Consider the following 144179-nt stretch of genomic DNA (forward strand, 5'->3'; position numbering starts at 1 on the left):
AAAACGCATTACAAAAATCGCACATTTTCCCGCAACGCCTGTGTGAAAGAGGCCTTAGTCCGCCCCAGCCCCATCTTTGTATGACAAATTTGTCAAAGAATAAAGAAGTTTGAATCGTCCATTGGTGAGTGCCGCCTGTTTATTCTGTTCTCTACAATCAAGTTATCAAAAGTAATGTTTTTCTACGGGCTGAGCACCACGTACACTGCATGATACAAGGGTTGTCAGATAGATTTAAGTTGAAATATGTACCGAGTGGTGCAGCCAGCGATCTCTTTTCTGTCTCTATTTTTACCATTAGCTCTACGTCCATAAATTTTCTAGACCTGACTATTTTTATGGAAAATAATCTCTTTAAGACCAGAACCTTTTTTAAGGAGACAGATGTTAATGCATATATTGAAACAACCAGTTGTCACTAGAACCCATGGTTGGAGAATATTCTGAAAGGACAACTAAAAAGAATTTACAGCAATTGTACCGATATAGGGGACTATAGGGAACAAAGCCAGGTAATTCAAGATCGATTTATTGAGAAGAGCTATTTAAAAAGAAAAACTAGCTATGTGTAGTAAAAACATAGAATAATGTGGAAAAATGGATATTAAAGAAATTCAAAAGAAAGGCAAAAAATAAAAAGATTTTAGATTCACATTCCTTACCCAATATAATGCCAATGCTGGTTTTATGAAAAATGCTTAAGGAAAAATTGGGCTGTATTGAGAAATGATCCCGTACTGTGGGGACTGTGATTCCAAATCAACCAGAAATAGTATATAAAAGGGCACCACATCTACAGAACCAACTGGTACATAGTCATATTCCCATAAAAAACTGGGAGTAATAATAAGAGCAAATTTACATGGTGCGGTTTTTGTCTTCCCTGTAAAAATCAGAAAAAAGAATACAAAAATGAGTGTACAGACAATCCAGTCTACAAAGAATAGTTCTGATTTAGAAATAAAAGGATAAATTACTTGTGATCATGTAGGGGCCATTTACCTATTGGAGTGCCCTTGTGGCCTACAATATGTCGGACGCACAATGAGGAAACTCAAAACTAGGGTTCATATCAAGAAGGGCTTGGAAACGCATAGTATTCCCCTTCACGTTAAAAAAGTATACGGTAAAGATACTAGTGGACTAAAGTTTACCGGAATTGAAAAAGTAAATCAGAAGCGGCGGGGAGGGAATCCGATAGCTAAAATCAACCGTTGTGAAGTTGAGTGGATCAATAAATTGGAAACATTACAACCACACAGATTAAACATTGAATTCGATCTCAAGCCGCTATGATGGATGTGCTCTCTATATGTCATTGTTGTTTTAGAACCCTTGCTTAACCCGTAGAGGACTCGCGGCATACATGTACAGATGTCTGTGACTTAAGGACCAGCGCAGTACATTTACGGCGTGCTGATCGGGCGATCAGCGGCAGGGATCCGGCAGTCACTGATAGCCGGACACCTGCTGCATGCACCGGCATCAGTGAAATCACCGATGTCAATGCATTAACCCATGATGTGTCGCGGTCAGCGCTGACTGCGGCACCTGCGATGTCCTCACAGGAATCGGAGCTACCATCGGGTCCCCGTGCTGCTGTGACGGGGACACGATGGCATGGAAGGCAGCGCGATGCCTTCCTTAGGCATCGAGGCTGCCTTCCTGGGGAGAGCCTATGAGATCCCCCAAAAATCTAAAACGTAATTTTCCCCAAATAAAGTAAAATACAATTTGTAAAAAATAGGGAAAAAAGAAAAGTAGACATATTAGGTATCACCACGTCCGTATCGACCGGCTCTATAAAAAGATCACATTACCTAACCCCTCAGATGAACACTGTCGAAAAAATAAAATAAAAACTGGGCTAAATAAACCATTTTTTGTCACCTTACATCACTAAAAGTACAACAGCAAGCGATCAAAAAGGCGTATGCCTGCCAAAATAGTACAAATCTTACCGTCACCTCATCCCACAAAAAATTAGCCTCTATCTAAGACAATCTCCCAAAAAATAAAAATAAATATGGTTCAGAATATGGAGACACTAAAACAGTTTTTTTTTGTTTTAAAAAAGCTGTTATTGTGTAAAACTTAAACAAATTAAAAAAGTAGACATATTATGTATCGCCGCATCTGTAATGACCTGCTCTATAAAAATATAACATGACCTAACCCCTCAGATAAATACCGTAAAAATTAAAAACGGTGTAAAAAAAGCTATTTTTTTGTCACCTTACATCACAAAAAGTGTAATAGCAAGCGATCAAAAAGTCATACGCACCCTAAAATAGTGCCAATCAAACAGTCATCTCATCCCACAAAAATTATATTCTACCTAAGATAATCGCCAAAAAACTGAAAAAAATATGGCTCTCAGACTATGTAGACAGTAAAACATTATTTTTTTGTTTCAAAAATGAAATCATTGTGTAAAGCTTACATAAATAAAAAAAAGTTGACATTATGTATCGCCGCGTCCATAATAACCTGCTCTATAAAAATATCACATGACCTAACCCTTCAGGTGAATACCGTAAAAAAAAAGCAATTTTTTGTCACCTTACATCACAAAAAGTGTAATAGCAAGCGATCAAAATGTGCACCCTATTATAGTACCAATCAAACCGTCATCTGATCCCGAAAAAAAATTAGCCCCTACACAAGACAGTCGCCCAAAAAATAAATAAAACTACAGCTTTCAGAATGTGGAGACACTAAAAAAATAATTTTGGTATTGTCGAGTCCATAACAACCTGCTCTATAAAAATACCACATGATCTAACCTGTCAGATGAATGTTGTAAATAAAAACGGTGCCAAAACAGCTATGTCTTGTTACCTTAACTCACAAAAAGTGTAATATAGAGCAACCAAAAATCATATGTACCCTAATATAGTACTGCCACCTTATCCCATAGTTTCCAAAATGGGGTAACTTTTTTGGAGTTTCTACTCTAGGGGTGCATCAGGGGGGCTTCAAATGGGACATGGTGTCAAAAAACCAGTCCAGCAAAATCCACCTTCTAAAAATCGTATGGCGTTCCTTTCCTTCTGCGCAATGAACTCACTATGCCCATCACGAAATACCTTGCAGTGTCTTCTTTCCAAAATGGGGTCACTTGTGGGGTATTTATACTGCCCTGGCATTTTAGGGGCCCTAATGCGTGAGAAGTAGTTTGAAATCCAAATGTGTAAAAAATGCCCTGTAAAATCCTAAAGGTGCTCTTTAGAATTTGGGCCCCTTTGCCCACCTAGGCTGCAAAAAAGTGTCACACATGTGGTATCGCCGTACTCAGAAGAAGTAGGGCAATGTTTTTTGGGGTGTATTTTTACATATACCCATGCTGGGTGACAGAAATATCTCTCTAGAAGTCAACTTTTCCCATTTTTTTTATACAAAGTTGGCATTTATCTCACCCAGCATGGGTATATGTAAAATGACATCCTGAGTACGGCGATACCACATGTGTGACACTTTTTTGCAGCCTAGGGGGGCAAAGGGGCCCACATTCCAAAGAGCACCTTTAGGATTTCACATGCCATTTTTTACACATTTTGATTTCAAACTACTTCTCACACATTAGGGTCCCTAAAATGCCAGGGCAGTATAACTACCCCACAAGTGACCCCATTTTGGAAAGAAGACACCCCAAGGTATTTCATGATGGGCATAGTGAGTTCATGGAAGTTTTTATTTTGTCACAAGTTAGTGGAATATGAGACTTTGTAAGAAAAAAAATAATAAAAAATTCATCATTTTCTGCTAACTTGTGACAAAAAATAGTAAGTTCTATGAACTCACTATGCCCATCAGCGAATACCTTAGGGTGTCTACTTTCCGAAATGGGGTTATTTGTGGGGTTTTTCTACTGTCTGGGCATTGTAGAACCTCAGGAAACATGACAGGTGCTCAGAAAGTCAGAGCTGCTTCAAAAAGCGGAAATTCTTATTTTTTGTACCATAGTTTGTAAACGCTATAACTTTTACCCAAACATGTTTTTTTTTATCAAAGACATGTAGAACAATAAATTAAGAGAAAAATTTATATATAGATGTAAAATGTAAAAAAAAAACGACAACTGAAAGTTAAAAATGTCATTTTTTTGCAAAAATGTTAAATTTTGATTAATAACAAAAAATGTCAGCAGCAATGAAATACCACCAAATGAAAGCTCTATTAGTGAGAAGAAAAGGAGGTAAAATTCATTTGGGTGGTAAGTTGCATGACCAAGCAATAAACGGTGAAAGTAGTGTAGTGCAGAATTGTAAAAAGTGGTCTGGTCATTATGGGTGTTTTAAGCTAGGGGAGCTGAGGTGGTTAAAATGGCTTCTTCCCTGTGTGAATTTTCAGATGTCTAACAAGATCTGATTTCTGATTAAAACATTTTTCACATTCTGAACATGAATATGGCTTCTTCCCTGTGTGAATTATCTGATGTCTAACAAGATCTGATTTCTGATTAAAACATTTTTCACATTCTGAACATGAATATGGCTTCTTCCCTGTGTGAATTATCTGATGTTTAACAAGATATGATTTCTGATTAAAGCATTTCCCACATTCTGAGCATGAAAATGGCTTCTCCCCTGTGTGAATTCTCTCATGTATAACAAGTTGTGATTTACGGCTAAAACATTTTTCACAAGTTGAGCATGAAAATGGCTTCTCCCCTGTGTGACTTCTCTCATGTATAACAAGAGTTAATTTACGGCTAAAACTATTTCCACATTCTGAGCATGAAAATGGCTTCTCCCCTGTGTGAATTCTCTCATGTATAACAAGTTGTGATTTACGGCTAAAACATTTTTCACATGTTGAACATGAAAATGGCTTCTCCCCTGTGTGAATTCTCTCATGTCTAACAAGTTGTGATTTATGGTTAAAATGTTTTTCACATTCTGAGCATGAATATGGCTGCTCCCCTGTGTGAATTTTCTGATGTATAACAAGATGTGATTTATAGTTAAAACGATTTTCACATTCTGAGCATGAAAATGGCTTTACTCCTGTGTGAATTCTGTCATGTATAACAAGATCAGATTTTTGGTTAAACTGTTTTTCGCATATTGAGCATGTAAATGGCTTCTCCACTGAGTGAATTGTCTGATGTTTAATCAGATCCAATTTATAGTTGAAAAATCTCCCACATTCTGAGCATGAAAATGGCTTCAACCCTGTGTGAATTCTCTCATGTATAACAAGATCTGATTTATGGCTAAAGCATTTTTTACATGTTGAACATGAAAATGGCTTCTCCCCTGTGTGATTTCTCTCATGTCTAACAAGTTGTGATTTCTGTTTAAAACATTTTTCACATTCTGAACATGAATATGGCTTCTCCCCTGTGTGAATTCTCTGATGCTTAACAAGACTTGATTGATAGTTAAAAGGTCTACCACATTCTAAACATGAATATGGCTTCTCCCCTGTGTGAATTCTCTCATGTGTAACCAGATTGTTTTTAAAGTTAAAACATTTTCCACATTCTGAGCATGAATATGGCTTCTCCCCTGTGTGAATTCTCTCATGTCTAACAAGTTGTGATTTCTGTGTAAAACATTTTTCACATTCTGAACATGAATATGGCTTCTCCCCTGTGTGAATTCTCTGATGTTTAACGAGAGTTGATTTATAGTTAAAACATCTCCCACATTCTAAGCATGAAAATGGCTTCTCCCCTGTGTGAAGTGTCTGATGTGCAATAAGATGTGATTTACAGTTAAAACATTTCCCACATTCCGAGCATGAAAAGGTCTTCTTTCCTGGGTGAGTACTTTGATGATGAACACTTCTTCTGAGACTTTTATTTTGCTCAACAGTCTGTGATAAATCAGAAGTTTGAAATCCATCCAAAGGATCAGATGATAGATCTTTTGTGTTAAAGGCTGAGGATCCATCTGGGATAATGGCATGCTCCTTATGTGTATCTTCTACAACACCACATTCATCTGTTTTAAAATCTGATGAAATCACATGTTTCTCTGAGCTCCTGGTACACATATCTGCCAAAAATAAATCTGGTTTTTAGAATTTTAAAATACTATAACCTTAAGATTATATTAATATTTTATAACATTTCTATATAAAAAAAAAACAATGCAAATTACAAGTCATGGAGCAAAATGTAATTATCAACTGACTATGGGAAAACAGATCACAATCTAACAGTAGACCAGTACCCTGGACCAGTAGATGATGATGATGTTAGGTCACCAGGCTGTTCTCTTGTATATTCCTTCTCTTGAGCTGAAGCCATCATCCTCATAGGTTCATATTTCAGTGTCTCCATTGCTCCTCTTTTCTAGTGAAATGCTCAGCGGAGAGTCATGAAGGGATCTGTGAGTCACTTCTATTAGGTGGTGTCCGTCTGACACACTGACGGCTACATGCACTTTTGCATAGAACACACCAGAGGAGAGGAGCAGTATGGTCATGTACAAAGAAGTCAACGTTTTGGAACAAGTGTAACCAGTGTCGGGCTGGGGTACACTAGGCCCACCAGAGAAACTGATACTGAAAGCCCACCTTCTATCTGTCTCTCAGATATAGTAAATATATTATTGTACATATATCATATACAGGGAGTGCAGAATTATTAGGCAAGTTGTATTTTTGAGGATTAATTTTATTATTGAACAACAACCATGTTCTCAATGAACCCAAAAAACTCATTAATATCAAAGCTGAATATTTTTGGAAGTAGTTTTTAGTTTTTTTTTTTTTGTTTTAGCTATTTTAGGGGGATATCTGTGTGTGCAGGTGACTATTACTGTGCATAATTATTAGGCAACTTAACAAAAAAATATATATATACCCATTTCAATTATTTATTTTTACCAGTGAAACCAATATAACATCTCAACATTCACAAATATACATTTCTGACATTCAAAAACAAAACAAAAACAAATCAGTGACCAATATAGCCACCTTTCTTTGCAAGGACACTCAAAAGCCTGCCATCCATGGATTCTGTCAGTGTTTTGATCTGTTCACCATCAACATTGCGTGCAGCAGCAACCACAGCCTCCCAGACACTGTTCAGAGAGGTGTACTGTTTTCCCTCCTTGTAAATCTCACATTTGATGATGGACCACAGGTTCTCAATGGGGTTCAGATCAGGTGAACAAGGAGGCCATGTCATTAGATTTTCTTCTTTTATACCCTTTCTTGCCAGCCACGCTGTGGAGTACTTGGATGCGTGTGATGGAGCATTGTCCTGCATGAAAATCATGTTTTTCTTGAAGGATGCAGACTTCTTCCTGTACCACTGCTTGAAGAAGGTGTCTTCCAGAAACTGGCAGTAGGACTGGGAGTTGAGCTTGACTCCATCCTCAACCCGAAAAGGCCCCACAAGCTCATCTTTGATGATACCAGCCCAAACCAGTACTCCACCTCCACCTTGCTGGCGTCTGAGTCGGACTGGAGCTCTCTGCCCTTTACCAATCCAGCCACGGGCCCATCCATCTGGCCCATCAAGACTCACTCTCATTTCATCAGTCCATAAAACCTTAGTAAAATCAGTCTTGAGATATTTCTTGGCCCAGTCTTGATGTTTCAGCTTGTGTGTCTTGTTCAGTGGTGGTCGTCTTTCAGCCTTTCTTACCTTGGCCATGTGTCACAACCAGACAGCTGAGAAGCTCTGACAGAGGCCTTTCAGAACCTCCTCCTTGAGTTTCTGTGTTGTGGTATTCAGTTCCTCCTCTCGTTAGCCTCTCTCAGCTGTCATGTGTTGGACTAATTGCTTCCCTTTAAATTCCTCCCCAGAATGCTTTTCTGGGCGGCTTATACTTCTTCCTGGAGTGTGTGTGCATGCTGACCTTGTTCTCCTGTCTGCTACAAAGCTAAGTGTGGTACATTTATCTGTTATTTTCTGTTTGCTGGATCCCAGGTGACCCTGACTCCCTCCGTATCTTGTGTAGGGAGCCGGTGGTCGTGTCCCCTCACTATTGTAGGGTGCTCAGGGCTTTATAGTCAAGGTTCGTGGATATGCAAACCTCCACCATTAGGATCTTTGCATAGGCTGAGCAGCCAGGGAAAGTGCCAGGTCTTCTGCAGGGGTCTCCCTTGGTTTCTTAGCTTTTGGATCCAGCGAGTCATTTATGCATGTTGCTTTGCCTTGTTTCCTGTACACCGTCCGTGACATTATAAGCCGCCAAAACCGTCTCAAGCAAGGATCCGGTTTCACTTTTGGCTGAACGCTTCCAGGGTCTTTCATTGGAGGTAGCTGATCTCCGTAAGACTTTTTCTCAGCTTCAAGTGACCGGTTCAGCTTGCGTTCATGGAGTTTGTTCTGAGCCTAAGATCTCGCTCCCGGATACGTTCTCCGGGGGTAGTGAGAATTTTGTGCGTTTTAGAGGCTTGCAAACTCCATTTTCGCCTTCTTCCCCATTCCTCTGGTGATGAGGAACGGAGGGTGGGGATCATTATATCGCTGCTCAGAGGTAACGCTCAGTCCTGGGCCTTTTCGCTGCCGGAGGGGGCACGGCCTCTCCGTTCAGTGGATGAATTCTTTTTAGCCCTGGGTCAGATATATGATGATCCGGATCGTATTGCTCTGGCTGAGTCTAGACTACGTCTATTATGCCAGGGTAAACAATCCGCAGAAATATACTGCTCAGAATTTCGGAGATGGGCAGTTGATACTGGTTGGAATGATGCTGCACTCCGAAGTCAATTTTGCCATGGTCTTTCAGAGGGATTGAAAGATGCATTTGCCTTTCATGAGAGGCCTATTTCTTTGGACTCTGCTATGTCTCAGGCCGTTCGTATTGACAGGCGTCTTAGAGAGAGAGGAGAGATGTCCCCTTCCTGTCATACTCAGTCCCAGGACAATGCAGCGGTCCCATTCTGTGCTCGGGGGTCTCAGTCGCTGTCAGCCCCTTCTGAGCAGGAGCCCATGCAGCTGGGGTTGATTGCTTCTAACAATAGAAGATTCAGCTCGCATGGGAGGGTTTGTTTTTGTTGTGGAGGTATAAATCATTTGGCAAATATTTGTCCCTCTAGGAGAGTCAGGCAGTTTTCTGGGAGTAATAAAGAAACAAACAGGAAAAAATCTTTTAAAAATGTTCCGTCTGTTACTATTGGCAGGGTTGAGGCGGAAATTGAAGGTTTTCCATTTGCTTGTACTTCCCATTTTGTCCTGCCGGCTAGGGTGGCGCTAGAGAGCAAGAACATTTTTTGTGAGATTTTTGTGGATAGTGGAGCAGCGGTCAATCTCATTGATAATCAATTTGCAATAACTCATGGTTTCCAGGTGTGCACTTTGGGAAAGGATATTCCTGTTTTTGCTATCGATTCCGCTCCACTTTCTCAAAAATCATTAAAGGGCATAGTTCACAATATCCGTTTAATTGTGAGTGATGCTCATGTTGAGGATGTGTCATGTTTCGTCCTTAGCGGTTTACCTACCCCTCTGGTGTTGGGGCTGCCCTGGCTCACTAAGCATAACCCCACCATTGATTGGCAAGCGAGGCAAATAAATGGTTGGAGTGACTTTTGCAGAGAGAATTGCCTCATGACATCTGTTTCTGAGGTTGCTACTAAGACTGTACCATCTTTTCTCTCTGAATTTTCGGATGTCTTCTCTGAGAGTGGAGTTCAGGATTTGCCCCCGCACAGGGAGTACGATTGCCCTATTAATCTCATCCCAGACGCCAAGCTGCCTAAATCTCGTTTATACAATCTTTCCCAACCTGAGAGGATCGCTATGCGTGCTTATATCTCTGAGAGTCTGAGAAAAGGACACATACGACCCTCGAAGTCACCTGTTGCCGCTGGTTTTTTCTTTGTTAAGAAAAAAGATGGTTCTTTAAGACCTTGTCTGGATTTCAGGGAGCTGAACAATATCACAATTCGTGATCCTTATCCGCTTCCTCTGATCCCGGACCTGTTTAACCAGGTTGTTGGGGCTAAAGTCTTTTCCAAATTAGATCTAAGAGGGGCATACAACCTGGTCAGGGTCAGAGAAGGGGACGAATGGAAGACGGCCTTCAATACTCCTGAGGGCCATTTTGAAAATTTGGTTATGCCTTTTGGTTTGATGAATGCCCCAGCCGTTTTTCAGCATTTCGTGAACAGCATTTTTTATCATTTGATGGGAAAATTTGTATTGGTGTATTTGGATGACATTTAGATTTTTTCTCCCGATTTCAAAACTCATAAGGAACATTTACGTCAGGTCTTGCTCATCCTGCGGGAGAATAAATTATATGCGAAACTGGAAAAATGTGTGTTTGCGGTTCCAGAAATTCAATTTCTGGGGTTTCTTCTCTCCGCTTCTGGTTTTCGCATGGACCCCGAGAAGGTCCGCGCTGTGCTTGAGTGGGAGCTTCCTGAGAATCAGAAGGCGCTGATGCGTTTTTTGGGCTTTGCCAATTATTACAGGAAGTTCATTTTGAATTATTCTTCTATTGTTAAACCACTCACTGATATGACCAGAAAGGGGGTCGATTTTTCTTCTTGGTCAGTAGAGGCGCGTAAGGCTTTTTCTGATATCAAGGAGAGTTTTGCTTCCGCTCCCATCTTGGTGCAACCTGATGTTTCTTTACCCTTCATAGTTGAGGTTGATGCTTCTGAGGTGGGTGTGGGGGCGGTATTGTCTCAGGGTTCCTCTCCTGCCAATTAGCGACCGTGTGCCTTTTTCTCAAGAAAACTCTCCTCCGCAGAGAGAAATTACGATGTGGGAGATAGGGAATTGTTGGCCATCAAGTTGGCTTTTGAGGAATGGCGCCATTGGCTGGAGGGAGCCAGACACCCTATTACCGTATTTACTGACCATAAAAATCTGGCCTACTTGGAGTCAGCCAAGCGTCTGAACCCGAGACAGGCCAGATGGTCTTTGTTCTTTTCTAGGTTTAATTTTGTTGTCACGTTCCGCCCTGGAGTTAAGAATGTGAAGGCAGATGCCCTGTCACGTCGTTTTCCGGGAGGCGGGAATTTTGAAGACCCGGGTCCCATTTTGGCTGAAGGTGTGGTGGTCTCTGCTCTTTTTCCTGAATTGGAGGCAGAGGTGCAGGCAGCCCAGTCAGAGGCTCCTGATCTTTGTCCTCCTGGGAGGTTGTTTGTGCCTCTCGCTTTAAGACACAAGATTTTTAAAGAACACCACGATACGGTCCTTGCTGGGCACCCGGGGGTAAGAGCCACACTGGATCTCATCGCTCGGAGATTCTGGTGGCCTGCGCTTCGTAAGTTGGTTGAGGGTTTTGTGGCAGCCTGCGAGACTTGCGCTTGTGCCAAAGTCCCTCATTCACGGCCATCAGGTCCTCTCCTTCCCTTACCCATTCCTTCCCGTCCTTGGACACATCTGTCCATGGACTTCATAACGGACCTGCCTCGTTCCTCGGGGAAGACTGTGATTCTGGTGGTGGTGGACCGTTTTAGCAAAATGGTGCATTTCATCCCTTTTCCTGGTTTGCCCAATGCTAAGACGCTGGCGCAGGCATTTATTGATCACATTGTCAAATTGCACGGTATTCCTTCAGACATAGTCTCTGATAGGGGCACGCAGTTTGTTTCCAGATTCTGGAAGGCTTTCTGTTCTCACTTGGGGGTTCGGTTGTCATTCTCTTCTCTTCGTCTGGCCATTTCCACCCGCAATCGAATGGCCAGACAGAGCGCGTTAATCAGAATCTGGAGACATATCTGCGCTGTTTTGTGGCGGAGAATCAAGAGGATTGGTGTTCTTTTTTGTCCCTTGCTGAGTTTGCTTTAAATAACCGTCGTCAGGAGTCTTCTGATAAGTCACCATTTTTTGGTGCATATGGGTTTCATCCGCAGTTTGGGACTTTCTCGGGAGAGGGGTCTTCTGGATTACCTGATGAGGACAGATTCTCCTCGTCTTTGTAATCTATTTGGCAAAAGATTCAGGATAATCTAAAGAGCATGAGTGAGAGATATAAGCGTGTGGCAGATAAGAGACGTGTGCTTGGTCCGGACCTGAATGTTGGTGATTTGGTGTGGTTGTCTACCAAGAATATCAAATTGAAGGTTCCCTCCTGGAAGTTGGGTCCTAGGTTTATTGGGCCTTACAAAATCCTGTCTGTCATCAATCCTGTTGCATACCGTCTTGATCTTCCTCAGACTTGGAAGATCCATAATGTTTTTCATAAGTCCTTATTGAAACCTTATGTTCAACCCATTGTACCCTCGCCTTTGCCTCCTCCTCCGATCGTGGTTGATGGGAATCTTGAATCTCAGGTCTCTAGGATTGTGGATTCTCGTCTTGTCCGCGGTTCTCTTCAGTACCTTGTTCATTGGGAGGGGTATGGTCCTGAGGAGAGGATGTGGGTCCCAGTGACGGACATTAAGGCCTCTCGTCTCATCAGGGCTTTCCATAGGTCCCATCCTGAGAAGGTGGGTTCTGAGTGTCCGGAGTCCACTCGTAGAGGGAGGGGTACTGTCACAACCAGACAGCTGAGAAGCTCTGACAGAGGCCTTTCAGAACCTCCTCCTTGAGTTTCTGTGTTGTGGTATTCAGTTCCTCCTCTCGTTAGCCTCTCTCAGCTGTCATGTGTTGGACTAATTGCTTCCCTTTAAATTCCTCCCCAGAATGCTTTTCTGGGCGGCTTATACTTCTTCCTGGAGTGTGTGTGCATGCTGACCTTGTTCTCCTGTCTGCTACAAAGCTAAGTGTGGTACATTTATCTGTTATTTTCTGTTTGCTGGATCCCAGGTGACCCTGACTCCCTCCGTATCTTGTGTAGGGAGCCGGTGGTCGTGTCCCCTCACTATTGTAGGGTGCTCAGGGATTTATAGTCAAGGTTCGTGGATATGCAAACCTCCACCATTAGGATCTTTGCATAGGCTGAGCAGCCAGGGAAAGTGCCAGGTCTTCTGCAGGGGTCTCCCTTGGTTCCTTAGCTTTTGGATCCAGCGAGTCATTTATGCATGTTGCTTTGCCTTGTTTCCTGTACACCGTCCGTGACACCATGTCTCTGAGTATTGCACACCTTGTGCTTTTGGGCACTCCAGTGATGTTGCAGCTCTGAAATATGGCCAAACTGGTGGCAAGTGGCATCTTGGCAGCTGCACGCTTGACTTTTCTCAGTTTATTGGGCAGTTATTTTGCGCCTTGGTTTTTCCACACGCTTCTTGCGACCCTGTTGACTATTTTGAATGAAACGCTTGATTGTTCGATGATCACGCTTCAGAAGCTTTGCAATTTTAAGAGTGCTGCATCCCTCTGCAAGATATCTCACTATTTTTGACTTTTCTGAGCCTGTCAAGTCCTTCTTTTGACCCATTTTGCCAAAGGAAAGGAAGTTGCCTAATAATTATGAACACCTGATATAGGGTGTTGATGTCATTAGACCACACCCCTTCTCATTACAGAGATGCACATCACCTAATATGCTTAATTGGTAGTAGGCTTTCGAGCCTATACAGCTTGGAGTAAGACAACATGCATAAAGAGGATGATGTGGTCAAAATACTCATTTGCCTAATAATTCTGCACTCCCTGTACATATAAATAATACCGGCATGTATGAGACAGGCTCCATAGAAGTCTTGATTTCATCCTCAGCATCAGAGGAGTGTACACATATACACGGAGAGGATTTGTGCATATATTGTGGAGCCAAGGGATACTACATGTGTACCTATGCCTCAAGGCTGGAAACTCCAGCTCCTAGCGTCAATTGGAGAGACAACCCATCTCCAGAGTTAACTCTTCCTGTGTCTCTGTCTTGTGGTGAAACTTGATTGCCCATGCAGACCTTACTGGCCTCTGTCTTAGTAGGAAACTTGCTACATCATGCCCTGGTGATCCCATAATGCAGGAGTGGCCAACCTTACATACACAAAGAGCCCAAAAAAATACGTATGACTACCAGGAGCCACAAGCTATACATTTACACACAAGTCACCGTATTTTTCACCCTACAAGATGCACCTAGGTTTTAACAAAGAAAAATAAGATTAAAAAAAATATTTTTCATCCGATCTGAGGTCTGCTAAAAATATTTTTTCTTATATTTCATTAGCAGAGAAAAATAAATATATATATTTTTCATGAGACCTCAGATCAGACTCCTAGATCATATCCCCAATCCTCATCTGACCTACAATAAGATCCCCAAACCTCATCAGACCCCCAAAATAAGACCCCCAATGCTCGGATCAGACAACACAAAAAAGACTCCCAGTGTCAGACCCTCAGTGCTCAGATCTAGCCCCCCCCCCCATGCTCAGACCTGACCAACCCATGCTCAAACAAGCCCCCATGCTCAGATCTTCCCACTCATGCTCAGATCAGACCCCCCCATGCTCAGATCAGACCCCCATTGTCCAGATGAGGACCCCCATCCCATGCTCAGATCAGAACTCCCATGCTAAGATCAGACCACCATGCTCAGTTCTATAATTTAAAAAAATCTCTTCTCTCTCCTGATCAGGCACTGGGGTCCTGCTCGGGCACCTCCTACTCTGCACGTCTGACATTCTCTCCACTGTGACCTGATGAACACAACGTCAGGTCATAGTGCGTGTCTCCACGTACTACGTTCTCACACTGTGTGCATCAGGACGTAGTGGAGAGTGAGCTGTAGCTGCAAAGTAGTAACAGTGCCTGATCAGGAAAAGAGATCTGAGCAATGGGGTGGAGAGTGAGCCGGCCTGACTGCTTCCTGGCTTCACAGCTAGAGCCTCACTTGAAGAAGCAAAGAGCTGCATGTGGCTCAAGAGCCACAGGTTGGCCACCCCTGCCATAATGCATACCCACTATCGCCTAGAGCAGTGTTTGGTGGCGACATATGTCAATAGGATGGTACTCTCAGAATCTATACAGTACCTCATCGTGCCTATAGATCTTTAAGTGGGAATACTTCACACAGAGATGATCTCATTTTATGTCCTGCCTGTTTCTACCAGCCATATTCTGCTGAGAGTGTCCTGGCTTTGTTTCACAGTCAGCTCCTAGACTAGAACTCAGGCCAGATTCCACTTTGAGGTCCTGCCTGTCACTCTTGCTGCCTGGATTCTGTACAGTCTGCCTGAGCTCCTCAAAATTCCTCAATGTCTTCATGGGCCACCTGCAGGCTACAATATCTACACTGATGTCTTTAACAAAAAATAACAAAAAGGAGAGAAACAGTTGGTCAGCACTCCTAGTCGCTAAAGGTGGTGCTCAGTGGTTAATAGTATTCAAAGTCAGATATAGTAAACCACAGCACTCAGTTGTACTGCAAAATAAGGAAGACACTTTATTCCATCCAAAATTAATAAAAAGCCATTGGCAAACGTTTTGGTCTAACCTAGTCCTTGTTCAGGGCCTGTTGCATACATATAAAAAATTATAAAATGGTGGCACATAATCAAAAATCCATCATTGCAAAAATGACATGATTACAAAGAATAATTATACATAATAGAAGAATAGTCCATAATAAAGCCATGGGCTGGCTTTAATGTCGAGTGCATTGATAGGGGATCATCGCACCATATATTCAATGCATGCAAAAATAAGAGAACATTTGGACAAATTCATAGATTAATAAAAATTTAAATTATGAAAGGAAGAGATCCGTTCGGGAAAAAGGAAACTAAAAAACAGTTAATGAGTTAGTAGATTATAAACAAACATCACTCCGAGGGGCATACTTAGGATTAATGAAGAAAACGCCAGAGGAATACTACTTGTCTGCAAAACACTTCATTGAAGCAGGGAAAATTAACAATGTAATTAATTATACATAATGTATTACATTTCTGTATGCCCCTCAGGGTGATGGTTGTTTATAATCTACTAACTCATTAACTGTTTTTTAGTTTCCTTTTTCCCTAACGGATCTCTTCCCTTTCATAATTACAATTTTAATAAATCTATGGATTTGTTCCAATGTTCTTTTGTTTTTGCATGCATTTAATATATGGCGCAATGATCCCCATATCCTTGCACTCGATATTAAAGCCAGACCATTGTCCTCACACATAGGACAGATAGTTTTATCACTGCAATGCTTTGCAACATATACGCACACCTGGCACGGTTAAATGTGAACTTAACACTGCAGCGGTCACAGGCGATCCTCCCTACAACTATTTGGCTGCCAATATTATGGTATGTACCCACTGACCACTAATATTAAAGCCAGTTTTGGCTGATATATACATGTCTTATTTACTACTTATGTGTATCAGTGATGAGCAGCAGGGGCAATATTCAAATTTGCAATATTTTGGGAATATTTGGGCGAATATTCGTCATATATTCGCAAATTCGTGATCTCCAGTCATTGTTTTCTTGATTGCGAAAATCGGCAATCAGAAAATTTGCGATGAAAATTTGTGATAAAAATTTGCGATCAACACTATTCCTAAAGTCAAAGATGTTGCAGCTATCTCATTGGCCCACAAGCAAGAAGCAGGGAGGGATCACGGGTACTGATGGAAAAAAAAAATCTAAAATATTTGCGATTACAAAGATATAGCACTATATTCTAGATATTTGCGAATTCTCGAAGTGCAAATATTCGCAATAAAAAATGGTGCATTGCCGTCCACAGCTAAATGACCTATGATTTGGTCAGAAAATATTCTTACTATTCCCCATGTAGACTAACAACATTCTACTATGTTTCATATTTGTTCTGGTGCATACATGGGCGCCTTCGCGCCACTACATATAAACATGTACTAATATAGGATGTTAAACTTAATCTCATATGTTTGTTTACTACATTCCCAGTGATCTTCATTAATATGACTCCACTATGAGACACCTGGGAGGACTTCTTAGCCAATGCTTTATTATGGACTATTCTTCTATTATGTACTACTTTATAATTATTCTTTGTAATCATGTAATTTTTGGAATCATGGATTTTTGATTATGTGCCACAATCTATGATTGATTTATATGTATGCAACAGGCCGTGAACAAGGTCTAGGTTAGACCGAAAACGCTGGCCAATGGCTTCTTATTAATTTTGGATGGAATAAAGAATCTTCACTATTTTGCAATACAACTGAGCGCCGTGGTTTACTATATCTGACTGAGGCTGAGACCCTGCCTCCTTATTCATTTTTATGACTGCCCAATTGACCTGGTGTCAGTAACTACTTCACCAGGCTATCGCATGTCTTTACCTGAGTCTTAAGCCAAATGGGATTACATCAAAGAAAACCTTAAAAGGGGCTTCATACGGAAATAGGGAAGTTGTTGCAGGAAGGTTGTCTTGAAGCCCTCCTCTTCCGAACACTTTGTAGTAAAAATAAGGCAACGCGGGTCCGAAAATAACATTCTGTGTATTATTGAAGAGCATCTACTTCCCGCGGTGATGTTTTCTAAATGGACTACAGAGAGTAGTTCTTTTTTTTTTATGATCCTGAGAAGTGGCCTCAACCTACAAGTCTGCAAGCTATTCAATGGTTCCTGGGTTTTGACAGTTATTACCAACAACTCATTCTAAACTTTGTAATCCTTACAGCCCTAGTTTCAGCTCTGACTCAAAGGAGTGAATGCCATGAGTGGACAAATACCATATTCCAGTCCCTTAAATCTACTTTTGCATGTGCATGATATGGCACCACCCCGATGTCAGAAAGTAGTTATTTCTTGAGGTGGATGCATCTCTGTGGGTATAGGAACTGTCTTTACTTAAATGGTAATTCCTGGAAAGGTGCTCACCTATGGCTTCCTCTCGTAGCCCTTCTCCTTGTTGAAAAAAATTATTCGATTAGTGACATTGCTCGCAATTCAAATTAGCCCTTGAAGAATGGCATCATCTGCTGGAGGGTGCCTGCCACCCTGTCATCGTCAACCTCAAGACCATAAGTTATCTCCAGTCAGCGGAACATCTCAACCCTTGCCAAGCTTGATGGTCATTGTTCTTGCTCAATCTACAGCTGAAAGACATTTGTCTCTGTGGCCAGGAGGAAGCAGGTCCTGCTCTGGGCACATGGCTTCAAAGTTGCTGGTCACCCCGTTATTTAAAAGACTATTAATCTGATTTCTCGACATTACTGGTGGCCTACAGTTTCTAAAGATGTTCAAGAGTATGTTGCCAGCTGCCCTATCTGTGCCCAGAACAAGTGTTCAAAACAAAAACCTGCTGCTGCCAGTGCCCGAGGTTTCATGGCAGCATGTCATTATGGATTTTATCACTGACCTTACTTCTTCCTCTCGCTGCATAGTAATCTGGGTGTGGTTGATAGATTCTAAAAAATGGCCCACTTTGTGCCTCTACCTCGTCTCCCATCTACCAGTTGGCCAGCTTATACATGGAACACATTTTCCAGCTTCATGGGTTACACTTGCAAGTCGTGTCTGACTGTGTACTACAGTTCATGTTTAAATTCTGGAGAGCTATGTGCAAGCTATTGGAAATCGAACTGGGCTTTTCATAAGGCCCCTTTCACACGAGCGAGTTTTCCGCGCAGGTGCAATGCGTGATGCGAACGCATAGCGCCTGCCCTGAATCCGGACCCATTCATTTCAATGGGTCTGTGTACATGAGCGTTGATTTTCACACATCATTTGTGCGTTGCGTAAAAATCGCAGCATGTTCTATATTCTGCGTTTTTCACGCTGGCCTGATAGAAGTGAATAGGGCTGCGTGAAAAACACATTGCATCCGCAAGCAAGTGCGATGCATTTTTCACTGATGGTTGCTTAGAGATGTTGTTTGTAAGCATTCTGTTTTTTATCACGCGCGTTAAAAAAAAGGGATCAATGCTCATTTCGGACAAAACTGACTGAAATTGCTTGCAAAATGGTGTGATTTTTACTGAACGCATCCGGACCTAATCCATATCGTTCGTGTGAAAGGGGCCTAAGTTTATTATCCACAGGCCAAAGGTCAGGTGGAGCCTATCAATCAGATCCTGGTCAATTACCTGCATTATGTCTGCATGTCATGATGATTGAGTCACTTTGTTCTCTTGGGCAGAGTTTTCTTACAGCAACGATTCTAGTGACAGGAAGGCTAGCCCTGAACAGAAACAACTTAGTAGATATTTCTGTTTGGATGATATTTATGATGCTGGCCCTGGGCCAGCAATACTCCAGCAAGGCATTGGTCCTAGTAACCAGGGGGATGACTGCTGTAGGAATGATGAGAAGGAGTGCAGCAAAGGTCAGACCGATGCTGGTGGTAGGGGACTCCATTATTAGGTGGACAGGCAGGGTCATCTGTCACTGAGCCGAACAGTGTGTTGTCTTTTGGGTGCTCGGGGTCAGCATATTGCGGATTGGATAGACAGATTGCTGGGTGGGGCTGGGGAAGACCCACAGGTCACAGTACACATTGGTACCAATGACAAAGTCAGGAGAAGATGGAAGGTCCTTAAAAAGCTCAACGCCAGTACCTCCAAGGTAGTGTTTTCCGAAATACTACCAGTGCCATGCGCGTCACTAGAAAAATAGTTCTTCTGCTTCCTTGCGGAGTGTGTGACCCAGCATGCCACAGCCTGCTTCTGGGAGGCAAAGCCTCATCTCTCTTCACCAAGGCCATGCACTCTCCGACTCTTACAGGGTCAGTTTGCACACCCTAGTTCACATAAGCCAATGGCTGGTCACCTTTGGATACTTAAGGCACTTTCCCCTATGGGAGGGTGCTATCTGAGCAATAGGCTATAATCCTGCGTAGGTGTGCTATATTTGTTGGCGAGTGTACCGAGTTCTGCCCGTTTTGCAGTTAAACACCCTCCATTGCCTGCTCTGACCTCTGCTAAATCTATTGGTTGGCACAGTTCCACACCCACTGCCATATCACATGTCTTTCACTGTTGATGTCCTCAATGGCCTGGAGTACCTTTGGTCCAGCAGCTGTAAAGCACTCCCAAAACTTTACTTTGGCTATGTGTTTTGGGGATTGTTGAACTGGATGAGGTCAGGTTGAAGAAGATCTCTGGGTTAGCGTTAAATGAACTTTGATCTATGCCCTTGCACTTCCAAATGAGTTTCATCAGGAAAAAAAAAAAATCACTTATATTCCACTTTTCTACAGTTCATTCTTGATGTTTCTTCTTGAAAGGTTGTCTAACCCTATAGCCAAATTGCATGAGGAATGGGCATCGACCACATGTGACAACATTTCTCCTGATATCCCCTGTTGTCTTTTAAGGGTTGATTATGCTTATTCTCCAGATTAGAGCATCATCTCGTGGAGCAGTTCTCCTGTTTCTTCCACAGCATCTTTTCCAGAAATGTTCTGTTTGGTGCTTTATCCGGTTTCAAAATTCTTGAAACACTTCGTTTTCCCACACCAGCTGCCTTTTCAATTTCCCAAGTCGCCATTTCAGTTTTTTCTTTTAAAGCAATAATTTTTAGAACTTTTAGGGAGTGATATTCATCTCTACATCAGAAGGAAAGAGCTTGGAAAATATAACAACCATCTCAATTAGAATCAACAACATTCACTTTATGTCCCAGTTACACGGCTGTAATTGTTGGACTGGGTGTTATCTGCTGATAATATAGCCGCTGTTTTAGTATAATTTATAATATATATATATATATATATATATATATATCTCAAGTTTGCCATACAATGGGTGAATAAAAAGTTTTCTTATTTCACTACAATTCAGGAGTGCAGTCCTACTTTTTTGCTTTTATAATTATTGGGTATTGCCGTTACCCTCTGTTGGGCATTGCACCCGTCTCTTGGATGGTGCTCCCGCTGGACTTTTTCTTCAATATATATATAAAATATTATCAGCTTTTTTTAAATCATAGTTACCAATACATCTTATAAGTTATCCATCATTCTTTTGTCCTTATTTGTGATTGGCTGCAGCAGTGTGGTGAGGTCAGTGTCAGACGTACTGTATTCTGTCTAATTGTGAAAATTCAACTAAACCAGTTTCTGAAAGCTGGCAGATGGAACAGAGGGGCCACGTACGGTAAATAGCTCCATAGGCCACTTCTGATGACAGGTTCCCTTTAATGAATTTTAATAATTCGCCGTCCTTTATTTGGATAAAAACATTTTCACTATTATACCAAAAGTTACGTTTTCATGCAAACCAACATTCAGAGAAGAATGTATTACTGTTTGAACTACTAGATACAGTCTATAGGTGGCTCCAATATTGATTACACAATTCCCCCCTCCCTGTTTGGGTGTGATACTAGGACACCACCGGGTTTACAATTTGTGTCTAGAACCCGATAACACACGGTGTAAGGCAAATAGAGAACTGCTCCCCTATAAAACCTCTCTGCACATCCAATAATCCTATATGTTGTCAGACCAGGACTGTGACTGTGTTCTCTGAGGTGTCAACAAGGGACCATTTAACCCCTTAACCACTTCAGCCCCGCTAGGTGAAACCCCCTTCATGACCAGGCCACTTTTTACACTTCGGCACTACACTACTTTCACCGTTTATCGCTCGGTCATGCAACTTACCACCCAAATGAATTTTACCTCCTTTTCTTCTCACTAATGGAGCTTTCATTTGGTGGTATTTTATTGCTGCTGACATTTTTACTTTTTTTGTTATTAATCAAAATGTAACGATTTTTTTGCAAAAAAATGACATTTTTCACTTTCAGCTGTGAAATTTTGCAAAAAAAACGACATCCATATATAAATTTTTCGCTAAATTTATAGTTCTACATGTCTTTGATAAAAAAAAAATGTTTGGGCAAAAAAAAAATGGTTTGGGTAAAAGTTATAGCATTTACAAACTATGGTACAAAAATGTGAATTTCCGCTTTTTGAAACGGCTCTGATTTTCTGAGCACCTGTCATGTTTCCTGAGGTTCTACAATGCCCAAACAGTAGAAAAACCCCACAAATGACCCCATTTCGGAAAGTAGACACCCTAAGGTATTCGCTGATGGGCATAGTGAGTTCATAGAACTTTTTATTTTTTGTCACAAGTTAGCGGAAAATGATGATGATTTTTTATTTTTATTTTTTTCTTACAAAGTCTCATATTCCACTAACTTGCGACAAAAAATAAAAAATTCTAGGAACTCACCATGCCCCTCACAGAATACCTTGGGGTGTCTTCTTTCCAAAATGGGGTCACTTGTGGCGTAGTTATACTGCCCTGGCAATTTAGGGGCCCAAATGTGTGAGAAGAACTTTGCAATCAAAATGTGTAAGAAATGACCGGTGAAATCCGAAAGGTGCACTTTGGAATATGCGCCCCTTTGCCCACCTTGGCAGCAAAAAAGTGTCACACATGTGGTATCGCCGTACTCAGGAGAAGTTGGGGAATGTGTTTTGGGGTGTCATTTTACATATACCCATGCTGGGTGAGAGAAATATCTTGGCAAAAGACAACTTTTCCCATTTTTTTATACAAAGTTGGCATTTGACCAAGATATTTTTCTCACCCAGCATGGGTATATGTAAAATGACACCCCAAAACACATTGCCCAACTTCTCCTGAGTACGGCGATACCAGATGTGTCACACTTTTTTGCTGCCAAGGTGGGCAAAGGGGCACATATTCCAAAGTGCACCTTTCGGATTTTGCAGGGCATTTTTTACACATTTTGATTGCAAAGTTCTTCTCACACATTTGGGCCCCTAAATTGCCAGGGCAGTATAACTACGCCACAAGTGACCCCATTTTGGAAAGAAGACACCCCAAGGTATTCCGTGAGGGGCACTGCGAGTTCCTAGAATTTTTTATTTTTTGTCACAAGTTAGCGGAAAATGATGATTTTTTTTTTTTTCTCTTTTTTCCTTACAAAGTCTCATATTCCACTAACTTGCGACAAAAAATAAAAAATTCTAGGAACTCGCCATGCCCCTCACGGAATACCTTGGGGTGTCTTCTTTCCAAAATGGGGTCACTTGTGGCGTAGTTATACTGCCCTGGCAATTTAGGGGCCCAAATGTGTGAGAAGTACTTTGCAATCAAAATCTGTAAAAAATGACCGGTGAAATCCGAAAGGTGCACTTTGGAATATGTGCCCCTTTGCCCACCTTGGCATCAAAAAAGTGTCACACATCTGGTATCGCCGTACTCAGGAGAAGTTGGGGAATGTGTTTTGGGCTGTCATTTTACATATACCCATGCTGGGTGAGAGAAATATCTTGGCAAAAGACAACTTTTCCAATTTTTTTATACAAAGTTGGCATTTGACCAAGATATTTTTCTCACCCAGCATGGGTATATGTAAAATGACACCCCAAAACACATTGCCCAACTTCTCCTGAGTACGGCGATACCAGAGGTGTCACACTTTTTTGCTGCCAAGGTGGGCAAAGGGGCACATATTCCAAAGTGCACCTTTCGGATTTTGCAGGGCATTTTTTACACATTTTGATTGCAAAGTTCTTCTCACACATTTGGGCCCCTAAATTGCCAGGGCAGTATAACTACCCCACAAGTGACCCCATTTTGGAAAGAAGACACCCCAAGGTATTCCGTGAGGGGCATGGCGAGTTCCTAGAATTTTTTATTTTTTGTCGCAAGTTAGTGGAATATGAGACTTTGTAAGGAAAAAAGAAAAAAAAAGAAAAATCAGCATTTTCCGCTAAATTGTGACAAAAAATAAAAAATTCTAGGAACTCGCCGTGCCCCCCACGGAATACCTTGGGGTGTCTTCTTTCCAAAATGGGGTCACTTGTGGCATAGTTATACTGCCCTGGCAATTTAGGGGCCCAAATGTGTAAGAAGTACCTTGAAATCAAAATGTGTAAAAAATGGCCTGCGAAATCTGAAAGGTGCCCCTTTGCCCACCTTGGCTGCAAAAAAGTGTGACACATCTGGTATCGCCGTACTCAGGAGAAGTTGGGGAATGTGTTTTGGGGGGTCATTTTACATATACCCATGCTGGGTGAGAGAAATATCTTGGCAAAAGACAACTTTTCCCATTTTTTTATACAAAGTTGGCATTTGACCAAGATATTTTTCTCACCCAGCATGGGTATATGTAAAATGACACCCCAAAACACATTCCCCAACTTCTCCTGAGTACGGCGATACCAGATGTGTCACACTTTTTTGCAGCCTAGATGGGCAAAGGGGCCCAAATTCCTTTTAGGAGGGCATTTTTAGACATTTGGATCCCAGACTTCTTCTCATGCTTTAGGGCCCCTAAAAATCCAGGGCAGTATAAATACCCCACATGTGACCCCACTTTGGAAAGAAGACACCCCGAGGTATTCAATGAGGGGCATGGCGAGTTCCTAGAATTTTTTTTTTTTTTGCATAAGTTAGCGGATATTGATTTTTTTTTGTTTTTTTTCTCACAAAGTCTCACTTTCCGCTAACTTAGGACAAAAATTTCAATCTTTCATGGACTCAATATGCCCCTCACGGAATACCTTGGGGTGTCTTCTTTCCGAAATGGGGTCACATGTGGGGTACTTATACTGCCCTGGCTTTTTAGGGGCCCTAAAGCGTGAGAAGAAGTCTGGAATATAAATGTCTAAAAATGTTTACGCATTTGGATTCCGTGAGGGGTATGGTGCGTCCATGTGAGATTTTATTTTTTGACACAAGTTAGTGGAATATGAGACTTTGTAAGAAAAAACGAAAACAAAAACAGACAAAAAATTTCCACTGACTTGTGCCAAAAAAAATGGCTGAATGGAGCCTTACCAGGGGGGGGAGTGATCAATGACAGGGGGGTGATCAATGACAGGGGGGTGATCACCCATATAGACTCCCTGATCACCCCCCTGTCATTGATCACCCCCCCTGTAAGGCTCCATTCAGACATCCGCATGATTTTTTACGGATCCATGGATACATGTATCGGATCCACAGAACGCATGCGGACGTCTGAATGGAGCCTTACAGGGGGGTTATCAATGACAGGGGGTGATCAGGGTAATCAGGGTGATCACCCCCCTGTCACTGATCACCCCCCCTGTAAGGCTCCATTCAGACATCCGCATGATTTTTTACGGATCCATGGATACATGTATCGGATCCACAGAACGCATGCGGACATCTGAATGGAGCCTTACAGGGGGGTTATCAATGACAGGGGGTGATCAGGGTAATCAGGGTGATCACCCCCCTGTCACTGATCACCCCCCCTGTAAGGCTCCATTCAGACATCCGCATGATTTTTTACGGATCCATGGATACATGGATCGGATCCACAGAACGCATGCGGACGTCTGAATGGAGCCTTACAGGGGGGTTATCAATGACAGGGGGTGATCAGGGTAATCAGGGTGATCACCCCCCTGTCACTGATCACCCCCCCTGTAAGGCTCCATTCAGACATCCGCATGATTTTTTACGGATCCATGGATACATGGATCGGATCCACAGAACGCATGCGGACGTCTGAATGGAGCCTTACAGGGGGGTTATCAATGACAGGCGGGTGATCAGGGTAATCAGGGTGATCACCCCCCTGTCACTGATCACCCCCCCTGTAAGGCTCCATTCAGACATCCGCATGATTTTTTACGGATCCATGGATACATGGATCGGATCCACAGAACGCATGCGGACGTCTGAATGGAGCCTTACAGGGGGGTTATCAATGACAGGGGGTAATCAGGGTGATCACCCCCCTGTCACTGATCACCCCCCCTGTAAGGCTCCATTCAGACGTCCGCATGATTTTTACGGATCCATGGATACATGGATCGGATCCGTAAAAATCATGCGGACGTCTGAATGGAGCCTGACAGGGGGGTTATCAATGACAGGGGGTGATCAGGGTAATCAGGGTGATCACCCCCCTGTCACTGATCACCCCCCCTGTAAGGCTCCATTCAGACGTCCGCATGATTTTTACGGATCCATGGATACATGGATCGGATCCGTAAAAATCATGCGGACGTCTGAATGGAGCCTTACAGGGGGGGTGATCAGTGACAGGGGGGTGATCAATGACAGGGGGTGATCAGGGAGTGTATATGGGTGATCACCCGCCTGTCATTGATCACCCCCCTGTAAGGCTCCATTCAGACTTCCGCATGATTTTTACGGATCCATGGATACATGGATCGGATCCGTAAAAATCATGCGGACGTCTGAACGGAGCCTGACAGGGGGGTGATCAATGACAGGGCGGTGATCAATGACAGGGGGGTGATCAGGGAGTTTATATGGGGTGATCATGGGTTTATAAGGGGTTAATAAGTGACGGGGGGGTGGGGTGTAGTGTAGTGTGGTGTTTGGTGCGACTGTACTGACCTACCTGAGTCCTCTGGTGGTCGATCCAAACAAAAGGGACCACCAGAGGACCAGGTAGGAGGTATATTAGACGCTGTTATGAAAACAGCGTCTAATATACCTGTTAGGGGTTAAAAAATTCGGATCTCCAGCCTGCCAGCGAGCGATCGCCGCTGGCAGGCTGGAGATCCACTCGCTTACCTTCAGTTCCTGTGAGCGCGCGCGCCTGTGTGCGCGCGTTCACAGGAAATCTCGCGTATCGCGAGATGACGCGTATATGCGTGACTGTGCGCAGCCCTGCCACCTCCGGAACGCACATGTGCGTTAGGCGGTCCGGAGGTGGTTAAGGACCCATGACGTACAAGTACATCATCTCTGGCCGTGACTTAAGGACCAGAGAAGTACATGTACCTCATGGTGGCTGCGCCTGCCCGATCAGCGGCAGGGGTCGGGCAGTCACTGATAGCCGGAGCCCCGCTGCATGTGCCGACATCTGTGAAATCACCGATACTAGCGCATTAACCCGTGCACAGCCGCGGTCAACTCTGACCGTGGCATGTGCGATATCCGTGCAGGGAGAAATCAGCCATCGAAACGCCGTGCTGCTGTGACGGGGACCCAATGACAGGGAAGGCAGCACCTGGATCTCACAGGCAGGACGGCTGTAAGTGTATATTACACTTACAGCCAATGCTTTACAATACAGAAGTATTGTCATGCATTGTAAAGGGGATCAGACCCCCAAGAATTTAGGGTTCCAGTATGGGGGAAAAAAAAGAAGTGAAAAAAATAAAGTTTTCCAAAATAAAAATTTCAAGTATATATCCTTTTGCCCAAAAAAGTTTAAAAAAATTGTCAAAAAATAGGGAAGAAAATAAATGTAGACACATTAGGTAAAAAAAAACTATGGCTCAGAATATGGAGACACTAAAACATAGTTTTTTGGGTTTAAAAAATGCTGTTATTGTATAAAACTTAAGTAAATAAAAAAAGTAGACACATTAAGTATTGCCGCGTCCTTAATAACCTGCTCTATAAAAATATCACATGACCTAACCCCTCAGGCGAATACTGTAAATTAATAAAAATAAAAACGGTGTAAAAAAAGCCATTTTTTGTCACCTTACATCACAAAAACTGTAATAGCAAGCGATCAAAAAGTCATGCACCCCAAAATAGTGTCAATCAAACAGTCATCTCATCACGCAGAAATGATACCCTGCGACAATCACCCAAAAAAAAAAAAAAAAAAAATCTATGGCTCTCAGACTATGGAGACACTAAAACATGATTTTGTTTCAAATTTGATATCTTTGTGTAAAACTTACATAAATAAAAAAAAAAAAAAGGTAGACATATTAGGTATCGCCATGTCCGTAATAACCTTCTCTATAAAAATATTACATGACCTAACCCCTCAGGTGAATACCGTAAAAAAATAAAAATAAGGTGTCAAAAAAGTCATTTTTCAAAAATGCTTTGGTATTGTCGCATAAGTAACAACCGGCTCTATCAAAATACCACATGATCTAACCTGTCAGGTGAATGTTGTAAATAACAAAAAATAAAAACAGCTATTTTTTGTTACCTTGCCTCACAAAAAGTGTAATATAGAGCAACCCAAAAAATCATATGTACCCTAAAATAGTACCAACAAAACTGTCACCTTATCCCGCAGTTTCCAAAATGGGGTCACTTTTTGGGAGTTTCTACTCGGGGGGGGGGGGGGGGGGGGGGGGGCTTCAAATGGGACATGGTGTCATAAAACCAGTTTTGTATACCTTGAGGGGTGTCGTTTCTAAAATTGGGTCACTTTTTTGGAGTTTCTACTCTGGGGTGCATCAGGGGGTCTTCAAATGTGACATGGCAGCTTAAAATTATCCCAGTGAAATCTGCTTTCCAAAAACCATATGGCGTTCCTTTCCTTCTGTGCAATATTGTGTGCCCATACAGCAGTTTACAACCACATATGGGGTGTTTCTGTAAACTACAGAATCAGGGCCATAAATAGAGTTTTTTGGGCTGTTAACCCTTGCTTTGTTAGTGGAACTAAATGTATTAAAATGGAAAATCTGCCAAAAAAGTGAAATTCTGAAATTTCATCTCCATTTTCCATTAATTCTTGTAGAACACCTAAAGGGTTAAAAAAAAGTTTGTAAAATCTGTTTTGAATACCTTGAGTGGTGTAGTTTCTAAAATGGGGTCATTTTTGGGTGGTTTCTATTATGTAAGCCTCACAAAGTGACTTCAGACCTGAACTGGCCCTTAAAAGTGGGTTTTGGAAATTTTCTGAAAAATGTCAAGATTTGCTTCTAAACTCCTAAGCCTTCTAACGTCCCCAAAAAATAAAATGGCATTCACAAAATTATCCAAACATGTAGTAGACATATGGGGAATGTAAAGTAGTAACAATTTTTGAAGGCATTACTATCTATCTTTTTCAAAATTTTTGGTAAATTTTTTATTTTTTTTATAAATAAAAATAAGATTTAACTCAATTTTACCACTGTCATGAAGTACAATATGTGATGAGAAAACATGCTCGGAATGGCCTGGATAAGTAAAAGCGTTTTAAAGTTATAACCACATAAAGTGACACATGTCAGATTTGCAAAATATTTCCTGGTCCTTAAGGGGAAAATTAGTCCCGTCCTTAAGGGGTTAACAGCTGTCATGAGATATTTTGAGGCCCCATATACTGGGATTGGTCAGAGCTCCTGGGGAGCGTGGGGTATAGCATCACAGTCTTTAGCAGGAAGGGGTGAGCAGAATGGCCAGCAAGCTGTCACTGACCACTGGGGATTTGTCCTCCTGTTATGCACTGTTTAGTCTGCCCCCGTGGTGGGTGAGTTAGAAGAATGGGTGATAACCCCAACCTTCTTATCAATACTGTGGGACACCTGGTATCGGTAACAATTGTGTGCAAATAAAGGAAAACCTGTCAGAAAGTACAATATGTGACCCCCAAACTGCCACCGCTACCTGACTATACAATAAGTACCGTATTTTTCGCCGTATAAGACGCACCGGCCTATAAGACGCACCTAGGTTTTTGAGGAGGAAAATAAGAAAAAAAATATTTTGAACCAAAAGGCGTGCTTTTGGTGGGTTTTGAACTAATTGTGGTCTGTGGATGGCACTGTTATGGGGGATCTGTGGGTGACGCACTGTTATGGGGGATCTGTGGGTGGCTCTTATTGGGGTCTCTGTGTATGACAGTTATGGGGGGGATCTGTGGATGACACATATATAGCATCTTATGCTATGTGTCATCCACAGATCCCCTCCATAAGTGTCCCTGTAGTGAATGACCCTCAATACAGGGCTGGAGGCCGGCATCTGGCTTTATAATGACAGCGGGGCCCGTGCAGTGACTGTATTCTACTACACGGGCCCCCAGCTCACTGTATAATCGTATGTCTAATAGTAAATAGTTATGTGCATAATCGCATAATGAGCGGAGTACTTACAACTACAAGCGCTCGCCGAGAGGAGGGAGGAGGCAGGAGGCAGGCCAGGAGGACAGGCGCTGGCAGCGTGAGTCATACGTCATGCGCCCACGCCGCCGGCTTCATTCATAAAGTGGGTGGGCGGCGCAGGCGCGTGACGTATGACTCACACACTGCCAGCGCCCGTCCTCCCAGCCTGCCTCCTCCCTCCTCTCGGCGAGCGTTTGTAGTTGTAAGTACTCCGCTCATTATGCGATTATGTACATAACTATTTACTATTAGACATACGATTATACAGTGAGCGGGGCCCGTGTAGTAGAATAGTCACTGCACGGGCCCCGCTGTCATTATAAAAGCAGACGCCGGCCCCCAGCCCCTCCTCCCTCACAGCTGATACACCCGCCGCGCGGCATCGCGGCGGGTGTATCATTGAAAATCGCAAAATAATTTGCGCAAAAATTCGCGCGAAAATTCGCGCGAAAATTCGCACGGAAATTTGCGCAAAAATTCGCACGAAAATTCGCAAATCGCAAAATAAGCTGCATTCGCCGTATAAGACGCACTGCTATTTTCCCCCCACTTTTGGGGGGAAAAAAGTGCGTCTTATACGGCGAAAAATACGGTAATTAGTAGCCAGTGAAGGAGCAGAATCTGTGAGTCTTCTCTGCTTTATGTAGTGGTTACTACTCACCTGGGTGGTTATCGGTGGGAATGTCCTCTATGATCTGCTCATCACTCCTCACATATGTATCTTCAGCCTTAATATTGGTCAGATCTTTACCCAGATTTAAAAGCTGTGAAACAGAAATTGTAAAAGTCAGCAGACTGATGGAGAAGTCGTGTGGAATGTTTGATGTGACCAGAAAAGATCAATAATTACAATGACAAAAAGTGATGAAATGACAGCAGAGTTATCTGCTATGGCAGCGGTCCATGCCTATAGCTGCTCTCCTTCCTGCTGGTGGGCACGTCTGCTGCCTGGTTTACCTGCTCCATAGCTTTAGGGCTCCAGTGGTCCAGTCCCACAGACATCCCTCTCTCCCTTCCCAGTGGTCCCAGCTGCTGGAATAACGCTGTCCTCCCACACAAGTTGAGGCCTGCTTCCTGCCAATAATGCCATGGAAAGGCGCCTGATCAATAGGTTCTAGTATGCTAGTTTCATGCAAAGGCGTGCCATTAGCTTGCTTGCCTGTTCTGTGTACGGACTTCTGCCTGACTTCTTGATTTGACTCTTTGCTGTCTGACCTGACCCTTGCCTGATCTCCATTCTGATCCTGAGCTGCTTGCCCTGACAACGGACCATTTATCGGACTTCATATATTCTGCCTATCCGGACCTCGTGGGTCACCAGTCACTTGTACAAAAACTACTTCAAGTGGAGCAGCCCAGTGGCTCCCCTGCAAAAGAGTCCAGATCCCTGTACAGAAGATAGGGGGAAGAGAAGGGGGTCACTTTTTTTAATGTCCTTTGGAGCAGAACCAAGTTGAATCCACAAAGCGGATCCACATGTGCCAAGTTTCATTATCTGACCCAAAAATATCTGCAGGTCTCCTGTATATATGCATCTAGTTGGTTCCTTATTCCAACCAGCAGTCTCTACAGACCAGACAACTGTGAGAAGATCCAGACGACATGTAAGGTCTATAGTTAGCTGTAATCCTGCCATCTCTACCTTTCTCATTATACAAGGATAAAACATATAATACTGGTTTATAAAACAAGATTGAACACAAGATCTTCACAGCACTTTTACAGATCATAGGGAACCTTTCATGAGACCTTATTTCCATCTATCTGATCATCATATTGGACGTTTTGATGTTCTTCTGAATCATCCTGTGGAAGAAGAGGACTAGGACATCTTTCCGGCGTTGTTCTCTCCTCTTTAACTGTAGGAAAAACATACAGTGACTGAATTAATTAATTACATCTAAATAATGAAAGGACGTGTGTATTTATTCATGTCTATTACCTGATGATGTGAAGGGCTGGTGATCCTCCATCATGACATGCTTGTACAGATCTTTGTGTCCTTCTAAATACTCAAACTCTTCCATGGATAAATAGACGGCGACATCCTGACACCTTAAAGGAACCTGACAACACAATGATACAGTCATCACCCAGATCCCTTCATAGTGTTACTGTATAATGTCCCGGCATTCCCAGCGATGTCACCTCTCCAGTCAGCAGCTCAATAATCTTGTTGGTGAGCTCTAGGATCTTCTCTCTGTTGACTTTCTCATGTATTGGGATGTAAGGTGTCGGCCTGGATATTGGGCTCAGGATTCCTCCCCGTCCTTCAGATACCGGGGCCTGACAATGCTCACTAGAGGTCTTCTTCACTACTGTGTATTCCTGATTATGGAGAGACACAGTAATAAATATCACTCCATACATCTCCAGAGTCCCTCACCTCTCCAGTCATGTCCATTATAGAGAAGATGATGTAACGTGACATCATCAGAATCTCTCACCTCTCCAGTAAGCCGGAGGAGGATCTCTAGGGTGAGATTTATTATACTCTCTGCCATCTTGTCCCCATCCCTATCCATCCTTGATGGGTCAGTCAGGAGAATGATCTTATATAGGAGATATACGCTGAGCGGATCCTATATTGTAGGAACCTGAATGGAAAGAAGATGAACCGATGTAAAATCATAGAAAATCCCATGTAAAATACAAATACTGGAGATAAGAAGAGGGAACACTGGAGGAGATAATAACGTGTATCAAGGCAGATCCTCCATGTTTCAGGTCAAAAGCCTGTCACACCTTCATATTACCACTTTCACCATATATTTTAATTTTTTTTATGCTTAACACAAGATTTATTGAGAGCAAAAGAAAATAAAAATAAATAAATTACTGCTAAAAGTGGCAGGCAGAGTGGTACAGGAGAACTGCAGTATAAAGGAAGGCAATACCCTTAGAAGAGCAGTCATGAAATACACTCATCAATAATGTGCAAAACCTAAAAACTGTCATGTTAGCATTTAATAACTAACTAAAACCCAATCACAGCAGGTCTTAACTAGCACAAGCAAGTAAATGTACAAAAACCAAGTAACATATAAAACCAGATTCAAAGCATAGATGGCAAGGCGGATTACTGTATACTGTACATAAAATGTGGAGGATACACCACGCCGGCAATATAACCTCTGTGCCATGCTGTACAATAAACAGTATAACCCCTACACAGTGTAGCGGTATGCTGTATATTGTGCGGCACAGTGTAGAGGTATACTGTATATTGTGCAGCACAGTGTAGCGGTATGCTGTATATTGTGCGGCACAGTGTAGCGGTATACTGTACATTGTGTGGCACAGTGTAGCGGTATACTGTATATTGTGGGGCACAGTGTAGGCTATATGTGTATAACCTAAACATACTCCACATGAAAACTTAGTTACTTGGCTTGGTCCTTGGGGATCTCGGACGCCACTTCCACACTTTGGCCGGGGTCTCGGCGGAGCGGATGTTGTGTTTTATCCTAATGAGAAAGATTTCATAATAAGGATTTGGAGAAGGGTCAGAGGGATAGCAGAGCAGGGAGAGGCTGGTGCCGCTACTAGGGGGTCATACCATGGGGGAGTAATAAAGCCCACCATAATGCCCCCCAGTAGAAATAATTCTCCTTATAATGTGCAAAACATACACCCCTTGTAATGCCCCCAGTTGAGCTAATGTTCCCATAATGTGCCAACATAAAATACCCCTTCTCAGTGCCCCCGTAGATGACCCCATAGTGCTCCTCTCCCCTCTTCCCCATAGTACCCACCATAATGTGTCCCAGTATAAAATACCCCTATACAGAGCCCCCCATATAAAATACCCCTACTTTTTAGCCTCAGTAGATGCCCCTATAGCGCCACCCAATAATGTGCCAGTAAGATGTGCCCCCATCATGTGCCAGTAGCCAGAGTGCCCCCCCATCATGTGCCAGTAGCCCCCTTATGTGCCAGTCGCCCCCCCCCATACTGTGCCAGTAGCCCTCTTATGTCGTGCCAGTAGCCCCCCTTATGTCGTGCCAGTAGCCCCCCTTATGTACCAGAAGCTCCCCTTATGTGCCAGTATTGTAATTTGTACATATACATATATATATATAAAAACGACTTACACTTACCTCCTCCAGGATGCGATGCAGGCCTCTTCCGGCCTGTGTCCCTCGCTGGCTCAGGCGGCGCGATGACGTCATCGCGCCGCCTGCACCGGCCTCTGATAGGCTGCCGGCCTAGTGCTGGCAGCCTATCAGAGGAATAGGGAGGGGACACACCTCTCCCTGCCCTGCCGCATTACAGACATTTGTATTGCCGTCCTGAGGATGGAGATACAGATGACTGTAGAGATGAGTGAGCGCTTCCATAATAGAAGCGCAGCGCTCATCTCCTGCTGTGCCCTGCCGGCGCCCCCCTTCTGACAGCGTCCAAGAAACGGCCCTGGTTACAGGTCACAGCGGTAATCCTGTATAAAGCTGTAATCTGGTAGATCGCTTCATAGATCTAGAGCTCAGACTGCCCTAGTGCTATCAATTGGGATCACAAGAATAAAAAGAGCATCTGTCAGCAGTTTTGTACCTGTGACACTGGCTGTCCTGGTTCATGTGCGCTTGGCAGCTAAAGGCATCTGTGTTGGTCCCAGGTTCATATGTGCCTGCAATGCTGAGAAAAAGAAAGTTTTAATATATGCAAATGAGCCTCTAGGAGTAACGGGGGTGTTGCCATTACACCTAAAAGCTGCTCCCTCTGCACTTTGTCATCACCCCTGGTCCTATCAATGAAAGTAGAAAGGTTGTGTCAGGTGCAGAAAAAGAGGAGCCCCTAGGTTTAATGGCAACACCCCCGTTGCGGGTACATATGATCTCAGTGTGAGATCGGTGGTTCAAAGTCACTTAACCTATTAACTCCTACTCCTATGCCCACTTGTGTGCCAGTCATTTCTGTGGTCATACCGCGTTCAGCTCATTTCCCCTCAGGACAATTTATTTTATCACTGGGAAAAGTTCTTATAATTTAAATGATCCTGTATCTTTTGATTTACTGATTGGTTGATTTGCTGATTACCTCAACCTACATGCAGTGGATTTATATGATGTATAACGTTGCAATCCACATGTTTACGTTCATGTTTATGTTAACTCTTTGTAATGTATTTGTCACAACTGTGATTGTAAGGTGAAATGTGTGACACATTGATGTGTCCTTCACCAACAGTATGTAATCATTCTATCCTTGATTAAACCAAAAATAATTAAAATATATATAAAAAAAAAGTTCTTATAATTCATTAACAAAACAAACTATGATAATAAGAAACTAATGAATAAGAAACCTTCAGCTGCGTCCATCGCACAGTACAGAAATAATTCCGCCATATAGCACATAGAGAACGGCTGCGGTGCAGTATAAGGCGGGGTTCACACGTGACTGGTCAGCTGCAGGTTTACTTTGCGGATTTCTGTGCGGTAAATCTGCAGCGTTGTACAGAACCAGCAAAGGGAATGAGCTTTTAGTAATTCTCAGTCACACGTGGCAGAAACCGACCTGTGGAGCGGATTATAAATCTGCAGGATGATGATTTCTGCTGCGGATTTAACCCCGTCCAGTGCAGAGAATTAAATCTGCCTCTAATCTGCAGCTTTTCTGCGTTTTCTTCTGCTGCAGATTACAAGCAGATAATCGGTCACATATGACCCTATAACACTGTACAGCATAGAGGTAACACTCCCAGGAGGTCTGCGCTCGGAGAACCCCTGATGTGAATAGTGACCAGGAGGTAACTCGACAGCAGAGAGCTGGCGGTGAAGGGGTTAATGCCCCCTCTGCCCCAGTAATCCCGACAGACAATGGCGGTGACTACACACCTACCTGCCCTGCTGGACACAACATGTACCCACCTAGAATGTATGGGCTTCTGAGAGGATGTAGCCCCGCCCCCAAGTTGTTCTAGAAACGAATGTTCTCCACAAAACCTCCCTGACTTTAAACCTGTCCCTAATCCTGACCCCCACAGGAGACCGCACAGAACACGGAGAGGACGCCCCGCAGCCCAGCACACAGGACACTTACCTGAACCTTACCTATAGCCACCGCATGTCTCAGTCACATTACATCACCAAGGGGATCCTGTGTGGGCAGAGTCAGGCTCCAGGCTGTGCTGCTGGAAGAGGTAAAAGACCTGTGATGATGTCATGACCATGTGATCCTGTGTGGGAGGAGTCAGGCTCTAGGCTGTGCTGTTGAAGGAGGTAAAGGACCTGTGATGATGTCATGACCATGTGATCCTATGTGGGAGGAGTCAGTCTCCAGGCTGTGCTGTTGAAGGAGGTAAAGCACAGTCTGCAGGAGTCTGTGATCTGTAAATGGTATTTGTTCTAGAGAAGGGACAGACACCCAGCAGCCGCTGTCTCTTCCTGTGCTGTAGGAAAAGAGTGAGATCTGGCGGGGAAGTCTCACCTACTTCCCTCAGAATTTTTCGCAGAGAGGTGTAATAGCTAATGCCTTCTCTGTGTTCATTTATTAAGTTTCCTCACTTATAAAGCGCCAACATATTCCTCAGCGCTTTACAGACTTTAGCATCAAGATGTTCCCTATGAGGCTCACAATTTAAGTTCCCTATTAGTATGTCTTTGGAGCATGGGAGGAAATCGGAGCACCCAAACACAAACATGGGGAGAACATACAAACTCCATGCAGATGTTGTCCTTGGTTGGATTGGAACCTAGGTCCCCAGCGCTGTAAGACACCAGTGCGAACCACTGAGCCACCGTGCTTCTCGCCATCAACCTGAGATTACATTTTGTCCGCCAGACGATCCCGACGCTTTTCAAGGTTCTCTTTGGAAAAATCCAGTAAAAGCGCATTTTACTCATATGTCGGTGGGGAAAAGCACTCGGGAGGAAGAAGAAGGAGGGTGCTCACATGACCCTCAGAGGAAGGGGGGGCTTGCCCTGATTGGTATGAAATGAATGCTGCAGCAGTCAGGGAGGTGTCCTAGCAGAACGCCATTCTGTGCTGTGAATGAGGGTGGTTGGGTCTTACAGTGTCTGCCAGGAAAACCATCTTAGGGAGTCAGGGAAAGTTAGAAATAAGTCAAGCTTGTATTCCTCTGCCAGGGAGAGTAAAGGGAAAGGCTAGAATTACAAAGAAGAAGAATTGTGTAGAATAGGGAAAAGCAGGGAAAGCTTTCAGTCATGGAGAGAAAAGCGAGGTCCTGAGGCTGGGTATGCCTCCTAGCACAGCTGCTGTAGAATCTCAAAAACAGCTACCTGCAGGGACATTCTTCCCCCCTCCTCCCCCCATTTGAACAGAAATACTGTGTTTTTTGTTGGGGTGAATAAGGTCAAAACTGTAAAATATGTGTTTCACCATCCAGAGGACAGATAGCTTTTGAAATCTAAATGAAAACACCTGAAATTCCAGTCCTAATTCTGTATTAGGGCATCTCCAGACAGACGATTTTATTTTTTTTTGTGGGGGAAAATAGCAATATACAATTGCAATGTGTGTCTTACAATACAGAGGGTTAGTTTTAAATCTCTGAGTGAAAACATGAAATCCTAGTCAAAAATGTATGTCAGGACATCTTCAGACAGAATGTTTTTTGTTTGTGAAAAATAGCAATACAAGTGTGCAACATGTATTTTGCAATACAGAGGGTAGCATTTGAAATCTGTGTGAAGATGTGAAATACTAGACAGAAATCTGTGTCAGGGCATCTCCAGACAGTTCAATTGTGTGTGTGGAGGGGGGGGGGGGGGGGGGGGGGAATAATCTCATAGTAGTTTGACATCTGCATATTTAAATGCACATAACACATATGGCCCAAATCTGTTAGTGGCGCCGATACTGCATTATTTCCAAAGTCAGTTGTCAGTAGTAGTGCCTTCAGGGTGTTTGTGGAAAGGGAAGGACATTTTATTGCGTGTGTCTCCAGAAAACAGACTTGCAAACTGTTCCATACTTTGTGTAACTGTGTACATGTCACGGTGGAGAGTGGGGGAAACCCATCATCGTACAATGTCGGGGAAGAAAGGAAAACAACTAGACCTGAACACCAGGAAAAGGGAGCAGGTCATCTCCTAATGCCACCTAATCCTGGCCCTCACGGGAGCAGTGATAACTGCCTGGACCACCATGCGGCAAGATGCATGGCGGACCCAGACAGCACTGCTTAACTGAACCCCAGGGACCCCTTTCCGTAGGTTTAACACCCAGGGTAACGCATTGCATATACAGTTGCAAGAAAAAGTATGTGAACCCTTTGGAATGATATGGATTTCTGCACCAATTGGTCATAAAATGTGATCTGATCTTCATCTAAGACACAACAATAGACAATCACATTCTGCTTAAACTAATAACACACAAAGAATTACATGTTACCATGATTTTATTGAACACACCATGTAAACATTCACAGTTCAAGTGGAAAAAGTATGTGAACCCTTGGATTTAATAACTGGTTGAACCTCCTTTGGCAGCAATAACTTCAAATGTTTCCTGTAGTTGCAGATCAGACGTGCACAACGGTCAGGAGTAATTCTTGACCATTCCTCTTTACAGAACTGTTTCAGTTCAGCAATATTCTTGGGATGTCTGGTGTGAATCGCTTTCTTGAGGTCCTGCCACAGAATCTCAATCAGGTTGAGGTCAGGACTCTGGGCCACTCCAGAAGGCGTATTTTCTTCTGTTTAAGTCATTCTGTTGTTGAATTACTTCTGTGCTTTGGGTCGTTGTCCTGTTGCAACAGCCATCTTCTGTTGAGCTTCAGCTGGTGGACAGATGGCCTTAAGTTCTCCTGCAACCCCCATATAGTGATCAAGCCGCCAGCAGATAATGGGGAGGGGTGGTTGTGATGGATATAGAGAAATACGAAGGCTAACTAAGGGGATTACTTTCAGATCCAGAGACATATCTTGTGTTAAATAGAGACCCTACAGTGTGTTTCAAATTAAAAATGGATAAATTGCTTCAAGGGAGTAATATAAACAAAAGAGAATTGGATTATTTAACTGTTAAGTTTCCAGTGATTTTTATTTTTTTGTCACCTCAATATCATGCTGTTTGTGGGCTCCCATGGATCACTAGCTATGATTTTCCAGATATTTGATGATCATAGTAAATATGCTGGACTAAATATTAATTGGTTTAAATCGGCCTGTATCCCGATTGATCCCTTGAATAACTTAACACTGGGGTCATTGGAAATCAAGAGACCGGATGAACCAGTAAAATATTTAGGAATTTGGATAACCCCTAACTCTAAGGATTATGTTCATCTAAATGTGCTTCCCAAAATTCAGGAAATTAGGAAGAAAATAGAGGTATGGAAAAAACTATATGTCTCAATGGCAGGACATATTTCCCTAGTGAAAATGTGCATTTTACCTTCCTTGAATTACATATTGCGGAATGCACCGGTATTTATTCCCAAAAATATCTTTAAAAAAATAGCGTCTCTTTTGGCGGATCTGATATGGCAAGGTAAAAAAACACGGATAAGAGCCCAAATATTACACATTTGCGAGAAAGAGGGTGGGCTGTCTGTCCCAAACCTGGAACTCTATTTTTTATCTGGCCATATCAGAAACATGTTAATATGGAGTAATACACAAAGATAAAGGACCATGATAGCAGGGATCAATAAAAAGTTGGACAAATGCAATTTGTGGAGGCTGACATTTTGTCACAACAGCAAACCACCAAAATACCGATATTTGGGCTGTGGGCCAAAACCTGGAAAGAGGTAAGAGAATTGTGGCCACAGACCAGATTACATACTGATACCCTATTGTGGGATAATACTCAACTCACAGAGTTAAAGCTGATTGAACAGGGAATCTGGTGGAAATATGGAGTGTTTAGACTGGGTCAAATATGGAAGGAGGGAGATATTATCACATACCTGGACCTTAAAAATGAGTGTGGAATAGGAGATAGGGACATAAGTTTCTTCTATCTACAATTGAAACAAGCTTTACGGATGTCGTTCGGAAGGGGAACACAAATTACCACCTTCCCACGCCCTCTAGCTAATATCTCAAAATAAATGGTGGGGAAGAAACTGGTGTCTAAGATATATGAATCATTGTTACATCAAAAGACAGAAAAAAGAGCAATTAATTATCTAATGCACAAATAGCAGGATGTCCTTAAGTCTCAACGGGAAAAGTTCTGGGAGAGGGGGATACAAGCAAAAAACGGGGTCTCAAACAACTTTTCTCATAGGATTACCCAATTTAATATACTATATCGATTATACTACTCCCCCAAGAGCCTTATGAAATATTATAAATCCAAAGAATTTAGTTGCAAAAAATGTGGCCAGATAGGGGTGGATGATGTGCACTTACTGTGGACATGTATAAAGATCCAAGACTTCTGGCGGAAGGTAAATGAAAAGATAAAGGCATATCATGGGTTTAGCATCCCTATGGAGTTTGAAATATGTATTTTAGGGGTAGTGGATAAGATAGATAATCCCAAACATCGTCCCATAGCCTCTAAACTTCTATTCCAGGCTAGGATGTGTATTATTGGGCATTGGGGAGATGGTGTGGTACCTGCGGCCAGGGAATGGGAGAACCCGACTAGGGTCTCGCTTGTCAGAGAAGAATTCCACTTTGCTGAATTGCTGATTTATGGCAGAAATGGTAAAAAATATTAGATGAGTGGATTATTGAAGATGTATGGAATTTGAAATAACAATAAAGACTAATTTATAAAAATAAAAAAATAAAAGTTTCCAGTGATTCCAGTCATATATCAGCTACCTAAGATACATAAGAGCTTGACTTGTCCACCCAGGAGGCCTGTTGTCTCTGGAATTAATTCCTTGACCAGTAGACTCACTGAATTTTTTTCTTCAGAAGTATGTAGTTAAAGCTCCCTCCTATTTAAAAGACACAAATAATGTGATTGATTTAATAAATAAAATTGTGATATTACGTGGCTTGCCACAGTTGATGTATCTTCCCTGTACACTGTCATCCCTAAAAAATTGGGGTTAAGAGCAATTACTGAACAACTTGATAGTGATCCTCAGATGTCGATGGAACAAGGAAAGTTTATCATAGAATGTTTAGACTTCTGTCTCAGCCATAATTATTTTTGGTTTAAAGAAACCTATTATTGGAACGAATGCGTCAACTTTATAGTTCTCTATGTTCTAGATGTAATAGAGCAACTGGCAGTCTAATGCACATAATCTGGGAATGTCCAAAAATTGCGGAATTCTGGTCAGCAATTCATGAGTTTTTGAACTTGAAACTGGGATTGCCGGTGGTATGCTCCCCTGAAAATAGCCTGTTAGGAAGACTTGTGGATGATCTGTTGCAAACCAAATACTCTAAAAAACGATATCGAATTCGAATGTTCTATGCTAGGAAGTCTATCCTATTGAATTGGAAGCCCCCGAAAGCCCCCTCAATCCAATATTGGATGCAATTTATAGATGAAGCCTTACCAATGTATAAAATGACATATTTGGCTAGAATTAATTCTGAGAGATTTGACAAAATACGGGGACTGTGGTTGACTGCTAGAACGTTGGTGGTCTAAAGCAATGTGGGAGCCCGTCGGCGCTACGGGGGTTTGTCTGAGAGAGTGAATGATATTAAAATGTATAAGATAATTTTTATGAAGCAACGGTGAAAAGGCAGCCCTGAAGGAATTATACTGCCAGACTTTTATGACATCTGTTTGATGTGCCAAACCGTTGCCAACATGTTTCACTGAATTGTGTGAATCTGGTTCTTTGAAATGTTCTAAATGTTTATTTCCTAAAATGACAAATAAAAACCTTTAAAAAAAAAGACACCTATTATTTACAGCAGACTGAGACTGCGATGGGGGCAAAATTCTCCTCCAGTTTCGCAAATTTATTCATGGCCTTATGGGAAAAAGAAACCATTGAACCTATTCTATGTAAAGAACAACAGAAAGGTAAATTAACTCTATGGAAACGCTATAAAGATGATTGCTTATTGATATGGGTTGGAGATCGTCAGGGCTTGAAAGATTTTATTACTGACATCTATAAAAATAACTTAAACTCGACATTAACCAGTTCTATTAGCTCTATTCCATTGTTGCAACAATGTCTGAAGACACGACACCTTGTCTTAATGAGGGCAGAGAGGGGGCAGACGCTTTCTTTACGGAATGTAATTCTAAGGATACATTACAATCTATCAGCACAAAAGCGTTAGAAGTCAAGATCTCACAATTAGCTGACAAAGAGGTTTGCCTCTTTTGAACTGTTAACTCCCTTCACTCCTATAAGGAGAGTGGAAGGGTCCCTAGAAGACTACGCATCTATAAGGATTTAGTCCAATATGATGAAGATCCAGTGTTTGCCTCAGAATGGAGGAATTTGCATATGGAGTTTTCCACACAAATATTACAAGTTGTGTTGCAAAGGGATGCACAAGAATAAGCTAGTGTTAATGATGACCTCAAAAAAGAAAATGAGGAGCTAAAAATGCGCTTGACTGAAAATTAGTTTCAAATGTTTGAAAAAAGCTTAAATGGGAAATTGATCAGAGATGACCGAGATTAAGGCCTTTTTCACACTGGTGTGTGCGCCCCGTTGCCGTATTGTGGCACGCAAAATGCGGACTGCAATACACGAGCATAGTCCGTGGGGCAGCTGCAGCGGATCTCGGACCCATTCACTTGCATGGGTCCGCGATCCGGCCGTTCCGCAAAAAGATAAGACTTGTTCTATCTTTTTGCGGAACGAAAGTACGGGATGAAACCCCACGGAAGCACTCCATAGTGCTTCCGTAGGGTTCGGCGCCGTGGTTCCGTTCCCCACCATTCCGCATCTCCGGATTTGCGGTCCGCAATACGACAACGGGGCGCACACGCCAGTGTGAAAGAGGCCTAAAGAAAATAAAAAAGACAAGTTCATGAGGGACAAATACGATTATGATACAGGAAAAGTCTTTGAATGGAACAAAAAAAGATAAAGAAAAAGACGTCCTTAATGAAGATCAAGGAGTGACTTTTGGACTCTAGTGTCTCTGATGATCCCAATATGACATCTGACCCGAAGTCAAGCCAGGCCCCTTTAAGGGAAAAACCAGAGGTGGAAGGAGCAGTAAGGTCTACCTGCAACAAGAAGCAGGTCTCGTGGAGACATTAACAATGTCTTCACCTGAAAGCAACCTGGTCATTAACCTCACGGTCTATGAACTGTCCCCAGACTGCATCTTGGTCCTCAATCGAGGGCTGAACTACAGTCTGGTAGAACAGTTTGATAGAACCTCTTTCAAAGTAGATCTCTATAAAGCTATCCACAAATTATATCTCCGTTAAGCCTTCTATGAGAATCCCAGGGGCCCCCGGTCATTAGACAGGGGGATGTACCTGTAGAGACGGATTATTTAGGCCTCAATATTGATGATAGATTTAGCCAGACGGAAATTGATTGCCTTGAGTTTTTGACTGATATGGAGCTGATAGGTGATTCCACCACTGTACAAGAATACAACAGATTTAGTGGGGGTATTAAGTCTGCGTATTGCCCCCCCCCCCCCCCTATGCCTGCTGGTAGCAGCATTGATATATTTTACAAAAGGGTGTTGAGGGAGGTCAAAGCTTTAATCTATCCCACGGCACCCCGTAACATCAGTCCTGGTGAGAAAACTGCACTTCAGTGGCTGCGTGGACATAATGATATTATTGTCAAACCGGCGGACAAGGGGGGCAATGTGGTCCTCGTGATAAGGAACTATTATCAATGGGAAGCTAACAGACAACTAGGTGATACACACGTTTATCCAAAAACTCACCGCTGACCCCATTTCTACTGTGCTGGGGCAACTGTGAGATTTAGTACAGAAGTACATTGATGTTAATTTATTGGCTGACGGTATGATGTATAAGTTAGTTCCTACATGCCCTAGTAAGCCCTTGTGGTATTTTGTGCCAAAAATTCATAAGTCCCTGACCTGACACCCTGGACGCCCTATTGTCTCGGGGATCGGGTCAGTGATCGAGTCTTTGTCCAAATACCTTGATTGGATGTTAAGACCCTTACTTAGTAGATCGCCCACTAACCTCAGCGACACCAACGACTTCCTCCAGATGCTGAAAGATTTCAGATGGCAGGAGGGATGGAGTCTCGCTTGACGTAGAGAGTTTACACACTCGTATACCCCACGATATGGGGGTGGAGGCTGTCATGGATGTTGTGAGCAACACCGACAAAAGTGACATGTATTGCCAGTTTGTGAAGGAAGCCTTGTACTTCATACTTGCTCACACATTTAGGTTTGGTCAGCAATGGTTTAAGCAGTTGCACGGTACAGCGATGGGTACTCCAGTATCGTAGATTTGAGGTTAAATTTGTATTTTCGGTCACAAACCCCTTTCTAACATGTATTCAGCTATTTGTACGCTATGTGGATGACATTTTCGTGGTGTGGTCTGGAACGCAGACATAATGTGAGGAATTTGTCTCATGGTTGAACTGCACTAATAATATGAGCATAAAATTCACTTTGAACTTTCGGGGTCAATCCTTGGAGTTCTTGGATGTTTTAGTCAGCATTCACAATGGTGATATAATCACCGAAGGTTTTCGTAAACCCACTGCGACGAATTTCATTCTGCACCACGACAGTTTTCATCCACATAGCGTCAAACAATCAGTGCCTTATAGGCAATTTATTAGACTTAGAAGAATTAATAACACGGATGAGGGATTTTTGAGACAGGCAGGAAATTTTAAGGAAAGATTGATTAGTAGATGTTATGTAGCCAGTGAGCTTGATAGAGCGATGCAGAGGGCGTACGTACATACACAGGAACTACTAAATAACAGCAGGAAAAAGAAATCCAGTAGCAACACAGAGAAGAGGTTTGTGTTCACATTCAAGTTCAGCACGGTATCTGACTTGATTAGTAAGGTGATTTGCAACAACTAAAAGGAGAAAAAACTGGAACTGCTTATAGCTTTTGCTTTTGGGCGCTGCTCAGCTAGATATATCACGCAGAAGGTGAATTAAAAAAGTATTTATTTGTCTACGCGTTTCGAGGGAATTGGACCCTCTTCTTCAGGACAATCAATGATACAATACAAGACAGCTTGAATTTATTTATACACTTGTTTTTGGCGCCTTACCTCGATTGTAGGGGGCGTGGCTATGGGCGGAGTTAATATAAATAAACATGAGTTAGAATAATCCATACTCTATCAATCTTGGTAAAAACAGAATCAGGCACACTTCACACAGACGTCCGGTAGTCACTGGGGAGGGAGATATGCACCGGTAATAAATATAAACAGAGAGCTGCGGATAGAGGTCATGCTTCGGGACGGGTTGCTATGCCCCGCCCACCTTTGTGACGTAACACTAAAGGGGTGGCTAGGTTTTGCTCGGTAGATGGAGCGCTGGGAAGCGCTAGACTGTACAGAGTGGTGGGACACGCCCACACAAGTTTTTTCTCTTTTTGGTTTACCTTACTTCGCTTCCGCATTTAATCCCTAAATGCGCCCTGGAACCAAGGCTGCAGCAAGGCACCCCCGGTCGCTGGTCCATCTACCAGCCAGGCTCGTCAAAGGTGTTGTGACTCCTCACAACACACTCTGGTAAGCGCATTATTTTTGCATCATTTTAATTATTTTATACTGTACTACACATTTGGCGCTGCATTCTCCCTTCTCCCCTCCCCTCTAGATTTGCAACAACTGGGATATATTAAAAAATTAACCCAGTCTGAAAGATATAGTGATAAAAAGACCTTCGGTAGCGTTTAAAAGGAGTCACACACTAAAAGGTACATTAGTTAGGAGCCGATATACTGAGAATAAGACCGTTAACTGGTTAACCAGCAGAAAACCAGTGGGAAACTATAGGTGCGGGGGATTGTTCTTTCTGCACCTATAATCACCAACAAAAATATCTCATGTTTGGTGGGGTGAACCACAAAGTAATGCAATTGATCATCTGTAGGACAGTGTATGTTGTCTATATTGTTATGTGTCGATGTGGAGCTTTTTATATAGGAAACACCATAAGACCAATGTTGGAAAGATTCAGAGAACATTTAAATTCGGTGAGGACGGAAAAAGGGTGTCCCCGCCTCATTGAACATGTGCGCACATCTCATGGAGGTAACATTAGGTATTTAAGTTTTGCGGGCATTGAGGTTGTTCCCCCTTTAGCACAGGGAGAAGAAAGGCACCGCCTTTTGCTTAAAAAAGAAGCAAGGTGGATAATTTGCTCGGACGCTGGGCCTTAATGAAAGGGATGACCTCAGTGCCTTTATCCAATAGCTTAAGTATTGCTGTCAGGTATTTTAGTCAGGTTTTGTAACTGTTTTTAATTGGAGTCTGAAGGTCACAGGTGCTGCTGTTAATTGCAGGTTGTGACGCTTAAAAAAGGGGGCTGATACTGCACCCTATTGTTAGTAGCCAGAAGCAGCGCTTTGTGCGCGAAACTGCTGTCGCTACTTTACGGGAGATGTTAGGCCCCTTTCACACGGGCGAGCATTCCGCGCGGATGCGATGCATGAGTTGAACGCATTGCACCCACACTGAATCCCGACCCATTCATTTCTATGGGGCTGTTCATATGAGCGGTGATTTTCACGCATCACATGCCGATTTTTCTCACGCGAGTGCAAAACGCATTACAAAAATCGCACATTTTCCCGCAACGCCTGTGTGAAAGAGGCCTTAGTCCGCCCCAGCCCCATCTTTGTATGACAAATTTGTCAAAGAATAAAGAAGTTTGAATCGTCCATTGGTGAGTGCCGCCTGTTTATTCTGTTCTCTACAATCAAGTTATCAAAAGTAATGTTTTTCTACGGGCTGAGCACCACGTACACTGCATGATACAAGGGTTGTCAGATAGATTTAAGTTGAAATATGTACCGAGTGGTGCCGCCAGCGATCTCTTTTCTGTCTCTATTTTTACCATTAGCTCTACGTCCATAAATTTTCTAGACCTGACTATTTTTATGAAAAATAATCTCTTTAAGACCAGAACCTTTTTTAAGGAGACAGATGTTAATGCATATATTGAAACAACCAGTTGTCACTAGAACCCATGGTTGGAGAATATTCTGAAAGGACAACTAAAAAGAATTTACAGCAATTGTACCGATATAGGGGACTATAGGGAACAAAGCCAGGTAATTCAAGATCGCTTTATTGAGAAGAGCTATTTAAAAAGAAAAACTAGCTATGTGTAGTAAAAACATAGAATAATGTGGAAAAATGGATATTAAAGAAATTCAAAAGAAAGGCAAAAAATAAAAAGATTTTAGATTCACATTCCTTACCCAATATAATGCCAATGCTGGTTTTATGAAAAATGCTTAAGGAAAAATTGGGCTGTATTGAGAAATGATCCCGTACTGTGGGGACTGTGATTCCAAATCAACCAGAAATAGTATATAAAAGGGCACCACATCTACAGAACCAACTGGTACATAGTCATATTCCCATTAAAAACTGGGAGTAATAATAAGAGCAAATTTACATAGTGCGGTTTTTGTCTTCCCTGTAAAAATCAGAAAAAAGAATACAAAAATGAGTGTACAGACAATCCAGTCTACAAAGAATAGTTCTGATTTAGAAATAAAAGGATAAATTACTTGTGATCATGTAGGGGCCATTTACCTATTGGAGTGCCCTTGTGGCCTACAATATATGTTGGACGCACAATGAGGAAACTCAAAACTAGGGTTCATATCAAGAAGGGCTTGGAAACGCATAGTATTCCCCTTCACGTTAAAAAAGTATACGGTAAAGATACTAGTGGACTAAAGTTTACCGTAAATCAGAAGCGGCGGGGAGGGAATCCGATAGCTAAAATCAACCGTTGTGAAGTTGAGTGGATCAATAAATTGGAAACATTACAACCACACAGATTAAACATTGAATTCGATCTCAAGCCGCTATGATGGATGTGCACTCTATATGTCATTGTTGTTTTAGAACCCTTGCTTAACCCGTAGAGGACTCACGGCATACATGTACAGATGTCTGTGACTTAAGGACCAGCGCAGTACATTTACGGCGTGCTGATCGGGCGATCAGCGGCAGGGATCCGGCAGTCACTGATAGCCGGACACCTGCTGCATGCACCGGCATCAGTGAAATCACCGATGTCAATGCATTAACCCATGATGTGTCGCGGTCAGCGCTGACTGCGGCACCTGCGATGTCCTCACAGGAATCGGAGCTACCATCGGGTCCCCGTGCTGCTGTGACGGGGACACGATGGCATGGAAGGCAGCGCGATGCCTTCCTTAGGCATCGAGGCTGCCTTCCTGGGGAGAGCCTATGAGATCCCCCAAAAATCTAAAACGTAATTTTCCCCAAATAAAGTAAAATACAATTTGTAAAAAATAGGGAATAAAGAAAAGTAGACATATTAGGTATCACCACGTCCGTATCGACCGGCTCTATAAAAAGATCACATTACCTAACCCCTCAGATGAACACTGTCGAAAAAATAAAATAAAAACTGGGCTAAATAAACCATTTTTTGTCACCTTACATCACTAAAAGTACAACAGCAAGCGATCAAAAAGGCGTATGCCTGCCAAAATAGTACAAATCTTACCGTCACCTCATCCCACAAAAAATTAGCCTCTATCTAAGACAATCTCCCAAAAAATAAAAATAAATATGGTTCAGAATATGGAGACACTAAAACAGTTTTTTTTTGTTTTAAAAAAGCTGTTATTGTGTAAAACTTAAACAAATTAAAAAAGTAGACATATTATGTATCGCCGCGTCTTTAATGACCTGCTCTATAAAAATATAACATGACCTAACCCCTCAGGTAAATACCGTAAAAATTAAAAACGGTGTAAAAAAAGCCATTTTTTTGTCACCTTACATCACAAAAAGTGTAATAGCAAGCGATCAAAAAGTCATACGCACCCTAAAATAGTGCCAATCAAACAGTCATCTCATCCCACAAAAATTATATTCTACCTAAGATAATCGCCAAAAAACTGAAAAAAATATGGCTCTCAGACTATGTAGACAGTAAAACATTATTTTTTTGTTTCAAAAATGAAATCATTGTGTAAAGCTTACATAAATTAAAAAAAGTTGACAATATGTATCGCCGCGTCCATAATAACCTGCTCTATAAAAATATCACATGACCTAACCCTTCAGGTGAATACCGTAAAAAAAAAGCAATTTTTTGTCACCTTACATCACAAAAAGTGTAATAGCAAGCGATCAAAATGTGCACCCTATTATAGTACCAATCAAACCGTCATCTCATCCCGAAAAAAAATTAGCCCCTACACAAGACAGTCGCCCAAAAAATAAATAAAACTACAGCTTTCAGAATGTGGAGACACTAAAAAAATAATTTTGGTATTGTCGAGTCCATAACAACCTGCTCTATAAAAATACCACATGATCTAACCTGTCAGATGAATGTTGTAAATAAAAACGGTGCCAAAACAGCTATGTCTTGTTACCTTAACTCACAAAAAGTGTAATATAGAGCAACCAAAAATCATATGTACCCTAATATAGTACTGCCACCTTATCCCATAGTTTCCAAAATGGGGTAACTTTTTTGGAGTTTCTACTCTAGGGGTGCATCAGGGGGGCTTCAAATGGGACATGGTGTCAAAAAAACAGTCCAGCAAAATCCACCTTCTAAAAATCGTATGGCGTTCCTTTCCTTCTGCGCAATGAACTCACTATGCCCATCACGAAATACCTTGCAGTGTCTTCTTTCCAAAATGGGGTCACTTGTGGGGTATTTATACTGCCCTGGCATTTTAGGGGCCCTAATGCGTGAGAAGTAGTTTGAAATCCAAATGTGTAAAAAATGCCCTGTAAAATCCTAAAGGTGCTCTTTAGAATTTGGGCCCCTTTGCCCACCTAGGCTGCAAAAAAGTGTCACACATGTGGTATCGCCGTACTCAGAAGAAGTAGGGCAATGTTTTTTGGGGTGTATTTTTACATATACCCATGCTGGGTGAGAGAAATATCTCTCTAAAAGTCAACTTTTCCCATTTTTTTTATACAAAGTTGGCATTTATCTCACCCAGCATGGGTATATGTAAAATGACATCCTGAGTACGGCGATACCACATGTGTGACACTTTTTTGCAGCCTAGGGGGGCAAAGGGGCCCACATTCCAAAGAGCACCTTTAGGATTTCACATGCCATTTTTTACACATTTTGATTTCAAACTACTTCCCACACATTAGGGTCCCTAAAATGCCAGGGCAGTATAACTACCCCACAAGTGACCCCATTTTGGAAAGAAGACACCCCAAGGTATTTCATGATGGGCATAGTGAGTTCATTGAAGTTTTTATTTTGTCACAAGTTAGTGGAATATGAGACTTTGTAAGAAAAATAATAATAAAAAAATTCATCATTTTCCGCTAACTTGTGACAAAAAATAGTAAGTTCTATGAACTCACTATGCCCATCAGCGAATACCTTAGGGTGTCTACTTTCCGAAATGGGGTTATTTGTGGGGTTGTCTGGGCATTGTAGAACCCCAGGAAACATGACAGGTGCTCAGAAAGTCAGAGCTGCTTCAAAAAGCGGAAATTCTTATTTTTTGTACCATAGTTTGTAAACGCTATAACTTTTACCCAAACATGTTTTTTTTTATAAAAGACATGTAGAACAATAAATGAAGAGAAAAATTTATATATAGATTTTTTTGCAAAAATGTTGTTAAATTTTGATTAATAACAAAAAATGTCAGCAGCAATGAAATACCACCAAATGAAAGCTCTATTAGTGAGAAGAAAAGGAGGTAAAATTCATTTGGGTGGCAAGTTGCATGACCGAGCAATAAACGGTGAAAGTAGTGTAGTGCAGAATTGTAAAAAGTGGTCTGGTCATTATGGGTGTTTTAAGCTAGGGGAGCTGAGGTGGTTAAAATGGCTTCTTCCCTGTGTGAATTTTCTGATGTCTAACAAGATCTGATTTCTGATTAAAACATTTTTCACATTCTGAACATGAATATGGCTTCTTCCCTGTGTGAATTATCTGATGTCTAACAAGATCTGATTTCTGATTAAAACATTTTTCACATTCTGAACATGAATATGGCTTCTTCCCTGTGTGAATTATCTGATGTTTAACAAGATATGATTTCTGATTAAAGCATTTCCCACATTCTGAGCATGAAAATGGCTTCTCCCCTGTGTGAATTCTCTCATGTATAACAAGTTGTGATTTACGGCTAAAACATTTTTCACAAGTTGAGCATGAAAATGGCTTCTCCCCTGTGTGACTTCTCTCATGTATAACAAGAGTTAATTTACGGCTAAAACTATTTCCACATTCTGAGCATGAAAATGGCTTCTCCCCTGTGTGAATTCTCTCATGTATAACAAGTTGTGATTTACGTCTAAAACATTTTTCACATGTTGAACATGAAAATGGCTTCTCCCCTGTGTGAATTCTCTCATGTCTAACAAGTTGTGATTTATGGTTAAAATGTTTTTCACATTCTGAGCATGAATATGGCTGCTCCCCTGTGTGAATTTTCTGATGTATAACAAGATGTGATTTATAGTTAAAACGATTTTCACATTCTGAGCATGAAAATGGCTTTACTCCTGTGTGAATTCTGTCATGTATAACAAGATCAGATTTTTGGTTAAACTGTTTTTCGCATATTGAGCATGTAAATGGCTTCTCCACTGAGTGAATTGTCTGATGTTTAATCAGATCCAATTTATAGTTGAAAAATCTCCCACATTCTGAGCATGAAAATGGCTTCAACCCTGTGTGAATTCTCTCATGTATAACAAGATCTGATTTATGGCTAAAACATTTTTTACATGTTGAACATGAAAATGGCTTCTCCCCTGTGTGAATTCTCTCATGTCTAACAAGTTGTGATTTCTGTTTAAAACATTTTTCACATTCTGAACATGAATATGGCTTCTCCCCTGTGTGAATTCTCTGATGCTTAACAAGACTTGATTTATAGTTAAAAGGTCTACCACATTCTAAACATGAATATGGCTTCTCCCCTGTGTGAATTCTCTCATGTGTAACCAGATCGTTTTTAAAGTTAAAACATTTTCCACATTCTGAGCATGAATATGGCTTCTCCCCTGTGTGAATTCTCTCATGTCTAACAAGTTGTGATTTCTGTTTAAAACATTTTTCACATTCTGAACATGAATATGGCTTCTCCCCTGTGTGAATTCTCTGATGATTAACGAGAGTTGATTTATTGTTAAAACATCTCCCACATTCTAAGCATGAAAATGGCTTCTCCCCTGTGTGAATTGTCTGATGTGCAATAAGATGTGATTTACGGTTAAAACATTTCCCACATTCCGAGCATGAAAAGGTCTTCTTTCCTGTGTGAGTACTTTGATGATGAACACTTCTTCTGTGACTTTTATTTTGCTCAACAGTCTGTGATAAATCAGAAGTTTGAAATCCATCCAAAGGATCAGATGATAGATCTTTTGTGTTAAAGGCTGAGGATTCATCTGGGATAATGGCATGCTCCTTATGTGTATCTTCTACAACACCACATTCATCTGTTTTAAAATCTGATGAAATCACATGTTTCTCTGAGCTCCTGGTACACATATCTGCCAAAAATAAATCTGGTTTTTAGAATTTTAAAATACTATAACCTTAAGATTATATTAATATTATATAACATTTCTATATAAAAAAAAAAACCAATGCAAATTACAAGTCATGGAGCAAAATGTAATTATCAACTGACTATGGGAAAACAGATCACAATCTAACAGTAGACCAGTACCCTGGACCAGTAGATGATGGTGATGTTAGGTCACCAGGCTGTTCTCTTGTATATTCCTTCTCTTGAGCTGAAGCCATCATCCTCATAGGTTCATATTTCAGTGTCTCCATTGCTCCTCTTTTCTAGTGAAATGCTCAGCGGAGAGTCATGAAGGGATCTGTGAGTCACTTCTATTAGGTGGTGTCCGTCTGACACACTGACGGCTACATGCACTTTTGCATAGAACACACCAGAGGAGAGGAGCAGTATGGTCATGTACAAAGAAGTCAACGTTTTGGAACAAGTGTAACCAGTGTCGGGCTGGGGTACACTAGGCCCACCAGAGAAACTGATACTGAAAGCCCACCTTCTATCTGTCTCTCAGATATAGTAAATATATTATTGTACATATATCATATACAGGGAGTGCAGAATTATTAGGCAAGTTGTATTTTTGAGGATTAATTTTATTATTGAACAACAACCATGTTCTCAATGAACCCAAAAAACTCATTAATATCAAAGCTGAATATTTTTGGAAGTAGTTTTTAGTTTGTTTTTTGTTTTAGCTATTTTAGGGGGATATCTGTGTGTGCAGGTGACTATTACTGTGCATAATTATTAGGCAACTTAACAAAAAAAAATATATATACCCATTTCAATTATTTATTTTTACCAGTGAAACCAATATAACATCTCAACATTCACAAATATACATTTCTGACATTCAAAAACAAAACAAAAACAAATCAGTGACCAATATAGCCACCTTTCTTTGCAAAGACACTCAAAAGCCTGCCATCCATGGATTCTGTCAGTGTTTTGATCTGTTCACCATCAACATTGCGTGCAGCAGCAACCACAGCCTCCCAGACACTGTTCAGAGAGGTGTACTGTTTTCCCTCCTTGTAAATCTCACATTTGATGATGGACCACAGGTTCTCAATGGGGTTCAGATCAGGTGAACAAGGAGGCCATGTCATTAGATTTTCTTCTTTTATACCCTTTCTTGCCAGCCACGCTGTGGAGTACTTGGATGTGTGTGATGGAGCATTGTCCTGCATGAAAATCATGTTTTTCTTGAAGGATGCAGACTTCTTCCTGTACCACTGCTTGAAGAAGGTGTCTTCCAGAAACTGGCAGTAGGACTGGGAGTTGAGCTTGACTCCATCCTCAACCCGAAAAGGCCCCACAAGCTCATCTTTGATGATACCAGCCCAAACCAGTACTCTACCTCCACCTTGCTGGCGTCTGAGTCGGACTGGAGCTCTCTGCCCTTTACCAATCCAGCCACGGGCCCATCCATCTGGCCCATCAAGACTCACTCTCATTTCATCAGTCCATAAAACCTTAGTAAAATCAGTCTTGAGATATTTCTTGGCCCAGTCTTGATGTTTCAGCTTGTGTGTCTTGTTCAGTGGTGGTCGTCTTTCAGCTTTTCTTACCTTGGCCATGTGTCACAACCAGACAGCTGAGAAGCTCTGACAGAGGCCTTTCAGAACCTCCTCCTTGAGTTTCTGTGTTGTGGTATTCAGTTCCTCCTCTCGTTAGCCTCTCTCAGCTGTCATGTGTTGGACTAATTGCTTCCCTTTAAATTCCTCCCCAGAATGCTTTTCTGGGCGGCTTATACTTCTTCCTGGAGTGTGTGTGCATGCTGACCTTGTTCTCCTGTCTGCTACAAAGCTAAGTGTGGTACATTTATCTGTTATTTTCTGTTTGCTGGATCCCAGGTGACCCTGACTCCCTCCGTATCTTGTGTAGGGAGCCGGTGGTCGTGTCCCCTCACTATTGTAGGGTGCTCAGGGCTTTATAGTCAAGGTTCGTGGATATGCAAACCTCCACCATTAGGATCTTTGCATAGGCTGAGCAGCCAGGGAAAGTGCCAGGTCTTCTGCAGGGGTCTCCCTTGGTTCCTTAGCTTTTGGATCCAGCGAGTCATTTATGCATGTTGCTTTGCCTTGTTTCCTGTACACCGTCCGTGACATTATAAGCCGCCAAAACCGTCTCAAGCATGGATCCGGTTTCACTTTTGGCTGAACGCTTCCAGGGTCTTTCATTGGAGGTAGCTGATCTCCGTAAGACTTTTTCTCAGCTTCAAGTGACCGGTTCAGCTTGCGTTCATGGAGTTTGTTCTGAGCCTAAGATCTCGCTCCCGGATACGTTCTCCGGGGGTAGTGAGAATTTTGTGCGTTTTAGAGGCTTGCAAACTCCATTTTCGCCTTCTTCCCCACTCCTCTGGTGATGAGGAACGGAGGGTGGGGATCATTATATCGCTGCTCAGAGGTAACGCTCAGTCCTGGGCCTTTTCGCTGCCGGAGGGGGCACGGCCTCTCCGTTCAGTGGATGAATTCTTTTTAGCCCTGGGTCAGATATATGATGATCCGGATCTTATTGCTCTGGCTGAGTCTAGACTACGTCTATTATGCCAGGGTAAACAATCCGCAGAAATATACTGCTCAGAATTTCGGAGATGGGCAGTTGATACTGGTTGGAATGATGCTGCACTCCGAAGTCAATTTTGCCATGGTCTTTCAGAGGGATTGAAAGATGCATTTGCCTTTCATGAGAGGCCTATTTCTTTGGACTCTGCTATGTCTCAGGCCGTTCGTATTGACAGGCGTCTTAGAGAGAGAGGAGAGATGTCCCCTTCCTGTCATACTCAGTCCCAGGACAATGCAGCGGTCCCATTCTGTGCTCGGGGGTCTCAGTCGCTGTCAGCCCCTTCTGAGCAGGAGCCCATGCAGCTGGGGTTGATTGCTTCTGACAATAGAAGATTCAGCTCGCATGGGAGGGTTTGTTTTTGTTGTGGAGGTATAAATCATTTGGCAAATATTTGTCCCTCTAGGAGATTCAGGCAGTTTTCTGGGAGTAATAAAGAAACAAACAGGAAAAAATCTTTTAAAAATGTTCCGTCTGTTACTATTGGCAGGGTTGAGGCGGAAATTGAAGGTTTTCCATTTGCTTGTACTTCCCGTTTTGTCCTGCCGGCTAGGGTGGCGCTAGAGAGCAAGAACATTTTTTGTGAGATTTTTGTGGATAGTGGAGCAGCGGTCAATCTCATTGATAATCAATTTGCAATAACTCATGGTTTCCAGGTGTGCACTTTGGGAAAGGATATTCCTGTTTTTGCTATCGATTCCGCTCCACTTTCTCAAAAATCATTAAAGGGCATAGTTCACAATATCCGTTTAATTGTGAGTGATGCTCATGTTGAGGATGTGTCATGTTTCGTCCTTAGCGGTTTACCTACCCCTCTGGTGTTGGGGCTGCCCTGGCTCACTAAGCATAACCCCACCATTGATTGGCAAGCGAGGCAAATAAATGGTTGGAGTGACTTTTGCAGAGAGAATTGCCTCATGACATCTGTTTCTGAGGTTGCTACTAAGACTGTACCATCTTTTCTCTCTGAATTTTCGGATGTCTTCTCTGAGAGTGGAGTTCAGGATTTGCCCCCGCAGAGGGAGTACGATTGCCCTATTAATCTCATCCCAGACGCCAAGCTGCCTAAATCTCGTTTATACAATCTTTCCCAACCTGAGAGGATCGCTATGCGTGCTTATATCTCTGAGAGTCTGAGAAAAGGACACATACGACCCTCGAAGTCACCTGTTGCCGCTGGTTTTTTCTTTGTTAAGAAAAAAGATGGTTCTTTAAGACCTTGTCTGGATTTCAGGGAGCTGAACAATATCACAATTCGTGATCCTTATCCGCTTCCTCTGATCCCGGACCTGTTTAACCAGGTTGTTGGGGCTAAAGTCTTTTCCAAATTAGATCTAAGAGGGGCATACAACCTGGTCAGGGTCAGAGAAGGGGACGAATGGAAGACGGCCTTCAATACCCCTGAGGGCCATTTTGAAAATTTGGTTATGCCTTTTGGTTTGATGAATGCCCCAGCCGTTTTTCAGCATTTCGTGAACAGCATTTTTTATCATTTGATGGGAAAATTTGTATTGGTGTATTTGGATGACATTTTGATTTTTTCTCCCGATTTCAAAACTCATAAGGAACATTTACGTCAGGTCTTGCTCATCCTGCGGGAGAATAAATTATATGCGAAACTGGAAAAATGTGTGTTTGCGGTTCCAGAAATTCAATTTCTGGGGTTTCTTCTCTCCGCTTCTGGTTTTCGCATGGACCCCGAGAAGGTCCACGCTGTGCTTGAGTGGGAGCTTCCTGAGAATCAGAAGGCGCTGATGCGTTTTTTGGGCTTTGCCAATTATTACAGGAAGTTCATTTTGAATTATTCTTCTATTGTTAAACCACTCACTGATATGACCAGAAAGGGGGTCGATTTTTCTTCTTGGTCAGTAGAGGCGCGTAAGGCTTTTTCTGATATCAAGGAGAGTTTTGCTTCCGCTCCCATCTTGGTGCAACCTGATGTTTCTTTACCCTTCATAGTTGAGGTTGATGCTTCTGAGGTGGGTGTGGGGGCGGTATTGTCTCAGGGTTCCTCTCCTGCCAATTGGCGACCGTGTGCCTTTTTCTCAAGAAAACTCTCCTCCGCAGAGAGAAATTACGATGTGGGAGATAGGGAATTGTTGGCCATCAAGTTGGCTTTTGAGGAATGGCGCCATTGGCTGGAGGGAGCCAGACACCCTATTACCGTATTTACTGACCATAAAAATCTGGCCTACTTGGAGTCAGCCAAGCGTCTGAACCCGAGACAGGCCAGATGGTCTTTGTTCTTTTCTAGGTTTAATTTTGTTGTCACGTTCCGCCCTGGAGTTAAGAATGTGAAGGCAGATGCCCTGTCACGTCGTTTTCCGGGAGGCGGGAATTTTGAAGACCCGGGTCCCATTTTGGCTGAAGGTGTGGTGGTCTCTGCTCTTTTTCCTGAATTGGAGGCAGAGGTGCAGGCAGCCCAGTCAGAGGCTCCTGATCTTTGTCCTCCTGGGAGGTTGTTTGTGCCTCTCGCTTTAAGACACAAGATTTTTAAAGAACACCACGATACGGTCCTTGCTGGGCACCCGGGGGTAAGAGCCACACTGGATCTCATCGCTCGGAGATTCTGGTGGCCTGCGCTTCGTAAGTTGGTTGAGGGTTTTGTGGCAGCCTGCGAGACTTGCGCTTGTGCCAAAGTCCCTCATTCATGGCCATCAGGTCCTCTCCTTCCCTTACCCATTCCTTCCCGTCCTTGGACACATCTGTCCATGGACTTCATAACGGACCTGCCTCGTTCCTCGGGGAAGACTGTGATTCTGGTGGTGGTGGACCGTTTTAGCAAAATGGTGCATTTCATCCCTTTTCCTGGTTTGCCCAATGCTAAGACGCTGGCGCAGGCATTTATTGATCACATTGTCAAATTGCACGGTATTCCTTCAGACATAGTCTCTGATAGGGGCACGCAGTTTGTTTCCAGATTCTGGAAGGCTTTCTGTTCTCACTTGGGGGTTCGGTTGTCATTCTCTTCTGCTTTCCACCCGCAGTCGAATGGCCAGACAGAGCGCGTTAATCAGAATCTGGAGACATATCTGCGCTGTTTTGTGGCGGAGAATCAAGAGGATTGGTGTTCTTTTTTGTTCCTTGCTGAGTTTGCTTTAAATAACCGTCGTCAGGAGTCTTCTGATAAGTCACCAATTTTTGGTGCATATGGGTTTCATCCGCAGTTTGGGACTTTCTCGGGAGAGGGGTCTTCTGGTTTACCTGATGAGGACAGATTCTCCTCGTCTTTGTCATCTATTTGGCAAAAGATTCAGGATAATCTAAAGAGCATGAGTGAGAGATATAAGCGTGTGGCAGATAAGAGACGTGTGCTTGGTCCGGACCTGAATGTTGGTGATTTGGTGTGGTTGTCTACCAAGAATATCAAATTGAAGGTTCCCTCCTGGAAGTTGGGTCCTAGGTTTATTGGGCCTTACAAAATCCTGTCTGTCATCAATCCTGTTGCATACCGTCTTGATCTTCCTCAGACTTGGAAGATCCATAATGTTTTTCATAAGTCCTTATTGAAACCTTATGTTCAACCCATTGTACCCTCGCCTTTGCCTCCTCCTCCGATCGTGGTTGATGGGAATCTTGAATTTCAGGTCTCTAGGATTGTGGATTCTCGTCTTGTCCACGGTTCTCTTCAGTACCTTGTTCATTGGGAGGGGTATGGTCCTGAGGAGAGGATGTGGGTCCCAGTGACGGACATTAAGGCCTCTCGTCTCATCAGGGCTTTCCATAGGTCCCATCCTGAGAAGGTGGGTTCTGAGTGTCCGGAGTCCACTCGTAGAGGGAGGGGTACTGTCACAACCAGACAGCTGAGAAGCTCTGACAGAGGCCTTTCAGAACCTCCTCCTTGAGTTTCTGTGTTGTGGTATTCAGTTCCTCCTCTCGTTAGCCTCTCTCAGCTGTCATGTGTTGGACTAATTGCTTCCCTTTAAATTCCTCCCCAGAATGCTTTTCTGGGCGGCTTATACTTCTTCCTGGAGTGTGTGTGCATGCTGACCTTGTTCTCCTGTCTGCTACAAAGCTAAGTGTGGTACATTTATCTGTTATTTTCTGTTTGCTGGATCCCAGGTGACCCTGACTCCCTCCGTATCTTGTGTAGGGAGCCGGTGGCCGTGTCCCCTCACTATTGTAGGGTGCTCAGGGATTTATAGTCAAGGTTCGTGGATATGCAAACCTCCACCATTAGGATCTTTGCATAGGCTGAGCAGCCAGGGAAAGTGCCAGGTCTTCTGCAGGGGTCTCCCTTGGTTCCTTAGCTTTTGGATCCAGCGAGTCATTTATGCATGTTGCTTTGCCTTGTTTCCTGTACACCGTCCGTGACACCATGTCTCTGAGTATTGCACACCTTGTGCTTTTGGGCACTCCAGTGATGTTGCAGCTCTGAAATATGGCCAAACTGGTGGCAAGTGGCATCTTGGCAGCTGCACGCTTGACTTTTCTCAGTTTATGGGCAGTTATTTTGCGCCTTGGTTTTTCCACACGTTTCTTGCGACCCTGTTGACTATTTTGAATGAAACGCTTGATTGTTCGATGATCACGCTTCAGAAGCTTTGCAATTTTAAGAGTGCTGCATCCCTCTGCAAGATATCTCACTATTTTTGACTTTTCTGAGCCTGTCAAGTCCTTCTTTTGACCCATTTTGCCAAAGGAAAGGAAGTTGCCTAATAATTATGAACACCTGATATAGGGTGTTGATGTCATTAGACCACACCCCTTCTCATTACAGAGATGCACATCACCTAATATGCTTAATTGGTAGTAGGCTTTCGAGCCTATACAGCTTGGAGTAAGACAACATGCATAAAGAGGATGATGTGGTCAAAATACTCATTTGCCTAATAATTCTGCACTCCCTGTACATATAAATAATACTGGCATGTATGAGACAGGCTCCATAGAAGTCTTGATTTCATCCTCAGCATCAGAGGAGTGTACACATATACACGGAGAGGATTTGTGCATATATTGTGGAGCCAAGGGATACTACATGTGTACCTATGCCTCAAGGCTGGAAACTCCAGCTCCTAGCGTCAATTGGAGAGACAACCCATCTCCAGAGTTAACTCTTCCTGTGTCTCTGTCTTGTGGTGAAACTTGATTGCCCATGCAGACCTTACTGGCCTCTGTCTTAGTAGGAAACTTGCTACATCATGCCCTGGTGATCCCATAATGCAGGGGTGGCCAACCTTACATACACAAAGAGCCCAAAAAAATACGTATGACTACCAGGAGCCATAAGCTATACATTTACACACAAGTCACCGTATTTTTCACCCTACAAGATGCACCTAGGTTTTAACAAAGAAAAAAAAGATTAAAAAAAATATTTTTCATCCGATCTGAGGTCTGCTAAAAATATTTTTTCTTATATTTCATTAGCAGAGAAAAATAAATATATATATTTTTCATGAGACCTCAGATCAGACTCCTAGATCATATCCCCAATCCTCATCTGACCTACAATAAGATCCCCAAACCTCATCAGACCCCCAAAATAAGACCCCCAATGCTCGGATCAGACAACACAAAAAAGACTCCCAGTGTCAGACCCTCAGTGCTCAGATCTAGCCCCCCCCCCCCATGCTCAGACAAGCCCCCATGCTCAGATCTTCCCACTCATGCTCAGATCAGACCCCCCATGCTCAGATCAGACCCCCATTGTCCAGATGAGGACCCCCATCCCATGCTCAGATCAGAACTCCCATGCTAAGATCAGACCACCATGCTCAGTTCTATAATTTAAAAAAATCTCTTCTCTCTCCTGATCAGGCACTGGGGTCCTGCTCGGGCACCTCCTACTCTGCACGTCTGACATTCTCTCCACTGTGACCTGATGAACACAACGTCAGGTCATAGTGCGTGTCTCCACGTACTACGTTCTCACACTGTGTGCATCAGGACGTAGTGGAGAGTGAGCTGTAGCTGCAAAGTAGTAACAGTGCCTGATCAGGAAAAGAGATCTGAGCAATGGGGTGGAGAGTGAGCCGGCCTGACTGCTTCCTGGCTTCACAGCTAGAGCCTCACTTGAAGAAGCAAAGAGCTGCATGTGGCTCAAGAGCCACAGGTTGGCCACCCCTGCCATAATGCATACCCACTATCGCCTAGAGCAGTGTTTGGTGGCGACATATGTCAATAGGATGGTACTCTCAGAATCTATACAGTACCTCATCGTGCCTATAGATCTTTAAGTGGGAATACTTCACACAGAGATGATCTCATTTTATGTCCTGCCTGTTTCTACCAGCCATATTCTGCTGAGAGTGTCCTGGCTTTGTTTCACAGTCAGCTCCTAGACTAGAACTCAGGCCAGATTCCACTTTGAGGTCCTGCCTGTCACTCTTGCTGCCTGGATTCTGTACAGTCTGCCTGAGCTCCTCAAAATTCCTCAATGTCTTCATGGGCCACCTGCAGGCTACAATATCTACACTGATGTCTTTAACAAAAAATAACAAAAAGGAGAGAAACAGTTGGTCAGCACTCCTAGTCGCTAAAGGTGGTGCTCAGTGGTTAATAGTATTCAAAGTCAGATATAGTAAACCACAGCACTCAGTTGTACTGCAAAATAAGGAAGACACTTTATTCCATCCAAAATTAATAAAAAGCCATTGGCAAACGTTTTGGTCTAACCTAGTCCTTGTTCAGGGCCTGTTGCATACATATAAAAAATTATAAAATGGTGGCACATAATCAAAAATCCATCATTGCAAAAATGACATGATTACAAAGAATAATTATACATAATAGAAGAATAGTCCATAATAAAGCCATGGGCTGGCTTTAATGTCGAGTGCATTGATAGGGGATCATCGCACCATATATTCAATGCATGCAAAAATAAGAGAACATTTGGACAAATTCATAGATTAATAAAAATTTAAATTATGAAAGGAAGAGATCCGTTCGGGAAAAAGGAAACTAAAAAACAGTTAATGAGTTAGTAGATTATAAACAAACATCACTCCGAGGGGCATACTTAGGATTAATGAAGAAAACGCCAGAGGAATACTACTTGTCTGCAAAACACTTCATTGAAGCAGGGAAAATTAACAATGTAATTAATTATACATAATGTATTACATTTCTGTATGCCCCTCAGGGTGATGGTTGTTTATAATCTACTAACTCATTAACTGTTTTTTAGTTTCCTTTTTCCCTAACGGATCTCTTCCCTTTCATAATTAAAATTTTAATAAATCTATGGATTTGTTCCAATGTTCTTTTGTTTTTGCATGCATTTAATATATGGCGCAATGATCCCCATATCCTTGCACTCGATATTAAAGCCAGACCATTGTCCTCACACATAGGACAGATAGTTTTATCACTGCAATGCTTTGCAACATATACGCACGCCTGGCACGGTTAAATGTGAACTTAACACTGCAGCGGTCACAGGCGATCCTCCCTACAACTATTTGGCTGCCAATATTATGGTATGTACCCACTGACCACTAATATTAAAGCCAGTTTTGGCTGATATATACATGTCTTATTTACTACTTATGTGTATCAGTGATGAGCAGCAGGGGCAATATTCAAATTTGCAATATTTTGGGAATATTTGGGCGAATATTCGTCATATATTCGCAAATTCGTGATCTCCAGTCATTGTTTTCTTGATTGCGAAAATCGGCAATCAGAAAATTTGCGATGAAAATTTGTGATAAAAATTTGCGATCAACACTATTCCTAAAGTCAAAGATGTTGCAGCTATCTCATTGGCCCACAAGCAAGAAGCAGGGAGGGATCACGGGTACTGATGGAAAAAAAAAATCTAAAATATTTGCGATTACAAAGATATAGCACTATATTCTAGATATTTGCGAATTCTCGAAGTGCAAATATTCGCAATAAAAAATTGTGTATTGCCGTTCACAGCTAAATGACCTATGATTTGGTCAGAAAATATTCTTACTATTCCCCATGTAGACTAACAACATTCTACTATGTTTCATATTTGTTCTGGTGCATACATGGGCGCCTTCGCGCCACTACATATAAACATGTACTAATATAGGATGTTAAACTTAATCTCATATGATGTTTGTTTACTACATTCCCAGTGATCTTCATTAATATGACTCCACTATGAGACACCTGGGAGGACTTCTTAGCCAATGCTTTATTATGGACTATTCTTCTATTATGTACTACTTTATAATTATTCTTTGTAATCATGTAATTTTTGGAATCATGGATTTTTGATTATGTGCCACAATCTATGATTGATTTATATGAACGCAACAGGCCGTGAACAAGGTCTAGGTTAGACCGAAAACGTTGGCCAATGGCTTCTTATTAATTTTGGATGGAATAAAGAATCTTCACTATTTTGCAATACAACTGAGCGCCGTGGTTTACTATATCTGACTGAGGCTGAGACCCTGCCTCCTTATTCATTTTTATGACTGCCCAATTGACCTGGTGTCAGTAACTACTTCACCAGGCTATCGCATGTCTTTACCTGAGTCTTAAGCCAAATGGGATTACATCAAAGAAAACCTTAAAAGGGGCTTCATACGGAAATAGGGAAGTTGTTGCAGGAAGGTTGTCTTGAAGCCCTCCTCTTCCGAACACTTTGTAGTAAAAATAAGGCAACGCGGGTCCGAAAATAACATTCTGTGTATTATTGAAGAGCATCTACTTCCCGCGGTGATGTTTTCTAAATGGACTACAGAGAGTAGTTCTTTTTTTTTTTATGATCCTGAGAAGTGGCCTCAACCTACAAGTCTGCAAGCTATTCAATGGTTCCTGGGTTTTGACAGTTATTACCAACAACTCATTCTAAACTTTGTAATCCTTACAGCCCTAGTTTCAGCTCTGACTCAAAGGAGTGAATGCCATGAGTGGACAAATACCATATTCCAGTCCCTTAAATCTACTTTTGCATGTGCATGATATGGCACCACCCCGATGTCAGAAAGTAGTTATTTCTTGAGGTGGATGCATCTCTGTGGGTATAGGAACTGTCTTTACTTAAATTGTAATTCCTGGAAAGGTGCTCACCTGTGGCTTCCTCTCGTAGCCCTTCTCCTTGTTGAAAAAAATTATTCGATTAGTGACATTGCTCGCAATTCAAATTAGCCCTTGAAGAATGGCATCATCTGCTGGAGGGTGCCTGCCACCCTGTCATCGTCAACCTCAAGACCATAAGTTATCTCCAGTCAGCGGAACATCTCAACCCTTGCCAAGCTTGATGGTCATTGTTCTTGCTCAATCTACAGCTGAAAGACATTTGTCTCTGTGGCCAGGAGGAAGCAGGTCCTGCTCTGGGCACATGGCTTCAAAGTTGCTGGTCACCCCGTTATTTAAAAGACTATTAATCTGATTTCTCGACATTACTGGTGGCCTACAGTTTCTAAAGATGTTCAAGAGTATGTTGCCAGCTGCCCTATCTGTGCCCAGAACAAGTGTTCAAAACAAAAACCTGCTGCTGCCAGTGCCCGAGGTTTCATGGCAGCATGTCATTATGGATTTTATCACTGACCTTACTTCTTCCTCTCGCTGCATAGTAATCTGGGTGTGGTTGATAGATTCTAAAAAATGGCCCACTTTGTGCCTCTACCTCGTCTCCCATCTACCAGTTGGCCAGCTTATACATGGAACACATTTTCCAGCTTCATGGGTTACCCTTGCAAGTCGTGTCTGTCTGTGTACTACAGTTCATGCTTAAATTCTGGAGAGCTATGTGCAAGCTATTGGAAATCAAACTGGGCTTTTCATAAGGCCCCTTTCACACGAGCGAGTTTTCCGCACAGGTGCAATGCGTGATGCGAACGCATAGCGCCTGCCCTGAATCCGGACCCATTCATTTCAATGGGTCTGTGTACATGAGCGTTGATTTTCACACATCATTTGTACGTTGCGTAAAAATCGCAGCATGTTCTATATTCTGCGTTTTTCACGCTGGCCTGATAGAAGTGAATAGGGCTGCGTGAAAAACACATCGCATCCGCAAGCAAGTGCGATGCATTTTTCACTGATAGTTGCTTAGAGATGTTGTTTGTAAGCATTCTGTTTTTTATCACGCGCGTTAAAAAAAAGGGATCAATGCTCATTTCGGACAAAACTGACTGAAATTGCTTGCAAAATGGTGTGAGTTTTACTGAACGCATCCGGACCTAATCCATATCGTTCGTGTGAAAGGGGCCTAAGTTTATTATCCACAGGCCAAAGGTCAGGTGGAGCCTATCAATCAGATCCTGGTCAATTACCTGTATCCTGTCTGCATGTCATGATGATTGAGTCACTTTGTTCTCTTGGGCAGAGTTTTCTTACAGCAACCATTCTAGTGACAGGAAGGCTAGCCCTGAACAGAAACAACTTAGTAGATATTCCTGTTTGGATGATATTTATGATGCTGGCCCTGGGCCAGCAATACTCCAGCAAGGCATTGGTCCTAGTAACCAGGGGGATGACTGCTGTAGGAATGATGAGAAGGAGTGCAGCAAAGGTCAGACCGATGCTGGTGGTAGGGGACTCCATTATTAGGTGGACAGGCAGGGTCATCTGTCACTGAGCCGAACAGTGTGTTGTCTTTTGGGTGCTCGGGGTCAGCATATTGCGGATTGGATAGACAGATTGCTGGGTGGGGCTGGGGAAGACCCACAGGTCACAGTACACATTGGTACCAATGACAAAGTCAGGAGAAGATGGAAGGTCCTTAAAAAGCTCAACGCCAGTACCTCCAAGGTAGTGTTTTCCGAAATACTACCAGTGCCATGCGCGTCACTAGAAAAATAGTTCTTCTGCTTCCTTGCGGAGTGTGTGACCCAGCATGCCACAGCCTGCTTCTGGGAGGCAAAGCCTCATCTCTCTTCACCAAGGCCATGCACTCCCCGACTCTTACAGGGTCAGTTTGCACACCCTAGTTCACATAAGCCAATGGCTGGTCACCTTTGGATACTTAAGGCACCTTCCCCTATGGGAGGGTGCTATCTGAGCAATAGGCTATAATCCTGCGTAGGTGTGCTATATTTGTTGGCGAGTGTACCGAGTTCTGCCCGTTTTGCAGTTAAACACCCTCCATTGCCTGCTCTGACCTCTGCTAAATCTATTGGTTGGCACAGTTCCACACCCACTGCCATATCACATGTCTTTCACTGTTGATGTTCTCAATGGCCTGGAGTACCTTTGGTCCAGCAGCTGTAAAGCACTCCCAAAACTTTACTTTGGCTATGTGTTTTGGGGATTGTTGAACTGGATGAGGTCAGGTTGAAGAAGATCTCTGGGTTAGCGTTAAATGAACGATGATCTATGCCCTTGCACTTCCAAATGAGTTTCATCAGGAAAAAAAAATAATCACTTATATTCCACTTTTCTACAGTTCATTCTTGATGTTTCTTCTTGAAAGGTTGTCTAACCCTATAGCCAAATTGCATGAGGAATGGGCATCGACCACATGTGACAACATTTCTCCTGATATCCCCTGTTGTCTTTTAAGGGTTGATTATGCCTATTCTCCAAATTAGAGCATCATCTCGTGGAGCAGTTCTCCTGTTTCTTCCACAGCATCTTTTCCAGAAATGTTTGGTGCTTTATCCGGTTTCACAATTCTTGAAACACTTCATTTTCCCACACCAGCTGCCTTTTTAATTTCCCAAGTCACCATTTCAGTTTTTTCTTTTAAAGCAATAATTTTTAGAACTTTTAACTTTTAGGGAGTGATATTCATCTCTACATCAGAAGGAAAGAGCTTGGAAAATATAACAACCATCTCAATAAGAATCAACAACATTCACTTTATGTCCCAGTTACACGACTGTAATTGTTGGACTGGGTGTTATCTGCTGATAATATAGCCGCTGTTTTAGTATAATTTGTAAATAAATATAATATATATATATATCAAGTTTGCCATACAATGGGTGAATAAAAAGTTTTCTTATTTCACTACAATTCAGGAGTGCAGTCCTACTTTTTTGCTTTTATATTATTGGGTATTGCCGTTACCCTCTGTTGGACATTGCACCCGTCTCTTAGATGGTGCTCCCTCTGGACTTTTTCTTCAATATATATATATATATATATATATATATGAATATAATTATCAGCTTTTTTTAAATCATAGTTACCAATACATCTTATCAGTTATCCATCATTCTTTTCTCCTTATTTGTGATTGGCTGCAGCAGTGTGGTGAGGTCAGTGTCAGAGGTACTGTATTCTGTCCAATTGTGAAAATTCAACTAAACCAGTTTCTGAAAGCTGGCAGATGGAAGAGAGGGGCCACGTACAGTAAATAGCTCCATAGGCCACTTCTGATGACAGGTTCCCTTTAATGAATTTTAATAATTGGCCGTCCTTTATTTGGATAAAAACATTTTCACTATTATACCAAAAGTTACGTTTTCATGCAAACCAACATTCAGAGAAGAGTTACTGTTTGAACTACTATATACAGTCTATAGGTGGCTCCAATATTGATTACACAATTTCCCCCCCTCCCTGTTTGGGTGTGATACTAGGACACCACCGGGTTTACAATTTATGTCTAGAACCCGATAACACACGGTGTAAGGCAAATAGAGAACTGCTCCCCTATAAAACCACTCTGCACATACAATAATCCTATATGTTGTCAGACCAGGACTGTGACTGTTCTCTGAGGTGTCAACAAGGGACCATTTAACCCCTTAAGGACCCATGACGTACAAGTACGTCATCTCTGGCCGTGACTTAAGGACCAGAGAAGCACATGTACCTCATGGTGGCTGCGCCTGCCCGATCAGCGACAGGGGTTCGGCTCCCACCAGCTATCCTGAGCCATCCTGATCCCCACATCTGCTGAAGTTTGCCCCAACAAGCTCACCTACGCCAGCAGCAAGCGCTTGACCTCTATAATGAGCCCAAGTAAGGCACAGATGGCGGTGGAGAGACTAAAGGAGTTCGCCAGGCAGGACTCCAAACATGGCGCCGCGGCTCCGTCTCCGACACGTGCGACCAGCACCAGAAGCCAGTCGTCACAACAGCCACTCTCTGAGGCGGAGGCTGAACCTGAATTCACCCTGCAAACCTCTCACCAGCAACTTATGGCGGCCATCACCGGGTGCCAGGTCTCCCTGACAGGGAAGATAGATGAGGTAAGGGTGGATTTGGGCCTATTGCGCCAAGATGTGCAGCAGCTGCGTGAGCGGGTCCGACTGACCGAGACCAGGGTATCGGACCTGGAGGATCTGACCAATCCCTTACCAGCAAGGATCACTGCAGTGGAGCTATTTCGCCAAAAATGTGATGATCTTGAGAACCGCGCACGGCGCAATAACGTGCGCATCATCGGCATGCCTGAGCGGGCTGAGGGTCCGGATCCAGCAGCTTTCCTGGAGGGATGGTTTAAAGAGGTGTTCCCCAATGCTGCTTTCTCATCTGCGTATACGGTAGAAAGGGCACATCGGGTACCTGCCAGACTGCTACCTCCTGGTGCGCCCCCAAGACCTCTACTAGCTCGCATGTTAAACTGGCGGGACAGGGATCTCATTCTGGCACAAGCCAGGGTCGCACAAAAGATATCACTGGGATCTGCGAACATTTCTCTGTATCCGGATTTCTCTGCTGACCTCCAGAAGAAACGTGCTACCTTCGTTTCCATTAAAAGACGCCTCCGGGAGATGAACCTCAAGTATTCCATGGCGTATCCTGCTCGCTTGAGAGTTGTGGATGGCGACAAGTCACTTTTTTTCTCCAATCCTGCTGAAGCGGAGGACTGGTTATCTGGGAGACACCGACGTTCCCCTCCCAGATGATTTGGCTTGTAACTAAAGCTCTTTTTGGATATGCCTGAGAGAGATGAAGAAGCTACTGCGAGGACTGCACCTTGTTCACCTTCTATTTCTATTTATAATGTTTTTATTTTATTTTTTCCCTATGCTATTGTTCTCCAATGCTACTGAGTCAGAGCTGGGTAAAGTATTACCTCATGTTGTTATTTGGTCTCAGGGTCATTGAGGGTTAATTGCGTGCAGTTCCTCATACAAAAGTATTCATGTAACCGGCAAATATCACTACATATGGGGGGAGTCAGCTACTCCACCTGCATTGGGTTTCCACCTATATACACCGTGCAGGTCCCCCACGCACATGGCCACTTGTTCTTATGGATATGATTATGTTCTAACAGTTCACCCTCTGTTGGGGTGGTTTAGTGTATTTGCAATGTTTTACGCTATTAATGCAATGTCTAACAAGCAAGATGTGAGAGTTATGTACAGTAAACATTATTCTCGCCATGGTGGGCCCCAGGAGAGGGGTGATTATCCTTATGTCCTTAACTGGTATTTACCATGGCGGGTCTAAGAGTGATGTCCTGGAATGTCAGAGGTTTAGGTGGACCTAGGAAACGAATGGCTGTGTTTTCACATATCCGCAGTTTCGCGCCACATATTCTGGGACTGCAGGAAACGCACCTCACCACAGAAACTGGAGGGAGAGTTAGGAAACCCTGGGCTCAATGGGTGGAGAGTGCATATGGTAACTCGTATTCTAAAGGGGTGTCATTATTGATCCACCGGGCGGTCAGATGGGAACCCCATCACACGTCTGTTGATCCTGAGGGGAAGTTTGTTTTCGTATATGCTCACATTAATGGAATGCCTTACGTGATTCTAAATATGTACAACCCTCCTCCTGCCAATCTTTCACTGCTGCAGGCTGCGGCAGGATTTGCAGCACAATTTCCGTCAGCCAGGATACTAGGCATGGGGGATCTTAACTTGATCCTGGATGATTTGAAGGATAGGTTTCGTAACCCGTCCAATGATTCCTATAGACGGACAACAGGTAAAACTGCCCTAGCTCGCCTGCTGGATGAGCTCGGGTGGATAGACATATGGAGGGAAAGGTACCCAGACAGAATTGAATTTTCTTGCTTCACTCCCTCTAGAGGAGCCTTATCTAGGATTGACTACCTCCTGGGCACCCCTGGCACCTTCATGGCTACTTGAGAGATACATTACGGGTCCCAGGGTCCATCTGACCATGCACCTATAACGGCCTCGATCACTGATCCCTATTCCGTTGCCCGCGTACCCAAACAACGCATACACCCATTTTGGCTATCTTTAATGTCCCTAAATGATAGGATACCTGATCAGCTTCATTCATTTCTTGCTGTTAACTTAGCTGACACACATCCGGCCCTGCTGTGGGAGACTTTGAAAGCCTTCCTGCGTGGGTGCCTTAAGTCGTCCATATCTTACATTAAGAAATTCACTCGTCGTAAGGAGGAGGACTTGGGCACGCAGTGCAGGAATGCAGAATCCGCAAATGTCTCAGACCCCACTGAAGAGAACAGGAGAGATTGGATGCTGAAGGGTAGACAGTACATGAATCTTTTGCAAGTAAAAAGTGACCGCAAGCTACTTTTCATTCAGCAACAAACCTTTGAACAAGGCAGTAGGGTGGGCAAAGTGTTGGCACAGGTAGTGAGGAGGAATAACATGGCTCCGCCGATACTACGCATTAGGGATAATGACGGGTTGGTGGTGTCTGAGCCTGAGGGTATTCTAGACCGGTTCAAAGAATTCTACCAGGGGGGCGTGGCCTGCTGCCGACGGAGATGGCTGCTCAGTGAAAGAGCTCCGCTGTCACGGACGGTGTACAGGAAACAAGGCAAAGCAGCATGTATAAATGACTCGCTGGATCCAAAAGCTAAGGAACCAAGGGAGACCCCTGCAGAAGACCTGGCACTTTCCCTGGTTGCTCAGCCTATGCAAAGATCCGAATGGTGGAGGTTTGCATATCCACGAACCTTGACTATAAAGCCCTGAGCACCCTACAATAGTGAGGGGACACGACCACCGGCTCCCTACACAAGATACGGAGGGAGTCAGGGTCACCTGGGATCCAGCAAACAGTAAATAACAGATAACGGTACAACACTTAGCTTTGTAGCAGACAGGAGAACAAGGTCAGCATGCACACACACTCCAGGAAGAAGTATAAGCCGCCCAGAAAAGCATTCTGGGGAGGAATTTAAAGGGAAGCAATTAGTCCAACACATGACAGCTGAGAGAGGCTAACGAGAGGAGGAACTGAATACCACAACACAGAAACTCAAGGAGGAGGTTCTGAAAGGCCTCTGTCAGAGCTTCTCAGCTGTCTGGTTGTGACATCCGCTCCACCATCCCTGCAAAGCGACAGCAAGAATCTTGGCAGAGGAGATCCAGAGTCACTGATCCATCCCCTACCCTCTCAGGTTCATGATGACCAGGAAAAAAGCGTCTCGCCCGGGTCTCAGACGTCTAACTGATTTATTTTCAGCCCAGGAGCCTGATGGCGGTTTCCCGCCACAACGACCCTTCTCTCCACCAGTGCGACTAGAGAAAGAAGGCCGCTCAGCCCCTGCAGCCAAGGGATCCTCTTCTCCCCCGACGGCTGTCCGGGTGGACACAGAGACGAGAGACAAGGGAGTTCGCACGCCGCACAGATCCGATCCCAGAGGGAGGGAACTCCATGATGAGGCTGACCGAGGGGACGCAATGATGAATACACTGCTGGTGAGTGAAGCCACAGCCGGCCCAAGGAATGGCGATACGTCTCCCGCAAATAAAGCGTGCTACACTGCGGCAATCACAACACACGCAGCGGGGGTCGCGACATCAGATCCCCTACAAGATTTTGTTTGCACAGATCAGACGGTGTCTGAAAACTCACTCAAAGCGATGATGACGGCTGTACATCATTCCCTCACTTCACAGCTGCAACATGTAGCCTCCTCCATTACTTCTGCAGTAGATGCTCTGGGCTCCAGGGTGAATCATATTGAACATAAGATGGGGGAGCTGACTAACTCCCATAATGAGTTAATAGATGCACATTACACTCTGGAAGATGAAGTAGCTGGACTGAAAGCTAAATTAGCTGACTTGGAGGACAGAAACAGGCGTAAAAACCTGAAGTTTAGAGGGATATCAGAATCCATTGCTCCGGTTAATCTTCAGCAATATCTGGGTGAAATGCTCAAAACAATATTCCCAGACAAAGACCCACAACTGCTCTTGATTGACAGGGCTCATCATTTACCTAAACCTAAACATCTTCCGGCTTCAGCGTCCAAAGATGTCATTGCACGCTTTCATTTCTACTGCATCAAGGAAGAGTTGGTCTCCTATATCAGGAAAAACCGTAACTTACCAGAGCCGTTTCAGGACATTCAAATATTTTCTGATTTGTCACAAGTGACATTACAAGCTCGGAAGCAGCTTGCACCAATAACCAGAGTTCTGAGGGATCTCCAAATCCCATACAAGTGGGGTTTTCCGCTGAAACTCCTGATTCATAAAGATGGGAAAACCTTTGTTATCAAGAACCCGGAAAAAGGAGTGTCATTACTCAAATCCTGGAACATTGGAAGATCATCATCAACGGTTCCAGCTAGCCAGAAATCCTCTACTCATGTGACCCCGGATTGGTCCACAGTGGGTGACCGATACCGAAAGCAACTCCTAGGTGCTCTTATTTCCCGTTAGCCAATTTCCTATCATTAGAAGGGATGGCGGGTAAGGTCGAACTGTTCACCCCTAAGTTCTCTGGTCCAGGTTTCTTCTGAAAACCATTCTTGGACCGGACAGTTCCAGTTGTTATTTAATAACCTATGTTTTCTCTACAGGTTACATTGGTAGTGTTCCTTGATGTTTTTGTCCCCTATATTTTTCTCTTTCTTTTTCCTTTTTCCAATGGTCCCGGGTCAATCTGTTGTCCACCACCGAAATCTTGGGTAGTAGATGTTATGGCATGCAAGCATTATCGCAGTACTAGTAATTATGATGCCGGTTAGAATAATGTCCATTAATGCCAAAGGGCTAAATTCCCCCTATAAGAGATCCTCACTTTGGAAAGATGTGCGGGCCTCACAGACTGACATACTATGTGTTCAGGAAACACATTTCATGCAGGGCAATCATCCAGATCTCTCCATCAAGGGTTTCTCTACTGTCCTACTCGCTAACTCTAGCAAAAAGAAAGCAGGTGTAGCTATTGTGATCAGAGATTCTCTGGCCATGCAGGTTGAGAAAGTGATAACTGATGTGGGGGGAAGATATATTGTTCTTGTAGGTATTATTGGTTCAGTCGCACTGACCCTAGTTAACATATATGCCCCCAACAAATCTCCTGTTAGGTTCCTGAACAAAGTTCTAAGAAAAGCGCGTAGTGTACAAAAAGGACACCTAATGCTATGTGGGGACTTTAACATAGTTCCAGATAGGGTTATGGACTCTTTAAGTACCGGCAGAACTGTGGCTCCTTCCTTAGGGCGATGGCTGAGTGAACATCAATTATATGACATATTTAGATGTTTAAACGCGAATTCGAGAGAATACAGCTTCTACTCCGCTAGACATAGATCGTTCTCTAGAATTGATTTGTTTCTCGCAGATAGATCTTTGTTAACAAGGATCTCTAGATCCTCAGTAGGAATTACGTCGTGGTCTGACAGCGCACCAATTTCATGCTCAATCTCCCAATTATTGACACCTGGTACTCAAAGAACTTGGAGAAACAACACCTTTCTCCTCCGTCACCCAAAATACAAGACGCACACAGAAGCTGCTATTAAGGAATACTTCTCTATCAATGATACAGGAGATATTAATGCTTTTACCCTCTGGCAAGCCCATAAGGTGACTATTAGAGGAGAACTGCTAAAACAGAGCTCACACTTTAAAAAAACACGAGAGGCCAAACTTTCATCTCTCCTGGAAGAGGAGGCAAAAATGGAGGAACAAATCAGGTTAGATCCCTCTATCATTCTCCATAGGAAATTAATGTCTTTGAGAAATGAAATCCATGCCATTCTCCAATTAGACTATGACCGTCAATTAACTGCCATGCGACTGTCATATTATAAATCATACAACAAACCGAGTAGGCTAATGGCGAGGAAAGTTAAACCCCTGACTCAAAAAGTTAACATTCCCTATGTGCTCGCTCCAGATAAGCAGTCTAGAATTACTCATCCCAATGAGATAGCAGAAGCCTTCAACCAATACTACTCAAAGTTATATAACCTAAACAAAGATCCCAATACGATACAACCATCTATAGAGAGCATTGCTACATTTCTACAAAAAGTCAGTTTACCCTCATTGACTACTGCACAACTGGAAGGTTTGAACTCCCCAATTTCAGCCTCAGAAGTCGAGGCTACGATTAAATCTCTCAAACCAAACAAATCACCCGGCCCTGATGGGTTTTCAAATGAGTATTATCATCTATTCTCCCCGATACTACAACCGCATCTTGTGCAACTTTTCAATGAGGTGTTAAGTGGAAATCAATTTCCGTCTGAAATGTTGCAAGCTACGATTGTCACTATACAGAAGCCGGGAAAACCAACCGACTCACCTGCCAATTTTCGCCCGATTTCCCTCCTGAACTGCGATGTTAAGTTATATGCAAAGCTTTTATCCCATAGACTTTTGAGAATTTTACCTGATTTAATTCACAGTGACCAGGTGGGATTCACAAAAGGGAGGGAAGCCCCAGATGGTACTCGTAGGATTTTAGGTCTTTTACAAAAAGCTGGAGGTTTAACAGCGCCTTCTCTGCTTCTCACCCTAGATGCAGAGAAGGCGTTTGACCGGATTCATTGGGGATTTGCTTCGGCTGTATTAGAAAAATTTGGCTTTCAAGGTCCCATTAAAACAGCGATCCTTGCTCTCTATTCTTCCCCGTCCGCTAGAGTGCTAGTGAATGGATCCCTTTCCTCCCCTTTTTCCATTACTAACGGTACCCGTCAGGGCTGCCCTCTCTCCCCTTTCCTTTTCTTGTTGGTAATGGAGCCCTTCGCGGAATTGATACGGATGACAAGCCAGATTCGGGGTATTCCAGCGGGCAAATCGACAACATAAGATTGGCTTATTCGCTGATGATGTTATACTGACCATAACTGACCCCTTGTCTTCGCTTCGGGCTGCATTGCAGATTATAAAGGAATTCGGAGAGGTCTCATATTATAAAATTAATGAATCTAAATCCCAGATATTAGCTATCAAAATCCCCCCATCATTGAGGACAGTCCTAGAAGTCGAGTTCCCTTTTCAATGGGCAGCTGAATCTATCACTTACTTGGGAATCCAAATTTGTTTCCCGCTTTCTCAATTGGTCAAAGCTAATTATAATACGCTTTATAACTCTCTCCAATCAGACCTGCATAATTACTCCAAATTAGGCCTATCCTGGTTAGGGAGGGTAGTTATCTATAAAATGATGGTGCTCCCAAAGATTCTGTATTTATTTCGCACTCTCCCTGTTCCTATTCCTGTCTCAGCCTTTGCAAGATTTAAATCCCAAATGCTTTCCTTTATTTGGAACAAAGGCCCTCACAGAATAGCAGCCTCTATTCTTTACAGTCATAGGATGCATGGAGGTTTAGGGGTTCCAAATTTACAAGGATATTACAAGGCGTTTGTTTTCAAGCAATTGAAATTTTGGTGCAGTCAGGAACGAACCCCAAGCTGGCAAAAGATAGAGGTAGATCTTAACAAAGGGAGATCTCTTTACTCGCTTCTCTTAGTGCACGCTATAGATGGCAACTTTCCTCTACCCACAACATAAACTCTGAAAGCGTCAATTCAGACATGGAAATCATTGCTACTTGGGGTGGGTCCGACCTCTCCAACGAGAACCGTAAAGTTACCTATAGAAACCTTACAATACTATTTGTCGGATTTCTCGGTAAATAACTGGCGAAAAGCTGGTATACAGGTGCTAAATGATTTTTATGTCAACGATACTCTTAAACCATTTGCTAGCCTTCAAGCCTCGTACAAAATACCAGATACACTTTATTATCAGTATACTAGGATCACTCATTGTTTAACTAAAGGGCTAAAAAGAATTGCCAAGCTTCCAGTAGTCCTTCTTAATGCTTTACTCTGTACTCAAAGTGATACGCGTTTACCTACCAGCTCAATATTTAAAAGTGTTATAGGGGATGCCCTTTTTTCAAAAAGAGCTCATTTTCTAAATTGGGAAAAGGATCTGAAGGTCTCATATCCTACGAGGAAATGGCAGACAGCTATTAGAATTACTCTACAGACTACAAAATGTTCTAATTTAGTGGAGGGTTACCTTAAACTGCTTTCTAGATGGTATTTTACCCCAGCCAAACTTTCCAGATTCTTTCCCAATGTTGAAAATGTATGGTGGCGTTGTCAAAGGACACCTGGTAACCTGTTTCATATTTTTTGGGAATGCGTAGGAATCTTTCCCTTTTGGGATGCGGTCGGAGGTCTGGTGAGAGAAGTGACAGGCTTCAATATAACGCTCTCTCCGGCGCTAGCGCTCCTCTCATTAGACCTTGACTTGTTGCCACAGAAATTTAGACTCTTAACCTGTCATATCCTTCTGACAGCTAAACTCATGATTGCTAAACATTGGAAATCGGTGAAGATTCCCTCCCGTATGGACCTCATTGAAAAAGTGTCCACACATGTTATATTCGAACATCTGTCAGCCCAGAGGACTAACAGGTTGAGACACTTCCATTCATCCTGGTCATTTTGGCTTACTAAATTCCCTATGCCTAAATAACCACTACCCCATTAGGGCCCACTGAGTCACGAACTGCCTTCCATTGGTATACCCTTTTATTTCATTTTTTCTTTCTTATTTTCCCCTGTTTTTGTTAAGTCTTGTTGTCTTGTCCTTGTCTTTTTCTTATATGTCGCAGTTCTACGTTGGCAGCACCCGAGCGGGTGCCGTAGAACATCTTTAATATACTAAATTGGTCAATGTCTTTTAGATGTGGCTGTGACCACTACATTCTGTCATTTTATGTATTGTCTTGCCTATGCGCTGAGTGGCTGCGTCCACAAATTATGCTTTTCGTAAGTTACGCATATTTGACAATAAAAATTTTTGAGGATAAAAGAATTCTACCAGGACCTATACTGCTCTCGTGCTCAGTATACCACTCAGGCACTAGAGGACTACCTTCAGGAGGTTTCCCACCCGCAATTGTCGGCATCAGATAGGGAATTGCTGGATGGGGAATTCACCCTGGAGGAGGTAGAGGAGGCGATCTCAGGACTCAATTTAGGTAAAGCCCTAGGGCCGGACGGGATTCCATTGGAGGTGTATTCTAAATATAGGGACATTCTGGCACCGCAGCTTCTGCACATGTACAAAGCATCCCTGGATACTGACGTTCTTCCAGAATCGTTGTACGAGGCCTCTATTGTAGTCTTGTTAAAACCTGACAAGGATCGTACGGAGTGTGGGTCATACCGCCCTATATCGTTATTAAATATAGATTACAAAATTCTCACTAAATTATTAGCAAACAGACTGAACAGAGTGATATCATCCATTATACACGAAAATCAATCTGGCTTTATCCCTGGTAGGTCTACCTCCAGCAACATACGTAGGGCGCAGGTTATTGCTCAGCTGGGATGCGCGGACCGGAGATTGTGGGCACTGGCCGCGCTAGACACGGCCAAAGCGTTTGACTCTGTAGAATGGCCTTATTTGAAACATGTCCTTAGGTATTTTGGTTTTGGTCCTACGTTTATTAGGTGGGTCAATATCATTTATAAATCTCCATCCGCGAATATTATGATCAATGGCTCTCTATCATCAACATTTGAACTATACAGAGGAACCAGGCAGGGTTGCCCTTTGTCACCCCTTTCGTTTGCGGTAGCTATTGAACATTTAGCATTAAGAGTCAGGCAAGATGGTATTTTTAAAGGCATAGCTATGGGGAATAGGGAGGATAGGCTGGGTCTGTATGCTGATGATCTCATTTTATACATGGACTCAGTAGAAGTTACCTTGCTTAGAGCAATCACATTGATTGAGCAATTTGGGGTCTTCTCTGGTCTATGCATAAATTGGGCAAAATCGGCCATCATGCCGCTATGGGCCTCAGAGTGGCCACCAGTGTATCGGAATTTGCTGGTCGTTGATAAATTCAAATACTTAGGAGTAAGTATTACTAAAGACCCAGTCACCTCACACGAACTAAACACGAGTCCCTTGGTGTCACACTTTGTAGATAAATTTAAGTTCTGGAATACCTTACCACTGTCCACCATGGGCCGCATAAATCTAATCAAAATGATACTCCAGCCCAAGGCTTTGTATCTACTGGAACATGCATGCGTACCCATCCCACGTAAATTCTTTGATAAACTACATTCCCTCATGGCGACGTTCATATGGGGTAAGAACAGACGAAAATTGGCCGTAAAGTCCCTACAGAGGAGTTGGGATGAGGGCGGGGCGGCCCTGCCGGATCTATTCTTGTATTTCCTTGCCGGTCAGCTGCGATATTTGGTGCCATGGGTGACCCAGGATGTGCTTCTTAACTCAGAATATTACTTGCAGGAGTATTTGCATCTCTCCACTCTATGGCCGGTTTTAGAGGGCCTGACATCTCTATCAGGTTCACTCCTGCCGATCCATAAACTAGCACATCAGGTGTGGAGGGTTGCAAAGATGCAGCAATACAGTGATCTACCAGATGATATACAACTATGGAACAATCCACTATTTCCACATTTGTTACACTGTGAAGGAGAGAGGATTTGGTTGGTACGGTATTCGCTGTTTGAAAGATCTTTATGAGAATGGCATTCTGTTTTCCTTCACTCAGTTACAGACCAAAGCGGGTGTTTTAAGGCCACATTTCTTCAGGTATCTGCAGCTGAGACATGCCCTTCAGGCCCAGATTCGAGACCTTAAAAGACAAGTATCTCTGTATCCCCTCATTGGGGTCTTTAGAACACAAGGACCGAGGGGACTGATATCCGCCTTATATACACATTTGCTCAATCTCAAAATCTCAACTTCTCCATTGGGTGCGGAATGTAAATGGAGAGGGAATATACCCACATTGACAGATGGGGAATGGAGTGAGGCCCTTGAAGCCCCGTTAGCTGTATCTCCATCCCTTACTAACAGAATGATACAATTATTTATATTGCATAGGTGTTACCTCACCCCGACTAGGCTATATAAAATGGGTAGAAGATCACACACCGGATGCCATAGATGTGCGCAGTTGGGCGCGGATTTTTGGCACCTGGTGTGGGACTGTAGTTACATTCAATCATTTTGGAGGGGGGTAGTGGAGCTGATTTCTTCCCTGATTCCAGACATTTTAGAAGTTTGTCCGAAGGTTTGCGTCTTGGGAATAATTGACGAGGATTCAAGACCACGCTATACACTCACCTTTATTAAGGGAAGCCCTTTTCCTAGCCAGGAAAGCTATTGCTCTTAGGTGGATGGCGGACAGGCCCCCTACAGTTAGTCAATGGAAGACCCTTGTTAACAACATAATTCCCTTTGAGAAGATTATGTATTCCTGTAGAGGATGCCCTCCTCAGAAGCACCAAAAGATATGGGGAACCTGGTGTGATTCTCCTATGACTGCCACAACAGTTCATCTGCACTCTGTAACCTAGTCTTTTTATTATGTTCATTAACCTGCTACAGTAATTCAGATCAATGTTCAATGTAGAGAACTAAACATGAGACATTATTTTTAAATGGATGTTACTGTCAAGTTGCACTACTGATACGTTTTGAATATAAACATCTTGATGAGGAAAATCCTTTATTACTGTATTGTACCTATGCATAGTGATGCGTGATTCATTGTACTTATATGTGATTGATTTATTGTATTTCTTGCTTGTTATTTTTCAATAAAGAGAGTTAAAAAAAAAAGTGAAACACCAAGTGATCAAAAAGGTGTATATACTCCCCAAAATAGTACTAATATAACCGTCACCTCATCCTGCAAAAAAATGAGCCTCTACCTAAGACAATCGCCCAAAAAAAAAAAAACTATGGCTCAGAATATGGAGACACTAAAACATAGTTTTTTTGGTTTAAAAAATGCTGTTATTGTATAAAACTTAAGTAAATAAAAAAAGTAGACACATTAAGTATTGTCGCGTCCTTAATAACCTGCTCTATAAAAATATCACATGACCTAACCCCTCAGGTGAATACTGTAAATTAATAAAAACGGTGTCAAAAAAGCCATTTTTTGTCACCTTACATCACAAAAACTGTAATAGCAAGCGATCAAAAAGTCATGCACCCCAAAATACTGTCAATCAAACAGTCATCTCATCACGCAGAAATGATACCCTGCGTCAATCACCCAAAAACAAACAAAAAAAAATAATCTATGGCTCTCAGACTATGGAGACACTAAAACATGATTTTGTTTCAAATTTGATATCTTTGTGTAAAACTTACATAAATAAAAAAAAAAAGGTAGACATATTAGGTATCGCCATGTCCGTAATAACCTTCTCTATAAAAATATTACATGACCTAACCCCTCAGGTGAATATCGTAAAAAAATAAAAATAAGGTGTCAAAAAGGTCATTTTTCAAAAATGCTTTGGTATTGTCGCATCCGTAACAACCTGCTCTATCAAAATACCACATGATCTAACCTGTCAGGTGAATGTTGTAAATAACAAAAAATAAAAACAGCTATTTTTTGTTACCTTGCCTCACAAAAAGTGTAATATAGAGCAACCCAAAAAATCATATGTATCCTAAAATAGTACCAACAAAACTGCCACCTTATCCCGCAGTTTCCAAAATGGGGTCACTTTTTTGGAGTTTCTACTCGGGGGGGGGGGGGGGCCTTCAAATGGGACATGGTGTCATAAAACCAGTTTTGTATACCTTGAGGGGTGTCGTTTCTAAAATTGGGTCACTTTTTTGGAGTTTCTACTCTGGGGTGCATCTCTGGGGTGCGTCTTCAAATGTGACATGGCAGCTTAAAATTATCCAAGTGAAATCTGCTTTCCAAAAACCATATGGCGTTCCTTTCCTTCTGTGCAATATTGTGTGCCCATACAGCAGTTTACAACCACATATGGGGTGTTTCTGTAAACTACAGAATCAGGGCCATAAATAGAGTTTTTTGGGCTGTTAACCCTTGCTTTGTTAGTGGAACAAAATGTATTAAAATGGAAAATCTGCCAAAAAAGTGAAATTCTGAAATTTCATCTCCATTTTCCATTAATTCTTGTGGAACACCTAAAGGGTTAAAAAAGAGTTTGTAAAATCTGTTTTGAATACCTTGAGTGGTGTAGTTTCTAAAATGGGGTCATTTTTGGGTGGTTTCTATTATGTAAGCCTCACAAAGTGACTTCAGACCTGAACTGGCCCTTAAAAGTGGGTTTTGGAAATTTTCTGAAAAATGTCAAGATTTGCTTCTAAACTCCTAAGCCTTCTAACGTCCCCAAAAAATAAAATGGCATTCACAAAATTATCCAAACATGTAGTAGACATATGGGGAATGTAAAGTAATAAAAATTTTTGAAGGCATTACTATCTATCTTTTTCTAAATTTTTGGTAAATTTTGTATTTTTTTATAAATAAAAATAAGATTTAACTCAATTTTACCACTGTCATGAAGTACAATATGTGATGAAAAGCGTTTTAAAGTTATAACCACATAAAGTGACACATGTCAGAATTGCAAAATATTTCCTGGTCCTTAAGGTGAAAATTAGTCCCGTCCTTAAGGGGTTAACAGCTGTCATGAGATATTTTGGGGCCCCATATACTGGGATTGGTCAGAGCTCCTGGGGAGAGTTGGGTATAGCATCACAGTCTTTAGCAGGAAGGGGTGAGCAGAATGGCCAGCAAGCGGTCACTGACCACTGGGGATTTGTCCTCCTGTTATGCACTGTTTAGTCTGCCCCCGTGGTGGGTCTGCCGTAAGGTTCTTTCAGATTCCTAAAAATTCAGAAGCCTCTAATAACTACTGAAAGAGGGTTCATAGAAGTTAGAAGAATGGGTGATAACCCCAACCTTCTTATCAATACTGTGGGACACCTGGTATCGGTAACAATTGTGTGCTAATAAAGGAAAACCTGTCAGAAAGTACAATATGTGACCCCCAAACTGCCACCACTACCTGACTATACAAGGAGTCATCAGTAGCCAGTGAAGGAGCAGAATCTTTGAGTCTTCTCTGCTTTATGTAGTGGTTACTACTCACCTGGGTGGTTATCTGGGGGGATGTCCTCTATGATCTGCTCATCACCCCTCACATATGTATCTTCAGCTTTAATATTGTTCAGATCTTTACCCAGATTAAAAAGCTGTGAAACAGAAATTGTAAAAGTCAGCAGACTGATGGAGAAGTCGTGTGGAATGTTTGATGAGACCAGAAAAGATCATTAATTACAATGACAAAAAGTGATGAAATGACAGCAGAGTTATCTGCTATGGCAGCGGTCCATGCCTATAGCTCCTCTCCTTCCTGCTGGTGGGCACGCCTGCTGCCTGGTTTACCTGCTCCATAGCTTTAGGGCTCCAGTGGTCCAGTCCCACAGACATCCCTCTCTCCCTTCCCAGTGGTCCCGGCTGCTGGAATAACGCTGTCTTCCCACACAAGCTGAGGCCTGCTTCCTGCCAATAATGCCATGGAAAGGAGCCTGATCAATAGGTTCTAGTATGCTAGTTTCATGCAAAGGCATGCCATTAGCTTGCTTGCTTGTTCTGTGTACGGACTTCTGCCTGACTTCTTGATTTGACTCTTTGCTGTCTGACCTGACCTGACCCTTGCCTGATCTCCATTCTGATCCTGAGCTGCTTGCCCTGACAACGGACCATTTATCGGACTTCATATATACTGCCTATCCGGACCCCGTGGGTCACCAGTCACTTGTACAAAAACTACTTCAAGTGGAGCAGCCCAGTGGCTCCCCTGCAGCAGAGTCCAGATCCCTGTACAGAAGATAGGGGGAAGAGAAGGGGGTCACTTTTTTTAATGTCCTTTGGAGCAGAACCAAGTTGAATCCACAAAGCGGATCCACATGTGCCAAGTTTCATTATCTGACCCAAAAATATCTGCAGGTCTCCTGTATCTATGCATCTAGTTGGTTCCTTATTCCAACCAGCAGTCTCTACAGACAAAAAAACGGTGAGAAGATCCAGACGAAATGTAAGGTCTATAGTTAGCTGTAATCCTGCCATCTCTACCTTTCTCATTATACAAGGATAAAACATATAATACTGGTTTATAAAACAAGATTGAACACAAGATCTTCACAGCACTTTTACAGATCATAGGGAACCTTTCATGAGACCTTATTTCCATCTATCTGATCATCATATTGGACGTTTTGATGTTCTTCTGAATCATCCTGTGGAAGAAGAGGACTAGGACATCTTTCCGGCGTTGTTCTCTCTTCTTTAACTGTAGGAAAAACATACAGTGACTGAATTAATTAATTACATCTAAATAATGAAAGGACGTGTGTATTTAGTCATGTTTATTACCTGATGATGTGAAGGGCTGGTGATCCTCCATCATGACATGCTTGTACAGATCTTTGTGTCCTTCTAAATACTCAGACTCTTCCATGGATAAATAGACGGCGACGTCCTGACACCTTAAAGGAACCTGACAACACAATGATACAGTCATCACCCAGATCCCTTCATAGTGTTACTGTATAATGTCCCGGCATTCCCAGCGATGTCACCTCTCCAGTCAGCAGCTCAATAATCTTGTTGGTGAGCTCTAGGATCTTCTCTCTGTTGACTTTCTCATGTATCGGGATGTGAGGTGTCGGCCTGTATATTGGGCTCAGGATTCCTCCCCGTCTTTCAGATACCGGGGCCTGACAATGCTCACTAGAGGTCTTCTTCACTACTGTGTATTCCTGGTTATGGAGAGACACAGTACTAAATATCACTCCATACATCTCCAGAGTCCCTCACCTCTCCAGTCATGTCCATCATAGAGAAGATGATGTAACGTGACATCATCAGAATCTCTCACCTCTCCAGTAAGCCGGAGGAGGATCTCTAGGGTGAGATTTATTATACTCTCTGCCATCTTGTCCCCATCCCTATCCATCCTTGAAGGGTAAATCAGGAGAATGATCTTATATAGAAGATATATGCTGAGCGGATCCTATATTGTAGGAACCTGAATGGAAAGAAGATGAACCGATGTAAAATCATAGAAAATCCCATGTAAAATACAATTACTGGAGATAAGAAGAGGAAACACTGGAGGAGATAATAAAGTGTATCAAGGCAGTTCCTCCATGTTTCAGGTCAAAAGCCTGTCACACCTTCATATTACCACTATAGTCAGTTACAGGCAGTGCAGTTTCTAGGTAAAATTTCTCTCAGGGCGAGTGTCAAAAAAACTTCGTCCCCCATCAAACCTGCTCAATGAAATCATATCAGAAGAGTACTTGCAACCGTCTCACCATATATTTTTATTTTTTTTATGCTTAACACAAGATTTATTGAGAGCAAAAGAAAATAAAAATAAATAAATTACTGCTTAAACTGCTAAAAGTGGCAGGCAGAGTGGTACAGGAGAACTGCAGTATAAAGGAAGGCAATACCCTTAGAAGAGCAGTCATGAAATACACTCATCAATAATGTGCAAAACCTAAAAACTGTCATGTTAGCATTTAATAACTAACTAAAACCCAATCACAGCAGGTCTTAACTAGCACACGCAAGTAAATGTACAAAAACCAAGTAACATATAAAACCAGATTCAAAGCATAGATGGCAAGACGGATTACTGTATACTGTACATAAAATACAGTATATATAAAAAACGACTTACACTTACCTCCTCCAGGATGCGATGCAGGCCTCTTCCGGCCTGTGTCCCTCGCTGGCTCAGGCGGCGCGATGACGTCATCGCGCCGCCTGCACCGGCCTCTGATAGGCTGCCGGCCTAGTGCTGGCAGCCTATCAGAGGAATAGGGAGGGGACACACCTCTCCCTGCCCTGCCGCATTACAGACATTTGTATCGCCGTCCTGAGGATGGAGATACAGATGACTGTAGAGATGAGTGAGCGCTTCCATAATAGAAGCGCAGCGCTCATCTCCTGCTGTGCCCTGCCGGCGCCCCCCTTCTGACAGCGTCCAAGAAACAGCCCTGGTTACAGGTCACAGCGGTAATCCTGCATAAAGCTGTAATCTGGTAGATCGCTTCATAAATCTAGAGCTCAGACTGCCCTAGTGCTATGAATTGGGATCACAAGAATAAAAAGAGCATCTGTCAGCAGTTTTGTACCTGTGACACTGGCTGTCCTGGTTCATGTGCGCTTGGCAGCTAAAGGCATCTGTGTTGGTCCCAGGTTCATATGTGCCTGCAATGCTGAGAAAAAGAAAGTTTTGATATATGCAAATGAGCCTCTAGGAGTAACGGGGGTGTTGCCATTACACCTAAAAGCTGTCCTCTCTCTACAACTGCTGCTCCCTCTGCACTTTGTCATCACCCCTGGTCCTATCAATGAAAGTAGAAAGGTTGTGTCAGGTGCAGAAAAAGAGGAGCCCCTAGGTTTAATGGCAACACCCCCGTTGCGGGTACATATGAACATGCATGCTGTCAGTGTGAGATCGGTGGTTCAAAGTCACCTAACCTATTAACTCCTACTCCAATGCCCACTTGTGTGCCAGTCATTTCTGTGGTCATACCGCGTTCAGCTCATTTCCCCTCAGGACAATTTATTTTATCACTGGGAAAAGTTCTTAAATTTAAATGATCCTGTATCTTTTGATTTACTGATTGGTTGATTTGCTGATTACCTCAACCTACATGCAGTGGATTTATATGATGTATAACGTTGCAATCCACATGTTTACGTTCATGTTTATGTTAACTCTTTGTAATGTATTTGTCACAACTGTGATTGTAAGGTGAAATGTGTGACACATTGATGTGTCCTTCACCAACAGTATGTAATCATTCTATCCTTGATTAAACCAAACATAATAAAAATATATAAAAAAAAAAAAAGTTCTTATAATTCATTAACAAAACAAATTATGATAATAAGAAACTAATGAATAAGAAACCTTCAGCTGCGTCCATCGCACAGTACAGAAATAATTCCGCCATATAGCACATAGAGAACGGCTGCAGTGCAGTATAAGGCCGGGTTCACACGTGACTGGTCAGCTGCAGATTTACTTTGCGGATTTCTGTGCGGTAAATCTGCAGCGTTGTACAGAACCAGCAAAGGGAATGAGCTTTTAGTAATTCTCAGTCACACGTGGCAGAAACCGACCTGTGGAGCGGATTATAAATCTGCAGGATGATGATTTCTGCTGTGGATTTAACCCCGTCCAGTGCAGAGAATGAAATCTGCCTCTAATCTGCAGCTTTTCTGCGTTTTCTTCTGCTGCAGATTACAAGCAGATAATCAGTCACATATGACCCTATAACACAGTACAGCATAGAGGTAACGCTCCCAGGAGGTCTGCGCTCGGAGAACCCCTTTAACCCCTGATGTGAATAGTGACCAGGAGGTAACTCGACAGCAGAGAGCTGGCGGTGAAGGGGTTAATGCCCCCTCTGCCCCAGTAATCCTGGCAGACAATGGCGGTGACTACACACCTACCTGCCCTGCTGGACACAACATGTACCCACATTACTTCATCAAGGTGATCCTGTGTGGGCAGAGTCAGGCTCCAGGTTGTGCTGCTGGAAGCGGTAAACGACCTGTGATCCTGTGTGGGAGGAGTCAGGCTCTAGGCTGTGCTATTGGAGGAGGTAAAGGACCTGTGATGATGTCATGACCATGTGATCCTGTGTGGGAGGTGTCAGGCTCTAGGCTGTGCTGTTGGAGGAGGTAAAGGACCTGTGATGATGTCATGACCATGTGATCCTGTGTGGGAGGAGTCAGGCTCTAGGCTGTGCTGTTGGAGGAGGTAAAGGACCTGTGATGATGTCATGACCATGTGATCCTGTGTGGGAGGAGTCAGGCTCTAGGCTGTGCTGTTGGAAGAGGTAAAGGACCTGTGATGATGTCATGACCATGTGATCCTGTGTGGGAGGAGTCAGTCTCTAGGCTGTGCTGTTGAAGGAGGTAAAGCACAGTCTGCAGGAGTCTGTGATCTGTAAATGGTATTTGTTCTAGGGAAGGGACAGACACCCAGCAGCCGCTGTCTCTTCCTGTGCTGTAAGAAAAGAGTGAGATCTGGCGGGGAAGTCTCACCTACTTCCCTCAGAATTTTTCGCAGAGAGGTGTAATAGCTAATGCCTTCTCCGTGTTCATTTATTAAGTTTCCTCACTTATAAAGCGCCAACATATTCCTCAGCGCTTTACAGACTTTAGCATCAAGATGTTCCCTATGAGGCTCACAATTTAAGTTCCCTATCAGTATGTCTTTGGAGCATGGGAGGAAATCGGAGCACCCAAACATGGGGAGAACATACAAACTCCATGCAGATGTTGTCCTTGGTTGGATTGGAACCAAGGTCCCCAGCGCTGTAAGACACCAGTGTGAACCACTGAGCCACCGTGCTTCTCGCCATGAACCTGAGATTACATTTTGTCCGCCAGACGATCCCGGCGCTTTTCAAGGTTCTCTTTGGAAAAATCCAGTAAAAGCGCATTTTACTCATATGTCGGTGGGAAAAAGCACTTGGGAGGAAGAAGGAGGAGGGTGCTCACATGACCCTCAGAGGAAGAGGGGGCTTGCCCTGATTGGTATGAAATGAATGCTGCAGCAGTCAGGGAGGTGTCCCAGCAGAACGCCATTCTGTGCTGTGAATGAGGGTGGTTGGGTCTTACAGTGTCTGCCAGGAAAACCATCTTAGGGAGTCAGGGAAAGTTAGAAATAAGTCAAGCTTGTATTCCTCTGCCAGGGAGAGTAAAGGGAAAGGCTAGAATTACAAAGAAGAAGAATTGTGTAGAATAGGGAAAGGCAGGGGAAGTTTTCAGTCATGGAGAGAAAAGCGAGGTCCTGAGGCTGGGTATGCCTCCTAGCACAGCTGCTGTAGAATCTCAAAAACAGCTACCTGCAGGGACCCCCCCCCCCCCCCCCCATTTGAACAGAAATACTGTGTTTTTTGTTGGGGTGAATAAGGTCAAAACTGTAAAATATGTGTTTCACCATCCAGAGGACAGATAGCTTTTGAAATCTAAATGAAAACACCTGAAATTCCAGTCCTAATTCTATATTAGGGCATCTCCAGACAGACGATTTTTTTTTTTTTGTGTGGGAAAATAGCAATATACATTTGCAATGTGTGTCTTACAATACAGAGGGTTAGTTTTAAATCTCTGAGTGAAAACATGAAATCCTAGTAAAAAATGTATGTCAGGACATCTTCAGACAGAATGTTTTTTGTTTGTGAAAAATAGCAATACAAGTGTGCAACATGTATTTTGCAATACAGAGGGTAGCATTTGAAATCTGTGTGAAGACGTGAAATACTAGACAGAAATCCGTGTCAGGGCATCTCCAGACAGTTCAATTGTGTGTGTGTGTGGAGGGGGGGAGGGGAATAATCTCATAGTAGTTTGACATCTGCATATTTAAATGCACATAACACATATGGCCCAAATCTGTTAGTGGCGCCGATACTGCATTATTTCCAAAGTCAGTTGTCAGTAGCAGTGCCTTCAGGGTGTTTGTGGAAAGGGAAGGACATTTTATTGCGTGTGTCTCCAGAAAACAGACTTGCAAACTGTTCCATACTTTGTGTAACTGTGTACATGTCATGGTGGAGAGTGGGGGAAACCCATCATTGTACAATGTCGGGGAAGAAAGGAAAGCAACTAGACCTGAACACCAGGAAAAGGGAGCAGGTCATCTCCTAATGCCACCCTAATCCTGGCCCTGACTCCTAACCGTATGAGCAGACCTAGATAGTAGGTGGGCTTGTACACAGGAACCTGGGCCCTACTGACCCTATCGATCCCTGGGATACTGGTCAGGAATGAGAGACAACCTGTTCATCCAGGACACGGAAAAGAGGGAGTCTCTGCAGGCCTAACAGCAAGGAGAGGAGCAGACAGTAAACAGAGGACAAACTCGACAGGTAAGTGTCCTGTGGCAGAATGACAACAGACCACAATGTCACTTATCTGCCCAGAACAACAAAAGGAACGAGTCGTCTGCACCACAACCACTGGATCCTGTGAAAAGCACTGAAGCCCAGACACACATATCAGGACTCAGTACAAACACGGGAGCAGTGGTAACTGCCTGGACCACCATGCGGCAAGATGCATGGCGGACCCAGACAGCACTGCTTAACTGAACCCCAGGGACCCCTTTCCGTAGGTTTAACACCCAGGGTAACGCCTTGCATATACAGTTGCAAGAAAAAGTATGTGAACCCTTTGGAATTATATGGATTTGTGCACAAATTGGTCATAAAATGTGATCTGATCTAAGACACAACAATAGACAATCACAGTCTGCTTAAACTAATAACACACAAAGGGAATGTTACCATGATTTTATTGAACACACCATGTAAACATTCACAGTGCAGGTGGAAAAAGTATGTGAACCCTTGGATTTAATAACTGGTTGAACCTCCTTTGGCAGCAATAACTTCAAATGTTTCCTGTAGTTGCAGATCAGACGTGCACAACGGTCAGGGGTAATTCTCGACCATTCCTCTTTACAGAACTGTTTCAGTTCAGCAATATTCTTGGGATGTCTGGTGTGAATCGCTTTATTGAGGTCATGCCACAGCATCTCAATCAGGTTGAGGTCAGGACTCTGACTGGGCCACTCCAGAAGGCGTATTTTCTTCTGTTTAAGCCATTCTGTTGTTGAATTACTTCTGTGCTTTGGGTCGTTGTCCTGTTGCAACACCCATCTTCTGTTGAGCTTCAGCTGGTGGACAGATGGCCTTAAGTTCTCCTGCAACCCCCATATAGTGATCAAGCCGCCAGCAGATAATGGGGAGGGGTGGTTGTGATGGATATAGAGAAATACGAAGGCTAACTAAAGAGAATACTTTCAGATCCAGAGACATATCTTGTGTTAAATAGAGACCCTACAGTGTGTTTCAAATTAAAAATGGATAAATTGCTTCAAGAAGGCCATAAAGGGGGTAATATAAACAAAAGAGAATTGGATTATTTAACTGTTAAGTTTCCAGTGATTTTTATTTTTTTGTCACCTCAATATCATGCTGTTTGTGGGCTCCAATGGATCACTAGCTATGATTTTCCAGATATTTGATGATCATAGTAAATATGCTGGACTAAATATTAATTGGTTTAAATCGGCCTGTATCCCGATTGATCCCTTGAATAACTTAACACTGGGGTCATTGGAAATCAAGAGACCGGATGAACCAGTAAAATATTTAGGAATTTGGATAACCCCTAACTCTAAGGATTATGTTCATCTAAATGTGCTTCCCAAAATTCAGGAAATTAGGAAGAAAATAGAGGTATGGAAAAAACTATATGTCTCAATGGCAGGACATATTTCCCTAGTGAAAATGTGCATTTTACCTTCCTTGAATTACATTTTGTGGAATGCACCGGGATTAATTCCCAAAAATATCTTTAAAAAAATAGCGTCTCTTTTGGCGGATCTGATATGGCAAGGTAAAAAAACACGGATAAGAGCCCAAATATTACACATTTGCGAGAAAGATGGTGGGCTGTCTGTCCCAAACCTGGAACTCTATTTTTTAACAGAAACATGTTAATATGGAGTAATACACAAAGATATAAGACCATGATAGCAGGGATCAATAAAAAGTTGGACAAATGCAATTTGTGGAGGCTGACATTTTGTCACAACAGCAAACCACCAAAATACCGATATTTGGGCTGTGGGCCAAAACCTGGAAAGAGGTAAGAGAATTGTGGCCACAGACCAGATTACATACTGATACCCTATTGTGGGATAATACTCAACTCAACTCACAGGGTTAAACTGATTGAACAGGGAATCTGGTGGAAATATGTGTGTTTAGACTGGGTCAAATATGGAAGGAGGGAGATATTATCACATACCTGGACCTTAAAAATGAGTGTGGAATAGGAGATAGGGACATAAGTTTCTTCTATCTACAATTGAAACAAGCTTTACGGATGTCGTTGGGAAGGGGAACACAAATTACCACCTTCCCACGCCCTCTAGCTAATATCTCAAAATAAATGGTGGGGAAGAAGCTGGTGTCTAAGATATATGAATCATTGTTACATCAAAAGACAGAAAAAAGAGCAATTAATTATCTAATGCACAAATAGCAGGATGTCCTTAAGTCTCAACGGGAAAAGTTCTGGGAGAGGGTGATACAAGCAAAAAACGGGGTCTCAAACAACTTTTCTCATAGGATTACCCAATTTAATATACTATATCGATTATACTACTCCCCCAAGAGCCTTATGAAATATTATAAATCCAAAGAATTTAGTTGCAAAAAATGTGGATGATAGGGGTGGATGATGTGCACTTACTGTGGACATGTATAAAGATCCAAGATATCTGGCGGAAGGTAAATGAAAAGATAAAGGCATATCATGGGTTTAGCATCCCTATGGAGTTTGAAATATGTATTTTAGGGGTAGTGGATAAGTTTTTGAACTTGAAACTGGGATTGTATGGTGGTATGCTCCCCTGAAAATAGCCTGTTAGGAAGACTTGTGGATGATCTGTTGCAAACCAAATACTCTAACAAACGATATCGAATTCTAATGTTCTATGCTAGGAAGTCTATCCTATTGAATTGGACGCCCCCGAAAGCCCCCTCAATCCAATATTGGATGCAATTTATAGATGAAGCCTTACCAATGTATAAAATGACATATTTGGCTAGAAATAATTCTGAGAGATTTGACAAAATACGGGGACTGTGGTTGACTGCTAGAACGTTGGTGGTCTAAAGCAATGTGGGAGCCCGGCGGCGCTACGGGGGTTTGTCTGAGAGAGTGAATGATATTAAAATGTATAAGATAATTTTTATGACGCAACGGTGAAAAGGCAGCCCTGAAGGAATTATACTGCCAGACTTTTATTACATCTGTTTGATGTGCCAAACCGTTGCCAACATGTTTCACTGAATTGTGTGAATCTGGTTCTTTGAAATGTTCTAAATGTTTATTTCTTAAAATGACAAATAAAAACCTTTAAAAAAAGACACCTATTATTTACAGCAGACTGAGACTGCGATGGGGTAAAATTCTCCCCCAGTTTCGCACATTTATTCATGGCCTTATGGGAAAAAGAAACCATTGAACCTATTCTATGTAAAGAACAACAGAAAGGTAAATTAACTCTATGGAAACGCTATAAAGATGATTGCTTATTGATATGGGTTGGAGATCGTCAGGGCTTGGAAGATTTTATTACTGACATCTATAAAAATAACTTAAACTTGACATTAACCAGTTCTATTAGCTCTATTCCATTGTTGCAACAATGTCTGAAGACACGACACCTTGTCTTAATGAGGGCAGAGAGGGGGCAGACGCTTTCTTTACGGAATGAAATTCTAAGGATACATTACAATCTATCAGCACAAAAGCGTTAGAAGTCAAGATCTCACAATTAGCTGACAAAGAGGTTTGCCTCTTTTGAACTGTTAACTCCCTTCACTCCTATAAGGAGAGTGGAAGGGTCCCTAGAGGACTACGCATCTATAAGGATTTAGTCCAATATCATGAAGATCCAGTGTTTGCCTCAGAATGGAGGAATTTGCATATGGAGTTTTCCACACAAAAATTACAAGTTGTGTTGCGAAGGGATGCACAAGAATACGCTAGTGTTAATGATGACCTCAAAAAAGAAAATGAGGAGCTGAAAATGCGCTTGACTGAAAATTAGTTTCAAATGTTTGAAAAAAGCTTAAATGGGAAGTTGATCAGAGATGACCGAGATTAAGGCCTCTTTCACACTGGCGTGTGCGCCCCGTTGCTGTATTGTGGCCCGCAAAATGCGGACTGCAATACACGAGCATAGTCCGTGGGGCAGCTGCAGCGGATCTCGGACCCATTCACTTGCATGGGTCCGCGATCCGGCCGTTCCGCAAAAAGATAAGACTTGTTCTATCTTTTTACGGAACGAAAGTACGGGACGAAACCCCACGGAAGCACTCCATAGTGCTTCCGTAGGGTTCGGCGCTGTGGTTCCGTTCCCCACCATTCCGCATCTCCGGATTTGCGGTCCGCAATACGGCAACGGGGCGCACACGCCAGTGTGAAAGAGGCCTAAAGATAAGGGAAAAGACAAGTTCATGAGGGACAAATACGATTATGATACAGGAAAAGTCTTTGAATGAAACAAAAAAAGATAAAGAAAAAGATGTCCTTAATGAAGATCAAAGAGTGACTTTTGGACTCTAGTGTCTCTGATGATCCCAATATGACGTCTGACCCGAAGCAAAGCCAGGCCCCTTAAAGAGAAAAACCAGAGGTGGAAGGAGCAGGAAGGTCTACCTGCAACAAGAAGCAGGTCTCGTGGAGACATTAACAATGTCTCCACCTGAAAGCAACCTGGTCATTAACCTCACGGACTATGAACTGTCCCCAGACTGCATCTTGGTCCTCAATCGAGGGCTGAACTACAGTCTGGTAGAACAGTTTGATAGAACCTCTTTCAAAGTAGATCTCTATAAAGCTATCCACAAATTATATCTCCGTTAAGCCTTCTATCAGAATCCCAGGGGCCCCCCGGTCATTAGACAGGGGGATGTACCTGTAGAGACGGATTATTTAGGCTTCAATATTGATGATAGATTTAGCCAGACGGAAATTGATTGCCTTGAGTTTTTGACTGATATGGAGCTGATAGGTGATTCCACCACTGTACAAGAATACAACAGATTTAGTGGGGGTATTAAGTCCGCATATTGCCCCCCTATGCCTGCTGGTAGCAGCATTGATATATTTTACAAGAGGGTGTTGAGGGAGGTCAAAGCTTTAATCTATCCCACGGCACCCCGTAACATCAGTTCTGGTGAGAAAACTGCACTTCAGTGGCTGCGTGGACATAATGATATTATTGTCAAACCGGCGGACAAGGGGGGCAATGTGGTCCTCATGATAAGGAACTATTATCAATGGGAAGCTAACAGACAACTAGGTGATACACACGTTTATCCAAAAACTCACCGCTAACCCCATTTCTACTGTGCTGGGGCAACTGTGAGATTAAGTACAGAAGTACATTGATGTTAATTTATTGGCTGACGGTATGATGTATAAGTTCCTACATGCCCTAGTAAGCCCTCGTGGTATTTTGTGCCAAAAATTCATAAGTCCCTGACCTGACACCCTGGACGCCCTATTGTGGCGGGGATCGGGTCAGTGACCGAGTCTTTGTCCAAATACCTCGATTGGATGTTAAGACCCTTACTTAGTAGATCGCCTACTAACCTCAGCGACACCAACGACTTCCTCCAGGTGCTGAAAGATTTCAGATGGCAGGAGGGATGGAGTCTCGCTTGACGTAGAGAGTTTACACACTCGTATACCCCACGATATGGGGGTGGAGGCTGTCATGGATGTTGTGAGCAACACCGACAAAAGTGACATGTATTGCCAGTTTGTGAAGGAAGCCTTGTACTTCATACTTGCTCACACATTTAGGTTTGGTCAGCAATGGTTTAAGCAGTTGCACGGTACAGCGATGGGTACTCCAGTATCGTAGATTTGAGGTTAAATTTGTATTTTCGGTCACAAACCCCTTTCTAACATGTATTCAGCTTTTTGTACGCTATGTGGATGACATTTTCGTGGTGTGGTCTGGAACGCAGACATAATGTGAGGAATTTGTCTCATGGTTGAACTGCACTAATAATATGAGCATAAAATTCACTTTGAACTTTCGGGGTCAATCCTTGGAGTTCTTGGATGTTTTAGTCAGCATTCACAATGGTGATATAATCACCGAAGGTTTTCGTAAACCCACTGCGACGAATTTCATTCTGCACCACGACAGTTTTCATCCACATAGCGTCAAACAATCAGTGCCTTATAGGCAATTTATTAGACTTAGAAGAATTAATAACACGGATGAGGGATTTTTGAGACAGGCAGGAAATTTGAAGGAAAGATTGATTAGTAGATGTTATGTAGCCAGTGAGCTTGATAGAGCGATGCAGAGGGCGTACGTACATACACAGGAACTACTAAATAACAGCAGGAAAAAGAAATCCAGTAGCAACACAGAGAAGAGGTTTGTGTTCACATTCAAGTTCAGCACGGTATCTGACTTGATTAGTCAGGTGATTTGCAACAACTAAAAGGAGAAAAAACTGGAACTGCTTATAGCTTTTGCTTTTGGGCGCTGCTCAGCTAGATATATCACGCAGAAGGTGAATTAAAAAAATATTTATTTGTCTATGCGTTTCGAGGGAATTGGACCCTCTTCTTCAGGACAATCAATGATACAATACAAGACAGCTTGAATTTATTTATACACTTGTTTTTGGCGCCTTACCTCGATTGTAGGGGGCGTGGCTATGGGCGGAGTTAATATAAATAAACATGAGTTAGAATAATCCATACTCTGTACAGAGTGGTGGGACACGCCCACACAAGTTTTTTCTCTTTTTGGTTTACCTTACTTCGCTTCCGCATTTAATCCCTAAATGCGCCCTGGAACCAAGGCTGCAGCAAGGCACCCCCGGTCGCTGGTCCATCTACCAGCCAGGCTCGTCAAAGGTGTTGTGACTCCTCACAACACACTCTGGTAAGCGCATTATTTTTGCATCATTTTAATTATTTTATACTGTACTACACATTTGGCGCTGCATTCTCCCTTCTCCCCTCCCCTCTAGATTTGCAACAACTGGGATATATAAAAAAATTAACCCAGTCTGAAAGATATAGTGATAAAAAGACCTTCGGTAGCGTTTAAAAGGAGTCACACACTAAAAGGTACATTAGTTAGGAGCCGATATACTGAGAATAAGACCGTTAACTGGTTAACCAGCAGAAAACCAGTGGGAAACTATAGGTACGGGGGATTGTTCTTTCTGCACCTATAATCACCAACAAAAATATCTCATGTTTGGTGGGGTGAACCACAAAGTAATGCAATTGATCATCTGTAGGACAGTGTATGTTGTCTATATTGTTATGTGTCGATGTGGAGCTTTTTATATAGGAAACACCATAAGACCAATGTTGGAAAGATTCAGAGAACATTTAAATTCGGTGAGGACGGAAAAAGGGTGTCCCCGCCTCATTGAACATGTGCGCACATCTCATGGAGGTAACATTAGGTATTTAAGTTTTGCGGGCATTGAGGTTGTTCCCCCTTTAGCACAGGGAGAAGAAAGGCTTAAAAAAGAAGCAAGGTGGATAATTTGCTCGGACGCTGGGCCTTAATGAAAGGGATGACCTCAGTGCCTTTATCCAATAGCTTAAGTATTGCTGTCAGGTATTTTAGTCAGGTTTTGTAACTGTTTTTAATTGGAGTCTGAAGGTCACAGGTGCTGCTGTTAATTGCAGGTTGTGACGCTTAAAAAAGGGGGCTGATACTGCACCCTATTGTTAGTAGCCAGAAGCAGCGCTTTGTGCGCGAAACTGCTGTCGCTACTTTACGGGAGATGTTAGGCCCCTTTCACACGGGCGAGCATTCCGCGCGGATGCGATGCATGAGTTGAACGCATTGCACCCACACTGAATCCCGACCCATTCATTTCTATGGGGCTGTTCATATGAGCGGTGATTTTCGCGCATCACTTGCGCTTTGCGTGAAAATCGCTCTATTTTGTACGTTTTTCACGTAACGCAGGCCCCATAGAAATTAAAGGGGTTGCGTGAAAATTGCAAACATCCGCAAGCAAGTGCGGATGCGGTGCGATTTTCACGCACGGTTGCTAGGAGACGATCGGGATGGAGACCCAATCATTATTATTTTCCCTTATAACATGGTAATTAGGGGAAAATAATAGCATTCTGAATACAGAATGCATAGTAAAATAGCGCTGGAGGGGTTAAAAAAAATCGGCGATCAAGTGGATTAAGGCGAATTAAATTATTATTATTATTTTTTTTTAACCCCTCCAGCGCTATTTTACTATGCATTCTGTATTCAGAATGTATTATTTTCCCTTTTAACATGGTTATAAGGAAAAATAATAGCAATCTACAGAACACCGATCCCAAGCCCGAACTTCTGTGAAGAAGTTCGGGTTTGGGTACCAAACATGCCGATTTTTCTCACGCGAGTGCAAAACGCATTACAAAAATCGCACATTTTCCCACAACGCCTGTGTGAAAGAGGCCTTAGTCCGCCCCAGCCCCATCTTTGTATGACAAATTTGTCAAAGAATAAAGAAGTTTGAATCGTCCATTGGTGAGTGCCGCCTGTTTATTCTGTTCTCTACAATCAAGTTATCAAAAGTAATGTTTTTCTACGGGCTGAGCACCACGTACACTGCATGATACAAGGGTTGTCAGATAGATTTAAGTTGAAATATGTACCGAGTGGTGCAGCCAGCGATCTCTTTTCTGTCTCTATTTTTACCATTAGCTCTACGTCCATAAATTTTCTAGACCTGACTATTTTTATGGAAAATAATCTCTTTAAGACCAGAACCTTTTTTAAGGAGACAGATGTTAATGCATATATTGAAACAACCAGTTGTCACTAGAACCCATGGTTGGAGAATATTCTGAAAGGTCAACTAAAAAGAATTTACAGCAATTGTACCGATATAGGGAACAAAGCCAGGTAATTCAAGATCGCTTTATTGAGAAGAGCTATTTAAAAAGAAAAACTAGCTATGTGTAGTAAAAACATAGAAGAATGTGGAAAAATGGATATTAAAGAAATTCTAAAGAAAGGCAAAAAATAAAAAGATTTTAGATTCACATTCCTTACCCAATATAATGCCAATGCTGGTTTTATGAAAAATGCTTAAGGAAAAATTGGGCTGTATTGAGAAATGATCCCGTACTGTGGGGACTGTGATTCCAAATCAACCAGAAATAGTATATAAAAGGGCACCACATCTACAGAACCAACTGGTACATAGTCATATTCCCATAAAAAACTGGGAGTAATAATAAGAGCAGATTTACATGGTGCGGTTTTTGTCTTCCCTGTAAAAATCAGAAAAAAGAATACAAAAATGAGTGTACAGACAATCCAGTCTACAAAGAATAGTTCTGATTTAGAAATAAAAGGATAAATTACTTGTGATCATGTAGGGGCCATTTACCTATTGGAGTGCCCTTGTGGCCTACAATATGTCGGACGCACAATGAGGAAACTCAAAACTAGGGTTCATATCAAGAAGGGCTTGGAAACGCATAGTATTCCCCTTCACGTTAAAAAAGTATACGGTAAAGATACTAGTGGACTAAAGTTTACCGGAATTGAAAAAGTAAATCAGAAGCGGCGGGGAGGGAATCCGATAGCTAAAATCAAACGTTGTGAAGTTGAGTGGATCAATAAATTGGAAACATTACAACCACACAGATTAAACATTGAATTCGATCTCAAGCCGCTATGATGGATGTGCTCTCTATATGTCATTGTTGTTTTAGAACCCTTGCTTAACCCGTAGAGGACTCACGGCATACATGTACAGATGTCTGTGACTTAAGGACCAGCGCAGTACATTTACGGCGTGCTGATCGGGCGATCAGCGGCAGGGATCCGGCAGTCACTGATAGCCGGACACCTGCTGCATGCACCGGCATCAGTGAAATCACCGATGTCAATGCATTAACCCATGATGTGTCGCGGTCAGCGCTGACTGCGGCACCTGCGATGTCCTCACAGGAATCGGAGCTACCATCGGGTCCCCGTGCTGCTGTGACGGGGACCCGATGGCATGGAAGGCAGCGCGATGCCTTCCTTAGGCATCAAGGCTGCCTTCCAGGGGAGAGCCTATGAGATCCCCCAAAAATCTAAAACGCAATTTTCCCCAAATAAAGTAAAAATTTTTTTTTTTTAAATAGGGAAAAAAGAAAAGTAGACATTTAAGGTATCACCACGTCCATATCGACCGGCTCTATAAAAATATCACATTAGCTAACCCCTCAGATGAACACCGTCGAAAAAATAAAATAAAAACTGTGCTAAATAAACAATTTTTTGTCACCTTACATCACTAAAAGTACAACAGCAAGCGATCAAAAAGGCGTATGCCTGCCAAAATAGTACAAATCTTACCGTCACCTCATCCCACAAAAAATGAGCCTCTATCTAAGACAATCTCCCAAAAAAAAAAAAAAATATGGTTCAGAATATGGAGACACTAAAATATTTTTTTTGGGTTTTAAAAAAGCTGTTATTGTGTAAAACTTAAATAAATAAAAAAAAGTAGACATATTATGTATCGCCGCGTCTGTAATAACCTGCTCTATAAAAATATCACATGACCTCAGGTGAATACCGTAAAAAAATAAAAAAGGTGTAAAAAAATCAATTTCACTTTACCTTACATCACAAAAAGTGTAATAGCAAGTCATACGCACCCTAAAATAGTGCCAATCAAACCGTCATCTCATCCCACAAAAATTATATTCTACCTAAGATAATCGCCCAAAAACTGAAAAAAAAAATATGGCTCTCAGACTATGGAGACAGTAAAACATTAATTTTTTTGTTTCAAAAATGAAATCATTGTGTAAAGCTTACATAAATAAAAAAAAGTTGACATATTATGTATCGCCACATCCATAATAACATGCTCTATAAAAATATCACATGACCTAACCCTTCAGGTGAATACCGTAAAAAAATGCAATTTTTTGTCACCTTATATCACAAAAAGTGTAATAGCAAGCGATCAAAATGTGCACCCTATAATAGTACCAATCAAACAGTCATCTCATCCTGAAAAAAAATTAGCCCCTACACAAGACAGTCGCCCAAAAAATAAATAAAACTACAGCTTTCAGAATGTGAAGACACTAAAAAAATCATTTAGGTATTGTCGCGCCCATAACAACCTGCTCTATAAAAATACCACATGATCTAACCTGTCAGATTAATGTTGTAAATAAAAAATAAAAACGGTGCCAAAACAGCTATTTCTTGTTACCTTGACTCACAAAAAGTGTAATATAGAGCAACCAAAAATCATATGTACCCTAATATAGTACTGCCACCTTATCCCGTAGTTTCCAAAATGGGGTAACTTTTTTGGAGTTTCTACTCTAGGGGTGCATCAGGGGGTCTTCAAATGGGACATGGTGTCAAAAAACCAGTCCAGCAAATCAGTTCATGATGGGCATAGTGAGTTCATGGAAGTTTTTATTTTTTGTCACAAGTTAGTGGAATATGAGACTTTGTAAGAAAAGAAATAATAAAAAATTCATAATTGTCCGCTAACTTGTGACAAAAAATAGTAAGTTCTATGAACTCACTATGCCCATCAGCGAATACCTTAGGGTGTCTACTTTCCGAAATGGGGTTATTTGTGGAGTTTTTCTACTGTCTGGGCATTGTAGAACCTCAGGAAACATGACAGGTGCTCAGAAAGTAAGAGCTGCTTCAAAAAGCGGAAATTCTAATCTTCTGTACTTTCTGTAATTCTAATTTTCTGTATTTTCATAGTTTGTAAACGCTATAACTTTTACCCAAACATTTTTTTTTAGCAAAGACATGTAGATCAATAAATTAAGAGAAAAATGTATATATAGATGTCTTTTTTTTGAAAAATTTTACAACTGAAAGTGAAAAATGTCATTTTTTTTGCAAAAATTTCGTTAAATTTCGATTAATAACAAAAAAGTAAAAATGTCAGCAGCAATGAAATACCACCAAATGAAAGCTCTATTAGTGAGAAGAAAAGGAGGTAGAATTAATTTGGGTGGTAAGTTGCATGACCGAGCAATAAACGGTGAAAGTAGTGTAGTGCAGAATTGTAAAAAGTGGTCTGGTCATTATGGGTGTTTTACGCTAGGGGAGCTGAGGTGGTTAAAATGGCTTCTTACCTGTGTGAATTTTCTGATGTTTAACTAGATCTGATTTCTGATTAAAACATTTTTCACATTCTGAACATGAATATGGCTTCTTCCCTCTGTGAATTCTCTGATGTCTAACAAGATATGATTTCTGATTAAAACATTTCTCACATTCTGAGCATGAAAATGGCTTCTCCCCTGTGTGAATTCTCTCATGTATAACAAGTTGTGATTTACGGCTAAAACATTTTTCACAAGTTGAGCATGAAAAAGGCTTCTCCCCTGTGTGACTTCTCTCATGCATAACAAGATGTAATTTACGGCTAAAACTATTTCCACATTCTGAACATGAATATGGCTTCTCCCCTGTGTGAATTCTCTCATGTACAACAAGCTGTGATTTATGGCTAAAACATTTTTCACATTCTGAGCATGAAAATGGCTTCTCCCCTGTGTGAATTCTCTCATGTCTAACAAGTTCTGATTTATGGTTAAAACGTTTTTCACATTCTGAGCATGAATATGGCTGCTTCCCAGTGTGAATTTTCTGATGTATAACAAGATGTGATTTATAGTTAAAACCTTTTTTACATTCTGAGCATGAAAATCGCTTGACTCCTGTGTGAATTCTGTCATGTTTAACAAGATCAGATTTTTTGTTAAACTGTTTTTCACATATTGAACATGTAAATGGCTTCTCCACTGAGTGAATTGTCTGATGTTTAACCAGATCCAATTTATAGTTGAAAAATCTCCCACATTCTGAGCATGAAAATGGCTTCAACCCTGTGTGAATTCTCTCATGTATAACAAGATGTGATTTATGGTTAAAACGTTTCTCACATTCTGAGCATGAAAATGGTTTCTGCCCTGTGTGAATTCTCTCATGTTGAACTAGATCTGATTTATGTTTAAAACATTTTTCACATTCTGAACATGAATATGGCTTCTTCCCTGTGTGAATTCTCTGATGTCTAACAAGATATGATTTCTGATTAAAACATTTCCCACATTCTGAGCATGAAAATGGCTTCTCCCCTGTGTGAATTCTCTCATGTATAACAAGTTGTGATTTACGGCTAAAACATTTTTCACATTCTGAGCATGAAAATGGCTTCTCCCCTGTGTGACTTCTCTCATGCATAACAAGATATAATTTACGGCTAAAACTATTTCCACATTCTGAACATGAATATGGCTTCACCCCTGTGTGAATTCTCTCATGTATAACAAGCTGTGATTTATGGCTAAAACATTTTTCACATGTTGAACATGAAAATGGCTTCTCCCCTGTGTGAATTCTCTCATGTCTAACAAGTTGTGATTTATGGTTAAAACGTTTTTCACATTCTGAGCATGAATATGGCTGCTCCCCTGTGTGAATTTTCTGATGTATAACAAGATGTGATTTATAGTTAAAATGTTTTTCACATTCTGAGCATGAAAATGGCTTCAACCCTGTGTGAATTCTCTCATGTATAACAAGATGTGATTTATAATTAAATCGTTTCCCACATTCTGAGCACGAAAATGGTTTCTCCCCTGTGTGAATTATCTCATGTTTAACAAGAGCTGATTTCTGTTTAAAACATTTTTCACATTCTGAACATGAATATGGCTTCTCCCCTATGTGAATTCTCTGATGTTTAACGAGAGTTGATTTATAGTTAAAACATCTCCCACATTCTAAGCATGAAAATGGCTTCTCCCCTGTGTGAATTGTCTGATGTGCAATAAGATGTGATTTACGGTTAAAACATTTTCCACATTCCGAGCATGAAAAGGTCTTCTTTCCTGGGTGAGTACTTTGATGATGAACACTTCTTCTGTGACTTTTATTTTGCTCAACAGTCTGTGATAAATCAGAAGATTGAAATCCATCCAAAGGATCAGATGATAGATCTTTTGTGTTAAAGGCTGAGGATCCATCTGGGATAATGGCATGCTCTTCATGTGTATCTTCTACAACACCACATTCATCTGTTTTAAAATCTGATGAAATCACATGTTTCTCTGAGCTCCTGGTACACATATCTGCCAAAAATAAAGAATTTTAAAATACTATAACCTTAAGATTATATTAATATTTTATAACATTTCTATATTAAAAAAAAAACAATGCAAATTACAAGTCATGGAGCAAAATGTAATTATCAACTGACTATGGGAAAACAGATCACAATCTAACGGTAGACCAGTACCCTGGACCAGTAGATGATGATGATGATGTTAGATCACCAGGCTGTTTTCTTGTATATTCCTTCTCTTGAGCTGAAGCCATCATCCTCATAGGTTCATATTTCAGTGTCTCCATTGCTCCTCTTTTCTAGTGAAATGCTCAGTGGAGAGTCATGAAGGGATCTGTGAGTCACTTCTATTAGGTGGTGTCCTTCTCACACACTGACGGCTACATGCACTTTTGCATAGAACACACCAGAGGAGAGGAGCAGTATGGTCATGTACAAAGAAGTCAAGGTTTTGGAACAAGTGTAACCAGTGTCGGGCTGGGGTACACTAGGCCCACCAAAGAAACTGATACTGAAAGCCCACCTTCTATCTGTCTCTCAGATATAGTAAATATATTATTATACATATACATAATACCGGCATGTATGAGACAGGCTCCATAGAAGTCTTGATTTCATCCTCAGCATCAGAGGAGTGTACGCATATACACGGAGAGGATTTGTGCATATATTGTGGAGCCAAGGGATACTACATGTGTACCTATGCCTCAAGGCTGGAAACTCCAGCTCCTAGCGTCAATTGGAGAGACAACCCATCTCCAGAGTTAACTCTTCCTGTGTCTCTGTCTTGTGGTGAAACTTGATTGCCCATGCAGACCTTACTGGCCTCTGTCTTAGTAGGAAACTTGCTATATCATGCCCTGGTGATCCCATAATGCATACCCACTATCGCCTAGAGCAGTGTTTGGTGGCGACATATGTCAATAGGATGGTACTCTCAGAATCTATACAGTACCTCATCGTGCCTATAGATCTTTAAGTGGGAATACTTCACACAGAGAAGATCTCATTTTATGTCCTGCCTGTTTCTACCAGCCATATTCTGCTGAGAGTGTCCTGGCTTTGTTTCACAGTCAGCTCCTAGATTAGAACTCAGGCCAGATTCCACTTTGAGGTCCTGCCTGTCACTCTTGCTGCCTGGATTCTGTACAGTCTGCCTGAGCTCCTCAAAATTCCTCAATGTCTTCATGGGCCACCTGCAGGCTACAATATCTACACTGATGTCTTTAACAAAAAGGAGAGAAAAAGTTGGTCAGCACTCCTAGTCGCTAAAGGTGGTGCTCAGTGGTTAATAGTATTCGAAGTCAGATATAGTAAACCACAGCACTCAGTTGTACTGCAAAATAAGGAAGACACTTTATTCCATCCAAAATTAATAAAAAGCCATTGGCAAACGTTTTGGTCTAACCTAGTCCTTGTTCAGGGCCTGTTGCATACATATAAATAAATTATAAAATGGTGGCACATAATCAAAAATCCATCATTGCAAAAATGACATGATTACAAAGAATAATAGTACATAATAGAAGAATAGTCCATAATAAAGCCATGGGCTGGCTTTAATGTCGAGTGCATGGATAGGGGATCATCGCACCATATATTCAATGCATGCAAAAATAAAAGAACATTTGGACAAATTCATAGATTAATAAAAATTTAAATTATGAAAGAAAGAGATCCGTTCAGGAAAAAGGAAACTAAAAAACAGTTAAGAAGTTGGTAGATTATAAACAAACATCACTCCGAGGGGCATACTTAGGATTAATGAAGAAAACGCCAGAGGAATACTACTTGTCTGCAAAACACTTCATTGAAGCAGGGAAAATTAACAATGTAATTAATTATACATAATGTATTACATTTCTGTATGCCCCTCAGGGTGATGGTTGTTTATAATCTACTAACTCATTAACTGTTTTTTAGTTTCCTTTTTCCCTAACGGATCTCTTCCCTTTCATAATTAAAATTTTAATAAATCTATGGATTTGTTCCAATGCTCTTTTGTTTTTGCATGCATTTAATATATGGCGCAATGATCCCCATATCCTTGCACTCGATATTAAAGCCAGACCATTGTCCTCACACATAGGACAGATAGTTTTATCATCACTGCAATGCTTTGCAACATATACGCACGCCTGGCACGGTTAAATGTGAACTTAACACTGCAGCGGTCACAGGCGATCCTCCCTACAACTATTTGGCTGCCAATATTATGGAATGTACCCACTGACCACTAATATTAAAGCCAGTTGTGGCTGATATATACAGGGAGTGCAGAATTATTAGGCCAGTTGTATTTTTGAGGATTAATTTTATTATTGAACAACAACCATGTTCTCAATGAACCCAAAAAACTCATTAATATCAAAGCTGAATATTTTTGGAAGTAGTTTTTAGTTTGTTTTTAGTTTTAGCTATTTTAGGGGCATATCTGTGTGTGCAGGTGACTATTACTGTGCATAATTATTAGGCAACTTAACAAAAAACTAATATATACCCATTTCAATTATTTATTTTTACCAGTGAAACCAATATAACATCTCAACATTCACAAATATACATTTCTGACATTCAAAAACAAAACAAAAACAAATCAGTGACCAATATAGCCACCTTTCTTTGCAAGGACACTCAAAAGCCTGCCATCCATGGATTCTGTCAGTGTTTTGATCTGTTCACCATCAACATTGCGTGCAGCAGCAACCACAGCCTCCCAGACACTGTTCAGAGAGGTGTACTGTTTTCCCTCCTTGTAAATCTCACATTTGATGATGGACCACAGGTTCTCAATGGGGTTCAGATCAGGTGAACAAGGAGGCCATGTCATTTGATTTTCTTCTTTTATACCCTTTCTTGCCAGCCACGCTGTGGAGTACTTGGACGCGTGTGATGGAGCATTGTCCTGCATGAAAATCATGTTTTTCTTGAAGGATGCAGACTTCTTCCTGTACCACTGCTTGAAGAAGGTGTCTTCCAGAAACTGGCAGTAGGACTGGGAGTTGAGCTTGACTCCATCCTCAACCCGAAAAGGCCCCACAAGCTCATCTTTGATGATACCAGCCCAAACCAGTACTCCACCTCCACCTTGCTGGCGTCTGAGTCGGACTGGAGCTCTCTGCCCTTTACCAATCCGGGCCCATCAAGACTCACTCTCATTTCATCAGTCCATAAAACCTTAGAAAAATCAGTCTTGAGATATTTCTTGGCTCAGTCTTGACGTTTCAGCTTGTGTGTCTTGTTCAGTGGTGGTCGTCTTTCAGCCTTTCTTACCTTGGCCATGTCTCTGAGTATTGCACACCTTGTGCTTTTGGGCACTCCAGTGATATGGCCAAACTGGTGGCAAGTGGCATCTTGGCAGCTGCACGCTTGACTTTTCTCAGTTCATGGGCAGTTATTTTGCGCCTTGGTTTTTCCACACGCTTCTTGCGACCCTGTTGACTATTTTGAATGAAACGCTTGATTGTTCGATGATCACGCTTCAGAAGCTTTGCAATTTTAAGAGTGCTGCATCCCTCTGCAAGATATCTCACTATTTTTGCCTTTTCTGAGCCTGTCAAGTCCTTCTTTTGACCCATTTTGCCAAAGGAAAGGAAGTTGCCTAATAATTATGCACACCTGATATAGGGTGTTGATGTCATTAGACCACACCCCTTCTCATTACAGAGATGCACATCACCTAATATGCTTAATTGGTAGTAGGCTTTCGAGCCTATACAGCTTGGAGTAAGACAACATGCATAAAGAGGATGATGTGGTCAAAATACTAAATTTGCCTAATAATTCTGCACTCCCTGTACATGTCTTATTTACTACTTATGTGTATCAGTGATGGGCGGCAGGGGCAATATTCAAATTTGCAACATTTTGCGAATATTTGGGCGAATATTCGTCATATATTCGCAAATTCGTGATCTCCAGTCATTGTTTTCTTGATTTGCGAAAATCGGCAATCAGAAAATTTGCGATAAAAATTCGCGATCAACACTACTCCTAAAGTCAAAGATATTGCAGCCTTCTCATTGGCCCACAAGCAAGAAGCAGGGAGGGATCACGGGTACTGATGGAAAAAAAATCTAAAATATTTGCGATTACAAAGGTATAGCACTATATTCTAGATATTCGCGTATTCTCGAAGTGCAAATATTCAGAAAAAAAAAAAATTGTGTATTGCCGTCCACAGCTAAATGACCTATGATTAGGTCAGAAAATATTCTTACTATTCCCCATGTAGACTAACAACATTCTACTATGTTTCATATTTGTTCTGGTGCATACATGGGCGCCTTCGCGCCACTACATATAAACATGTACTAATATAGGATGTTAAACTTAATCTCATATGATGTTTGTTTACTACATTCCCAGTGATGTTCATTAATATGACTCCACTATAGCCTAAATGAGACACCTGGGAGGACTTCTTAGCCAATGCTTTATTATAAACTATTCTTCTATTATGTACTACTTTATAATTATTCTTTGTAATCATGTAATTTTTGATTATGTGCCACAATTTATGATTGATTTATATGTATGCAACAGGCCGTGAACAAGGTCTAGGTTAGACCGAAACGTTAGCCAATGGCTTCTTATTAATTTTGGATGGAATAAAGAATCTTCACTATTTTGCAACACAGCTGAGTGCCGTGGTTTACTATATCTGACTGAGGCTGAGACCCTGCCTCCTTATTCATTTTTATGACTGCCCAATTGACCTGGTGTCAGTAACTACTTCACCAGGTGGCCATGCCTATCGCATGTCTTTACCCGAGTCTTAAGCCAAGTTGGATTACATCAAAGAAAACCTTAAAAGGGGCTTCATACGGAAATAGGGAAGTTGTTGCAGGAAGGTTGTCTTGAAGCTCTCCTCTTCAGAACACTTTGTAGTAAAAATAAGGCAACGCGGGTCGGAAAATAACATTCTGTGTATTATTGAAGAGCATCTACTTCAAATAAGATCCCGCAGTGATGATTTCTAAATGGACTACAGAGAGGTTTTTTTTTTTTTTATGATTCTGAGAAGTGGCCTCAACATACAAGTCTCCAAGCTATTCAATGGTTCCTGGGTTTTGACAGTTATTACCAACAACTCATTCTAAACTTTGTAATCCTTACAGCCCTAGTTTCAGCTCTGACTCAAAGGGGTGAATGCCATGAGTGGACAAATACCATATTCCAGTCCCTTAAATCTACTTTCGCATGTGCATGATATGGCACCACCCCGATGTCAGAAAGTAGTTCTTTCTTGAGGTGGATGCATCTCTGTGGGTATAGGAACTGTCTTTACTTAAATGGTAATTCCTGGAAAGGTGCTCACCTGTGGCTTCCTCTCGTAGCCCTTCTTCTTGTTGAAAAAAATTATTCGATTAGTGACATTGCTCGCAATTCAAATTAGCCCTTGAAGAATGGCATCATCTGCTGGAGGGTGCCTGCCACCCTGTCATCGTCAACCTCAAGACCATAAGTTATCTCCAGTCAGCGGAACATCTCAACCCTTGCCAAGCTTGATGGTCATTGTTCTTGCTCAATTTACAGCTGAAAGACATTACGCTTGGCAAGACATTTGTCTCTGTGGCCAGGAGGAAGCAGGTCCTGCTCTGGGCACATGGCTTCAAATTTGCTGGTCACCCCGTTATTTAAAAGACTATTAATCTGATTTCTCGACATTACTGGTGGCCTACAGTTTCTAAAGATGTTCAAGAGTATATTGCCAGCAGCCATATCTGTGCCCAGAACAAGTGTCCAAAACAAAAACCTGCAAGACTTCTGCTTCTGCCAGTGCCCGAGGTTTCATGGCAGCATGTAATTATGGATTTTATCACTGACCTTACTTCTTCCTCTCGCTGCATAGTAATCTGGGTGTGGTTGATAGATTCTCAAAAATGGCCCACTTTGTGCCTCTACCTCGTCTCCCATCTACCAGTTGGCCAGCTTATACATGGAACACATTTTCCAGCTATATGGGTTACCCTTGCAAGTCGTGTCTGACTGTGTACTACAGTTCATGTTTAAATTCTGGAGAGCTATGTGCAAGCTATTGGAAATTGAACTGGGCTTTTCATAAGGCCCCTTTCACACGAGCGAGTTTTCCGTGCAGGTGCAATGCGTGATGCGAACGCATAGCTCCTGCCCTGAATCCGGACCCATTCATTTCAATGGGTCTGTGTACATGAGCGTTGAGTAAAAATCGCAGCATGTTCTATATTCTGCGTTTTTCACGCTGGCCTGATAGAAGTGAATAGGGCTGCGTGAAAAACATCGCATCCGCAAGCAAGTGCGATGCATTTTTCACTGATGGTTGCTTAGAGACTTTGTTTGTAAGCATTCTGTTTTTTATCACGCGCGTGAAAAAAGGATCAATGCTCATTTCGCCCGCGTGAGAAAAAACGGAACCACTGCACTCAATTGCAGACAAAACTGCTTGCAAAATGGTGTGAGTTTTACTGAACGCATCCGGACCTAATCCATATCGTTCGTGTGAAAGGGGTCTAAGTTTATTATCCACAGGCCAAAGGTCAGGTGGAGCCTATCAATCAGATCCTGGTCAATTACCTGTATCCTGTCTGCATGTCATGATGATTGAGTCACTTTGTTCTCTTGGGCAGAGTTTTCTTACAGCAACCATTCTAGTGACAGGAAGGCTAGCCCTGAACAGAAACAACTTAGTAGATATTCCTGTTTGGATGATATTTATGATGCAAGTCCAGGGCCAGCAATACTCCAGCAAGGCATTGGTCCTAGTAACCAGGAGGATGACTGCTGTAGGAATGATGAGAAGAGGAGTGCAGCAAAGGTCAGACCGATGCTGGTGGTAGGGGACTCCATTATTAGGCGGACAGGCAGGGTCATCTGTCACTGTGCCGAACAGTGTGTTGTCTTTTGGGTGCTCGGGGTCAGCATATTGCGGATTGGATAGATAGATTGCTGGGTGGGGCTGGGTGTCACGGTACACATTGGTACCAATGACAAAGTCAGGAGAAGATGGAAGGTCCTTAAAAAGCTCAATGCCAGTACCTCCAAGGTAGTGTTTTCAGAAATACTACCAGTGCCATGCGCGTCACTAGAAAAATAGTTCTTCTGCTTCCTTGCGGAGTGTGTGACCCAGCATGCCACAGCCTGCTTCTGGGAGGCAAAGCCTCATCTCTCTTCACCAAGGCCATGCACTCCCCGACTCTTACAGGGTCAGTTGCACACCCTAGTTCACATAAGCCAATGGCTGGTCACTTTTGGATACTTAAGGCACCTTCCCCTATGGGAGGGTGCTATCTGAGCAATAGGCTATAATCCTGCATAGATGTGCTATATTTGTTGGCGAGTGTACCGAGTTCTGCCAATTTTGCAGTTAAACACCCTCCATTGCCTGCTCTGACCTCTGCTAAATCTATTGGTTGGCACAGTTCCACACCTACTGCCATATCACATGTCTTTCACTGTTGGAGTACCTTTGGTCCAGCAGCTGTAAAGCACTCCCAAAACTTTACTTTGGCTATGTGTTTTTGGGATTGTTGAACTGGATGAGGTCAGGTTGAAGAAGATCTCTGGGTTAACGTTAAATGAACTTTGATCTATGCCCTTGCACTTCCAAGCGAGTTTCATCAGGAAAAAAAAAATGAAGATTACACTTACTGGTAATCTGATTTTCCAGACCCCACGACAGCACCATAGAGAGAGGGATCCACCCCCTGGGACAGGAAACCTACAGAAATAAAAGGGTGGAGCCTCTCCTCCTATTCAGTGGATTACAGAGCAAGAGAGGGACTCCTCCACCATTAATCAGTCTGACCTAAACAGCATATATTCGCATAAACAATACAAATCTTGAAAATAAAATTATTATTATTATTTTTTTTTTTTATAATACAGAAACCACCACCAAGGGAGGGAATTAGGAAGGATGCTGTCGTGGGGTCTGGAAAATCTGATTACCGGTAAGTGTAATCTTCATTTTTCCCCTCCCCCACGACAGCACCATAGAGAGAATTACAGAGGAAGAACCCTTCCTAGGGAGGGACCACCGCTTGCAAAACCTTTCTACCGAAAGAAAGATCAGAAGAAGAGTGCAGATCCAAACGGTAGTGATGGAAAAAAGTAGAGGGAGAAGACCACGTAGCTGCCCTACAAATTTGCTCAATAGAGGCCCCTGACCTTTCTGCCCAAGAAGTGGAAACAGAGTGAGTAGAGTGAGCCTTCACCGAGACTGGAGGAGACAGGCCCTCCTCCAGGTAAGATTGTATAATGCCCAGTCTAAGCCACCTAGACAGGGTAGTTTTGGTAGCCTTCTTCCCTTTATTTGGTCCTGAAAAGAGGATGAATAAAGCAGAAGACTTTCTCCATTTTTTTGTAATTTTGAGATACTGAATTAGGCATCTCTGCACATCTAGAGTATGAAATGTCAACTCTCCAGAGTTTTGGGGATGGTCACAAAAGGAGGGAAGAATAATCTCCTGAGACCTATGAAACTTAGACGACACCTTGGGTAAAAAGGCTGGATCAGGCAATATGTGTCATGGAACCATGAACCAGACGTACAACAGAGATAGGTGGAAATAAGAAGGCTTTATTGAAAATCAAGCCGTAGCTAAAGTCCAAACGGATGGCTAAACCGAAGCAGGGTCTTGCGTAGACGGAGGTCAGGAACCAGGAGGGTAGTCAGACGAAGCCAGGATCAGGAACCAACGGGGTAGTCAGACGAAGCCAGGATCAGGAACCAACGGGGTAGTCAGACGAGGCCAGGATCAGGAACCAGAAGCAGCAGCAGTCTTTGAAGCATGTGCACACAGGAGGACCAAGCAAGGAACTGAAGCCACAGACCTTCTAAATATATGAGCTAGGCATCCAGCTCCTCCCAGTGGGAAGGAGGAGCCGCAGGGTGGGAGGCTACAAGAAACCCAGAAACCAAGATGGCCGACAGCACATGTCAAACGAAGGAGAACAGTGAGAAGGTAAGACCATGACAATATGATAACTCTATCCTCCAGAATTGTAGTGAAAGGGGGGTTAATGGAAATGGCCTGTAACTCGCTTATCCTTCTAGCAGTAGTGAGAGCCACTAGCAAAACAAGCTTGAAAGTAAGAAGCTTTACGCTTACAGAATCAATAGGCTCAAAGGGTACTTTGGGTAAGGAGTTAAGTACAACATTAAGATCCCACGGGGGAACTCTAGGGGATGAAACTGGCGTCATCCTATCTACCGCTTTAAAGAATCTAGTGATCCATGGATTGGAGGCAAAGTTCTGCTCGAATAGAACTGACAGGGCAGAGACCTGTACCTTATGGGAACTCTTGGCAAGACCTAAGGAAAGGCCTTTCTGTAAAAATTCAAGAACCTGGGAAATAGGGACAGACAAGGGTAAATGCCCTGGGTTCAGTTTACTGAATTCAATAAATTTCTTCCAAGTTCTGGCATAGATGGAAATGGTAACAGGTTTTCTGCTTTTAAGCAAGATCGTGATGAGCTCCTGGGAGAAACCTTTTTTGATCAATAGGCTCCGTTCAAATTCCATGCAGTCAGATGGAGACCACTGACCGCCTGATGAAAAACTGGACCTTGGGACAGCAGATCTAGCAGGACCGGCAGAATGGAAGTAAGCGTATTTTAAATCCAACACCGCCATGAAACAATGAGGAAAAAGAAGCTGGATCGTATTCCTCATGGTTTCCATCTTGAACTTTTGGAACACCAGAAATTTGTTCAAATCCCTGAGATTGATGATCATCCTGTGTGTAAAATCTGGTTTTGGAACCAGAAACAGGTGGGAGAAAAACCCTTTGAATTGTTCTTCTGGAGGAACGGGAATCAAAACATTTTTCTTGATAAGGTCTGAAACTTCTTTTATTATGGGAAACCGACCTTTAACACAAAAGCTTTTTGTAATGGTGAATCTTTGCGGAGGCAAAGAATGGAATTCTGGTTTTAGACCTGAACTAATAATATCTAGAACCCAAGGCCCTGCAAGCCTTCCCAAGGCTTCCTGAAAGAATTTTAGCCTTCCTCCCAACTCTAACCTGGCGTCATTGTTAGGCGCAGGCGCAGTGGAGATGTCTGAGCAGGGAAGCGGTCGGACATTCACTGCGCATGCGCCGAATACAGCCGCGCACGGCGCATGCGCGTGAAGTCGTCCGTTTGATGCATTCCGAAGCAGATGGGCGGGCTGGAGGGAGGCGCTGAGCGGCGGCATCTTGAGAAGGTAGACCGATCCTCTAGGTGCTAATGACGCCCCCATAGCACCTAGAGGGTCATTAGCATATTAATAAAAGTTCTTTTTTTAGGTAAACGGCTGCCCCAAAATCTATTATAGCAGGATAGTTTGGCAGAGCAGACACTAGCGGAGCGCTAGTGTCTGACACCTAATTATGTCAAATCCAAGTGGTAGAAACCCTTTAAATCATAGTTACCAATACATCTTATAAGTTATCCATCATTCTTTTCTCCTTATTTGTGATTGGCTGCAGCAGTGTGGTGAGGTCAGTGTCAGACGTACTGTATTCTGTCTAATTGTGAAAATTCAACTAAACCAGTTTCTGAAAGCTGGCAGATGGAAGAGAGGGGCCACGTACGGTAAATAGCTCCATAGGCCACTTCTGATGACAGGTTCCTTTTAATGAATTTTAATAATTGGCCGTCCTTTATTTGGATAAAAACATTTTCACTATTATACCAAAAGTTACGTTTTCATGCAAACCAACATTCAGAGAAGAATTACTGTTTGAACTACTAGATACAGTCTATAGGTGGCTCCAATATTGATTACACAATTCCCCCCCCCCCTCCCTGTCTGGGTGTGATACTAGGACACCACTGGGTTTACAATTTGTGTCTAGAACCAGATAACACACGGTGTAAGGAAAATAGAGAACTGCTCCCCTATAAAACCTCTCTGCACATACAATAATCCTATAGGTTATCAGACCAGGACTGTGACTGTGTTCTCTGAGGTGTCAACAAGGGACCATTTAACCCCTTAAGGACCCATGACGTACAAGTACGTCATCTCTGGCCGTAACTTAAGGACCAGAGAAGTACATGTACCTCATGGTGGCTGAGCCCGCCCGATCAGCGGCAGGGGTCCGGCAGTCACTGATAGCCGGAGCCCCGCTGCGTGTGCAGACATCTGTGAAATCACCGATGCCAGCGCATTAACCCGTGCACAGCCGCGGTCAACTCTGACCGTGGCACGTGCGATGTCCGTGCAGGGAGAAATCAGCCATCGGATCGCCGTGCTGCTGTGACGGGGACCCGATGACATGGAAGGCAGCACCTGGATCTCACAGGCAGGACGGCTGCAAGTGTATTACAGTGTGTATTACACTTACAGCCAATGCTTTACAATACAGAAGTATTGTCATGCATTGTAAAGGGGATCAGACCCCAAAAAATTTTAGTTCCAGAGTGGGGGGGAAAAAAAGAAGTGAAAAAAATAAAGTTTTCCAAAATAAAAATGAAAGTTTCAAGTAAAAAAAAATATATATCCTTTTGCCCAAAAAAGTTTAAAAAAAATAGTAAAAAAAAAAATAGGGAAGAAAATAAATGTGGACATATTAGGTATCGCAGTGTCCATATCGACCGGCTCTATAAAACTATCACATGACCTAACCCCTCAGGTGAACACCCTCAAAAAAATAAAATAAAAACTGTGCTACATAAACCATTTTTTTGTCACCTTACATCACTAAAAGTGAAACACCAAGCGATCAAAAAGGCATATATACTCCCCAAAATAGTACTAATATAACCGTCACCTCATCCCGCAAAAAATGAGCCTCTACCTAAGACAATCACCCAAAAAAAAAAAATATATGGCTCAGAATATGGAGACACTAAAACATAGTTTTTTTGGTTTAAAAAATGCTGTTATTGTATAAAACTTAAGTAAATAAAAAAAGTAGACATTAAGTATTGCCGCATCCTTAATAACCTGCTCTATAAAAAATATCACATGACCTAACCCCTCAGGTGAATACCGTAAATAAATAAAAATAAAAACGGTATCAAAAAAGCCATTTTTTGTCACCTTACATCACAAAAACTGTAATAGCAAGCGATCAAAAAATCATGCACCCCAAAATAGTGTCAAACAGTCATCTCATCATGCAGAAATGATACCCTGCCTAAGACAATCGCCCAAAAACTAAAAAATAAATAAAAATCTATGGCTCTCAGACTATGGAGACACAAACATGATTTTGTTTCAAAAATGATATCTTTGTGTAAAACTTACATAAAAAAATTAAAAAAATAAAAAGGTAGACATATTAGGTATCGCCATGTCCGTAATAACCTTCTCTATAAAAATATTACATGACCTAACCCCTCAGGTGAATACCGTGAAAAAATAAAAATAAGGTGTCAAAAAAGTCATTTTTCAAAAATGCTTTGGTATTGTCGCATCCGTAACAACCTGCTCTATAAAAACACCACATGATCTAACCTGTCAGGTGAATGTTGTAAATAACAAAAAATAAAAACTGTTATTTTTTGTTACCTTGCCTCACAAAAAGTGTAATATAGAGTGTGGCGAAACCAACCTCGCCACGGTGTTTTGGAGGGGGCTGTTTAAAAGCCTCTTGCCTCAGGATTATGGCCCATACTAACTTTTAAACCCCTGAACCTATTCAAGTGAATTTTGGATAGGTTTGTCCCCAAGTTATACTGTTTAAATTGATGTAAGTTATATGTATGGACAATGTAACCTCACAAAGTTGTAACAAATTATAATAAGTGTAACTTGTCAGCTTGGGAGGAATATGCTGGGTGTGGTTCTATTGTCCCATTGTCCCATTGTGTGTTTAAAATGGTGATGTCTGTCCTGTTGTCTCCACATGTGTATTGGCGATTTCCCTTTGTCCTGAGAGATAATTGGATTACTTCTCGGTTATCTCCGGGACAGAGAGGAGGAAACCATGATGCATTGTCGGGATGTGTTGTATCTGTCCTGTATTTGCAACAACTGTAATAAAAACTAGGCTGGGTGTGCCAGCACGTCAGACCACTGCTTGACCCTCAGCACGGAGCCTTGTCTCGTTATTGGGGGGATTCCCTGTATGCTGTTAGAGACTGATTGCCAGGAGTGTACGCTGATTGTATGCTTTTCCTGTTCGTCTGCTAGCAGCTTTTTGCGAGGTTCCAGTTTGGAGTGCTATTTTGTATCCAGTTCGGGAGTTTGGTGTTCTGCAGTAGCTGTGCCAGTCTCTCAGAAAGGGGCATATCGCCTAAACGGATTTTAACCCCTTGTCTGCTGAAACGGTCCGTTACATAGAGCAACCCAAAAAATCATATGTACCCTAAAATAGTACCAACAAAACTGCCACCTTATCCCGCAGTTTCCAAAATGGGGTCACTTTTTTGGAGTTTCTACTCTGGGGGGGGGGGCTTCAAATAGGACATGGGTGCCGTTTCTAAAATTGGGTCACTTTTTTGGAGTTTCTACTCTGGGGTGCATCAGGGGGTCTTCAAATGTGACATGGCAGCTTAAAATTATCCAAGTGAAAACTGCTTTCCAAAAACCATATAGCGTTCCTTTCCTTCTGTGCAATATTGTGTGCCCATACAGCAGTTTACAACCACATATGGGGTGTTTCTGTAAACTACAGAATCAGGGCCATAAATAGAGTTTTTTGGGCTGTTAACCCTTGCTTTGTTAGTGGAACAAAATGTATTAAAATGGAAAATCTGCCAAAAAAGTGAAATTCTGAAATTTCATCTCCATTTTCCATTAATTCTTGTGGAACACATAAAGGGTTAAAAAAAGTTTATAAAATCTGTTTTGAATACCTTGAGTGGTGTAGTTTCTAAAATGTGGTCATTTGTGGGTGGTTTCTATTATGTAAGCCTCACAAAGTGACTTCAGACCTGAACTGGCCCTTAAAAGTGAGTTTTGCTTCTAAACTTCTAAGCCTTCTAACGTCCCCCAAAAAATAAAATGGCATTCACAAAATTATCCAAACATGTAGTAGACATATGGGGAATGTAAAATAATCACAATTTTTGAAGGCATTACTATCTATCTTTTTTTCAAAATTTTTGGTAAATTTTGTATTTTTTTATAAATAAAAATAAGATTTAACTCAATTTTACCACTGTCATGAAGTACAATATGTGATGAAAAAACATTCTCGGAATGGCCTGGATAAGTAAAAGCGTTTTAAAGTTATAACCACATAAAGTGACATGTCAGATTTGCAAAAAATGTCCTGGTCCTTAAGGTGAAAATGAGCCCTGTCCTTAAGGGGTTAACAGCTGTCATGAGATATTTTGAGGCCCCATATACTGGGATTGGTCAGAGCCCCTGGGGAGAGTGGGGTATAGCATCACAGTCTTTAGCAGGAAGGGGTGAGCAGAATGGCCAGCAAGCTGTCACTGACCACTGGGGATTTGTCCTCCTGTTATGCACTGTTTAGTCTGCCCCAGTGGTGGGTCTGCCGTAAGGGTCTTTCAGATTCCTAAAAATTCTGAAGCCTCTAATAACTACTGAAAGAGGGCTCATAGAAGTTACAAGAATGGGTGATAACCCCAACCTTCTTATCAATACTGTGGGACACCTGGTATCGGTAACAATTGTGTGCTAATAAAGGAAAACCTGGGGCAGAAAGAATCTGTGAGTCTTCTCTGCTTTATGTAGTGGTTACTACTCACCTGGGTGGTTATCGGTGGGAATGTCCTCTATCATCTGCTCATCGCCCCTCAAATATGCATCTTCAGCCTTAATATTGTTCCGATTTTTACCCAGATTTAAAAGCTGTGAAACAGAAATTGTAAAAGTCAGCAGACTGATGGAGAAGTCGTGTGGAATGTTTGATGTGACCAGAAAAGATCATTAATTACAATGACAATAAGTGATGAAATGACAGCAGAGTTATCTGCTATGGCAGCGGTCCATGCCTATAGCTCCTCTCCTTCCTGCTGGTGGGCACGCCTGCTGCCTGGTTTACCTGCTCCATAGCTTTAGGGCTCCGGTGGTCCAGTCCCACAGACATCCCTCTCTCCCTTCCCAGTGGTCCCGGCTGCTGGAAGAACGCGGTCCTCCCACACAAGCTGAGGCCTGCTTCCTGCCGATAATGCCATGGAAAGACGCCTGATCAATAGGTTCTAGTATGCTAGTTTCATGCAAAGGCGTGCCATTAGCTTGCTTGCCTGTTCTGTGTACGGACTTCTGCCTGACTTCTTGATTTGACCCTTTGCTGTCTGACCTGATCCTTGCCTGATCTCCATTCTGATCCTGAGCTGCTTGCCCTGACAACAGACCATTTATCGGACTTCATATATTCTGCCTATCCGGACCTCGTGGGTCACCAGTCACTTGTACAAAAACTACTTCAAGTGGAGCAGCCCAGTGGCTCCCCTGCAGCAGAGTCCAGATCCCTGTACAGAAGATAGGGGGAAGAGAAGGGGGTCACTTTTTTTAATGCCCTTTGGAGCAGAACCAAGTTGAATCCACAAAGCAGATCCACATGTGCCAAGTTTCATTATCTGACCCAAAAATATCTGCAGGTCTCCTGTATCTATGCATCTAGTTGGTTCCTTATTCCAACCAGCAGTCTCTACAGACAAAAAAACGGTGAGAAGATCCAGACGACATGTAAGGTCTATAGTTAGCTGTAATCCTGCCATCTCTACCTTTCTCATTATACGGATAAAACATATAATACTGGTTTATAAAACAAGATTGAACACAAGATCTTCACAGCACTTCTACAGATCATAGGGAACCTTTCATGAGACCTTATTTCCATCTATCTGATCATCATATTGGACGTTTTGGTGTTCTTCTGAATCATCCTGTGGAAGAAGAGGACTAGGACATCTTTCCAGCGTTGTTCTCTCTTCTTTAACTGTAGGAAAAACATACAGTGACTGAATTAATTACATCTAAAAAATGAAAGGACGTGTGTATTTAGTCATGTTTATTACCTGATGATGTGAAGGGCTGGTGATCCTCCATCATGACATGCTTGTACAGATCTTTGTGTCCTTCTAAATACTCAGACTCCTCCATGGATAAATAGACGGCGACATCCTGACACCTTAAAGGAACCTGACAACACAATGATACAGTCATCACCCAGATCCCTTCATAGCGTTACTGTATAATGTCCCGGCATTCCCAGCGATGTCACCTCTCCAGTCAGCAGCTCAATAATCTTGTTGGTGAGCTCTAGGATCTTCTCTCTGTTGACTTTCTCATGTATCGGGATGTGAGGTGTCGGCCTGGATATTGGGCTCAGGATTCCTCCCCGTCCTTCAGATACCGGGGCCTGACAATGCTCACTAGAGGTCTTCTTCACTGCTGTGTATTCCTGGTTATGGAGAGACACAGTAATAAATATCACTCCATACATCTCCAGAGTCCCTCACCTCTCCAGTCATGTCCATCTGTTAGTAACATAGAGAAGATGATGTAATGTGACATCATCAGAATCTCTCACCTCTCCAGTAAGCCGGAGGAGGATCTCTAGGGTGAGATTTATTATACTCTCTGCCATCTTGTCCCCATCCCTATCCATCCTTGATGGGTCAATCAGGAGAATGATCTTATATAGGAGATATACGCTGAGCGGATCCTATATTGTAGGAACCTGAATGGAAAGAAGATGAACCGATGTAAAATCATAGAAAATCCCATGTAAAATACAATTACTGGAGATAAGAAGAGGAAACACTGGAGGAGATAAAGTGTATCAAGGCAGATCCTTCATGTTTCAGGTCAAAAGCCTGTCACACCTTCATATTACCACTATAGTCAGTTACAGGCAGTGCAGTTTCTAGGTAAAATTTCTCTCAGGGCGAGTGTCAAAAAAACTCCCCCCCCCCCCCCCCATCAAAACTGCTCAATGAAATCATATCAGAAGAGTACCGTCTCACCATATATTTTTTATTTTTTTTATGCTTAACACAAGATTTATTGAGAGCAAAAGAAAATAAAAATAAATAAATTACTGCTTAAACTGCTAAAAGTGGCAGGCAGAGTGGTACAGGAGAACTGCAGTATAAAGGAAGGCAATACCCTTAGAAGAGCAGTCATGAAATACACTCATCAATAATGTGCAAAACCGAAAAACTGTCATGTTAGCATTTAATAACTAACTAAAACCCAATCACAGCAGGTCTTAACTAGAACACGCAAGTAAATGTACAAAAACCAAGTAACATATAAAACCAGATTCAAAGCATAGATGGCGGATTACTGTATACTGTACATAAAATGTGGAGGTTACACCACGCCGGCAATATAACCTCTGTGCCATGCTGTACAATAAACAGTATAACCCCTACACAGTGTAGCGGTATACTGTATATTGTGTGGCACAGTGTAGCGGTATGCTGTATATTGTGCGGCACAGTGTAGCGGTACACTGTATATTGTGGGGCACAGTGTAGCGGTATACTGTATATTGTGTGGCACAGTGTAGCGGTATACTGTATATTGTGTGGCACAGTGTAGCGATGTGCTGTATATTGTGGGGCACAGTGTAGCGGTATACTGTATATTGTGGGGCACAGTGTAGCGGTATACTGTATATTGTGGGGCACAGTGTAGAGGTATACTGTATATTGTGGGGCACAGTGTAGCGGTATACTGTATATTGTGGGGCACAGTGTAGCGGTATACTGTATATTGTGGGGCACAGTAGCGGTATACTGTATATTGTGGGGCACAGTGTAGCGGTATACTGTATATTGTGGGGCACAGTGTAGCGGTATACTGTGTATTGTGCGGCACAGTGTAGCGGTATACTGTATATTGTGCGGCACAGTGTAGCGGTATACTGTATATTGTGCGGCACAGTGTAGCGGTATACTGTATATTGTGCGGCACAGTGTAGCGGTATACTGTATATTGTGCGGCACAGTGTAGCGGTATACTGTATATTGTGCGGCACAGTGTAGCGGTATACTGTATATTGTGCGGCACAGTGTAGCGGTATACTGTATATTGTGCGGCACAGTGTAGCGGTATACTGTATATTGTGCGGCACAGTGTAGCGGTATACTGTATATTGTGCGGCACAGTGTAGAGGTATACTGTATATTGGGGGCACAGTGTAGAGGTATACTGTATATTGGGGGGCACAGTGTAGAGGTATACTGTATATTGGGGGGCACAGTGTAGAGGTATACTGTATATTGGGGGGCACAGTGTAGGCTATATGTGTATAACATGAACATATTTCACATGAACACTCACAGTTACTTGGCTTGGTCCTTGGGGATCTCGGACGCCACTTCCATACTTTGGCCGGGGGCTCGGTGGAGCTGATGTTGTGTTTTATCCTAATGAGAAAGATTTCATAATAAGGATTTGGAGAAGGGGCAGAGGGATAGCAGAGCAGGGAGAGGCTGGTGCTGCTACTAGGGGGTCATACCATGGGGGAGTAATAAAACCCACCATAATGCCCCCCCAGTAGTAATAATTCTCCTTATAATGTGCAAAACATACACCCCTTGTAATGCCCCCAGTTGAGCTAATGTTCCCATAATGTGCCAACATAAAATACCCCTTCTCAGTGCCCCCGTAGATGACCTCATAGTGCTCCTCTCCCCTCTTCCCTATAGTACCCACCATAATGTGTCCCAGTATAAAATGCCCCTATACAGAGCCCCCCCCCCATATAAAATACCCCTACTTTTTAGCCTCAGTAGATGCCCCTATAGTGCCACCCAATAATGTGCCAGTAAGATGTGCCCCCATAGTTGCCCCCTAATCATAGGCCAGTAAGATGTGCCCCCATAGATGCCCCAATCATGTGCCAGTAATAATAGCCCCCATAGATGCCCCAATCATGTGCCAGTAATAATAGCCCCCATAGATGCCCCCAATTATGTGCCAGTAATAATAGCCCCCATAGATGCCCCCAATCATGTGCCAGTAATAAGAGCCCCCCACTATCATGTGCCAGTAGCCCCCTTATGTGCCAGTAGCCCCCCTTATGTGCCAGTAGCCCCCCTTATGTGCCAGTAGCCTGCTATCATGTGCCAGTAGTCCCCCTCATGTGCCAGCAGCCCCCCTCATGTGCCAGCAGCCCCCCTCATGTGCCAGCAGCCCCCCTCATGTGCCGCCAGCAGCCCCCCTCATGTGCCGCCAGCAGCCCCCCTCATGTGCCGCCAGCAGCCTCCTATCATGTGCCAGTAGTCCCCCTTATGTCGTGCCAGTAGCCCCCCTTATGTCGTGCCAGTAGCCCCCCTTATGCCGTGCCAGTAGCCCCCCTTATGCCGTGCCAGTAGCCCCCTTATGCCGTGCCAGTAGCCCCCCTTATGCCGTGCCAGTAGCCCCCCTTATGCCGTGCCAGTAGCCCCCCTTATGTGCCAGTAGCCTGCTATCATGTGCCAGTAGCCCCCCTCATGTGCCGCCAGCAGCCCCCCTCATGTGCCGCCAGCAGCCCCCCTCATGTGCCGCCAGCAGCCCCCCTCATGTGCCGCCAGCAGCCCCCCTCATGTGCCGCCAGCAGCCTCCTATCATGTGCCAGTAGTCCCCCTTATGTCGTGCCAGTAGTCCCCCTTATGTCGTGCCAGTAGCCCCCCTTATGCCGTGCCAGTAGCCCCCCTTATGTGCCAGTAGCCCCCCTTATGTGCCAGTAGCCCCCCTCATGTGCCGCCAGCAGCCCCCCTCATGTGCCGCCAGCAGCCCCCCTCCTGTGCCGCCAGCAGCCCCCCTCCTGTGCCGCCAGCAGCCTCCTATCATGTGCCAGTAGCCCCCCTTATGCCGTGCCAGTAGCCCCCCTTATGCCGTGCCAGTAGCCCCCCTTATGCCGTGCCAGTAGCCCCCCTTATGCCGTGCCAGTAGCCCCCCTTATGCCGTGCCAGTAGCCCCCCTTATGCCGTGCCAGTAGCCCCCCTTATGCCGTGCCAGTAGCCCCCCTTATGTCGTGCCAGTAGCCCCCCTTATGTCGTGCCAGTAGCCCCCCCTTATGTCGTGCCAGTAGCCCCCCCTTATGTCGTGCCAGTATTGTAATTTGTACACATATATATATTAAAAAAACAACTTACACTTACCTCCTCCAGGATGCGATGCAGGCCTCTTCCGGCCTGTGTCCCTCACTGGCTCAGGCGGCGCGATGACGTCATCGCGCCGCCTGCACCGGCCTCTGATAGGCTGTCGGCCTAGTGCTGGCAGCCTATCAGAGGAACAGGGAGGGGACACACCTCTCCCTGCCCTGCCGCATTACAGACATTTGTATCGCCGTCCTGAGGATGGAGATACAGATGACTGTAGAGATGAGTGAGCGCTTCCATAATAGAAGCGCAGCGCTCATCTCCTGCTGTGCCCTGCCGGCGCCCCCCTTCTGACAGCGTCCAAGAAACGGCCCTGGTTACAGGTCACAGCGGTAATCCTGTATAAAGCTGTAATCTGGTAGATCGCTTCATAGATCTAGAGCTCAGACTGCCCTAGTGCTATCAATTGGGATCACAAGAATAAAAAGAGCATCTGTCAGCAGTTTTGTACCTGTGACACTGGCTGTCCTGGTTCATGTGCGCTTGGCAGCTAAAGGCATCTGTGTTGGTCCCAGGTTCATATGTGCCTGCAATGCTGAGAAAAAGAAAGTTTTGATATATGCAAATGAGCCTCTAGGAGTAACGGGGTGTTGCCATTACACCTAAAAGCTGTCCTCTCTCTACAACTGCTGCTCCCTCTGCACTTTGTCATCACCCCTGGTCCTATCAATGAAAGTAGAAAGGTTGTGTCAGGTGCAGAAAAAGAGGAGCCTCTAGGTTTAATGGCAACACCCCCGTTGCGGGTACATATGAACATGCATGCTGTCAGTGTGAGATCGGTGGTTCAAAGTCACCTAACCTATTAACTCCTACTCCTACGCCCACTTGTGTGCCAGTCATTTCTGTGGTCATACCGCGTTCAGCTCATTTCCCCTCAGGACAATTTATTTTATCACTGGGAAAAGTTCTTATAATTCATTAACAAAACACAAAAAATACAAATTATGATAATAAGAAACTAATGAATAAGAAACCTTCAGCTGCGTCCATCGCACAGTACAGAAATAATTCCGCCATATAGCACATAGAGAACGGCTGCGGTGCAGTATAAGGCCGGGTTCACACGTGACTGGTCAGCTGCAGATTTACTTTGCGGATTTCTGTGCGGTAAATCTGCAGCGTTGTACAGAACCAGCAAAGGGAATGAGCTTTTAGTAATTCTCAGTCACACGTGGCAGAAACCGACCTGTGGAGCGGATTATAAATCTGCAGGATGATGATTTCTGCTGCGGATTTAACCCCGTCCGGTGCAGAGAATGAAATCTGCCTCTAATCTGCAGCTTTTCTGCGTTTTCTTCTGCTGCAGATTACAAGCAGATAATCGGTCACATATGACCCTATAACACTGTACAGCATAGAGGTAACGCTCCCAGGAGGTCTGCGCTCGGAGAACCCCTTTAACCCCTGATGTGAATAGTGACCAGGAGGTAACTCGACAGCAGAGAGCTGGCGGTGAAGGGGTTAATGCCCCCCCTGCCCCAGTAATCCTGACAGACAATGGCGGTGACTACACACCTACCTGCCCTGCTGGACACAACATGTACCCACCTAGAATGTATGGGCTTCTGAGAGGATGTAGCCCCGCCCCCAAGTTGTTCTAGAAACTAATGTTCTCCACAAAACCTCCCTGACTGTAAACCTGTCCCTAATCCTGACCCCCACAGGAGACCGCACAGAACACGGAGAGGACGCCCCGCAGCCCAGCACACAGGACACTTACCTGAACCTTACTTATAGCCACCGCATGTCTCAGTCACATTACGTCACCAAGGTGATCCTGTGTGGGCAGAGTCAGGCTCCAGGTTGTGCTGCTGGAGGAGGTAAAGGACCTGTGATCCTGTGGGAGGAGTCAGGCTCTAGGCTGTGCTATTGGAGGAGGTAAAGGACCTGTGATGATGTCATGACCATGTGATCCTGTGTAGGAGGAGTCAGGCTCTAGGCTGTGCTGTTGGAGGAGGTAAAGGACCTGTGATGATGTCATGACCATGTGATCCTGTGTGGGAGGGGTCAGGCTCTAGGCTGTGCTGTTGGAGGAGGTAAAGGACCTGTGATGATGTAATGACCATGTGATCCTGTGTGGGAGGAGTCAGGCTCTAGGCTGTGCTGTTGGAAGAGGTAAAGGACCTGTGATGATGGCATGACCATGTGATCCTGTGTGGGAGGAGTCAGGCTCTAGGCTGTGCTGTTGGAAGAGGTAAAGGACCTGTGATGATGGCATGACCATGTGATCCTGTGTGGGAGGAGTCAGGCTCTAGGCTGTGCTGTTGGAAGAGGTAAAGGACCTGTGATGATGTCATGACCATGTGATCCTGTGTGGGAGGGGTCAGTCTCCAGGCTGTGCTGTTGAAGGAGGTAAAGCACAGTCTGCAGGAGTCTGTGATCTGTAAATGGTATTTGTTCTAGGGAAGGGACAGACACCCAGCAGCCGCTGTCTCTTCCTGTGCTGTAAGAAAAGAGTGAGATCTGGCGGGGAAGTCTCACCTACTTCCCTCAGAATTTTTCGCAGAGAGGTGTAATAGCTAATGCCTTCTCCGTGTTCATTTATTAAGTTTCCTCACTTATAAAGCGCCGACATATTCCTCAGCGCTTTACAGACTTTAGGATCAAGATGTTCCCTATGAGGCTCACAATTTAAGTTCCCTATCAGTATGTCTTTGGAGCATGGGAGGAAATCGGAGCACCCAAACATGGGGAGAACATACAAACTCCATGCAGATGTTGTCCTTGGTTGGATTGGAACCTAGGTCCCCAGCGCTGTAAGACACCAGTGCGAACCACTGAGCCACCGTGCTTCTCGCCATCAACCTGAGATTACATTTTGTCCGCCAGACGATCCCGACGCTTTTCAAGGTTCTCTTTGGAAAAATCCAGTAAAAGCGCATTTTACTCATATGTCGGTGGGAAAAAGCACTCGGGAGGAAGAAGGAGGAGGGTGCTCACATGACCCTCAGAGGAAGGGGGGGCTTGCCCTGATTGGTATGAAATGAAAGCTGCAGCAGTCAGGGAGGTGTCCCAGCAGAACGCCATTCTGTGCTGTGAATGAGGGTGGTTGGGTCTTACAGTGTCTGCCAGGAAAACCATCTTAGGGAGTCAGGGAAAGTTAGAAATAAGTCAAGCTTGTATTCCTCTGCCAGGGAGAGTAAAGGGAAAGGCTAGAATTACAAAGAAGAAGAATTGTCTAGAATAGGGAAAAGCAGGGAAAGCTTTCAGTCATGGAGAGAAAAGCGAGGTCCTGAGGCTGGGTATGCCTCCTAGCACAGCTGCTGTAGAATCTCAAAAACAGCTACCTGCAGGGACATTCGCCCCCCCCCCCCCCTCCCATTTGAACAGAAATACTGTGTTTTTTGTTGAGGTGAATAAGGTCAAAACTGTAAAATATGTGTTTCACCATCCAGAGGACAGATAGCTTTTGAAATCTAAATGAAAACACCTGAAATTCCAGTTCAAATTCAAATTCTGTATTAGGGCATCTCCAGACAGACGATTTTATTTTTTGTGTGGGAAAATAGCAATATACATTTGCAATGTGTGTCTTACAATACAGAGGGCTAGTTTTAAATCTCTGAGTGAAAACATGAAATCCTAGTCAAAAATGTATGTCAGGACATCTTCAGGCAGAATGTTTTTTGTTTGTGAAAAATAGCAATACAAGTGTGCAACATGTATTTTGCAATACAGAGGGTAGCATTTGAAATCTGTGTGAAGACGTGAAATACTAGACAGAAATCTGTGTCAGGGCATCTCCAGACAGTTCAAGTTTTTTTTTGTTTTGTGAAATCTATCAATATAGAATACAAGTTTGCAACATATATCTTACAATACACAGGGTAGCATGTGAAAACGTGAAATACTAGTCTGAAATCCGTGTCAGGGCATCTCCAGACAGTTCAATTGTGTGTGTGTGTGGGGGGGGGGGGGGAATAATCTTATAGTAGTTTGACATCTGCATATTTAAATGCACATAACACATATGGCCCAAATCTGTTAGTGTCGCCGATACTGCATTATTTCCAAAGTCAGTTGTCAGTAGCAGTGCCTTCAGGGTGTTTGTGGAAAGGGAAGGACATTTTATTGCGTGTGTCTCCAGAAAACAGACTTGCAAACTGTTCCATACTTTGTGTAACTGTGTACATGTCACGGTGGAGACTGGAGAGTGGGGGAAACCCATCATCGTACAATGTCGGGGAAGAAAGGAAACCAACTAGACCTGAACACCAGGAAAAGGGAGCAGGTCATCTCCTAATGCCACCCTAATCCTGGCCCTGACTCCTAACCGTATGAGCAGACCCAGATAGTAGGTGGGCTTGTACACAGGAACCTAGGCCCTACTGACCCTATCGATCCCTGGGATACTAGTCAGGAATGAGAGACAACCTGTTCATCCAGGACACGGAAAAGAGGGAGTCTCTGCAGGCCTAACAGCAAGGAGAGGAGCAGACAGTAAACAGAGGACAAACTCGACAGGTAAGTGTCCTGTGGCAGAATGACAACAGACCACAACGTCACTTACCTGCCCAGAACAACAAAAGGAACGAGTCGTCCGCACCACACCCACTGGATCCTGTGAAAAGCACTGAAGCCCAGACACACATATCAGGACTCAGTACAAACACGGGAGCAGTGGTAACTGCCTGGACCACCATGCGGCAAGATGCATGGCGGACCCAGACAGCACTGCTTAACTGAACCCCAGGGACCCCTTTCCGGAGGTTCAACACCCAGGGTAACGCCTTGCATATACAGTTGCAAGAAAAAGTATGTGAATCTTTTGGAATGATATGGATTTCTGCACAAATTGGTCATAAAAAGTGATCTGATCTTCATCTAAGACACAACAATAGACAATCACAGTCTGCTTAAACTAATAACACACAAAGAATTGAATGTTACCATGATTTTATTGAACACACCATGTAAACATTCACAGTTCAGGTGGAAAAAGTATGTGAACCCTTGGATTTAATAACTGGTTGAACCTCCTTTGGCAGCAATAACTTCAAATGTTTCCTGTAGTTGCAGATCAGACGTGCACAACGGTCAGGAGTAATTCTTGACCATTCCTCTTTACTGAACTGTTTCAGTTCAGCAATATTCTTGGGATGTCTGGTGTGAATCGCTTTCTTGAGGTCATGCCACAGCATCTCAATCGGGTTGAGGTCAGAACTCTGACTGGGCCACTCCAGAAGGCGTATTTTCTTCTGTTTAAGCCATTCTGTTGTTGATTTACTTCTGTGCTTTGGGTCGTTGTCCTGTTGCAACACCCATCTTCTGTTGAGCTTCAGCTGGTAGACAGATGGCCTTAAGTTCTCCTGCAAAATGTCTTGATAAACTTGGGAATTCATTTTTCCTTCGATGATAGCAATCCATCTAGGCCCTGATACAGCAAAGCAACCCCAAATCATGATGCCCCCACCACCATACTTCACAGTTGGGATGAGGTTTTGATGTTGGTGTGCTCTGCTTCTTTTTCTCCACACATAGCGTTGTGTGTTTTTTCCAAGCAACTCAACTTTGGTTTCATCTGTCCACAGAATATTTTGCCAGTACTGCTGTGGAACATCCAGGTGCTCTTGTGCAAACTGTAAACGTGCAGCAATGTTTTTTAGAGACAGCAGTGGCTTCCTCTGTGGTATCCTCCCATGAAATCCATTCTTGTTTAGTGTTTTACGTATTGTATATTCGCTAACAGGGATGTTAGCATATGCGAGAGACTTTTGTAAGTCTTTAGCTGACACTCTAGGATTCTTCTTCACCTCATTGAGCAGTCTGCGCTGTGCTCTTGCAGTCATCTTTACAGGACGGCCACTCCTAGGTAGAGTAGCAGCAGTGCTGAACTTTCTCCATTTATAGACAATTTGTCTTACCGTGGACTGATGATACTTTTATAACCCTTTCCAGCTTTATGCAAGTCAAAAATTCTTAATCGTAGGTCTTCTGAGAGCTCTTTTGTGCGAGGCATCATTCACATCAGGCAATGCTTCTTGTGAAAAGCAAACCCAGAACTGGTGTGTGTTTTTTATAGGGCAGGGCAGCTGTAACCAACACCTCCAATCTCATCTCATTGATTGGACTCCAGTTGGCTGACACCTCACTAGAATTAGCTCTAGGAGATGTTCTTAGTCTAGGGGTTCACATACTTTTTCCACCTGCACTGTGAATGTTTACATGGTGTGTTCAATAAAAACATGGTAACATGTAATTCTTTGTGTGTTATTAGTTTAAGCAGACTGTGATTGTCTACTGTTGTGACTTAGATGAATATCAGATCACATTTTATGACAAATTTGTGCAGAAATCCATATCATTCCAAAGGGTTCACATACTTTTTCTTGCAACTGTATGCCGGACATAAAACATCAACTGACCAGACATGTAACAACAACAAGACGCAACACGACACCCTCAACATAAACCCACACCAAACTACCAAACAGGTAAGGTAGGGGAACAAGAAGGATAGAATGGGAAGACAAGTGGTAGGCAATTAAAGAGTGCCGTGTTTGTGTGAGGGGAGGCGGGGCTTTAATTATTTAAACCTGGCTCTCCTGCCCCCACTTGTCGGTTCGAATGCTTTCGAATCGGCTCGTGGGTTGGTGCCAGAGAAGTGCGTGCGTCACTGGAGAATCGGGTGGTCGGCTGCGTCGGGCTCGTCGCTTCGGTGATTAGGTAGGCAGGGTGGCTGCACACCCGTCTCGCTATGTATAACATGGGGGGCTGCTGAGCGTGCCGCCGGGCCCCAGCCGCGCTGGCGACTGCCCGCACTCCCGATCGCTTCCGGCACCCCGATACAGGCACCCCGCTCCAGGCCCCGCGCCAAGCACCCCCGCTCCCACGTGCAGCGTCCCCCAGGTGGGCACCCCTCATCTGTGGCTCAGCAGCGACGGGTCACACGTCCTTCACATACCCAGAGCAGCGGTCACGCCGGCCGTCGGCTCCTCAGCGCAGCTCACTGGCTTGCTGCGCTCCAGCAGGCCCTGGCTTGATAGAGGGCGACACCTACAGGCCCATACTGGTACTGCAGTCCAGGTACAGGGCTCCTTGCTCAGGCACAGTGGCTAGGTACTAAGGCAGGACAAAAAAAATAAATAAAAAAATTAGATATTTGGGATATGTTTTAAGGATCAAATATAAAGAGGGCTCCAAAGAGGGGGGCTGGCCACGTCACTTTGCGCACGCAGCCGGGCCGCCCGCAAGCCCAATACGGCGAGTCAGGGGGTTGGTTGGGGCGCAGTCGCAATAATCCGGTGGACAGCAAAGGAGCGGTGGCAGGAGTGAAGGGTCACCCAGCCACCGTGCGCTCACTCACATGTCTGTCCTTGTTTATTCAGGTCCACAGGTGGTTGGCTAACTTACGATACTGTGGGGTTTGTGGCTGTCATGGCCGCCAGGTGAGTCAGGGGTGGTGCAGGCGTGGGCCAACCCCCTCCTTTTCTCCTGCATAGGCTTGGGGGACGGGGGATGGTGGACTATTATGGCCAGGCCTCTGGCGCATCTCTTAGAGGGTGGCGCCTACAGTCGTGGCCTTCGGTGGGGGGGAAAGAAGTAAAAAAAAATGGTATAGATAGGAATGTTGCTTTGCCAGGTCTGTCACGACTACAGACTCCTTATAAAGCCCTGCCACGACTGCAGGCATCAGTCTGTCACGACTACAGACCCGCTCTAAAGCCCTGCCACGACTGCAGGCAACAGTCTGTCACGACTACAGACCCGTTATAAAGCCCTGCCACGACTGCAGGCATCAGTCTGTCACGACTACAGACTGGTTACAAAGTCCTGCCACGACTGCAGGCATCAGTCTGTCACGACTACAGACCCGTTATAAAGCCCTGCCACGACTGCAGGCAACAGTCTGTCACGACTACAGACCCGTTATAAAGCCCTGCCACGACTGCTGGCATCAGTCTGTCACGACTACAGACCCGCTCTAAAGCCCTGCCACGACTGCAGGCACAAATCCGTTACGACTACAGACTCGTTATAAAGCCCTGCCACGACTGCAGGCATTAGTCTCATGTCAACAGACTCGTGAGATAATACTACCACGTCTACAGGCGATGGTCCGTTACCGCTACTCCCGAGGTAGGGTCCCCTCACGACTACAGGGGCCAGTCGGTCACATCCACAGACTCGGTCGCACTCCCGTTGACTACAGGCACTGGGTGGGCATCTACAGGTAGTTGCGTCACGTCTACGCACGCGGGTCAGCCACGGCCTGGGGGGTCAGCCTTCACGGTCACAGGTAGGTCCGGTCAGGCCTCAGTCTCCCAGCGGGTTCCAGTCACAATAACCAGCCCCTAGGGGGGGCACTCCCGCGCCGGCGCATAATGCCAGGGAGCTATGCGGCTCCCCACGCGGCACACGATTCAAACCGGCGGGGGCCGGGGCTCACGGTAAAGGAAGGGCTCCCTCTGATCCGGTGCACATCGCCAGGGAGCGGCGCTGCTCCCCACGCGGTACGAGTGTCCAGCCGGCGGTGGGTCGGCCCTGGCTGGTGGGGGGGGGGCTCCCCCGCACTGGTGCACTCTGCCAGGGAGCAGCATGAGCTCCCCACGCGGCTGGGGGTAAAGGTGCAGGACACCGTTTCCCCGCTCCTCATCTTCAATAAAGTCTGGCATGGGCCGCCGTGCCGTTAGGTAGGCAGGGATCGGGGGAAGGAGTACCAGGCTCGGTCAGGGGGAGCAGATCATAGGCGGTGGCTGGCTTCCTGCTGCCGGCCGTACAGAAGGTTCCAAGGGGGTCATTTAGGCACAGGATGTTAGTTAGTCCGTGCAGGTGACCTGCGTTATACCATGCTCTTCGTGCTCGTACACAGAGCTGTGCCCATACTGGAGCTGCGTAAGTGGTTTATAGTCTTACAAGACAGCTTGGCGCCTGTTTCAGAAATATGAACACCTACCCGGCTGCTGGCCGGGGGGACTATCACTCACCTATCGGGCTTCGTCTGGTTTTTTGCCACTCTCAATTAAACCTGTCCTATAGCACTGTTAACTATACCTGGCAGGTATTCAGCACATTCGGGTTTAGTTAACAGGTTCAGGGGTCGATCCTCTCTCGATCACAGGACATTCCTTCCACAGGGGCGCAGCAGCTGCGGCATCCATGCATAAGGTACCAGTGCATGTAATCAAACGGTTGGGTTGTGGGAGTTCCGCGTGTTCCATGCGTTATATCCCGGATCCTTAATACAAAATGTCACTGGCTTTCCGAGTTTTGGTTTTGTAGTTTCTGTTATCAAAGTCTTTCAAAACTCCTATGCATGGTTCTTTTGGCCCCTTTAGGCTACCCTTCGATAAGCAGTTCCGGCATAACTCTGCTGCTTCTAGGTAGGGGGGGGGGGGGGGATATAGGCTTAGGTAGGGGACCCTCTCGTAATGAGCCGATCCGAGCACAAGTGGTAGGCAATTAAAGAGTGCCGTGTTTGTGTGAGGGGAGGCGGGGCTTTAATTATTTAAACCTGGCTCTCCTGCCCCCACTTGTCGGTTCGAATGCTTTTGACCCACCCAGAAGCCCTCCCTTCTTCTCAGGACTCATCATTGGTGTGGCCCCCTTTAGGCTACCCTTCGATAAGCAGTTCCGGCATAACTCTGCTGCTTCTAGGTAGGGGGGGGGATATAGGCTTAGGTAGGGGACCCTCTCGTAATGAGCCGATCCGAGCACAAACTATGTTCAACAAGCTGGCCCTCAAGCTGGACAGATGGAAAGGTCCAGGATGGCAGCATAACTCCAGCCCCACCAGAAGCTGAAGTCAACTCTGACCTAAGGCTCCAAACACCAGTACAATAAGAGCCAAGAGGCCACACCCAGCTCCACCTAGCTCACCCACCCAGCTCCATCTACCATCCTTAAGTATGTCTGTGAAGGTTCTCATTTATCCAGGTCATGGTATATATCTGTAAAGAATAAATCAAGGCAACTGGACGTACTGTAGATTTCTTGAAAACGTTTCACTCGTTCTTCCAACGAGCTTTCTCAATTCTGAGTGATTGTACAAATATTCTGAGAAATCAGTTACATATTTATTCCCAGAATTTTTGTACAATCACTCAGAATTGAGAAAGCTCGTTGGAAGAACGAGTGAAACGTTTTCAAGAAATCTACAGTACGTCCAGTTGCCTTGATTTATTCTTTACAGATACATCCTTCAGTAGATTGCCTGCCTTCTGCACCCTCCAGCCTGGTCCTAAGGTTCTCTTGGGCCCTGAGGCAGTGGTTCTTCCTCCTGCAGTTGTGGATTCTCCTTCTAGAGTTGCCAGACATTCTTCTGCGCCTCCTCCTTCGGGCAGTGTGCTATCTCCTTCTTCTGGTGCGACTGCCATGCCGTTGGTGACTCCTGGACATCCTTCTTCAGTGCGGCCAGGTGAGTTTCCAGCTGCTGATGTGTTAATACTTTTTCTGTTTTAACTTTTGCAGGCTGTTCAGCCTGCGTCTTTTTCTTCTCCTTACCCTTCACCCTCCCCTTCCTTCTTATGCTGAAGTTTCTGATAGTGCTAATGTTTCCTTGGCTCCCGGTGGTGGGAGAGGGGGATAAGGTTGTTGCGGGGGTTAGTTCACCCCCTCCCTGGTTGCTTTTGCTGGCCAGGGCAAAAGGTGTACCAGAGTTGTGTTATAAAGAAGCTATGATTTGTGCTGTTTTTCCTTTAGCTTTCCATTTATTTGCTTCTGTGAATTTTTTTTTGTAATAATGAATTTGTTGATTAGTTGTCCCCTTTGCCTCCTTCTAAGGATTTTGTTCAGAAGCTGGATAAAAAGGAGGATAAATTGAACGAGGGCCGTCGTCGTCCCATTCAGAGATCCTTTTATAATTGGCTTCAAGCCCTTTGCAACATTGCTAGTGTATTAGGTGTACCTCATGCGGAATTTTATACAGGTTTATTTCAACACCTGGACATTGTCCTGGGGGGTAATAAGAATTTTCCTGGTCTTGGGTGGTTTTATTATGATGAAGGTTTTCGTCAGAAATTAGCCATGTACCCTTCTTTGTGCTGGGTTTGAAGGATGTTGGACTTTGGCTTAATCTCATATTGCCTCAGTGCTCGTTGCAAGTTTCTATGTCTTCTGCTTCTCCAGGTGCAAGTATGTTGCGGAAGGGTACTTGTTTTGCTTTTAATGACACTCAGTGTTGATGGCCTTCTACATGCAAATATTGGCACGAATGTTCATTTTGTTCAGGTACTTCAAGAAAGCTAGCATCCCTTGCCCCCCATCCACAAAGGACACGTTGGAAAAAAGTGTTGAGTCTAGTAAGGCTGCTGAATATGCTTCATTAGTTAAATCTGTAACCAAACCGTCAGAAGCTGTGTAGTTATGTAATAGATTTAATAATGGTTTTGTTGTTCCTCGTTTCATTGGTTATGGTTGTTGTTTGCTTAAGAGTTTTTCTTTTTCTTTCCCACCTTTTGATTCTTTTATGTTTTCGCCTTTTGGGTGTGGATCCTAAAGAGCCCAATTCTTTTTGTTTAATTCTTCATTTGTCTTTTCCTTATGGTGCTACTCTCAATGAGGTGGTTAAGAGTTTGGTTTCGGTGTCTTATGCTACCTTTGATTATGCAGTAAGTTTGGTTTGTGATTTTGGTTCTGGTGCTTTGTGGGCTAAGGCTGACATCAAATCTACTTTTCGACTGTTGCCTATTCATCCATCTGGTTTTAATTATTTGGGTTTTTCTTTTCAGAGATAATTCTTATTTGATAAATGTTTGCCTATGGGTTTTTCATCGTCTTGTTTTTATTTTGAAGCTTTTTCTTCCTTTATAGAATGGGTTGTCTCTGTTCGGGTTGGGGTGGTTCTGTGATTCATTACCTTGATGATTTCTTGTTTATTGGCCCTGGGGCTTCTCCTGCTTGTTCAGATCTGTTGTCAGGTTTTATGAATATTTGTGATGATTTTGCTATTCCATTGGTAGTAGAGAAACCGTTTTATCTTGTACTTGTTTAGAATATTTAGTCATCATAATTCTGTGAATTTCGCTTGCCTTCTGTGAAAATTGATAGGTATTTTTTCATTGTTGCATAGGTCAACAGCTACTGTCAAGTGTTTTGGATTCTGGCTTTTTTCTCCAGAGTCATGCCTTTTGGTCTTATTTTCTTTAGACGTATGTCTTTCTCCATTGCTGGTTTTCGTAATCCTTGTCTGCATGTCCAGGTTTCTAGGGACGTTAAGGAGGATTTAGTTGTATGTATGGAATTCTGATTTAGTTCCTCTGGAGCTTTTCACAAATGCTTCTCTGGGCTTTGGAGCTTATTTCAAGGTCATTGGTGTGCAGCTAGATGGCATTCTGCCTGGGTGGCTAATGGTGTGGTTAGTAACCTTGTTTTGTTGGAATTTCTTTCCTGTGGTTGTTTCTTTGGCACTTTGGGGTTCTTTTTTCTATGATAAACATTTATTTTTGCATACTGATAATAAGGGTCTGTTTGTTGTTAATTGTCTGTTGTCTAAATGTGAGATGGTTGCTCATTTACTTTGTCATTTGTTATTATTGTGTTTAAAGTTATATATTTGGATTAAAGCTGCTCATATCCCTGGTAAATGTAATGTGGTAGCTGATGCTTTATCACATTTTAAGTTTTCTAGCTTTTGAGAGTTTGTTCCTGGTGCCGTCCTGATGAGGAACCTTGACCAGATCACCTTTGATTTTGATTTGGTCCTAGTCATGCGTTTATTGAAGCAAGTCACTTTCTAGATAAGGGGCTCCACATTTCCTCTCCTGAATGGTCTTGTTTATTGGGACTTTAAAACACATATTTGGCCATATTAGGCCTCTTTCACACTTGCGTTGTCCGGATCCGGCGTGTACTCCACTTGCCGGAATTACATGCCGGATCCGGAAAAACGCAAGTGTACTGAAAGCATTTGAAGACGGATCCGTCTTCAAAATGCTTTCAGTGTTACTATGGCAGCCAGGACGCTATTAAAGTCCTGGTTGCCATAGTAGGAGCGGGGAGCGGGGGAGCGGTATACTTACAGTCCGTGCGGCTCCCGGGGCGTACCAGAATGACGTCAGAGCGCCCCATGCGTATGGATGACGTGCCATGCGATCACGTCATCCATGTGCGTGGGGCGCTCTGACGTCACTCTGGAGCGCCCCGGGAGCCGCACGGATGGTAAGTATGCTGCTCCCCGCTCCCCACTACACTTTACCATGGCTGCCAGGACTTTAGCGTCCCGGCAGCCATGGTAACCATTGAGAAAAAGCTAAACGTCGCATCCGGCAATGCGCCGAAACGACGTTTAGTTTAAGGCCGGATCCGGATCAATGCCTTTCAATGGGCATTCATTCCGGATCCGGCCTTGCGGCAAGTGTTCCGGATTTTTGGCCGGAGCAAAAAGCGCAGCATGCTGCGCTATTTGCTGCGGCCAAAAAACGTTCCGTTCCGGAACGGAAGACATCCTGATGCATCCTGAAGGACGGACTGTCCATTCAGAATGCATTAGGATAATCCTGATCAGTATTCTTCCGGCATAGAGCCCCGACGACGGAACTCTATGCCGGAAGACAATAACGCAGATGTGAAAGAGCCCATAGATAAATAAAGCTAATCTTCACAGCAGCAATGTTGACAGGATATTGTCCTAGTGTTCTTCTGACTGTATGGGTGTCCCAATGTCTCCATAGGTAGGGCTGGAGGGGGATGGGGGTGTATGTATTGGGGATCCTTAGGGTAGCATTCTTTTATATTGTTTTTGTATTCCTTTATTTGTGGTCATGGCTATGGCCAAGAGATATCCAAAGAAACCTAGGGAGAGAAACAACGGGAACAACCTAACCCAGCTAAGCGTGTCTTAGCTAACCTGACTAAATGGCTTGTTGTGTGCCCTAAGCCATGATCGTGGGTAGGCCTATAAGAGGGCATACCCTGTGCAAATGAGAAGATAAGGGAGGGAGGGTTACAAAAAATGTATAAAGATTTATCTGACATAAAAAAAGAAGAGGCAACAAAACTCCACCACACCCTGCAGCCAGACAGTCAAGAAAGTCTTCCTGTTGAAGACTCATGAGAGGACTGCTTTGGACTGCTCTGAGGAGGAGATTGAGGAGGAGACAGTATTGGCAGTAAGGGCAGCGACAGTGACAGTTTGGTCAAATACAGAGCAGGGAATAGGGATGGGGGCCAAGTAGATCACCATTATATATCACAGCCTGATGAAAGTATCAAAGAAGATGGGTCAGCATTACGGTTTGCATGTGGTGCATGCGACCTGAGAGCCAGAGGAGAAGGGTAGTGGTTGTGATGGCAATATAGAGAGGGGGCAATGTATGGTCAAAACCTCCTAAAGAACTGTCAGGGCCAGATCTGATTATATTGTGTTCAGTTATGAAACTGGTGACGCTGCTAATACTGTGGGCGCAGGTGCACAACATGCCAGACATACACCAAGCTTGGCTTCCGCTAGCTCTGTGTGAGCAACTCCCTTATGGAATTTTTTCTCCATAAAGCTGGCATACAAAACCTCAGCCATATGCAAGATCTGTAGGATTAAAATAAGCCATTCGGCATAAGGCATTCATAAGCAAACTTAGGTACTAGAGCTCTATTGCAGCACATGAGGTGGCATCACTGGATCCCTTGGGAAAATACAATGGCCTGCATTCCCAATCAGAACAAGTCTGTTCTCCTTCTCCTGGTCCTCTTTGTGGCAACCAACCTGCATCCTCAAGCAATACAGTGTCCTTGTTATCATCATCAGCTAAGACTCCACCTGCTCCTTGACCTCTGCTCCACTGTAAGACATCCATTATGGAATGTGTGGCCATGAAAACACCTTTCTCAACCAGGTATTAGCTTGTCTACGAGCCAACTGGCTAAGTTGCTGGTGGTGCGGTTGCTTCCGTACCATTTAGTAGTGCCTTGTACTCTCACTTTCTATTGTTGCTGTGTAGCAAGGTGCATGCCACAGTGGACACCTGGAGCAGCTATTACGGGCAGGGACAGTGCATGTATTTCATATCCCACTGGGTCAACGTTTTTTGCAGTGAGGCAGCACCCCAGCATCAAGGCCAGGTCCATTTGACCTTTATCCACTTCCTCTGCCACGTATACTTCACGATCCCCAACAGAAGCAAGGCACAGCATCACTCCCATCCACCCCTTCCTATCACATGGGTCAAGTGAGGTAATGCCATGCGGTGTTGGATCAGATCAGCCTCGCCCCACCAACTCCAAATGGGCAAGGTGGTAAGGGACAATGGCCGCAACATTGTGACAGCTATGAAACTGGAGAAAATTAAACTCCCTGTATGGCGCATTAACCAAGTCATTGAACATTTTTTTAAGAAAGTACACTTGCTTGCGCAAGGTGCTGGCAATGTCCAGGAGACTTTCCTCACATTTCAACCATTCTTACATGGCAAGGAACACTCTCCTGGACTTGCAGCCACAGAACAGTCTGCGGCTACACTGCTTAATCCATGAATCTAAAGTCACTTAACCTTTAAACTCCCAGTGCCGTATGGTCTTTAAATTTGGCACCTGCTAGCGAGCACAAAGAGCATGATAGCAGGCGGGTCTCTGTTGTTTCAAACAGCAGAGGCCCCTGGTTAATGTCTGCAACCGACAATGCCGATTGCAGGCATTTACCCCTCAGGTGTGACTACAGCATCCAAACACCGAAAAAGCTGTAAGCGTGGCGGTCAAGGAAGTTGGTCCTCTGAGGAGACCCAGTGTATTAGAGCCGCAGGCCAATATAAGATAAAGGCAAATGGATCTTATACTGTGGAACTACAGCATATGCTAAAAGAAATATAACTAGTGAATATCGTAGCCTCCTTAAGTGGCTAAAAAAAGTAAAAAATAAATAATTACATTTAAAACACCCCTTTCCCTAAAATAAAAAAATAAACACATAAACAATAAAAAAATTAACATTATAGACATCACCGTGTCCGATAATGCCCATACACAATTTTTTTTTTAATAAAATGTGATCAAAAAGTCACACACACACTCCAAAATAGTATCAATAAAAACTGCAGATCATCCTGAAAAAAATGAGCCCCAAACACACAATAAAGGGCACAGGTCACTTTAACTGCATAGGGAATGCTGTAGGGACAAATCTATGCCAGAAGTGCATCTTTTTCCCAGTTCCACCCTGTTTCCAGTACATTGTATGCCATACTGAATGATGGCATTAGAAAGTACAACTTGTTCAGCAAAAAACAAGCCATCATACAGCTATGTGAACGGAATAAAAAGTTATGGCTCTGGGAAGACAGGGAAGAAAAATGAAAATGCAAAAAGGAAAACAAAAGAAAAACAGACCCAAGGTGTTAATCACAAGTCACACACTTTAGGCAAAACACACTTGGGTTTAAAATACACTTGCATGCTTGCAAACTCGCTCTAAAGCTGTTTGTGTCCCCACAGCTGCAAACATTCTAAAGAATTTTTCCTCTCATGCTGTCAACATCCACTTTGACACTACTGCTTCTAATCGCTAGCCACAGCAGTGACCTGCTCATCTTGCATCACGTGGCCAATTGCCATGACCTAAGGGCAGCAGGTCACTACTGCAGCTAGCAGTTGGCTGCTTCTTTATCAAAGAAGATGTTGCCAGCGGAGACCTGAGCAAGGTAGCTGGTGCACAGGTACGTTTCCCTTTGCGGATCTTTCCAGGAAGTTCTAATGATAGTTTGGGATGACGTAGGGCTCATACGCACGAATGTAAGGTCTCAGTGCTCGTGCTGCGGACCTAAAATGGTGGTCCACAATGCACGGGCACTGGCCATGTGCACTCCATGCTGTGGATAAGGACCCATTGACTTGAATAGGTCAGCGAAACGCAAAATACGAAGAAAGATAGGACATATCTTATATTTTGCGGTGCGAAGGCATGGACCCCAAAGCCCATGGAAAAGATTCATAGTGTTTCTGTGGGCTTCTATCCATGCCTCAGATGCACAAAAGATAGGACATGTCCTATCTTTCGCCATATTTTGAGGATCGCTGACCCATTCAAGTCAATCGGCCCGCACCCGCAGCACGGAGTGCACACAGCCAGTGCCCGTATATTGCATACACATCGTTTGCAGTCCGCAATACAGGCACTGAGCCCTTCTGGTCGTGGGCATGAGCTCTTATTGTGAGTATTGCACGGATTGGTGGAAGACTATCCCAAGTCAAGCACGGAGCACTTGAAGCGGTGCATGGGACTCATACTGTGAATTGTAAAACACTTTTCTTAGCAATCAAATTATAGTCATGAGATGGAAGGAAAGAGACTCCTTTGCTTGGCTCAGTGGTGCAATACGGTTAATATTAAAGGATCATTTTCAAAATCAGAAAAGGGGTCATTTCCTTACAGCACTATGACAGTTTTTGCTATAAAGAAAGTCGCAAGACCCTGTTTTGCGACTTTTTGTTATCACACAGGTGTTTTTACACCATTCTCAGGGAATGGCATGGTCCGCCTAATCAGCCTCGGTACATCACAAACATTTATGCCATTTTCAGGCGTAAAAGTTGTTGAAAAATGACTCCACCCATGGAGTGGCGTAGAATTTCACTCCAGGTTGTCATGGAACCATGAACCAGACGTACAACAAGAGATAAGTGGAAATAAGAAGGCTTTATTGAAAATCAAGCTGTAAGGCAAAAGTCCAAACGGATGGCTAAACCGAAGCAGGGTCTTGCGAAGCCAGAGGTCAGGAACCAGAAGGGTAGTCAGACGAAGCCTGGATCAGGAACCAGCAGGGTAGTCAGACGAAGCCTGGATCAGGAACCAGCAGGGTAGTCAGACGAAGCCAGGATCAGGAACCAGAAGCAGCAGCAGTCTTAGAAGCATGTGAACACAGGAGGACCAAGCAAGGAACTGAAGCCACAGACCTCCTATATATATGAGCTAGGCAGCCAGCTCCTCCCAGTGGGAAGGAGAAGCCGCAGGGTGGGAGGCTACAAGAAACCCAGAAACCAAGATGGCCGCCAGCACATGTCAAACGAAGGAGAACAGCAAGAAGGTAAGACCATGACACAGGTGCACACTGCCAGAAGATGTGCCTAATTTATGATGAGGCGCATGCCTCGTCATAAATTAGGCACATCCTCCAGCAGCACAAGAGCTATCGAAGACCAGAGTAAAAAGTCTTTCTTTGATAAATGATCTTCAAAGTGTCCTAAAAAAATTCCACAAAGTCTGGGATCTATGGTGGAAGTCTCCCCTCACCATTTGCACACACAGTGAATACCAGCTCTGAACCTGAGAGGCCTCTCGGATAGGGCAGCAATTAATCGATAACACATTGCCTTCAACAGAAAATTATCTCTGCACATGGTGGATATTTAGGTGTGTTATCTGGATTTTATGTTTAGATAACAGATATTTATTGCCATTACATATATTTCTTAGGCTGCCCATACACAATGCTTGTACAGGTGCCGGCCAGCAATTACTGTGCGTCCCGGCAATTAGTGGTGCGCTGTACGCAGACCCCACGGTCAGGGCCTTATCATGTATGGGAAGCTCTAATCGTCATTCAGTGCTCATAACAGATTTCACTTACTGATGACAAGTGACTTTACACTGCCACAAATAATGTTATTCTCTGACCTGTTACAAAGGTACCAGAAATATACTGTAGTGAAGGTAATCTTCTAGTGTCTGTAGTTGTGACTTATCCCCTCACTCCTCTTCCTCAGCTGTGACATGTGACCAATACTCTGCCTTTCCAAATAACACAGCATCTTACGTGTGAATAGGGAGCCAGTTTCTCCATGTATCCTATGGGAGTCTCAATGTCAGTCTCATAGGAATAAATAGAGAAGTTACTGACTTCCTGTCCTGTGTCAGTTGCAGATCAGAGTGCTGGTCATATGACACAGCTGAGGAGCAGAAGGGAGGTTATAACTCACAAATACTATCACTAGGTAAGGAGATTACCATTTACTACAGTTTACCTCATGAACCTTTCTAACAGGTCAGAGAAAATGTTTCCCTACATCCTATGACAGCACCAGGAGAGAGGGTCCGCCTCCCAGGACAGGAAACCCACAGGTATAACAGGAGTAGCCTCTCCACATCAGTGGTTTCCTGTTCTGGGTAGGACAACCTGCAGGTTTTTTAATCTGGAAAGAAGGTAAGCGAGTAGTTTCTCCCTGTAGAAATAAGGCTTGCTGGGCAGAGGTGTGCGCCGTGTGATGTCCCTGCTACACACACCTTGAAGATAATAAGAGGAGCAGCAGAAAGTGCTTACTATGATGTCTGCGGCGTGCGGGAGCAGCGCTGGTCACATGTGCGATGTTTCTCATGTTTTCAGCTTCTAGCCTTCCTGGCCAGGGAAGTCTGTGAACGGGGAAGAGGGGGGCCCAGCACTTCTTTCAATGAAGAAATAACATTCTGGGGTGCTCTGTATGAAACAGGAAGCGCAGTGGATACTCTCCCTGGCATCTTCCTGCATGTGCTAGAAAAAGTTTTTTAGCCCAGTTCAAGTCTGTCTCACGATCTTTGCTGGGTCTTTCCAGATCCAAGGCTACCTAGGTTTTTCCCAGCATGGAGAGTTCTGGTGAAGCCCAGAAAGACCCAGTTACCCCTATGTCTGTGGTATGTCTGAGGGTATGGGTTGTTTCTTCTTCTCTTAATGATTTTCTGTTGATTCCTGGTTTATGTGTACCTTTTAGGATAAGCCCATGAAAGCTACGGCTATAACTCGCCACAAGGAATGTGGGCTTTGAAAAGTGAAGTTAACCCCTTCCTATACCAAAGCGTTATGTAAAACTTGCATTGAAAATACTGATGCAGAGGAATCCCTGGCTATGTTCAAATGTATGAAGAAATTCATTAGGTAAGAGGTTAATAGCGCTTTATTGTCTAAGAAAGAACACTGCTACCATAGGTGTAAATGTTCTAGGGATAATTACTCTGTGACACTACATTATTCCGATATCTTCGGTTCTTAGGAACTTGAGGAATTTCTGGAAAGCGGTGAAGTAGATTCAGGTTTGTCTTCCTCTGATGAAGATAAGAGACGGCAAGGCAAAAGTAACAGTCATAGCCCCCTTTTTGTCCCCATCGGGCTTGGTTTCCTTGGCTGTAGCAGATCCGTGAGTCCTTCCAGAGATTCCAGATCTTGTTATGCAGGGCCCCATTGTTCACCCTCAAGGGTCTCCACTTGGATTGGCTTGGCTTTTGAATGAAGCTCGCTGGTAGACAGGGGTTTATCAGACTTGGTCGTTTCAACCTTGTTGAGGAGTAGAAAGCCAGTTACTTCTAAGATTTATGCAAGAACTTGGTTGGCATTCTTTAGTTTTTTGGGTATTTGTCCATCTACCTTGTGTCAGCTTGATCTCCCTAGGATTTTAGAGTTCCTTCAGGGGGGTGTAGATAAAGGACTAGCATTGAGCACTCTGAAAGTGCAAGTGGCCGCGCTAAATGTTCTGTTTGACTACAAATTAGCTTGCCATTCTTGGATTATTAGATTCTGTAAATCGGTGTCTAGGGGTCTGCCTTCTAGATGTTTTAAGACCCCTCCTTGAGATCTCAACATTGTATTGCAAGCTTTAGTTAAACATCCGTTTGAACCCATAGATGACCTGTCGATTAAGATGCTGACTCTGAAATGTGTATTTCTGGTAGCCATCACTTCAACTAGAAGGACAGGGGAATAGTGATGGATGAACATCGGCCGGGACATTTCGTGAACGTGCGTTCACAATCAATTATTCGCAAATCACGTGTTCGAGGCGGGCCCTATTCACTTTAATGACAGGCAAACCTGCAGCCACCAAATACTTACTAGAAGTGCACAAGTAGTCCCACAACATGGACAGTGACATACCAGAGGGGGATCAACAGCAAAAATTCCCACAAAAAATATGTATTTTAATCAGGGGCCATTTTTATGTGTCTTAAAGGGAAACTCTCAAAAATGTGCCCTGCTGGAGTCTAGAAAATTTTTATTTTAGGCCACGGGAGTACAGGCCCCAAAAATTAGGCATTCACCTGACAGAAAAGAACAAGTGATTATGTGGCTGGAGGTATATTAGACGGTCAGTGGATAACAATTTTACTGTAGGCCAGTACAGGCCCCAAAAATTAGGCATTCACCTGACAGAAAAGAACAAGTGATTATGTGGCTAGAGGTACATTAGACGGTCACTGAATAACAATATTACTATAGGTCAGTGGAGTACAGGCCTCAAAAATTAGGCATTCACCTGACAGAAAAGAACAAGTGATTATGTGGCTGGAGGTATATAAGACGGTCAGTGGATAACAATTTTACTGTAGGCCAGTACAGGCCCCAAAAATTAGGCATTCACCTGACAGAATAGAACAAGTGGTTATGTGGCTGGAGGTATATTAGACGGTCAATGGATAACAATTATACTGTAGGCCAGTACAGGCCCCAAACATTAGGCATTCACCTGACATAAAAGAACAAGTGATTATGTGGCTGGAGGTACATTAGGCGGTCACTGAATAACAATTTTACTGTAGGCCAGTGGAGTACAGGCCCCAAAAATTAGGCATTCCCCTGACAGAAAAGAACAAGCGATTATGTGGCTGGAGGTATATTAGACAGTCAGTGGATAATAATTTTACTGTAGGCCAGTACAGGCCCCAAAAATTAGGCATTCACCATACAGAAAAGAACAAGTGATTATGTGGCTGGAGGTATATTAGACGGTCAGTGGATAACAATTTACTGTAGGCCAGTACAGGCCCCAAAAATTTGGCATTCACCTGACAGAAAAGGCCTTTTATGCCTCTGTATATACATAAGACAAGGACCACTCTTTGTTATGGGTGGTGGTGGATATGTGTGGGCTAGCATGAGGAAATTCAATTACACATGGTCATCACAGGTGTTGAATTCCTCCAAGATCCATGCCTCATTCATTTTTAGAAATGTGAGGTAGTTCACACTATCGTGAGCTAG

The 144179-nt window shown here is 43.2% G+C and overlaps 3 protein-coding genes across 3 annotated transcripts; all 3 read right to left on the bottom strand.

Annotated features, from left to right (window-relative positions):
• Positions 1 to 4383: 4383 nt before the first annotated feature.
• LOC122934013 (oocyte zinc finger protein XlCOF7.1-like) lies at positions 4384 to 32959 on the bottom strand (the record flags this gene model as incomplete). The annotated part of the gene is made up of 7 exons (XM_044289138.1): positions 32925 to 32959; positions 31985 to 32134; positions 31686 to 31865; positions 31480 to 31603; positions 31287 to 31396; positions 30199 to 30301; positions 4384 to 6005 (listed from the first exon to the last, which is right to left on the bottom strand). Coding segments are annotated over exons 2-7 (2217 nt in total), but the record flags the coding sequence as incomplete, so codon positions are not given.
• Positions 32960 to 50422: 17463 nt separating this feature from the next.
• LOC122934012 (zinc finger protein 271-like) lies at positions 50423 to 86163 on the bottom strand (the record flags this gene model as incomplete). The annotated part of the gene is made up of 8 exons (XM_044289137.1): positions 86056 to 86163; positions 84726 to 84809; positions 83459 to 83608; positions 83160 to 83339; positions 82954 to 83077; positions 82761 to 82870; positions 81668 to 81770; positions 50423 to 52092 (listed from the first exon to the last, which is right to left on the bottom strand). Coding segments are annotated over exons 3-8 (2265 nt in total), but the record flags the coding sequence as incomplete, so codon positions are not given.
• Positions 86164 to 100405: 14242 nt separating this feature from the next.
• On the bottom strand, positions 100406 to 120557 carry LOC122934010 (zinc finger protein 271-like; the record flags this gene model as incomplete). The annotated part of the gene is made up of 7 exons (XM_044289136.1): positions 120506 to 120557; positions 118746 to 118895; positions 118437 to 118616; positions 118231 to 118354; positions 118042 to 118151; positions 116956 to 117058; positions 100406 to 102327 (listed from the first exon to the last, which is right to left on the bottom strand). Coding segments are annotated over exons 2-7 (2517 nt in total), but the record flags the coding sequence as incomplete, so codon positions are not given.
• Positions 120558 to 144179: the final 23622 nt, after the last annotated feature.

Source organism: Bufo gargarizans, chromosome 4 (genome assembly GCF_014858855.1).
Source record: "Bufo gargarizans isolate SCDJY-AF-19 chromosome 4, ASM1485885v1, whole genome shotgun sequence".
Classification (NCBI taxonomy): Eukaryota; Metazoa; Chordata; class Amphibia; order Anura; family Bufonidae; genus Bufo; species Bufo gargarizans.